Source organism: Hippoglossus hippoglossus, chromosome 3 (assembly GCF_009819705.1).
Source record: "Hippoglossus hippoglossus isolate fHipHip1 chromosome 3, fHipHip1.pri, whole genome shotgun sequence".
NCBI classification, from domain to species: domain Eukaryota; kingdom Metazoa; phylum Chordata; class Actinopteri; order Pleuronectiformes; family Pleuronectidae; genus Hippoglossus; species Hippoglossus hippoglossus.
Window position 1 is genome coordinate 2243875 of NC_047153.1, and position 144179 is coordinate 2388053.

At 43.5% G+C, this 144179-nt stretch overlaps 5 protein-coding genes and 7 long non-coding RNA genes across 13 annotated transcripts in view; 10 read left to right on the forward strand and 2 right to left on the reverse strand.

The window, feature by feature from the left end:
* Nucleotides 1-14919: 14919 nt before the first annotated feature.
* Nucleotides 14920-25777, reverse strand: LOC117752827. The gene is made up of 3 exons (XR_004612154.1): nt 25638-25777; nt 17037-17039; nt 14920-14933 (listed from the first exon to the last, which is right to left on the reverse strand). It is a non-coding gene; the product is annotated as an uncharacterized LOC117752827 (long non-coding RNA).
* Nucleotides 25778-27906: 2129 nt separating this feature from the next.
* Nucleotides 27907-45249, forward strand: LOC117759314 (NACHT, LRR and PYD domains-containing protein 12-like; the record flags this gene model as incomplete). The annotated part of the gene is made up of 7 exons (XM_034581381.1): nt 27907-29192; nt 31348-31521; nt 32059-32232; nt 32616-32789; nt 34814-34987; nt 44799-44948; nt 45246-45249. Coding segments are annotated over 7 exons (2136 nt in total), but the record flags the coding sequence as incomplete, so codon positions are not given.
* LOC117752734 lies at nt 36861-38665 on the forward strand. Its single transcript, XR_004612129.1, has 3 exons — nt 36861-37206; nt 37863-37869; nt 38356-38665. It is a non-coding gene; the product is annotated as an uncharacterized LOC117752734 (long non-coding RNA).
* LOC117752720 lies at nt 41098-41687 on the forward strand. Its single transcript, XR_004612126.1, has 3 exons — nt 41098-41118; nt 41219-41338; nt 41634-41687. It is a non-coding gene; the product is annotated as an uncharacterized LOC117752720 (long non-coding RNA).
* A 16249-nt stretch (nt 45250-61498) lies between the features above and the next one.
* On the forward strand, nt 61499-63127 carry LOC117752729. The gene is made up of 3 exons (XR_004612128.1): nt 61499-61844; nt 62501-62507; nt 62993-63127. It is a non-coding gene; the product is annotated as an uncharacterized LOC117752729 (long non-coding RNA).
* A 4082-nt stretch (nt 63128-67209) lies between these two features.
* On the forward strand, nt 67210-76220 carry LOC117759315 (NACHT, LRR and PYD domains-containing protein 12-like; the record flags this gene model as incomplete). The annotated part of the gene is made up of 7 exons (XM_034581382.1): nt 67210-68549; nt 70671-70844; nt 71383-71556; nt 71940-72113; nt 74212-74385; nt 74760-74933; nt 76193-76220. Coding segments are annotated over 7 exons (2238 nt in total), but the record flags the coding sequence as incomplete, so codon positions are not given.
* Nucleotides 76221-76357: 137 nt separating this feature from the next.
* Nucleotides 76358-77653, forward strand: LOC117752750. Its single transcript, XR_004612132.1, has 3 exons — nt 76358-76702; nt 77359-77365; nt 77546-77653. It is a non-coding gene; the product is annotated as an uncharacterized LOC117752750 (long non-coding RNA).
* A 9153-nt stretch (nt 77654-86806) lies between these two features.
* On the forward strand, nt 86807-92877 carry LOC117759316 (NACHT, LRR and PYD domains-containing protein 12-like; the record flags this gene model as incomplete). The annotated part of the gene is made up of 7 exons (XM_034581383.1): nt 86807-87752; nt 87807-88146; nt 90295-90468; nt 91004-91180; nt 91557-91733; nt 92112-92280; nt 92869-92877. Coding segments are annotated over 7 exons (1992 nt in total), but the record flags the coding sequence as incomplete, so codon positions are not given.
* A 1218-nt stretch (nt 92878-94095) lies between these two features.
* On the forward strand, nt 94096-95722 carry LOC117752744. The gene is made up of 3 exons (XR_004612131.1): nt 94096-94439; nt 95096-95102; nt 95588-95722. It is a non-coding gene; the product is annotated as an uncharacterized LOC117752744 (long non-coding RNA).
* Nucleotides 95723-99732: 4010 nt separating this feature from the next.
* Nucleotides 99733-144179, forward strand: part of LOC117759317 (NACHT, LRR and PYD domains-containing protein 12-like) — a gene marked incomplete at its 5' end in the record, with an annotated part of 75895 nt that continues 31448 nt past the window's right edge. Inside the window, 6 exons of the mRNA XM_034581384.1 lie at nt 99733-100722; nt 100774-101072; nt 123108-123281; nt 123818-123991; nt 125602-125775; nt 126156-126329. Coding sequence (XP_034437275.1) covers nt 99733-100722; nt 100774-101072; nt 123108-123281; nt 123818-123991; nt 125602-125775; nt 126156-126329 — 1985 coding nt within the window. The remainder of the gene's footprint in view (nt 100723-100773; nt 101073-123107; nt 123282-123817; nt 123992-125601; nt 125776-126155; nt 126330-144179) is intronic.
* Nucleotides 115518-116685, forward strand: LOC117752824. The gene is made up of 3 exons (XR_004612153.1): nt 115518-115531; nt 115632-115754; nt 116665-116685. It is a non-coding gene; the product is annotated as an uncharacterized LOC117752824 (long non-coding RNA).
* Nucleotides 131393-144179, reverse strand: part of large2 (LARGE xylosyl- and glucuronyltransferase 2) — a 24881-nt gene continuing 12094 nt past the window's right edge. The window contains exons 3-15 of one of the 2 annotated variants that reach the window (XM_034615631.1): nt 140359-140648; nt 139997-140079; nt 139395-139518; nt 137041-137212; nt 136215-136319; nt 135955-136067; nt 135059-135184; nt 134754-134909; nt 134136-134299; nt 133609-133887; nt 133346-133492; nt 133063-133258; nt 131393-132791 (exon numbers count right to left, since the gene is read on the reverse strand). In XM_034615631.1, the coding sequence (XP_034471522.1) occupies nt 132594-132791; nt 133063-133258; nt 133346-133492; nt 133609-133887; nt 134136-134299; nt 134754-134909; nt 135059-135184; nt 135955-136067; nt 136215-136319; nt 137041-137212; nt 139395-139518; nt 139997-140079; nt 140359-140648 (2153 nt within the window). In that variant the 3' untranslated portion in view covers nt 131393-132593. The remainder of the gene's footprint in view (nt 132792-133062; nt 133259-133345; nt 133493-133608; nt 133888-134135; nt 134300-134753; nt 134910-135058; nt 135185-135954; nt 136068-136214; nt 136320-137040; nt 137213-139394; nt 139519-139996; nt 140080-140358; nt 140649-144179) is intronic. The other variant, XM_034615621.1, reaches the window with a different exon arrangement.

Here is a 144179-nt window from a genome sequence, read left to right on the forward strand (position 1 = left end):
CTGACACAGTCACATCTCGGCCGATAGTTGATACATGAGCTTTTCTCAAAGGGGGATGAAATACAACTGAGGGAAACAAGTCTCGTAATGTGGAACTGATCTGTATTTTTCACACGTATATTTTAAACCCGTCCTTCAATAAAACTCGTCATGAACCTCGCATGAACCTTGCAATGAGGTTGAGTCGGAGGCATTTTATTTTTCTAATCGTTCAAAAAATTCACAGAAAGAGGAAAACTCATTTCTGAGGTGTATTGTATCCTGAACAGCTCAAACTTTTGTCTGTGACAGAAAAGTTTAATGACGGATGAAAGTTTCGGAGTCGTTGTGTAAACGTGATTCACACAGCGTAAAGTCGTATTTATTTTTTAAACGTGCAACAACTTCATAAAAAGCAGCTTGACGATAAGTGTTCATGAAAACAGTGAAGGTGTTTGTGAGGAGGCTACGACTTCCTGTGAGAACCAACGTACGTAAGAATCTCCAGAGCCCGAGTAAGAAAACTGCGAATCTTCTCCGTATCGTTTCCATCCAGTGCTGCCAAACAGGCCGATCAGGTGATCAGGCAGCGATTAGTCTCCCCCGAGTCACACATGAAGGACGATCCACCAGGCTTGTCCTCATTAAGTCTCCATTAGCTGGAGTGTAATGGATTTTTAATGAAGGGAGGGAGACGCAAACAAAGACGAGCTCGACTTGACCCCTCGACATCAGCGGGGAATCACCCAGAATCCTCCTCATCGCCCGCTGACGTCTCCGCAAAACACAGCTTTCATTTACGATTAAATATCCTACAACCTTTACATTTCTTATCCTCCTCGTAGATTTTCTGGTAATCTGCACAAAACAACTCACGTCCCCTCCTGAGCTGTTTTCCTCCATTTAATCTCTCATTAGCCGTTTTGTTTTCTTGCTCTTTGCCTCTGTTTTATGTAGATGGGACGGCGTTGATGAGAACCCTCGAGAACCAGAAGCAATCAGCTCCTCTCTTTACCGGGACCGTTGTTCGTCCCCTGACGGCCTCGACTCCCATTACACGAGTCCGACAAACACCATTAAGTTCCTTTGTGATTGGTGACGCTCTTGTTAGGCATCGCTGGAAAGTCATTAAAGCTGCTGTCGGCGAAGTGACAAGTGTAATCAGTTTTATTTTAAATCCTGGAGCGTCACTGAAAAGGTAAATATTTAAAATTCATGCTTCTTAAAAAGATAGTGAGTTTGATACAAAAGGTCTGTGATCTAGTATCGTGATTCAGGAAAATGGAAAAGCAATAATAAAAATGAAGTTCAACTACAGGACACGAGACGTTATGAGCGAGAACGAGGCTCCTGGAATATCTGGTGGTGGGAAATAGAAACGGTTGCAGAGAAGCTTCACTGTGTTTTCTCTCTCTGCTGCGAAGAGTTAATATCTTTTCTTGTCGAAGGCAGCAGGGAAATATGCGGCAGCTGATATCTGAAGGTTGCCAACAGGGCGACTTCCAACAATGAGCTGCCTCTGCCACAGTCTGACTAATTACAGCTCTGGCAAAGCTGAGTGAATTATACCACACACACACATCCTGTCATTGTTTCTGGTTGGCACACTGAGGAGGGACAGTGAACAGCCTCCTCTTCCTCCTCAACCCGAGCTCCGTCTGAACCTCGTGTGAATGAATCGAAAACTATGACATCACTCTGCTGGGACAGGTAACAAAACATTCCCTCCACTAATGTGTTACATGAGAGGTTTTCAGACAAGATGAAAATTGTGCCTGGATACTTTCTGTTTTTCCAAGTTGACGTCTTCGTCTTCTACGTGTACGGCTCCTCTTCTTCATCCTGAGGTGTTTGTGTTCTTCCAGTTTCACGTCCGTCACGTGTTAGAAACCTCATCAACACGTCCACTCGCTCACTGGGAAACTTCCAGACTTTTAACTTGGAGGCTGCAGGAAAAGTTCCAGAAGATGTCCAGAGACACTGACTCAGACATTTGTTCTCACATCCAGAACCTGCAGAACATGTCAGGAACATGTCTGTGGTCCAGTTCATGTCTGGAAACAGATATAGTGACAGATGAATGAAGACAAGTCTGGGTTGCAATGTTACTGTGGCAGAAATGAACTCCCTTTTTCTTTTGTTTAACGTGAACTAGAATATTAATATTAGAAACTGAGGAGAAACCCTTTGTTCTAATCCTTGAAGTTCATTCTGCATTAGGGTTTGATGATGTCAACTTAATTGGCATGTGGCAATGTAAGCAGAGGGGTGTGGTCGTCTTAACAAATTACTTTACTCACAGACACACACTCACAGAGACACACACACATCTGTAAACTTAGGCAATGTATGGAGAAGCGGAGGAGGCAGTGCGATGAAGTAACGATGGATCATATGTAACGATTATCTCTCCCCTAATATTAAATGTGTAAAAGTGAAAAACACAATCTGAGTTGTTTCTGTTCATTTGTGATGTTTTCGGCTTTGACTCAGTCGATTGGTGCGAGTCTCCCACTTCCAGAGTCGTCTGTGGCTCATTAGAGAAAACCGTTTTTCATTTTTCTTCTAATCAAAAGGTTAAATGTCTTTTTCAGGAGTTAAGTTGTTCAGTTTCTCCACATGTCGTTAAACGAACCAGAACGTTGTCACACACCTGAGTGAATTGTAACTTCGAAGTCAAACTCGTTTCCCGCCTGCGCCTCATAATAACCAACAGTCATTGATTGTATTTAACAGCTTTTAAACTCAGCGTTTGATTTAAAGCAGTGAAGACACCTCGTTAGTGGCTGCCTCCAAAAGGTCAGTTTTAATTAATACTCTGACTCTATAATGCGATTACCAAAGAGCGTCTCTCCGAACACTAAACACACAAGTACCAGACTTCTCAGAGTTTCTTTGTGCAACAAACAACCTGAACACACGCCAGCAGATCACAGCTCATAGAAGAGACGAATGCATCGTAATAACCTTCGTAAGAAAGAGATTCACAGTAGCTGAGACCAACTGTTCACTAAACGGATGGAAACCTGATGTGAGTACAAGGTCAATCACTCATCTGCTTTCCCATCACTCTGCTCAGCCGGCAACACAAAGGCTCCGCAGCACCGATTAACACACTTTACATCAGCGAATGAAAAGTGTGCAGAGAAAAGCTGCCGGCTTCGAACAGATCTTCACCTTGAAACAGGTTCAACTGAAGAAGAAAATTAAATTTGATGGGGAAACTTTGAGGCCATGTTCCTGAACATCTTTACACTCGGTCCTTCTGACTGTCTGGTGACTAAAGCCGTTTTCAGATGTGAACTGCGGAGGAACCGTGTTCTGACTCAGTTTCTCCTTTCACACACATGACGCTGCAGGAGACTCTCCGCTCAGACACGCTAACGACAGCTGTGGAGATCACGTACCTTTGTTTACAGCAACTGGTGTCGGCTCTTATCACCACAGATGATGCGCCTGTCGTGTGTTAGAAGCGGCAACAGCAGGTGGCGCTATGACTGAATATTGGCATGTGGATGTCTTCAGGCAGGGACTCTTATCAAACATGTGAAGTTTGGGGGGGGGGGGGATCTACGTGCTGTTAAGTTATAACAACACCATGAGCACGACAGTCATTATGATAAATCGAGGGTTGATTGATCTCAGAGGTTTTGGTTTTGTTTTTCCGCACAAGCTTTATTATTGATCCGCCCACTTTTTGAGTTGGAAAATATCGTTAAACTGAGCAGTGATTTTAATCTTTGCAGCGTCAACTCCCACGACATGATTTAATTAACTTCGTTAAAAGGGGAATACTGCATCTCTATGGCAACAGTTTTGTCAATTTGTACTTTACCATGAATATTTATCTGTAGAAACCAGTTTTGTGTAGAAACTATGTGTTTGATTTTCGCTCAGAAGCAAATTGAAGCTTATTATCCACAACCGTGTGGAGATCATTACGTTTACATGGGACAAATTACACAGGCCCAGCCACAGTCACTGCAGAGGAGCCTTTGAAACATCATCAACCAGTAACTTTCAGATAAAAGGTTCCAGATAATTGGAGCCGGTGCAAACACGAGGCTGAACAAGTACAACTGAAACATGATGAAATGAAAATAAGAGTCATAGACACATCAAAGCCGGAGAAGAAAGAGAAAAAGAAAAGGCCAGATGAAAAGAGAGAGAGAGCGGGGAGTCTGTAATAGAGCAACAATTACCAGTTATATTATTCTCATCCTACCTGCAGCTGGCTGTGCATATCATAGTAGCAATCATTTTCTCATCAGAACTGAGCAGACACATCCGACCCTGATCGCGCTGGCACTTCCAACGCACATCCAACATCTCCCTGAGATCTCAGAAACTTCGTAAAGAAGGTTTACGCTTACGTTAAATGTGTAGAAACTGGGTGTGTGAGAGAGAGAGAGAGAGTGAAAGCAGTTTCTAGAGGAACTCGTCAAGGTCGGACACCCTGAGAGTTCGTCGTCATTATTTGGCTCCTCGTTACGCCACAGGCTTCATTAGCCACCTGACTGTCCTGGAGTTCAGCACCCAGACGAATCCGCTTTATCATACGGAGACATTACTGCTCACACACACACACACACACACACACACACACACACACACACACACACACAGTTAACAAATATCTTGAGTCCATGAAGACATTAACTAGAAACATCGATGCAGTTGGCATTTGATGCAAATTAGAGATCACTGTCTAATGAAGTCTGGACACAGACACTGAACAGCTTGACACACACACACACACACACACACACACACACACACACACACACACACTAAGATGCTTCAGCGGGTCACAGAAACATCTGAGTCCAAACACATTTACTCACCAATTTGGCAGCGCTCCACGGGAGACGTTAATTGGGCGCGAGCAGCGAGGAGACGACACGTGTAAGAGCAAATTGTGGAGGGAAACGTGCGGCGGCGACTGGTCAGCGCGGACGTCTCAGGTTAGAGTCTGATGTGAGTAACGTGAACATCTCTGTGCACCTGCTCTAACCGGCTTTTTAATGAGCGGAAATCAGTTGGTGAATGAGACGGTGACTGAAAACTCCTCTGTCTTCACACTCCTTGAAATTATTAACTGCCATTATTATTATTATTAACAAAACATGGCAGTAAGAGCTGGTACAAGCTTAATACTGAAACCTCTGAGTTCAAGTGACAACTGGACAAAGTATAAAGACATTCCCTGAAGGCAGACTTTAAATATCATATTCAAGAGACCAAAAACAAGTTTTGTGAGGCCACTGTGACCTTGACCTTTGACCTTTGACCACAGAAATCTAACCAGTTAATCCCTTTGTCTTAGAGAACATTTGTGCCAGATTTGAAGAAGCAGTCTTGAGATATCGTGTTCACAAGAATGGGTTGGACAGACAATCTTCTTCAGGTCTAAACCACTTCTTTTGGATGAGAAGTGAAACGTGTTGTAGACTCGCACAACTCTTTAACAGGCCATGACGTGGAGAATCTTTACAGATTAGTCCAGTGTTCGCTCTCTTTTATCAAAAATTAAGCAAACATTACTCAAATATATAGCTCATATTTGAGTAATGTCTAAAGAAGAAGAACACAACATCGGTGGCTTGTTCGAAAGAGATTTCAGTTTGGATGCCGGCGTGCAGGCGTAACTAATAACAGCTGTTGTGCAGCAGAGCGTGTTTCTACCAGGTAAGATGCTGTGAGTGAAACTCGCCTCCCACCGTCTTTCTTTCATCCTAACACGTCTGCCTTCTCTTCAGAAGCACAGAGCTACTTGGCTACAGCAAAAAGAAATGCATGTTGCAGTCGTTTGGTCGTGGCATCGTCCAATCACAAGTGACCGGTGCAGACGTCTGTGAATAAAAGAAGCTGAACATCCTTTCAATTTCCTGTCGCCTCTTTCACTTCTCTGTGTTGAGCCTCGGCAGCGACAGAAAGATGATTACATGGCATCTTGGTCTGTCGCCCTCTGAACACGAGGAGGCATCAGGAGACACTCGACAGCAGCATGAATGGAACAACACGGACGAGTGAGCGAACAGGGAAGTGAGCAGAGCTGCTTCCTGTTAAATTACAGTTTAACCTCCAGGAGCTGATCTGACGGATTGAAACTCGTTCAACAGGAGGAAAATGTTTTCCATCATCTCCACAACATCCTGAACGACGGACAGACCTCTGGACTCCTGCTTCAGACCAAACTGTTACACTGGAGAATCCTTTGAGACTGACAGGCTAATAAACACAGACGCTGTGTCAGTAATTAGAGAACTTCCCCTGCTGCAACATTCAAATTGTCTGATGTTAAAAAGGAGCTTCGCTGTATCAAGAATTAAAAAGGATAAATAATGTGCATGTTCCAGACTCCAACATCTTTGTTTTAGCATTTGTGAACACGAGAAGAATGATGATGAATAATTGATTCAATTTGGTGAAATCAACGAGAGGAGAACAGGCCTCTAATTACACCGTTAGCGTTCAGGCTGCAGCTCTGATTGGCAGCTGAAGACAATTAGAAGTTCACTGGTTCACGTCAACTCTGCAGCCGGACGCCGGCTGAATGCTGATTTCATCCCACACTCTTTTATTAGCAGAGAGAGAGAGAGAGAGAGAGAGACAGAGAGAGAGAGAGAGAGAGAGAGGGAGAGAGAGAGAGAGAGAGAGAGGGAGAGACAGAGAGAGAGAGAGAGAGAGAGAGAGAGAGAGAGAGGGAGAGAGAGAGAGAGAGAGAGAGAGAGAGAGAGGGAGAGAGAGAGAGAGAGAGAGAGAGAGAGAGGGAGAGACAGAGAGAGAGAGAGAGAGAGAGACAGAAGAGAGAGAGAGAGACAGAAGAGAGAGAGAGGGAGACAGAGAGAATGTTTCTACTCGTTCTTCTTATGTTCACACCGATTTGTTGCAAATAAAGACAAGTAAACATGAAGTCCCACAGACGACAGGTTGTTAATCAATTATCAGCGCAGAGCAGGTTAGTAACAGAGAGAAGCCGAATCATCTGAATCACCCCCTGGTGGCTGGCTGCAGAATAGGTTATAACCCCCCCCCCCCCACCCCCACCCCCCCCCCCCCCCCCCCCACCCCCCCTCCCCCCCCCTCCGCCATGTTAGCAGATGGGACATGGACCAAACAAAAAAAAGTTGACGTTAAATAAATGTTTCCTAAAGATGGTTTCTGTCATTTCAGGTCGTTCTTATCACACTGATGTTTGCTCAAGGGTTCAAGTTTCTGATTACTTGGGTTTTCATCAGTCATTTGACGAAATAAAAACGGGAAGTGGAGACGTGTCGTCCATCTTTATTTGCAGAGTGCGTCTCTAACTCGCACACTGCCTGGTGTCAGCAGGTAGAGGGATGTTCTCTCCTCCACTGATGTGTTGTCTGTGGAGGCCATTAACGTAAAGCTCTAATGGAGGTGGTATTTTCTTAATGCAGAGCTTTTCAGCTGACAGACGTGCTGCATCTGTGGTAAATGACCGAGCCTCAGAGAGCTGCAGCGGCTTTTAACCCACAGACACACAACAGACACACAACAGAGGAGTTTCTCTTCCATCTGTCCATGAAGGAGGATCATTCTCTGGACCTTCACTTAACAGACGAACAGGAAAACCCTCAAAATGTCTCTGCTGCTGTACAACAGGCTGGTTGTTTTCCATCGTCTGACCTTTGACCTTTAATCTCCTCATCAAAACATTCGATCTTCTTTTGTCAGTTTTCTTGAAATTCATAAAAAAAAATAAGAAACCTGAAAGCAGAAAGAACACTGACGGTTTTTGTGTCATCATCAGTCTCTGGTTTGTCGCTTCACATCAGAATGATCATTTATCATTTATTTAAAACATGTTGTGTTTCTTCATGAAACTAAAGAAAAAGTAATGAATGAGAAACAATGATTATGTTTTAAAACGAAGAAATGAGAACAAAACAATCACTGGGAGAGTTCCACGTGTTTGATGGGTCGTCCATCTGTGTTTACTGGTTTAGTACGAACAGCATCTTACACGCTGGTATTTGAAGCTGTCGTTTTTTAGATGATTAAAGTTTTTAAGTAAATAAGCGGAATATAAAGAGATTGTCTGTAAAGTCTCATCCTGAATCAGTCTTTGTAGCCAAATCAGCAGTTAAATCTGATCCTGGTTTGATGATGAGGCTGCACAGTTTATTTTATTATATTAAATCATATTACATCACTGAAAACAAGTGATGGGGAGGAGGTCGCTCTGCATCCCGAAATGCAAAAGGAAATTTTTTACGGAATTTAACTGGCTCAGCAAAGTGTGTGTGTGTGTGTGTGTGTGTGTGTGTGTGTGTACTGCATGTATTTCCCTACAGAGGCTGTGTTGTGCACGCAGCGCTGCAGCTGTAACAGATGAAGATGGATTAGCGTCTGTCTGATTGTCTTAGTGAAGCAGAAACCGGACGGAGAAGCAGCAGCAGCAACATTACTCCACCCTGCCAAGGTCCCAGATGAAAGCTTCAGCGACTCCGTTGGCTGCTTATCAAAATCAAGACAGCACTTTCCTCTCCTCTGCCTTTTTCCCTCCTCCCTCCTCCTCCTCCTCCTCCTCCTCGTCTTCATCCTGGGAGGATGAGGCCGCTGAGTCAGCCCAGGAGCTGCTGTGGCTTTTTAGTTTGATGCCTGGATGTTGGCGTGAGGACGACTGTAGCTGTGCTCCAGTTCAGGGGTTTCCTTCTGTCAAAGCACCAAAAGCATCTGGGGCTGAACCTGCAAGTCGCTCTGAAGTGGATTTACTCCGACGTCATCAAGTTCAATGAGACCAAAACCTGCTGATCGGGCAGCGTGAACATCCGAAGCATATCCAAACTCATTTCACTTTATATTTTACTTCAAAACGTTCATACAAAAAAGAAAAAGTCGTACAAAATGACCAGCACTGAATTAGGAGGTGTCATACACGCTGCTGTTATTTCCGAAAAATATCTCAGATTCGAACGCTGCCATCTAGTGGTTATGACGTCGATTGGAGTCTGTGCAGTAGACATCGTGGAGTGGAGTCATGAGTTCGAGGTCCCGCCCATACATGCACTCGGCCAATCATGAGTCAGTCTCAGCTGTCAATCATGATGTCGCACCCTGTTTTCATATCATCAAATATTTAAGAACCATTACTGCAGCCAGCCACCAGGGGACGATCAAGATGATTTGGCTTCACTTCTGAGAGCCTGTGACGTCTGTGATTCACCTGCTGTGACGGCAGACGCTGTTTCCACTGGAGGAGAATAGAGCGTCCGGCTCACAGGGTAGAGAAGGTGATCAGGTTTCCAACTTCCTCCAGAAGAACTGTCAGTGGATCAGGAACTGACTGTGAAATCGATTTTTAAAGGTTTTAAATATTCCCAATCGTCTGTTAACCTGAGGCAGGAACTCGTTTACGTCTGCAGGCGTCGCTCACGTCTGGGAACGCTTCCAGCATTCGTATCTTGAGCTTCCTGGAGGATCTTGAACTGCTTGACGCCACGTCTTACACAAACAGGAGTGATCCAGTATCAGAGCGTGTTTACATTTGTCATCAGAGGCTCCGGTTCCCAAGTCGTCCTCCCACAGAAATTCACAGAGACGTCAGGAGATACACAGCATTTTAAATTACAGTTGATTGAAGTGAGACGTCTTTGATCAAGTTCGAGATGCAAAATAATGTCAGTTTTACAGTCAGGGGGTGTTGACAGTGTTTCAAAGTGCCTGATCTGAAAACATAAGAAGAAAAGATGAATCAGACTTCAGTGATAGTTCAGTAAAAGAAAGAAAAACGTCACTGATGCAGGAAGTGACTCTCAGACAAAACGCCGATGAGGGGTCAGATGATTGGAGCCAATATGAGTCAACACTCACCCTCGACTCCACAATGACAACATGACATCAGTCAATAAGTTGAATCCACAGTTTAATGGAGTGACCCAACGGGGCAAGTTCCTGAAACCTGGATTCTGTTTAATGACCAGCAGGGGGCGACTCCACTGGTTGTTTCTATAGAAGTCGATAGAAAATGATTCTACTTCTCACTTTATAACGTCAGTAAACAATCTCTCGTTTCAAGTCTTCTTCAATACAGCTGATGTTCATTTAGTAAATTATGATAATTTAGATAATTCCAATAGACCATAAAGCACCATGTGCATTGGGGGTTGGATTCCACAGTGTGATTGACAGCTAGTATCATTCAACGGGTGCAGGTCATAGGAGGACGCGCAGTGTCCTTAAGCTCTAAGTCAGGCTCCACCCCCTTCTCCTCTAAATATGGTTACTTCTAGTTTATAAAAAACTAAATGGCGCTGGACAAAATGTCAAACTACCATGTACGAGTGTGTGATATCATGAAGACATTTTCCAAGACTCTAACCTGAGACGTCCGCGCTGACCAGTCGCCGCCGCACGTTTCCCTCCACAATTTGCTCTTACACGTGTCGTCTCCTCGCTGCTCGCGCCCAATTAACGTCTCCCGTGGAGCGCTGCCAAATTGGTGAGTAAATGTGTTTGGACTCAGATGTTTCTGTGACCCGCTGAAGCATCTTAGTGTGTGTGTGTGTGTGTGTGTGTGTGTGTGTGTGTGTGTGTGTGTGTGTGTGTGTGTGTGTGTGTGTGTGTCCGTCACAGTACAGTGCTCTCAGGGATCAGTCCGCCTGACAGGTCATTAACCTGACCGCTGCAGAGCGATAGACGTCTGAAAGGTCAGTGAAAGTTCAGATTCATGCGCTGGTTTATCGGACTGATACGAACTCTGCCCCCCTCCCCACAAGCAATCCCCCCTCGGAGTGTACATCCTCCCTCTGAGACCAAATGTCAGAGACGTGAGCTTCGACAGGACGTCACCAGTTTACAGAAAGAAAAGAGATTTATCGCTGCAGACGTGATTGTGTGATGGGCTCAACTCTTCAAAGTGCTTCAACCGACAACTTCTTACATTAAAGGGGCTATTTACTCAAAAACATCCCTCCAATGGAAAACCGACCAACAGTTAATTACACAATAAAAACTTTAAGAATAAAATAACATCAGTACAAACTAAACCCAGATGTAGATATGCCCTCACGTACGAAGAGATACGACCATTTCAAACGATATAACCGTCACTGTCCACGTCCACCATTGTTAAGCAGTTCATCCACTAGAGGGCAGCAGAGAGTCAAGACGAACGGATGAGTAACAACAATTTCGAACACCTGAACTCAAATCACGTTTCTTCACTGTTCACCACAGGTTTTCCACTGAGATGCTGCAGAGATGTGACATGTTGTTGCCTAGTAACCGCTTCCCATGATGCTCTGCTGTTCACTGTGTAAATATCAGAGTGAAGGTTATCAGCTACATGGACCGTTAGAGTCGCCCTGGTGACTTCACGCACGACACCCGACCTGACACTGAACCTCAGGGATGCCAAGGGGAAAAGAAAAAGAGGAGGAAGGAGAAGATGAAGAAAGACGAAGAACAAGGAGAAAGAAGAACGATGCAGAAGAGAGAAGAAGGATCTGCTGAGGTCTCGTCACCTTCTTCCAGAAAATCTCCTCCACAGTGTCTCACAGCCAGAGTTCGATTTCATCATGATTCTCTGAGTAAACGTCACACAGATTTATGGACGTGATAAATTAAAAGTGCAGAGGTCGAGGAAAACAACTGAAGAAGAAACCGGTGATGTCAGGAGTGTAAAAGCCTGATGGTGAGTTTTTCATTGTTCAAATTAGAAAGTAGCCAAAGAAGGTGCAGGACGACGAAGTGACTAAATAAAAAGAATCAAATAGAAATGATGAAGATTTATTGTTAAAGATCAATATTCCTCTTCCTCACTCGTTCTTCTCAAATAATGACATTTTTCAGTCTTTTATTTTCATCCTCGGCCGTTTGACAGATTTTCTCTGGTTCACAGGCATCAGACCACCGGGACAACCAACCCCAACGGGCCGCTGCGTTAGTGGACTGTAAACAAATCTATAAAGTTTTTAGCAGCCGTGTCAGTGTCATTACCGCCTGTCAATCACAGTGCGCAACAAAGCGAGCGAGAAGCTAAATCAATGGACGGATAAATGACTGTGAATAAAGATGGATGACACGACAGCCTGATCGCCCCCTGCTGGCTGGTTGCATTGTAGGTGGTAAACACCTGCTTCCTCCATGTTACCGGATGGGGCATTGACCAAACCAAAAAAATCTAAGTAGACATAAAAAAATGTTTCTCAAAGATGTTTTTTATCTCTTATCACACTGATGTATGTTCAAGTGTTCATGTTTCTGATAAGTTTGGTTTTATTTGGTTATTTGATGATATAAAAACAGACTGAGACGTCATGATTGACAGCTGAGGTTCACTCCTGATTGGTCAAACGTGTGTATGGGCTGGATCTTGATACCACGGCAACACTATACAATCCAGATCATGTCATCACCACAAGATGGCAGCATTCGTGTCTAAGATATTTTAGTTTCATTAATGCCATCGAGAGGAAGTGGAGATGCATCGTTCATCTGTATTTACACTCCTTGTTGATGATGGACATTTCTACACATTATAATTCCCAACCAGTGTTAAAGCAGGAAGTCGCTTGTTCAAAGGTTCATGTTTGGTTTTAATTTGTTAATTTTTTCTTTAAGCCCATCAACATCATATGGCTACAAATTACCCATAATGCAACACTGCAAAGGGCTGTAGTTTCACTTGTAAAAACAATGCATGAATGGACATGTGATTATCTGGTTATAAAATATAAAAATCTCCTTTTCTTTTAAACCCGTTTCAGGAAAACATATGGTTTTATTTTAGGGCCGCGTCAGTTTAGAAGCTGCACAGACGAGGAAACTCTGGCCTTGAACGAGCCTCTAAAGAGAAATAAAACATCTCTTTACATTTTAACCGCTTTCTGTTACCTGCACATTTGGTCTTTCATAGTGTCGTAAAATATCTGTTCTCAACCGTCCTGGTTTTTATAGCAGCAGCATCTTTGGCAAACACACACACGTATCGTTAAATTTGTCCAAGCAGATGATTTACAAAAGCAGAATGGGCCATAAGTCAACTGGGTAAAGGCCTATAAAAAAATTAACAAGTGATTGGTCTTTAAAGGTGTTGATCTATAACATATCAACTTGAAAAGAAACTTTCATGGAATTTATGAACAGGAAAGATGAACAACAGCAGCTAAATCACACGTACATTTAGTTTTACATCAAAATCACTTCAATGATGTTGTTATCGTCTGATCTCTGTTGGAGGAGTGAATAAATAAATTGAGATGTAACCACATGACAGCTCCCAAAAATCATCTTGACCGCCCCCTAGTGTTCGGCTGCAGTATTGGTCATAAAACCCACCTCCATCATGTTAGCATATGGGACATGGACCAACTGAAAAATAAATGTAAATAGACGTTAAATAATTTTTTATCAAAGGTGATTTTATTGATGTTGTTTTATATGTCAATGAAAGCATTTTTATATATAGTTATATATTTTTTCACCTTCATTTGTTTAACGCCTTAGAAATATTCTAAGTATGAAACTGAATCGTCAGAGTCAGGCGACGTCCCACTCAGATAAACCGCTCTGCCCCCGGTCGCACCACAGTGAGTGATTTATGTCCTCCATTTCCACTACCCCCCCCCCCCCCCCCCCCCCCCCCCCCGCCCATTATCACCACATGGGGGCAATCTGCTGTAAAATGTCTCGTATACATCAACAGCAGCTGGAACCCTGAGGGGTCAAAGGTTAAACTACAACCCGCTGGTACGAAATGAGTCAGATACACACACACACTGTCACACACAGATGTGTTGTTATACTTGTGAGGACCAAGCTCCTGAACTGAACCTCTTAACGATTATTCTTCATTATATCAAAACAATCACTGATTCTAATCCATGACCTACAGAGTTTCTGAAGGTTCAGCTGCAGTGAATCTGAGTCTGGTGTCCACATGGAGAGGGTTCGTCCTGTGAGGAGCACGAACCTGTTCTATAACAATCTGACCATTAGATTTTAATCATTGTTGTGCTCAAATTGCCCTGAAGGTGGCGCTAGAGAAAACATCAGTGGTTAATCATAGGAAGATTCCGGAGGGTCAGACCGTTGACAGAAAGCAGATCCAGTGACAACCCCTGACCCCTGAAACATCATAATTCACACGACACCACAGACCCGGTGTGAACTGATGAGAGAATATGCCTTTTTCACACAACACATGATTTTTAGTTCATTTTTCGCTCACTCACGAATTTTTGAAGTTGTGGACAAATGCCCCAGATCGGAGCCACGTTGGCTTTTAGTGCTGTGTGAACTTTTCAAAGACACAATTTGAAGGTCGACACGTCGCCTCCTCCGACTAGATTGTCTGTGTTTATGTAAATGGTCTGTATTTATGTAGCAGGTGTTTTAGTCTTGATGACTCAAAGAGCATCGCTGTACAGTTGTTCCATCCACATATAGAGAGAAATAACTGAATTTTAAATACATATATATATATATATATATATATATCCAGTCTGATGGAATGTGAATTAACGTGCATTGGTCTGAGGTATTGAACTGAACACGAGTCCCTGTGCAGCTCTGACCCACAGTTAATTTCATGGTCGTTCTCGCTTTTCTACAACAGAAAAAAATAATTATTACCGGAGGTGTTTTAAAATGGTGGTTGTACAAAGTTGAACATCAGAGCATGAAGCGGGTTGAAAAGCGTCTCCTCCCTCTAGTTGGTCTCTGTGGTTCATCTTCGTCGAATCCATCCTCACGATTGTGCGTCGCTCGGCACAATCCTCTGTGATGACGAAGCGGCGCTGCTGCCTCCATATTTAATCTCAGCTGTGAAAGTGTCGACACGATCGTCCGTCAAAGTCTCCGCTCGGCATCACGGCGAGAACGTTGGCCGTCAAATACAAGTGAGAGATTTGTTGCCTCTTTAATCCTGAATAAAAACTCTGAATAAATTTAGACAATTAAAATCCTGAGCTCTGATTTAAAGTCTCAAGTTATGAATGATTCATGTTCCAGGTTCAATAAATAGAATCAAACAAGCATTGGTACTAACAACTTTGGTACTTTTCTTTTCACTGTCGTCGTCTGAAAAAACAATCCAGGATTTTTATTCCTCTTCTGTCTTTTATCTGTTTATTTTTGTCTCTGTGACACAACATGAGCTCTAATGAATCTTTGGCCTCGGGGGAGATCTGCTGAGTATCTGCACGTTGGCCTTTAGTGCGTCGGCAGAAAGACGTTGACTGGATGAACGACGAGCCACTGACTCCCGTCCGACCCCTGAGCCTCACGTTTAATCTGAGCCCAGAAGGCTTTGACATTTCTCTGACATTTAGCTTTGCACCGTTACCGCACGGAACGGAAAAGGTTCGAGTTTGTGGCTCTCAGAGATCGATACTGGGTTAGTTCATGATGCAGGAGCCCAGAGACAAGAGGCAGTGATCCCGTCCATCGTCTCTGCAGCTCGGCCGATGGTCTCAAATATAACAAAGCAGGAGGAGGCTGTTTGTGTCCTGCCTCAGGTCAACATGGCGTTTCTCCTCCTGACATTTTTCCATGTTGGTCCTGTTAAAGGTTTTATTTTGGATATTTATTTATTTGTATTCATGATAATAAAAACAAAGCATGAAAAGACAGGAAGTAAGGAAAGACAGGAAGTTCAACAACAAGAGCAGTGATTTAAAAAACACGTTTCCACACACAGTTGACTAAAAGGACATCGGTCACATTAGAGGTGAAGCTGTAAAACCGAATAAATACAGTTCAAATAAAAGCAAATCAAACATTTCAGAAGCTTTCAGAGAGAGAAGTGTTTTAAGGTGAGATTTAAAAGAAGCTACAGAGGTCGTGAGTTCAGAGACGGAGGAAGCTCCACCTGCAGATCTCAGTGGTCGACAGGACACACACGGGTTCAATAAATCTGAGATCAAGTTCAGGGTTTGGTCGTTGAAGGCATTATAGTTGGGGGTGAAATTTTAAAGTACATTTGAAACAACAGTGTAACACGAGGACAGTAAAAATGACCTGGACCTTTTTTCCCTGCACTAAAACACCTGAGAGAACAGGTGAGGTCAGCGTGTGTTTGGTGTTTGAGTTGATTCTTCAGAGACAAGATTCCCTTCAGAGTTATGATCCTTTGAGACCAGAGGACCATCGTAATAAGGAAGAGACGTTCTCTGTGTGTTCAGTTTGGTCCTGACGTCTTTGAGTTCCCTCCACTGAAACCTCCAGGTCCCGGCTATAGAAAGAGGCCACAACATGGAATCCCTCAAACTAAAGGGTTCCTGAGAGAGGTTAAGGTCAAACTCTATGAAATTCTATTGTTCCTCAAACGTCTGCTTCCATACGGCAGCGAACATACGGCCAGGCGCTCCATTGTGGCAAAGTAGAATGATGAATGCAGGGTTTCCCGTCCTTGAAGGAGCGATTAGTCAGCGCCTCAGTCCTCGACTACGCTGACTTTGCTAAACTCTTTGTTCTAAAACTGACGCAGGTCACTTGGTGCAGTTCTGTAACTTCAGCTACTTCGGGCTGTGGGACAGTTTCATGGTTGCATTCGACTTTAAGGTCACTACAAATAAGAATGCTGATATTTTTTCTTGCGCTGGGATCTGGGGACAAAAGCAAGGGCCACAGATTCCAGCTCAGGATCGTGTACTTCAGCAATTCAAGCAGAATTAATGACATCAAACCTCAGAGAATTTCCGGCTGTGACTTCAACGAGAAACAAAATGTCCCTGTCGTCACTGATGTTTTCTGTAAATTTACTCAAGCGAACAGTTTCCAAACTCACTGATTCATACATGAAAAAGTTTTTCATGGGAGGAATCCCCAACGGTCTCCACGGTAACCTCAAGGGAAAAGGAAATGGCCACAGCATTGACATCAGATCCAGTTTGATCAGATTATTCCATAACGAGTTCGTGTTCACCAGACAACAGCCGAGCTCCAGGCTGTTGTCTGGTGAACACGAACTCGTTATGGAATACAATAAGAGCCATCAGTCCCGTGTGTGTGTGTGTGTGTGTGTGTGTGTGTGTGTGTGTGTGTGTGTGTGTGTGTGTGTGTGTGGTCGTCCTCATTCGACAAACGACCTTCACGGTTCCTTGGTTTCTTGTCCATGACGGCGAGCAGAAACGTCCCTATGACAACCTCTAAATCAGCTGCAGCCTCTCGTCTCACGGTCAATAAGTCACATTATCTGCTCTGCTGAGGAAACAGGCTGTTTACCCACAATTCACTGAAGAATAAATAAATAAACTGTATTTGTGTAAGTGTTTGTATAGGGATTAAAGTTGTGTAAGGGTCTGTGTATAAACTGTGGGTGAAGTATATTGTAGTGCAGCCTGTGGGGTTTCTGTTGAAGTGTGTTGTTGAAGTGTGTTGTTGAAGTGTGTTGTTGAAGTGTGTATCTGCAGGTGTTTTGTTGAAAGTGTTATATTGACGAGGTTTTTCATTCTGACGTGACGGAGCGACCTCAGCCCCCTCCTCCATTTGTCTCTCACTTATTTTCTTTTTGTTCGTTTTTTATTTGTGTATTTAATCACGAGCTTTGTGTTTTTCCTGTCAGATTTTAAACTGAAGTCGTATCGAGAGCACGAGGGGCCGACACGTCTCAAACTGCCGTCTGTCTTCCCGTCTCGTTCTGCTGCTCGGGATGAAATATGACGTTTGTATTTGTTGTGTGGTTTCATCATTTCCTCCGCAGCTCAGTGGGAAATTACCTGTCAGCCGCTCGTCTGACAGGATCTATTTTCTCTGAGTGACTTATTCCTGCCGCTTGATGGACACAATCGGCCGACATGTTTGGTGCAGGGAAAAGAATGGAGTTAAAAATATGATGAAACCTGAGTTCTGCTCATCTCAAACTTTAAAGCTGCTGCTGACACATCATCATCATCACACCTGTTTATTCACCGGCTGAAAACTGAGGAGTTCATTCATCTCATTTCATCAAATCATCACAAAACGAGTTCAAACTGACACAGAAATGTTTCTCTGGAGAATTGAATCAGTGAATCATCGTCTCAAACCCAGTGAACCAACACGTTTGGTTCAAATAATCATTCTGACCTGTGTTCTAAATGTTTAAAATTATTTTTGCTGCAGAAATCTGTATATAAAAGCTGCTATAATCAACGTAAAGGTGTTTTTTACTTGGTCCTTAACAGTGACTTTTTATCCCGTTTGTAGTCACATTTTTATGATACACATTTTAGAACTTGGTGGTTTTTAACTCTGATAAAGTTTAAAAGATTTTAGTCGACAGACGTCTGGATATTAAATTATCAGAGAAAGAAGTGTGTGTGTGTGTGTGTGTGTGTGTGTGTGTGTGTGTGTGTGTGTGTGTGTGTGTGTGTGTGTGTGTGTGTGTGTGTTCCATCCTCAGATTGAACTATAAATACAACAGGTCACGTCTTGCTGTGTGACACATGTGCCGCTGCCTGAGGCTGAGAGAGAGCGTGAACAACGAACAAACAAACAAACAGCAGCGAGGAATAAATCCTAAAGAAATGAGGTGTGTAATTCCCCTGTCCCTCTCTGTGTATTGTATATGAAATAAATATGAGAAATAAAAACCGACTGAAGCTTCATTCGTCCAATAAACATCTTGATGTGTTTGTTTCCTCTGTTCACAAATCGTTTATTTTTATACATGTTGAGTCAGAGGTGATTCTGTGAGTAATGAAGTGGTTCCTGTCAGATGACAGTGTTTGAGTAAGAGTCATGTCCATCATCATCATCATCATCATCATCATCATCATCATCATCATCGGCAGCTGTTGTTGTAAAAGTGAAAATGATTTAATCAAGATGAAAAACTGTTAAGAAGATAAAAAATGATTTATTTCATTTATTAAACACTGGTTTGTTTCACAGGAGAAATATGAGAAACAGTAAAAACATAGTAAAAACATGGAGTTAAAGCAGGAAGTAAACATTTTCTCACCACAGCATCTTCTGCTGATTATTTCACATGGAGGAGACGTTTGTAAAAGTCCAGACAGAGATGTGTCCTCCACAGAACAGCTTCTATCAGTTTACATCCACTTAACCGCTGCTCCTCAGTTACATTAATCAATAAGTGTGTTAGAGGCTCAGCAAGACGCCACTGCAACACACACCCACACACACACACACACACACACACACACACACACACACACACACACACACACACACACACACACACAGCAAGAAAAACATGAGAAAACAGGATGTAGAACAACTTTTCATCCAATATCACAGAGGAAACATCATCAAGACTAAATTATGAAGACATCTGAATATATTAGATGAGTAAACAGTGGAGAATATGAGGTTTCTTATTAAGACGTGATCTAACACAGAGAAAATTAAAAACAAAGTTATGTCTCCATCACCGAATATAAACCTTGTTGTGTTTTAATTCCACTGATTTTAATAGAGAAGTTTGTTTCCCCTGAAAATCATTTTACAACAAGTTTATTTAAACGAGCTGCAATAAATTAGTTTTTAATCTGGTTTCATTACAGGAGATTAAAACATAGAGAACAGAAACTAATGAAGAGAGAGAGAGAGAGTGTGTGTCTGTGTGTGTGTGTGTGTGTGTGTGTGTGTGTGTGTGTGTGTGGTGTGTGTGTGTGTGTGTGTGTGTGTGTGTGTCTGTGTGTGTGTGTGTGTGTGTGTGTGTGTGTGTGTGTGTGTGTGTGTGTGTGTGCGTGTGCGTGTGCAGGAGCTTGCTTGGTACCAAAGGGGCAGAAATGCTTAGAGGAGGTTTTGTGTAGAACGCTGACAGAGAAGAGCTGTTATCATCAAAATCAGCCCATAACATCCAGGAAATCACAACTAGATACAGTAAACACACAACACACACACACACAATCCAATCCCACTGTGCTGTGCACGTCAGCAGGTGACACGGTGAGGAGATGAGGTCACAGTGGGCTCATCAACTCGACAATTTTCTCCAGGTAAGCAGTTTCACACACACACACACACACACACACACACACACACACACGAAACATCATCATCGTGAAATAAAACTGAAAAACGTTTCACAAACAACAACATCTGTCCAGAACTGTAAATAAAAATTAATTAACAAAGATCAATTTTCTGTTTATCTGCAAACTGTTCAGATTCCAAAGAGATGAGAGTGTATGAATAGATTAAGATCAGAAGAATAATCTCACTGTCTTTGATCTCGGTCACACGTCCGTGATCCAGACTGAGAAGAAAAAGAGGATTCATCACAGACAGGACGGAGCTGTCGCTGTTCCACGGTGAAACAGGTGAGAGGAGCTGAGACGAGGACGAGTCAACAGCTGTTTGTATTTTAAATAAGTTCAAATGGTTTCACACCAAACCAGGAAAACCTGCCGTGTCCACACAGAGCGTCAAACTGAGAAGCTGTGTCCATGCAGCCCATGAAGACCGCCTCCTTCGTAGGCCACATAAACCACAGAACTGAAGTGAGACCAATCACGGCATCACACACTCGTGCACCGAGCAACACAGGTGAGGTTGGAAATATCATTATAATGTCAGCCGCTCAGTTTTTTAACATGATACTTGAACACTGGACGTTGGAACCTTCCTTCCTGGGGGATGGAAGGACGCATTTGAAGGAGCCACGGAAATAGGACTGACCAGTCACGTCGTTATAAGTCTTCTGGATTAAGACACAGCTACAGACTGTCAATCAAGATGGACGACATGTCTCTTCCACTTCCTCCAGGCACGAAGCTAAAACATCTCGGATACAAACTCGGCCATCTCGTGGTGATGATGTAATCTGCAGTCTGCGCTGTAGTGATCGTGGGGTGCTGCTCCTGACCAATCCCGAGTCAGTGTTCATAAGAACTAGCTGAAATGACAGAAACCATCTTTGACAAACATTTATTTAACATGTCGTTAGATGTTTTTTGTTTGGTCCATGTCCCATCTGCTAACATGAAGAAGGTGGAGTTTTTTTATACTGCAGCCAGCCACCAGGGGGCATTAAAGACACTTTGGCTTCACTTTAATGAGCCGCCATGTCGTCCATCTGTTTGTACAGTGTGCGATCAGGTTAAAGGTCGTGCTGTCTCTTCAGGTTAACACGCAGCGTTTACATGTGCTGTGATTCAACCCGTGTTTACATCATGTGGGTTAAAGTTCACGTGTCCAGGGTTAGCTCCGCCTCTCGACTAGCGTCTGCTGGGACTCCACATATTGATGATCAGAGGTATTGATGATCCATAAGTTGAAACGTGTCAAACTTCAGTCAGTTGAAAACCAGGTTCTGACTAATAAAGTGTAACCAGGTTGAATTTGGCCTCTGTGACCTGATGAATAATTGATGTCATGTTGTTTATCCCGACGTCTCCGCTGTAACGACGTCTCTCTGTAGAACCAGACTCGCTTTTTCTCCGACAGAAATTGAATTACGCTGGGACGGGATAAAAAATGAAAAACCATCAGTGTGATAATAAAGAACAGACGATCATCGTCGGGCGGGAAAATAGATTCCATTTGTGTCGGAGGCACATTTCATTGTAGCTCAGACAATGAGTGGCACAGTTCACGAAACCAAATTCATCAATTAATCTGCATCCACCTCCGTCCGTCCACCCCCCCGTCCCCGCTTCTGTCTCTTCCTCCGATATTGTGTTCTGCTCCACTGAGTGGCACTTCTCCATTTTTAATCAATGGCTCCAGGACTAAATATAGCACCGAGCTTCTGTTAGTGAATTATTCCGTCAGTTTTCTGTCTCCATGCTTTTGTTGGAAATTGATTCTCATGAGAGGATCTAAATGAGAGAGTGGGAGAAGAACAACTGTGTCATGTTTCCACCTCCTCTGTCTGCTTCATCACCACCGAGGTCGACTTCAGACAAACGCAGCGAATCAGAGACGTTTAATCCTCGGTCAGGTGGAAACATGATGAACTGGATCTGCTCTACAAATCAACACAGAATCATTCATCGTCGGTTTGAAACACGGCTCAGGCGGCGACTTAAAGTGAAACATAACGAGAGGGGAAAGTGTCGTTAATGACATCAGGCGACTGAGCTGCGACGGACATTAAAAGTTTGTTTTGTTGGTGAATGAAGTGAAGATTCAAAAATTATGAATTTACAAACTGGAGCCACCAACTGAACAAAGGTCACCACGGCAATGGAACTCTACATCTGTTTTACATCTGTGCATGAGCAGCTCTAGAACAAATGCTAGCTTCTATTTCCTGAAAACTTTCAAGGGAAATTAAAGCTATCTCTTTTTTCCATTAAAGGAAACATGTCCTGCTCATATTAGTGTAATTACTTAAAAATGTTCAGAAAACACATCACTTTCCTCAAACTCTCCATCGCTGCAGCTCCTCTTTTCAGCCTCTGTCTCAAACACTTGGTTTTAGCTCCTGTCTCTTTAAGGCCCCTCCTGGTAAAACCCAGTCGGCTCTGATTGGCCAGCTGGGCCCGCTCTGTTGTGATTGGTCAACTGCTTCCAGTTTCAGTAGAGAATGTCGGCCTCGGCTCGGCTTTGTTAGGGGGCGTGTCATCCTATCTGCGTGTTATCATGGAAACGCCACATGACAGGATGATGATGAGGAAGTATGATGCTCTCCTATTCCTCGCTACAGAGAGAGAGAGAACTTGGAAGAAGAAGAAAGAGAGAGTTGGGATATAGACCGAACAAATTAATAAATGTTTGTCAAAGATGGTTTCTGCCATTTCGTCGTCTTGAAGTCTTGATTGGCAGCTGAGACTCACTCCTGATTGGTCAGGTAGTGTTGTAGAATGGAGCTTTTAGCAGCTGAAGAGCAACGTATTTGTCCATAAGGAGGTTGTGGAGACCAAACACAGAGATAAAAGAGAGGAAATATAGGACTAGTCTTCGTCCACACTGACATGTTGTCATTTTAATAGGCTAAGACATCATGATTGACAGCTGAGACTGACCCACGATTCGCAGAGAGCACAGATGAACGGGACCTCGATACCAAAGCTCCACTCCACCATCACAACTGCGAAGACTCCAAGTGAAGTCATTACCACAAGATGGCAGTGTTCGTATCCAGGATATATCGGCTGAATCTTTGTACAACGCGAGGAAATGGAGATGTGTCGTCCATCTTCATTTGCACTCTTTGGTTTTATCAGCCAACCTCAGTAAGACAGAGATTCTTTAAAAATGTTGGTATATTCCTTTAATGTAATATATTCCCCTATGTGTGTTAATGGTATAAGAAGTCAAACATGTTGTAAATCAGTTTTCTGGTTCAATCTCAGACCTAAACACACACACACACACACACACACACACACACACACACACACACACACACACACACAAACACAGAGTTCCGGATGTCTGTATGTGGAACAGCCCTGCAGCAGCCCCCCCCTCTACACTGGCACATATTACATGTGTGTAATATCAGACGTCCTGGAGCCGCCAGCTCACAGCAGGGATTCAAACCCCCCCTTCTTAGCAACAACTTATGAATTATTAGTCATCCTCTCTGCATGTAGGCCACATATGTTCCAGATATGTGTCACCACACGGGCTGCACACATGTACGATGGTAAATAAAGTGTGAGGAATTCTCTGTCCAGTGTTGATGTCCAGTGTCTAAAGGTTGAGTGGCAGTGAGCCACACATACAGTGTATACTTCATCTCAGAAACTGCTACTCCTCCATTCATTATTCATCACGTAAGATTTCTCTAACACACACAGTTTCTAACACAGGTTTTTATTTATAAAAAGTCTGAATCAGCTCCTGTGTGGACAAACAGAAAAAACCATCACTGGATGATACCAGACGATTGTATGGAGCAGAAACTTCTATGATTTAAGTGTTTTTATGATGTTTTATTAGACACAATATGTTAAAAGAGTATTTGTGTTGGTGTTCATATTTGCGATTTTTGATGAGAATCACAATAATCGAGGGTTCAGGATTACTTCTGTTCCCATGTTACGTCTGCTCATATACAATAAATAATCTGAAATGACATTGCTCTACTTCTACACAGATTCGAACATCGACGACGGCTGACGCAATTTCATTCACAAAGACTGTAGTGTGAAGCGCTTTGAGGGGTCATCAAGACTAGAAAAGCTCTATATATTGATACCGACCATTTCAACTTAACGTCTCTGGTAAAAGCTCATATTATATATATCCCAGTGTCACAGATGCATGTAATAGGTGTCACATGTCACCAGCAAATGTGACACACACGTTTTGGTCTTGCCCTCATATACAAGGTTACTGGACATCTATTTTCAAACACCTTGTTGAGGCTTTAAACACGGCACTGACACCGTGTGAACAGGCGAGTATTACCAGCACATCAAACAATTAGGAGGGACACAAAGATTAGTATTGCCTTTGCATCCTTGTTAGCACGTAGAAGAAGATTGCTGGAGTGGAAGTCACCATTTGCACCCAAAGCTTCTCTATGGCTTAAAGACCTCTTGATGTTCTTAAATCTAGAGGAAAATTAAATACAACTTGAAGGGATCACCTGGAAAGTTCGAGTCTGTTTGGGGCCCTATGATTAAATACATAGTTAAATTAAAGACACTACAGGACAAATGAAGCACTCGTCATTGATGCACACTGTCAATACATTTCAACTGATTTACAGTGCTGATTGGCTTACATGCTCTTTTGATTTATCATTTACTTCACCAGTATGCTAAGAAGGAAGGGTTGGTTATTTATTATTATTTATCACTTTACTAATTTAAATTTCTTTTCTAATTTTTTGTATTTGCTGAAACTATATGTGGGACCAGGGGTGGGAACGGAGACTAAATGTTATAATAAAACAAAAAAAGAGTCATAATGTTCATTGTGTTCCATTGTACCTGTTAAAGGAATAAATACATTCATCCAAAAAAAAAAAAAACCTGAATCCTGTTAACAAGCTCTGAATAAACGGACCTAACTTGACTCTGGAGAGAATCCAGGTTCAGTAAAATCTCTGAAACGACATGTGTGTGCATGCCTGTGTGTGTGTGAGTGTGAGTGTGAGTGTGAGTGTGTGTGTGTGTGTGTGTGTGTGTGTGTGTGTGTGTGTGTGTGTGTGTGTGTGTGTGTGTGTGTGTGCCTGCCTGCGTGTGTGTAAGTGAGTGAGTGTGTGTGTGTGTGTGTGTGTGTGTGTGTGTGTGTGTGTGTGCCTGCCTGCGTGTGTGTAAGTGAGTGAGTGTGTGTGTGTGTGTGTGTGCCTGCCTGCGTGTGTGTAAGTGAGTGAGTGTGTGTGTGTGTGTGTGTGTGTTTGTGTGTGTGTGTGTGCATGCCTGCCTGCGTGTGTGTAAGTGAGTGAGTGTGTGTGTGTGTGTGTAAGTGAGTGAGTGTGTGTGCGTGTGTGTGTGTGTGTGTTTCAAGAGTGAACTGGTTCAACAGGGAGGAGGAGCCTGAGAACAGGGACGTGTCAGACTCCATTTTCACCTGGATGAGCAGAAGGAAGAAAAGTGAGCAGGTGAGTGTGAACACAACTTTCTGAAAGTTTTACTGTCACACTCTCACACCTGCTGTTAACATCCGTCTGCTGATCACACCACTCTAAGTTTGTCAGTTCACACCTGGTGACAGACGTAGTTTCATGTGATCGGATCCCCAGAGACAGATGTGAACAGCAGCTGTGGAACAAAGAGCCTTCAAATGACTAATTAACAGAGTTAACTCACAGTTTCATGTTTTATCTTCATCACATCTGTTCATCAAGTGTTTAATAACAGAACGTGTTTTCACAATCATACGTTACAGCAGTGGTCACCAACCAGTCGAGAGTCTTCACTGTGGATCCCAGTAAAGCTCTGGACTCACTGGCTGAGGAGTGAGAGACATCGACCTGCAGAAACAGGTACACACATATATATATATATATATATAAACATAAATCTAAAACAGCTATACTATATAACAACACTATATATGTCGTTTTTTTTACTTTATACTGATTTTGTGTGAGATTTAAAGTGAATATAAACTTGAAGAGCTTGTGTTTGGGTGGAGGTACAGAGTGCTGCTTAAAGCTGCTGACTGACTCAGTGTTACAGTCACCTTAGCTGGTGTGTGTGTGTGTGTGTGTGTGTGTGTGTGTGTGTGTGTGTGTGTGTGTGTGTGTGTGTGTGTCCTTCCTTGTTTTTTTTGAGTGTTTCCTGAACAGACTGGTTTGTCCTGATTCCTTTGAGCTCACAGTGTTTTTCCTCTCAGACTGAAGATGAGTGGTTATGAGGAGGAAGAGGAGGACAGAGCAGAGTCTCCAGTGTTCAGCTGTGTGTCTCTGAAGAGTGACCGGTCCATGAATTATCCTCTAAACTTCAGTAATGAACCTGGACCCTCACACACAAAGTAAGAGACCTGCTACAAACATGTGAACCTGCAAACTGAATCCTCAGAGAATGAACCAGTGAATGATGTGTTCTGAATAAAAACATGTTTGTGTTTGCAGAGGTCAGGACCACAGACTGAGAGCAGAGTCTCCAGGGTCCAGCTGTGTGTCTCTGAAGAGTGACCGGTCCATGGATCGTCCTCCATACTTCAGTAATGAACCTGGACCCTCACACACAGAGTAAGAGACTGTTTCTACTGTGACCTGCTCTGAAGAGGATTTAGTTTCCTCTAGTGTGGCCCCTGCATTAGGACACAGCTTCATTGAAGTTGGTGACTAATCTCTCAGAATCACTCAAAGAGCTCAGACCTCCACCAAGAACCAACACGCTCCTTATGAAACCACTTTGAAATTCACTAGAGACTCGTTTTTATTTGGATCTGCAACAAATTCCACACACTGGTAAACATCAGTCCTCTGAACATGTCTGTGAAAGAGGAACCCCCATCACCCCCCCGATCTGGTTCACAGACCACATCCTTCCACCAAGTTTACTGGTAATCTGTTCAGTGTTTTTTTATAATCCCACTAACGAACAAACCAACACACAAACATACTGGGTGAAAACAAAACCTCCTTGACAGAAGTAATGACAACCTGTGACTGTGACATGTGAGTTATCAGGAAATGTCTTCACAGGGAGAGGAAGAGGAGTCATGTTTCTGAGGAGGAGCAGTCGTCCTGCTGTGCTTCGTGTCAGGACGTCCTGAAGGATCCAGTCTCCACCAGCTGTGGACACTGGTTCTGCAGACAGTGCATCACCTCATACTGGGACCAGTCTGGTTCTGCAGGAGACTCCTCCTGTCCCCAGTGTGGACAAAGATCCAGAACAGGAGCTGGAGCTCAGACAGCCGGTCAGAGCAGCACTGTACATGTGTCTGCTGATGTCTTCACTTCTGACATCAGCACATGTGGTTTTATTTTGTTCCTTCATACAGCATCAACATTTAACATCGTTATAAAAGCACAAAGTTAAAAAGCTTTTATTTTCTGTAGTTTTTCTGTATCTGATGAAAACAATCAGCAGATTCTCAGATTCTCTGTCTCTGACATTGTTTCTTGTCTTTCAGCAGATCGTGGTCTGCAGGAGGTTTCAGATGAACATAAGCTCAGTCTGAGGAGGAGATGTGAACATGTGACTGAAGGAGCTGATGAAACAGGAAGTAGAACTCTCCTCAACAGGATCTACACTGAGCTCTACATCACAGAGGGACAGAGTGAAGAGGTTAATACTCAACATGAGGTGAGGCAGCTTGAGACGGCTTCCAAGATGAAGAGCCTCCACGACACTCCCATCAAGTGCCACGACATCTTTAAATCCTCAACTGACCAGCAGAGCAGCATCAGAGTCGTCCTGACCAACGGCGTCGCTGGCGTTGGAAAAACCTTCTCGGTGCAGAAGTTCACTCTGGACTGGGCAGAGGGTTTAGAAAAACCAAGATGTGGGTCTGCTGACTGTGCTTTCGTTCAGGGAGCTGAACCTGGTGAAAGACCAGCAGCACAGTCTTCTCACGCTGCTCCGTGTTTTCCATCCAGCGTTACAGAAGCTCACGGCAGAGACGCTCGCTGTCTGTAAACCTTTGTTCATCTTTGATGGCCTGGATGAAAGCAGACTTTCTCTGGACTTCAACCACAGGGAGCTTGTGTCTGATGTCACACAGAGGTCATCAGTCAACGTGCTGCTGACAAACCTCATCCAGGGGAATCTGCTTCCCTCGGCTCTCGTGTGGATAACCTCCAGACCTGCGGCGGCCAATCAGATCCCTCCTACATGTGTTGACAGGGTCACAGAAGTACGAGGCTTCACTGACGCCCAGAAGGAGGAGTACTTCAGGAGGAGATTCAGTGATGAAGAGCTGTGCAGCAGAATCATCTCACACATCAAGACGTCCAGGAGCCTCCACATCATGTGTCAAATCCCAGTCTTCTGCTGGATCAGTGCTACAGTTCTGGAGCACATGTTGACCACAGACCAGAGAGGAGAGCTGCCCAAGACCCTGACTGACCTGTACTCACACTTCCTGCTGGTTCAGACAAAGAGGAAGAACAACAAGTACGGTGAGGGACATGAGACGACTCCACAGCAGCTGACGGAGGCTGACAGGGACGTTCTTCTGAAGCTGGGGAGGCTGGCGCTTAAACATCTGGAGGAAGGAAACATCATGTTCTACCAAGAAGACCTGGAGCGGTGTGGTCTTAATGTCACAGAGGCCTCGGTGTACTCAGGAGTTTGTACTGAGATCTTCACAAGAGAGTGTGTGATCTTCCAGAAATCAGTCTACTGCTTTGTTCATCTGAGCGTTCAGGAGTTTCTGGCTGCAGTCTACATGTTCCACTGTTACACCAAGAGGAACACAGAAGATCTCAACAACTTCTTGGGAACATATGGGAACAGACACAGTACCTTCTCCCTGGATGACCTCCTGAAGAGAACCATGAAGAAATCCCTCACCAGTAAAAATGGTCATCTGGACCTGTTTGTTCGCTTCCTTCACGGCCTCAGTCTGGAGTCCAACCAGAGAGTCTTAGGAGGCCTGCTGGGTCGGACAGAGAACAATCCAGAGATCATCCAGAGAGTCATCAACAACCTGAAGAAGATGCAGAGTGATGACATTTATCCTGACAGAAGCATCAACATCTTCCACTGTCTGATTGAGATGAACGACCACTCAGTTCATCAGCAGATGCAACAGTTCCTGATGTCAGAGAACAAATCAAAGGAGAAACTCTCTGAGATCCACTGCTCAGCTCTGGCCTACATGCTGCAGATGTCAGAGGAGGTTCTGGATGAGTTGGACCTGATGAAGTTCAACACATCAGACCAGGGTCGACGGAGACTGATCCCAGCTGTGAGGAACTGCAGGAAGGCTCTGTGAGTCCAGACATGATCAATAACATGTTCAATCAGTGGAGATGAGTCGTTCTTCAAATACACTCAGTGTTAAATGATTCTCATTGTTTGGGGCAGCATGGTGTTGCAGTGGTCAACACTGTTAGTGCAGCCTTTCTGTGAGGAGGATGTTCTCCTGGTGTCTGCAGGGTTTTCTCTGGGTTATCCAGCTTCCTCCACAAACCCAAAGACATGTAGATCGGAGTTAGGTTGATTGGAGACTGAGATTCAGTGTCAGCTGAGATTGGAGTGGTACTGACTTCCCAGGGCCCCAAATGTGAGGGGGGCCCTTGAAAAGCCTTAATGATTTAAAATATATAATAATAATTAATTATATTGATTTCATTTCTAAGTGCTTAATGAAACTGGTTGAATGAATGGATTGATTGACTGAAGGCCTGAGGTCACCTGTCTCACCAGTGGCGGCTGGTGAAAAATATTCTTGGTGGTGCTGTGCTGTACCATACTCAGGTCTCAGTAACCATCCCACTACGATGTAACACAAACTGCTGGATACCAGTTCTTTGTGAAATAGTTGGTATTTATTTAATTCCAATAATAAACATGTCAGTCATTTTTTCACAAAAACAGATCGCTAATAGTAAACTGCGTACTGCACTAACTAACTTAAAAAACTAAACTTAGAAAACTAAATCAAAATAAAACATACAGAAATAATAATAATCAGCCGATTGATAAATTATTATTAGTTGTTTCCCTTGTGCTCAGATAGTAAGTAGAGGATGCATCATTAAACTACAGACTGAGTCTGGTTACTAGTACTAAGTACACATTCCTGAAACATATACAGTACTATTAACAAACACTATTCAGACAAAGTAAAAGGCGGTGCCATACACTGCTGGATATCTTATGAGGTAAACTATACACAAAGAAAATACATGCAGAATTTGACACAGTGAACTTATCCACCTCTTCATTGTGTTTTCTCACCTGATCCTGTGGCCTCATCCAGCTGCACAGCGATGTTAGCTGTTCCTAACATGGCTGTAGCTTCCTTGTATCTTCCATGTGCGCCCTCCTGGACTCATGTTTCTTTATTTTCTCGGATAAATGTTTCATATCTCTTACTCCAGTAACAGTCTGTGCTGTTTCTGTTCCAGCAGTTTTAAAAAGTCAACATGGAAAACAAAAGACTGCATTTACATGGCTACTTCCTGTTGCCACGCCTTTGTGCTGTACCAGTCATGGGACAATCCTCAGGTGTGCGTATCGCGGCTGCGATGCTGTTTCAAGCGAACCTGCTGCCGTCATGTCACTAGTTCCGTCTGACTTCCTCCACCGAAACTGAGCGACCGGGCTTGGGCGCTAGCAGAATCGCCTTTCTATTTTTGACGATGTTGATTGGGCAAATTGACTTTGCTATACGCGTATCTTCCCCAGCAACAGTCTCTTATTGGCTCCTCGTCTCAACTCGACATTTCCATCCCACACAGACTGTGCCCTGATCGTTACATTTCCACTGATCATATTTGTTTATATTTTATACAACACACATTATTGTGAATTTTAAACACATAAATACTTAAACAAGTTATCATAGTAAATGTTAGATTTTTTTTTATTAAAAAAATTAAAAACACACACTATATATATATATATACACACACGTGGAAAGGTTTTTTCTGAGCGAACAGCTCGCTCAGTGTGAGGAGACAATCACTCAATCCAAGTGAATTACCACCCTGCGTTTGTACGCCACCACCAACCAGTGCAGTGTCAGTCCCTCCAGGCTCCTGACATGTTGCATTCACAATAATATGAGGTCACTGTAACCTTTGACCTTTGACCACTGAAATCTAATCAGTTTATCTTTGAGTCCAACTGGTCAAAATGTGAAGAAATCCCCTAAAGACAGACTTGAGACATCATGTTCAAGAGGCCAGAAACATGTTGTGTGACCTTGACCTTTGACCTTTGACCACCTGAATCTAATGAGTTCCTCTGTCAGTCTGAATGAACGCTTGTACCAAATCTGAAAGGATTCTCTTGAGGAGTTTTCAACATGTTCATGAGGCAAAAAGGGGATTTACCAGGGTGAGGGTCACATGATCACGTTTTGTATGAATGTTGTGTTTTCTGATTTTATTCTAACAGACATTTTCTTTAATTACAGACTTGGTGGTTGTGGACTCTCAGAGACTCACTGTGAAGTTGTGGCCTCAGCTCTGAAGTCAGACCCCTCACATCTGAGAGAACTGGATCTGAGCTTCAACGACCTGCAGGATTCAGGAGTGAAGCTGCTGTGTTCTGGACTGGAGAGTCCAAACTGTGGACTGGAGACTCTGAGGTCCTTAAATCCTTCTTCACTCTTCCAACTTTCTTTGTTATTGGGTCATTATTTATTTAAATTGTCTCAGTTCTGCTCTGCTCACTGTCCCTCAGTCATCTGTCACTCACCCAGCCTGTCAGTCACGTCCACCTCATCAGCTCCATTCACCTGCACTCACCTGCTCCTGATCACTAAGAAAGTGTCAGTAAATAACATATGGACTGAGGCCGAGCACTCGTCCTCCTCAGGTTTTCAAAATAAGACACATTCTTATTGAAACACGTTGGACAGTTGATAAGTATAGAAACAAACAGGAAGTGACTGTCAGGAGCCATCCCTACTTTAAACAGTGTTTAATTACACAAACCTGCTCAGTGACCAACACACAGAGAAGAAGGTGATGAATGAAACAATGGTCCAACATGTCTGATCTGATATTTATCTTCAGGTCACAGACTGGACTGAGGTCAGCAGCATGTTGAGAGTCTGTGTTGACATGATGACGATCCACAACAACAGGAGAACACATTCAAATATTCATATTTCTCTATCCAGGTTGAAGGACTGCAGACTGTCAGAGATCAGCTGTTCTTCTCTGGCTTCAGCTCTGAAGTCAAACCCCTCTCATCTAAGAGAACTGGATCTGAGTAACAACGACCTGCAGGACTCAGGAGTGAAGGAGCTGTGTGGTTTTCTACAGAGTCCAACCTGTCGACTGGAGACTCTGAGGTCAGTTCACTGACTGACTTTTGTAGATCTCATATCTATAAAACAGCATTTATACACAATTGATATCATTTAATTCAAATTTAACATAATTCCTCTTCATACATAACTTGAATCCATTCATTAATTAATCTGTGACATTTTAAATAATCAGCTACTTGTTAAAACACATCTGAGTTTAGTTCTGGATTTCCTAAACTGATCTGCAGGACAGAGACCGGGTCCAAATAATCTATTTTTACTGAATCAGGACTCGTTTTTAGTCCAACATGTCTGATTTCATATTTATCTTCCAAGTTATGAGTCTGTGCTGACATGAATATGTGTGTGTTATTTTCACACATGAACTCAGTTTAATTTACAGTTAAGTTTTATTCTTTATTCAGGTTGTGGGGCTGCAGTCTGTCAGAGATCAGCTGTTCTTCTCTGGCTTCAGCTCTGAGGTCAAACCCCTCTCATCTGAGAGAACTGGATCTGAGGTACAACGACCTGCAGGACTCAGGAGTGAAGGAGCTGTGTGGTTTTCTACAGAGTCCAACCTGTCGACTGGAGACTCTGAGGTCAGACATCATGTTTTATTGTTAAAGGTTCAGTGTGTAGAATTGAGTGAATCTAGTGGTGAAGCGTCGTGTTGCAGCTGAACACCCCTCACTCCTTTCACCTGAATCTTCCACACTGGAGCTTGAAGGTCAAAGTGCAGAACATGTGTTCCTAACAGTGAACACTGATACTGAGCTGAGAGATGTTTGTAGAATGAGCGCTGAGGACCGAGTCAGGCTCAATGGGACTGAAGTTTTACTGACAGAGATACAATCCAATGCTGGACAATGTGTCCATGTCATGTTTCTGTGGAAGCTAACCAGGACTTGTCCCGGTGGTCCTGTGGACTGACCACATGACAGCATGCTACGTTCGTCTTCTGGGATCATTTCAAACATGAAACCCTTCCTCTGGTTTCAGGACTTACACGGGGTCGTCCATGCCTTTATCTTTTCACCACTAGATCTCTGTCCCGCCCTGTACACACGTGTTCCTCAGGCTCCCTGCACCACTTTCAACTGGTCAAACTGCTGCTCAGATCATCGCCACTTCAAGGAAACATGATCATAGAACTGCTCGCCCTCTTCACACATCAACTGTGGAACATGGTCAGAAAAGTGGGTCGGACATTTTCTGGAGCTGAAGCAGCAGCAGGAGATTGTCCGGGTCCGACTCGTTCACAGCAACAGGAACATGTGGGAACATTCAGACGAGGGGCGGAGCCAAAACACATATATCCATGATAACCATGGTTACGTTAAGTTATGTTAAGTTACAGGTTCACTGTGAAGGATTTAGTGACGTCTCCAGGTGTCGTACATGTGAACGTAGTCCACTTGTTCACATGTACGACACCTGAACGTGTCCAGCAAGATATTTAGAGACATCTAGTGGTGAAGTTACATATTACAAACAACTGAACCCCGAGGACACGAGGACTTTCAAGCTGTTTTCAGTCATGAACTCTGTAAAATAGTGTCTGGACATTTTCTGGAGTTTGACTTCCACATATGAAGAGCGGGTGGAGCAGCAGGAGGCCGGACATGATGTATAAATTCTGCTGTGGAAAGATCAGTGTTGTTGTTTACAGCTCATCCACACCGGCGTCGGCCCTCATCACCAAAAGATCTGGAATCTCCTCGTGTTTCCAAGTTGACGTCTTCATCTTCTACGTGTTTGGCTCCTCTTCTTCATCCTGAGATATTTGTGTTCTTCCAGTTTCACGTCCGTCACGTGTTTGTGTCCTCAACACGTCCACTCGCTCTCTGTGAATCCTCTGGACATTCACCTGCTCTATTCTCACATGGACTCACTCAGAAACTTTATTAGGAGGCTGCAGGAAAAGTTCCAGAAAATGTCCAGAACAACTTGACTCAGACTTCAGGTCTGAAAACAGAGACAGTGATGTTTAGTCAAAGTCCTTTATTTTCACACATGGACTCAGTTTAATTTACAGTGAAGTTTAATCCTTTATACTTTATACTAGTCTTCTCTAGACTGGACGACTGTAACTCCCTCCTCTCTGGAAGAAGCCAAAAGTCACTCTCCTGCCTCCAAGCAGTTCAGAACGCAGCAGCTTCTCACTGGTATTAAACAGCAACATCACATCTCCCTGATCCTCGCTTCTCTCCATTGGCTCCCTGTCCGTTTTAGAATTGATTTTAAGATTTTACTGATCGCTTTTAAAGCATCTGGCCCCAAACTACATCACAGAATTATTGAGCCCGTATGTTCCTGCACGCAGCCTTAGATCCTCAGGTGGATCCTGCTGTTCCAAAGTCCAGGTTGGAAACTAAACCGTGACCGTGCTTTTACCATCAGGGCCCCTCGGCTTTGGAACAGCCCCCTGAGGAGATAAGGCAGAGTCAGTGACTTCTTTTAAATCACTTCTTAAAACCCATTTTTATAGACTTGCTTTTTTGTGATGTTGTGTTTTTACTGTGTTTTTATTTACTTTTCTTGCTTTGCTGTCAAAGCACTTTGTAAACTCTGTTTTTAAAAAGTACTATATCAATAAAGTTTCTTATTATTATTATTTATCCAGGTTGGAGAGCTGCAGAATGTCAGAGATCAGCTGTTCTTCTCTGGCTTCAGCTCTGAGGTCAAACCCCTCTCATCTGAGAGAACTGGATCTGACTAGAAACAAGCTGCAGGACTCAGGAGTGAAGGAGCTGTGTGGTTTTCTACAGAGTCCAACCTGTCAACTGGAGACTCTGAGGTCAGTTCACTGACTGACTTTTGTAGATCTCATATCTATAATACAGCATTTATACACAATTGATCTCATTTCATTCTAATTTAACATAATTCCTCTTCATACATAACTTGAATCCGTTCATTAATTAATCTGTGACATTTTAAATATTCAGCTACTTGTTAAAACACATCTAAGTTTAGTTCTGGATTTCCTAAACTGATCTGCAGGACAGAGACCGGGTCCAAATAATATATTTTTACTGAATCAGGACTCGTTTTTAGTCCAATTTGTCTGATTTCATATTTATCTTCCATGTTATGAGTCTGTGCTGACATGAATATTTGTGTGTTATTTTCACACATGAACTCAGTTTAATTTACAGTTAAGTTTTATCCTTTATTCAGGTTGATTCACTGCAGACTGTCAGAGATCAGCTGTTCTTCTCTGGCTTCAGCTCTGAGGTCAAACCCCTCTCATCTGAGAGAACTGGATCTGACTAGAAACAACCTGCAGGACTCAGGAGTGAAGGAGCTGCTTGATCTAAAGCAGAGTTCAGGCTGCCGACTGGAGACTGTGAGGTCAGTAGATGGTTGGAGTCAGTCCACGCTGCTTTCATCAGTATTTTACTAAACACAGTCAGTATCACAGATCCAGGGTCTGTGCTACCAAGCAGGATTTGTGGTTATCAGGTTAACTTCAGGTTTAGTTTTTTCAGTCCTACGAAGCTCGTCCACTTCTTATCGAGGTAAATCACCATGGTAACTTCTGATGAACGGCTAACCTGCTCCAGGTTAAGTTGGAGATCAACCCGTATAAAAGCTCCGCCCACTGACCACAGGGACTCTCCACTGTTGTGTGGTGCACACTCTCCTTAAAGGGAAGGATAAGGGAAGTTTAAATCAACGTCTGGTTGGTTGAGTTGATCTCTAACTCACCCAGAACATCTCAATCTCTCCAGACTCATCCTGTCACCAAAACACCAGATGCACTCAGTCAGCTTCCTGAAGAGAGTCAGTGTGTGTCCTCAGAGACAGTGAGACAGTGTGTCTCAAACTAAAGCTCATTATCGAGGCCACATCCTGGGATTCAAACGTTTCTCATCAAGAATCTTCTTCTCTTCCACTCGTCTTGTTAGTAAACAACAGATTCAGATCTCGTGGCCTCGAGTTATTTATCTCGTTCACACACGTTATTATGTCGTGGTCACGTGATATATTTTTACCAAATGCCACCAGGGGGCGCTGTAACTTACACATTGACACTATCCCAGATGTTTTACCAGCTGTTCTTCCTGCATTTAGCAGCTGTGACTGAGTTTCTTTTATTCTGGATCATGTGTTTGTTCTCCTCTGATTTTTATTATAGAACAGTTTGATCTTGGTTGTGAAATATGAGGCTCTGCTGTCAGTCAAACTGTCCATGTCTGTGATTGGTCATACGCAGTAAACCCCGCCCCTTTTATGTGCACGTGCTCACACAGTGAAACATGGCTTCACCTGTAACAGCAGTAAATCCACCTCTCAGGTGTCCACTCTGCACTTTGACATGCAGAGGAAACACACTTAGCTCTTAGCGTGTTCATTCCAACACGTGAACATGAAGCAGAGAGGAAGCTGCTCCACCTCTGAACAGGACTGAAGTCCCTGCTGCTCTTTCTACTGGATGTGCTGCATCACTGACTCACAGCTGATGAAGTGAGTCTCTGTAACACTGATGTCTTCTTCTCTCAACAGATGGTGGTGATCTTAGTGAAGGTGAGTGTGAAGAGGACAGTGTGTGTGGACGGAGGCTGAGCTGTGTCCTGAGGATCCAGAGGCTGAAGCAGCAGCAGCTTGTGTGTAGAGCGGCTCTGACTGGGCCTTGTTGCTGGGAGGCAGAGTGGAGACAGAGCTCCAGAGGAATCAGAGGAGGTGAGCTGCTCTGAGATCAGCTGTCACACAGAGTCCAGTCCACCATCCTCCCTGTGTGTTCCTGTGGATGTGACACAGCATCATCACTGGATCTGCTGCTGCTCTGTCCTTTGACACACAAAAGTCAAAGTCGTAAATATTTCCAAGATATGTGCAGAAAAATGTGCAAAGTTAATGCAAATTTTACTTTCCAATGTAAAAAGTGACATTATATTTACTGGTCGGGACATGAAGCTGTGAGCAGTCGCTGTTATTAATAAATAACTGCTGAGTTCAGACAAGCTTCTTATATTTTAAAACAGTTTCACCCCTGATCCTGCTGACGGCAGCGTGTTAGCATGTTGTGTTGAAAACTAAAGACATCAGGTGAAAACCATGAGCACTGCAGGGAATCAGAAAGTGTAAAGTCGTGTTATCTGAACACAGATTGATGAGACCAGGCTGTAAATAAGATGCTCAGTACATTGAAGTATAAAGTCAACAGTGATTTCTAAGAGTCGATGTAAATAAAGAAGAAAAGAAAATGACGAGGTGAAGAACTTTTTCAGATTAAATAAGAAACAGAAATATTTTCACCCAATGAGAAGCTGAGGTTGTTTTTCTGTTCAAAGTGAATTTAATCATGTTATTTGTCAAATAGTGAAGTTTTCATGTACATTCTCTCTGGATTCTTCACACATGTTCATAACTGATCTGCATGTTCCTGCTCATGTACAAAGAGATAGAAGGTTTTATACAAGTGGACTTTCTTCCATGTACAGCGTTTATACAACATCGGACAATAAGATCACACTCATCGACATTTATTCACAAATGTACATGAAATAAAAGGAAACGAGGGAATATCCCTTAAAGTGACATTTTTCAATCCACAACGTGATGAACTGCAGAAGAATCATTTATATCCAGTCTGTGATCGTACTTCACGCACAGACCTCACTACGTCCAGGACATGATGTCATCACTTGTAACTGTCGGATGTCCAGATGTTGTGTAAACTCCGACAGGACGTTGTAATGTTTTATCAATGATTGTTGATTATTCTGAGTATGATCTTATTCAGGTTAAGTTTATCAGAACATACTGTTTAGATGTTAGTGTTTTATTCGGATTATTGTCTTAATCTGGTTGATACCAGAATATTGTATCCATGGAAACGTCAAGCGGTGATTGGTTGGTGAGCAACATGTCGTCCGTCACGTCTCACAGCGACAACACAGCGAGAATTTGTGATTCAATAATCAGCTGATCAGACACATGGAGGAGGCGGGGTTTATGACCTATACTGCAGCCGGCCACCAGGGGGCGATGCAGATCATTTGGCTTCATCTTTATTTACAGTCTAAATGTTAACGATGTTATTTCACGGTGTTTTATTGTATGACGTCAGATAAGATCTTCTCTGTAAAGTCGCAGGTGATGGATCTGACCTGAGTTTGAGTTTCTCACTTTCCATGTTTCACTGTTTAACGGTAGAAGGTCGAAAATCTCAGCTTCAAATGATTTAATTCAACTGCTGCAGGAAAACCACGAAATCCAGTTTGATCATCACGGAAACGTCTCTTTCAAACCTCAGGTTGTTTTATTCACTTGTAAAATCGTGTGGCTGCTTTGTTTACATGAATCATTTCTTTATTTTTACATGAAAATAAAAAATTTCCACTTCATTAAAGATTAAAAATCTCTGTCAGTCAGTTTCTCTCTGGTCCACAGCTGCTCAATGATCAGAAGTTTGTGTCATTCAAGGTAAAGACCGTGGTGACGGAGTGAGTGAGGTCGAATTAGATCTGAAAGGTGGGAAACTGAAGGATGCACAGAGATAACAGGATTTCAGAGAAGGGGTGAAGAGGTGTTTAAAGCATATTGCTGGAATTTGAGGAAGAAATTCTTCCAAAGAAAGTAGTGCTGGGAAACATGACTTACACAGTGAGGGAATATATACCCAGCTTCAACTGTCAAACATTTGGTCTTACTGCTATGACATGTAAAGGAAAAAGAAGGTGTGCTAGATGTGGTGAGGATCATGAGTATGAGCAGTATGGGAAAGGGATGCAACCAAACTGTTGTAACTGGAAACCATAGTGTGGCATGTGGAGGATGTGAAGTAATGAAGAGCGAGGTAGAGATTCTACAGGTCAGGGTGCAAAACAAAATCACATATGCAGATGCTGTCAAGACGGTGAACCAGAGGAGAGGTAGAGAGTCAAGACACAAATGAAGAACAACTCATTAAGCAGCAAGAAGAACCAAAAGAGGACAGAGTGTGGGTTGATTTAAAGAAACTAGTCACTTTTATAGCAGGAGTCATACATGCAACAATAGAAACCAAATCAAAAACAGAAAGAATACAAATAATAGTAAAAGCTGCAAATCATGTGAACATTAATGAACTGACTTGTGAGGAGGTGAGAAATGATCTGTATCCCGGACGTGGTTTGTGTGCAAGAAACATGGTTGAAACCAAATGTTAGATAGAATCCTCAATTATACTGAGGTTATGTGTGATGGGGGGGTGCACAACATTTATCAAGGCAAATATGCTATTCAGAGATGTCAGTAAGGGGAAAAAATAAGAATACATTGTGTTAGAAATATGGACATCTCAGTTTAACATCATGAATCACTATAACTCATGCAGGAAAGTAGGAATCAATAAACTCAAGCAGATACAAGGACAGATTAGGAATCATATCTTTTGCTGTGGGGATTTTAATTCACATAGCACATAGTGGGGGGGGAGAAAGACGGACACACATGGGGAGATACTAGAACAACTATTGGAGGATAGTAATTTAATATGTATTAACGACGGGAGAGGGACAAGGATAGATGTACACACAGGTAACACTTCAGCACTGGATTTGACACTGGTATCAAGTGAGGTGGCATGGACATGTGAGTGGGAAGTATGGGAAGACTCAACAATTGGAAGTGACCACTACCCAATATTCAGTAATATACACATAGGCTGGGAAGTAGAAGAAAGAGAAGTCAAGTCTGTTAGATGAGAAAAGAAGGAAGCATGAATCCTTCAGTTTTATAACCAGAAGAGGAAGGACGGACTTTAATCGATGATTCACAGCCCAAAACTCAAACTCTCTCAGTCTGATTATCAGGAGAAGACGTTTAAAAGAACAAGTCTGGTGATATTTTATATTTTTCTTCTTGTTGATATGAACATATCGTGTGTGCATCCACAGCCTGACACATCTCATGTGTTTGTGCCATAGAGCTCCATCCGCCGCTGGAAATAGTCCCCAACAAATGCACTGTTTCCTCCTGTGAGCGGCTGTTTCAGGAAGCTCCACTCCACAGGACAACGTGCTGAGTTTCATGTTATAACGTGATACAGATCTTCCCATTCTAGAGTCAAGAAAACTGTGATTCATACAATTTAGATGAAACACACTAATGGAAACATCACTAGGATTATTTTATATTTAATTCAAAAGATGGATCCTTTCACCTGAGTCTTACACACTGGAGCTTTAAATGGTCTGTGAGCAACTCTCATATCTACTGTAAAGAGAGAGAGGAGGAGCATGAGAACAGGGACGTGTCAGACTCCATTTTCACTGGGATGAGCAGAAGGAAGAAAAGTGAGCAGGTGAGTGTGAACACAACTTTCTGAAAGTTTTACTGTCACACTCTCACACCTGCTGTTAACATACGTCTGCTGATCACACGACTCTAAGTTTGTCAGTTCACACCTGGTGACAGACGTAGTTTCATGTGATCGGATCCCCAGAGACAGATGTGAACAGCAGCTGTGGAACAAAGAGCCTTCAAAGGACTAATTAACAGAGTTAACTCACAGTTTCTTGTTTTATCTTCATCACGTCTGTTCATCAAATGTTTAATAATGGAACGTGTTTTCAGAATCATACGTTACAGTGACCTGAGTGTGTGTGTGTGTGTGTGTGTGTGTGTGTGTGTGTGTGTGTGTGTGTGTGTGTGTGTGTGTGTGTGTGTGTGTGTGTGTGTGTGTGTGTGTGTGTGTGTGTGTGTCTGTCTGTGTGTGTCCTTCCTTGTTTTTTTGGGTGCGTTTCTTGAACAGACTTGTTTGTCCTGATTCCTGTGAGCTCACAGTGTTTTTCCTCTCAGACTGAAGATGAGTGGTTATGAGGAGGAAGAGGAGGACAGAGCAGAGTCTCCAGGGTTCAGCTGTGTGTCTCTGAAGAGTGACCGGTCCATGGGTCATCCTCAAAACTTCAGTAATGAACCTGGACCCTCACACACAAAGTAAGAGACCTGCTACAAACACGTGAACCTCCAAACTGAATCCTCAGAGAATGAACCAGTGAATGATGTGTTCTGAATAAAAACATGTTTGTGTTTGCAGAGGTCAGGACCACAGACTGAGAGCAGAGTCTCCAGGGTCCAGCTGTGTGTCTCTGAAGAGTGACTGGTCCATGGATCCTCCTCTAAAATTCAGTAATGAACCTGGACCCTCACACACAGAGTAAGAGACTGTTTCTACTGTGACCTGCTCTGAAGAGGATTTAGTTTCCTCTAGTGTGGCCCCTGCATTAGGACACAGCTTCATTGAAGTTGGTGACTAATCTCTCAGAATCACTCAAAGAGCTCAGACCTCCACCAAGAACCAACACGCTCCTTATGAAACCACTTTGAAATTCACTAGAGACTCATTTTGATTTGGATCTGCACCAAATTCCACACACTGGTAAACATCAGTCCTCTGAACATGTGACAACCTGTGACTGTGACATGTGAGTTATCAGGAAATGTCTTCACAGGGAGAGGAAGAGGAGTCATGTTTCTGAGGAGGAGCAGTCGTCTTGCTGTGCTTCGTGTCAGGACGTCCTGAAGGATCCAGTCTCCACCAGCTGTGGACACTGGTTCTGCAGACAGTGCATCACCTCATACTGGGACCAGTCTGGTTCTTCAGGAGACTCCTCCTGTCCCCAGTGTGGACAAAGATCCAGAACAGGAGCTGGAGCTCAGACAGCCGGTCAGAGCAGCACTGTACATGTGTCTGCTGATGTCTTCACTTCTGACATCAGCACATGTTGTTTTATTTTGTTCCTTCATACAGCATCAACATTTAACATCGTTATAAAAGCACAAAGTTAAAAAGCTTTAACTTTCTGTAGTTTTTCTGTATCTGATGAAAACAATCAGCAGATTCTCAGATTCTCTGTCTCTGACATTGTTTCTTGTCTTTCAGCAGCTCGTGGTCTGCAGGAGGTTTCAGATGAACATAAGCTCAGTCTGAGGAGGAGATGTGAACATGTGACTGAAGGAACTGATGAAACAGGAAGTAGAACCCTCCTCAACAGGATCTACACTGAGCTCTACATCACAGAGGGACAGAGTGAAGAGGTTAATACTCAACATGAGGTGAGGCAGCTTGAGACGGCTTCCAAGATGAAGAGCCTCCACGACACTCCCATCAAGTGCCACGACATCTTTAAAGCCTCAACTGACCAGCAGAGCAGCATCAGAGTCGTCCTGACCAACGGCGTCGCTGGCGTTGGAAAAACCTTCTCGGTGCAGAAGTTCACTCTGGACTGGGCAGAGGGTTTAGAAAACCAAGATGTGGGTCTGCTGACTGTGCTTTCGTTCAGGGAGCTGAACCTGGTGAAGGACCAGCAGCACAGTCTTCTCACGCTGCTCCGTGTTTTCCATCCAGCGTTACAGAAGCTCACGGCAGAGACGCTCGATGTCTGTAAACCTTTGTTCATCTTTGACGGCCTGGATGAAAGCAGACCTTCTCTGGACTTCAACCACAGGGAGCTTGTGTCTGATGTCACACAGAGGTCATCAGTCAACATGCTGCTGACAAACCTCATCCGGGGGAATCTGCTTCCCTCGGCTCTCGTCTGGATAACCTCCAGACCTGCGGCGGCCAATCAGATCCCTCCTGCATGTGTTGACAGGGTCACAGAAGTACGAGGCTTCACTGACGCCCAGAAGGAGGAGTACTTCAGTAGGAGATTCAGTGATGAAGAGCTGTGCAGCAGAATCATCTCACACATCAAGACGTCCAGGAGCCTCCACATCATGTGTCAAATCCCAGTCTTCTGCTGGATCAGTGCTATGGTTCTGGAGCACATGTTGACCACAGACCAGAGAGGAGAGCTGCCCAAGACCCTGACTGACCTGTACTCACACTTCCTGCTGGTTCAGACAAAGAGGAAGAACAACAAGTACGGTGAGGGACATGAGACGACTCCACAGCAGCTGACGGAGGCTGACAGGGACGTTCTACTGAAGCTGGGGAGGCTGGCACTTAAACATCTGAGGGAAGGGAACATCATGTTCTACCAAGAAGACCTGGAGCGGTGTGGTCTTAATGTCACAGAGGCCTCTGTGTACTCAGGAGTTTGTACTGAGATCTTCAGAAGAGAGTGTGTGATCTTCCATAAATCAGTCTACTGCTTTGTTCATCTGAGCGTTCAGGAGTTTCTGGCTGCAGTCTACATGTTCCACTGTTACACTAAGAGGAACACAGAAGAACTCAACAACTTCTTGGGAACATATGGGGACACAGGCAGTACCTTCTCCCTGGATGACCTCCTGAAGAGAACCATGGAGAAATCCCTCACCAGTACAAATGGTCATCTGGACCTGTTTGTTCGCTTCCTTCACGGCCTCAGTCTGGAGTCCAACCAAAGAGTCTTAGGAGACCTGCTGGGTCGGACAGAGAACAATCCAAAGATCATCCAGAGAGTAATCAACAACCTGAAGGAGATGAAGAGTGATGACATTTCTCCTGACAGAAGCATCAACATCTTCCACTGTCTGACTGAGATGAACGACCACTCAGTTCATCAGCAGATGCAACAGTTCCTGACGTCAGAGAACAAATCAAAGGAGAAACTCTCTGGGATCCACTGCTCAGCTCTGGCCTACATGCTGCAGATGTCAGAGGAGGTTCTGGATGAGTTGGACCTGTTGAAGTTCAACACATCAGACCAGGGTCGACTGAGACTGATCCCAGCTGTGAGGAACTGCAGGAAGGCTCTGTGAGTCCAGACATGATCAATAACATGTTCAATCAGTGGAGATGAGTCGTTCTTCAAATCCACTCAGTGTTCAATGGTTCTCATTGTTTGGGGCAGCATGGTGTTGCAGTGGTCAACACTGTTAGTGCAGCCTTTCTGTGAGGAGGATGTTCTCCTGGTGTCTGCAGGGTTTTCTCTGGGTTCTCCAGCTTCCTCCACAAACCCAAAGACATGTAGATCGGAGTTAGGTTGATTGGAGACTGAGATTCAGTGTCAGCTGAGATTGGCTCCAGGCCCCTGAGACCGCTAAAGGATAAGTGGCTACTGGCTGGTGTGTGTGTGTGTGTGTGTGTGTGTGTGTGTGTGTGCGTGTGTGTGTGTGTGTGTGTGTGTCTGTTTTATTCAACCATCCTATATTGGCTAAAAAAAAAGAGCAAAGGCTTAAAAGCCCCGATTGTTTAGGATAAAGGTTCAATGAGTTTTATAAAGAAATTTAATGTTCTAAATAACATCATCCTGTGTTTGCTCAGAGGCAAAGCAAAGAGACAGCCACATTTAATTATGGTGTGGTATGTTTTAGTTTGATTTTATTGTATAATTCAATCTTACTAACTATCATTTGGACTTGTCATCAATAACAAAACTAATGTTAAATGTATATATCTGCCTTCTGTCATTCCAATCCCCTAAAGATAGACTTGAGACATCATGTTCAAGAGGCCAGAAACATGTTGTGTGACCTTGACCTTTGACCTTTGACCACCTGAATCTAATGAGTTCCTCTCTCAGTCTGAATGAACGCTTGTACCAAATCTGAAAAGATTCTCTTGAGGAGTTTTTAACATGTTCATGAGGCAAAAAGGGGATTTACCAGGGTGAGGGTCACATGATCACGTTTTGTATGAATGTTGTGTTTCCTGATTTTATTCTAACAGATATTTTCTTTAATTACAGACTCGGTGGTTGTCGACTCTCAAAGACTCACTGTGAAGTCGTGGCCTCAGCTCTGAAGTCAGACCCCTCACATCTGAGAGAACTGGATCTGAGTGGAAACTCCCTGCAGGAATCAGGAGTGAAGCTGCTGTGTTCTGGACTGGAGAGTCCAAACTGTCAACTGGAGACTCTGAGGTCCTTAAATCCTTCTTCACTTTTCAGACTTTCTTTCTTATTCGGTCATTATTTATTGAAATTGTCTCAGTTCTGCTCTGCTCACTGTCCCTCAGTCATCTGTCACTCACCCAGCCTGTCAGTCACGTCCACCTCATCAACTCCATTCACCTGCACTCACCTGCTCCTGATCACTAAGAAAGTGTCAGTAAATAACATGTGGACTGAGGCCGAGCACTCGTCCTCCTCAGGTTTTCAAAATAAGACACATTCTTATTTAAACACGTGGGACAGTTGATAAGTATAGAAACAAACAGGAAGTGACTGTCAGGAGCCATCCCTACTTTAAACAGTGTTTAATTACACAAACCTGCTCAGTGACCAAACACACAGAGAAGAAGGAGATGAATGAAACAATGGTCCAACATGTCTGATCTGATGTTTATCTTCAGGTCACAGACTGGACTGAGGTCAGCAGCATGTTGAGAGTCTGTGTTGACATGATGACGATCCACAACAACAGGAGGACACATTCAAATATTCATATTTCTTTATCCAGGTTGGAAAACTGCAGTCTGACAGAGATCAGCTGTTCTTCTCTGGCTTCAGCTCTGAGGTCAAACCCCTCTCATCTGAGAGAACTGACTCTAAACGACCTGCAGGACTCAGCAGTGAAGGAGCTGTGTGGTTTTCTACAGAGTCCAACCTGTCGACTGGAGACTCTGTGGTCAGTTCACTGACTGACTTTTGTAGATCTCATATCTATAAAACAGCATTTATACCCAATTGATCTGATTTAATTATAATTTTACAGAATTCCTCTTTATACATAACTTGAATCCATTCATTAATTAATCTGTGACATTTTAAATATTCAGCTACTTGTTAAAACACATCTGAGTTTAGTTCTGGATTTCCTAAACTGATCTGTAGGACAGAGACCGGGTCCAAATAATATAGTTTTACTGAATCAGGACTCATTTTTAGTCCAACATGTCTGATTTCATATTTATCTTCCATGTTATGAGTCTGTGCTGACATGAATATTTGTATGTTATTTTCACACATGAACTCAGTTTAATTTACAATTAAGTTTTATACTTTATTCAGGTTGATTCACTGCGGTCTGTCAGAGATCAGCTGTTCTTCTCTGGCTTCAGCTCTGAGGTCAAACCCCTCTCATCTGAGAGAACTAGATCTGAGAGGAAACGACCTGCAGGACTCAGGAGTGAAGGAGCTGCTTGATCTAAAGAAGAGTCCAGGCTGTCGACTGGAGACTCTGAGGTCAGTAGATGGTTGGAGTCAGTCCACGCTGCTTTCATCAGTATTTTACTAAACACAGTCAGTATCACAGTACAGATCCAGGGTCTGTGCTACCAAGCAGGATTTGTGGTTATCAGGTTAACTTCAGGTTTAGTTTTTTCAGTCCTACGAAGCTCGTCCACTTCTTAACGAGGTAAATCACCATGGTAACTTCTGATGAACGGCTAACCTGCTCCAGGTTAAGTTGGAGATCAACCCGTATAAAAGCTCTGCCCACTGACCACAGTGACTCTCCACTGTTGTGTGGTGCACACTCTCCTTAAAGGGACGGATAAGGGAAGTTTAAATCAACGTCTGGTTGGTTCAGTTGATCTCTAACTCACCCAGAACATCTCAATCTCTCCAGACTCATCCTGTCACCAAAACACCAGATGCACTCAGTCAGCTTCCTGAAGATAGGTCCATGTGTTTCTATTGAGGAGTGATGTCAGAGGTTTCCACCACAGTGTGTGTCCTCAGAGACAGTGTGTGTCCTCAGAGTCAGTGAGACAGTGTGTGTCTTCAGAGTCAGTGTGTCCTCAGAGACAGTGAGACAGGGTGTGTCAAACTAAAGCTCATTATCGAGGCCACATCCTGGGATTCAAACGTTTCTCATCAAGAATCTTCTTCTCGTCCACTCGTCTTGTTAGTAAACAACAGATTCAGATCTCGTGGCCCCGAGTTATTTATCTCGTTCACACACGTTATTATATCGTGGTCACGTAATATATTTTTCCCAAATGCCACCAGGGGGCGCTGTAACTTACACATTGACACAATCCCAGATGTTTTACCAGCTGTTCTTCCTGCATTTAGCAGCTGTAACTGAGTTTCTTTTATTCTGGATCATGTGTTTGTTCTCTTCTGATTTTTATTATAGAACAGTTTGATCCTCGTTGTGAAATATGAGGCTCTGCTGTCAGTCAAACTGTCCATGTCTGTGATTGGTCATAGGCAGTAAACCCCGCCCCTTTTATGTGCATGTGCTCACACAGTGAAACATGTCTTCACCTGTAACAGCAGTAAATCCACCTCTCAGGTGTCCACTCTGCACTTTGACATGCAAAGGAAACACACTTAGCTCTTAGCGTGTTCATTCCAACACGTGAACATGAAGCAGAGAGGAAGCTGCTCCACCTCTGAACAGGACTGAAGTCCCTGCTGCTCTTTCTACTGGATGTGCTGCATCACTGACTCACAGCTGATGAAGTGAGTCTCTGGAAACATTGATGTCTTCTTCTCTAAACAGATGGAGGCTGGGATCTTTGTGAAGGTGAGTGTGAAGAGGACAGTGTGTGTGGACGGAGGCTGAGCTGTGTCCTGAGGATCCAGAGGCTGAAGCAGCAGCAGCTTGTGTGTAGAGCGGCTCTGACTGGGCCTTGTTGCTGGGAGGCAGAGTGGAGACAGAGCTCCAGAGGAATCAGAGGAGGTGAGCTGCTCTGAGATCAGATGTCACACATTGTCCAGTCCACCATCCTCCCTGTGTGTTCCTGTGGATGTGACACAGCATCATCACTGGATCTGCTGCTGCTCTGTCCTTTGACGCACAAAAGTCAAAGTCGTAAATATTTCCAAGTTATGTATAGAAAAATATGCAAATTTTATGCAAATTTTACTTTCAAATGTAAAAAGTGACATTGTATTTACTGGTCGGGACATGAAGCTGTGAGCAGTCGCTGTTATAAATAAATAACTGCTGAGTTCAGAAAAGCTTCTTATATTTTAAAACAGTTTCACCCCTGATCCTGCTGACGGCAGCGTGTTAGCATGTTGTGTTGAAACTAAAGACATCAGGTGAAAACCATGAGCACTGCAGGGAATCAGAAAGTGTAAAGTCGTGTTATCTGAACACAGATTGATGAGACCAGGCTGTAAATAAGATGCTGAGTACATCGAAGTATAAAGTCAACAGTGATTTCTAAGAGTCGATGTAAATAAAGAAGAAAAGAAAATGACGAGGTGAAGAACTTTTTCAGATTAAATAAGAAACAGAAATATTTTCCCCCAATGAGAAGCTGAGGTTGTTTTTCTGTTCAAAGTGAATTTAATCATGTTATTTGTCAAATAGTGAAGTTTTCATGTACATAGTTTAATAACCTGCTTCACCTAATGACTCCGATGTAAAGTGGTGTGAGTCTGTGGGTGAAAGACGTTTAGAAACACAGAGATAATTCGTTTGGAGCCGGGAGCCTGCGGCTCTGCTTCACTGAGAAGATGAAAACGTCTGGACTCATCAGATCGAATCAGTTCAATGACTTCATGAAAAACATGTGAACTCACATTTTGATGATTTTCATTCTCTCTGGATTCTTCACACATGTTCATAACTGATCTGCATGTTCCTGCTCATGTACAAAGAGATAGAAAGTTTTATACAAGTGGACTTTCTTTCATGTACAGCGTTTATACAACATCGGACAATAAGATCACACTCATCGACATTTATTCACAAATGTACATGAAATAAAAGGAAACGAGGGAATATCCCTTAAAGTGACATTTTTCAATCCACAACGTGATGAACTGCAGAAGAATCATTTATATCCAGTCTGTGATCGTACTTCACGCACAGACCTCACTACGTCCAGGACATGATGTCATCACTTGTAACTGTCGGATGTCCAGATGTTGTGTAATCTCCGACAGGACGTTGTAATGTTTTATCAATGATTGTTGATTATTCTGAGTATGATCTTATTCAGGTTAAGTTTATCAGAACATACTTTTTATACGTTAGTGTCTTATTCAGATTATTGTCTTAATCTGGTTGATACCAGAATATTGTATCCATGGAAACGTCAAGCGGTGATTGGTTGGTGAGCGACATGTCGTCCGTCACGTCTCACAGCGACAACACAGCGAGAATTTGTGATTCAATAATCAGCTGATCAGACACATGGAGGAGGCGGGGTTTATGACCTATACTGCAGCCAGCCACCAGGGGGCGATGCAGATAATTCGGCTTCATCTTTATTTACAGTCTAAATGTTAACGATGTTATTTCATGGTGTTTTATTGAATGACGTCAGATAAGATCTTCTCTGTAAAGTCGCAGGTGATGGATCTGACCTGAGTTTGAGTTTCTCACTTTCCATGTTTCACTGTTTAACGGTAGAAGGTCGAAAATCTCACATTCAAATGATTTAATTCAACTGCTGCAGGAAAACCACGAAATCCAGTTTGATCATCACGGAAACGTCTCTTTCAAACCTCAGGTTGTTTTATTCACTTGTAAAATCTTGTGGCTGCTTTGTTTACATGAATCATTTCTTTATTTTTACATGAAAATAAACAGTTTCCACTTCATTAAAAATTAAAAATCTCTGTCGGTCAGTTTCTCTCTGGTCCACAGCTGCTCAATGATCAGAAGTTTGTGTCATTCAAGGTAAAGACCGTGGTGACGGTGTGAGTGAGGTCGAATTAGATCTGAAAGGTGGGAAACTGAAGGATGCACAGAGATAACAGGCTTTCAGAGAAGGGGTGAAGAGGTGTTTAAAGCATATTGCTGCAATTTGAGGAAGAAATTCTTCCAAAGAAAGTAGTGCTGGGAAACATGACTTACACAGTGAGGGAATATATACCCAGCTTCAACTGTCAAACATTTGGTCTTACTCCTATGATATGTGAAGGAAAAAGAAGGTGTGCTAGATGTGGTGAGGATCATGAGTATGAGCAGTATGGGAAAGGGATGCAACCAAACTGTTGTAACTGGGGAGGAAACCATAGTGTGGCATGTGGAGGATGTGAAGTAATGAAGAGCGAGGTAGAGATTCTACAGGTCAGGGTACAAAACAAAATCACATATGCAGATGCTGTCAAGACGGTGAACCAGAGGAGAGGTAGAGAGTCAAGACACAAATGAAGAACAACTCATTAAGCAGCAAGAAGAACCAAAAGAGGACAGAGTGTGGGTTGATTTAAAGAAACTAGTCACTTTTATAGCAGGAGTCATACATGCAACAATGGAAACCAAATCAAAAACAGAAAGAATACAAATAATAGTAAAAGCTGCTGCAAATCATGTGAACATTAATGAACTGACTTGTGAGGAGGTGAGAAATGATCTGTATCCCGGACGTGGTTTGTGTGCAAGAAACATGGTTGAAACCAAATGTTAGATAGAATCCTCAATTATACTGAGGTTATGTGTGATGGGGGGGGGATCAATAAACAACTAGGAATCAATAAACTCAAGCAGATACAAGGACAGATTAGGAATCATATCTTTTGCTGTGGGGATTTTAATTCACATAGCACATTGTGGGGGGGGGAGAAAGACGGACACACATGGGGAGATACTAGAACAACAATTGGAGGATAGTAATTTAATATGTATTAACGACAGGAGAGGGACAAGGATAGATTTACACACAGGTAACACTTCAGCACTGGATTTGACACTGGTATCAAGTGAGGTGGCATGGACATGTGAGTGGGAAGTATGGGAAGACTCAACAATTGGAAGTGACCACTACCTTATATTCAGTAATATACACATAGGCTGGGAAGTAGAAGAAAGAGAAGTCACATCTGTTAGATGAGAAAAGAAGGAAGCATGAATCCTTCAGTATTATAACCAGAAGAGGAAGGACGGACTTTAATCGATGATTCACAGCCCAAAACTCAAACTCTCTCAGTCTGATTATCAGGAGAAGACGTTTAAAAGAACAAGTCTGGTGATATTATATATTTTTCTTCTTGTTGATATAAACATATTGTGTGTGCATCCACAGCCTGACACATCTCATGTGTTTGTGCCATAGAGCTCCATCCGCCGCTGGAAATAGTCCCCAACAAATGCACTGTTTCCTCCTGTGAGCGGCTGTTTCAGGAAGCTCCACTCCACAGGACAACGTGCTGAGTTTCACGTTATAACGTGATACAGATCTTCCCATTCTAGAGTCAAGAAAACTGTGATTCATACAATTTAGATGAAACACACTAGTGGAAACATCACTGGGATTATTTTATATTTAATTTCCAAAGATGGATCCTTTCACCTGAGTCTTACACACTGGAGCTTTAAATGGTCTGTGAGCAACTCTCATATCTACTGTAAAGAGAGAGAGGAGGAGCCTGAGAACAGGGAGGTGTCAGACTCCATTTTCACTGGGATGAGCAGAAGGAAGAAAAGTGAGCAGGTGAGTGTGAACACAACTTTATGAAAGTTTTACTGTCACACTCTCACACTTGCTGTTAACATCCGTCTGCTGATCACACAACTCTAAGTTTGTCAGTTCACACCTGGTGACAGACGTAGTTTCATGTGATCGGATCCCCAGAGACAGATGTGAACAGCAGCTGTGGAACAAAGAGCCTTCAAAGGACTAATTAACAGAGTTAACTCACAGTTTCATGTTTTATCTTCATCACGTCTGTTCATCAAGTGTTTAATAACAGAACGTGTTTTCAGAATCATACGTTACAGTGACCTGAGTGTGTGTGTGTGTGTGTGTGTGTGTGTGTGTGTGTGTGTGTGTGTGTGTGTGTGTGTGTGTGTGTGTGTGTGTGTGTGTGTGTGTGTGTGTGTCTTCTTCCTTGGTATTTTTGGGTGTGTTTCTTGACAGACCTGTTTGTCCTGATTCCTGTGAGCTCACAGTGTTTTTCCTCTCAGACTGAAGATGAGTGGTTATGAGGAGGAAGAGGAGGACAGAGCAGAGTCTCCAGTGTTCAGCTGTGTGTCTCTGAAGAGTGACTGGTCCACGGGAGAACCTCCAAACTTCTGTAATGAACCTGGACCCTCACACACAAAGTAAGAGACCTGCTACAAACATGTGAACCTCCAAACTGAATCCTCAGAGAATGAACCAGTGAATGATGTGTTCTGAATAAAAACATGTTTGTGTTTGCAGAGGTCAGGACCACAGACTGAGAGCAGAGTCTCCAGGGTCCAGCTGTGTGTCTCTGAAGAGTGACTGGTCCATGGAACCTCCTCTAGACTTCAGTAATGAACCTGGACCCTCACACACAGAGTAAGAGACTGTTTCTACTGTGACCTGCTCTGAAGAGGATTTAGTTTCCTCTAGTGTGGCCCCTGCATTAGGACACAGCTTCATTGAAGTTGGTGACTAATCTCTCAGAATCACTCAAAGAGCTCAGACCTCCACCAAGAACCAACACGCTCCTTATGAAACCACTTTGAAATTCACTAGAGACTCGTTTTGATTTGGATCTGCACCAAATCCCCCCCCGATCTGGTTCACAGACCACAACCTTCCACCAAGTTTACTGGTAATCTGTTCAGTGTTTTTTTATAATCCCACTGACTGTGACATGTGAGTTATCAGGAAATGTCTTCACAGAGAGAGGAAGAGGAGTCATGTTTCAGAGGAGGAGCAGTCGTCCTGCTGTGCTTCGTGTCAGGACGTCCTGAAGGATCCAGTCTCCACCAGCTGTGGACACTGGTTCTGCAGACAGTGCATCACCTCATACTGGGACCAGTCTGGTTCTTCAGGAGACTCCTCCTGTCCCCAGTGTGGACAAAGATCCAGAACAGGAGCTGGAGCTCAGACAGCCGGTCAGAGCAGCACTGTACATGTGTCTGCTGATGTCTTCACTTCTGACAATAGCACATGTGGTTTTATTTTGTTCCTTCATACAGCATCAACATTTAACATCGTTATAAAAGCACAAAGTTAAAAAGCTTTTATTTTCTGTAGTTTTTCTGTATCTGATGAAAACAATCAGCAGATTCTCAGATTCTCTGTCTCTGACATTGTTTCTTGTCTTTCAGCAGATCGTGGTCTGCAGGAGGCTTTAGATGAACATAAGCTCAGTCTGAGGAGGAGATGTGAACATGTGACTGAAGGAAGTGATGAAACAGGAAGTAGAACCCTCCTCAACAGGATCTACACTGAGCTCTACATCACAGAGGGACAGAGTGAAGAGGTTAATACTCAACATGAGGTGAGGCAGCTTGAGACGGCTTCCAAGATGAAGAGCCTCCACGACACTCCCATCAAGTGCCACGACATCTTTAAAGCCTCAACTGACCAGCAGAGCAGCATCAGAGTCGTCCTGACCAACGGCGTCGCTGGCGTTGGAAAAACCTTCTCGGTGCAGAAGTTCACTCTGGACTGGGCAGAGGGTTTAGAAAACCAAGATGTGGGTCTGCTGACTGTGCTTTCGTTCAGGGAGCTGAACCTGGTGAAAGACCAGCAGCACAGTCTTCTCACGCTGCTCCGTGTTTTCCATCCAGCGTTACAGAAGCTCACGGCAGAGACGCTCGCTGTCTGTAAACCTTTGTTCATCTTTGACGGCCTGGATGAAAGCAGACTTCCTCTGGACTTCAACCACAGGGAGCTTGTTTCTGATGTCACACAGAGGTCATCAGTCAATGTGCTGCTGACAAACCTCATCCGGGGGAATCTGCTTCCCTCGGCTCTCGTCTGGATAACCTCCAGACCTGCGGCGGCCAATCAGATCCCTCCTACATGTGTTGACAGGGTCACAGAAGTACGAGGCTTCACTGACGCCCAGAAGGAGGAGTACTTCAGGAGGAGATTCAGTGATGAAGAGCTGTGCAGCAGAATCATCTCACACATCAAGACGTCCAGGAGCCTCCACATCATGTGTCAAATCCCAGTCTTCTGCTGGATCAGTGCTACAGTTCTGGAGCACATGTTGACCACAGACCAGAGAGGAGAGCTGCCCAAGACCCTGACTGACCTGTACTCACACTTTCTGCTGGTTCAGACAAAGAGGAAGAACAACAAGTACGGTGAGGGACATGAGACGACTCCACAGCAGCTGACGGAGGCTGACAGGGACGTTCTACTGAAGCTGGGGAGGCTGGCACTTAAACATCTGGAGGAAGGAAACATCATGTTCTACCAAGAAGACCTGGAGCGGTGTGGTCTTAATGTCACAGAGGCCTCGGTGTACTCAGGAGTTTGTACTGAGATCTTCAGAAGAGAGTGTGTGATCTTCCAGAAATCAGTCTACTGCTTTGTTCATCTGAGCGTTCAGGAGTTTCTGGCTGCAGTCTACATGTTCCACTGTTACACCACGAGGAACACAGAAGAACTCAACAACTTCTTGGGAACATATGTGAACACAGACAGTACCTTCTCCCTGGATGACCTCCTGAAAAGAACCATGGAGAAATCCCTCTCCAGTACAAATGGTCATCTGGACCTGTTTGTTCGCTTCCTTCACGGCCTCAGTCTGGAGTCCAACCAGAGAGTCTTAGGAGGCCTGCTGGGTCGGACAGAGAACAATCCAAATATCATCCAGAGAGTCTTAAGAGGCCTGCTGGGTCGGACAGAGAACAATCCAGAGATCATCCAGAGAGTCATCAACAACCTGAAGGAGATGGAGAGTGGTGACATTTCTCCTGACAGAAGCATCAACATCTTCCACTGTCTGACTGAGATGAACGACCACTCAGTTCATCAGCAGATGCAACAGTTCCTGACGTCAGAGAACAAATCAAAGGAGGAACTCTCTGAGATCCACTGCTCAGCTCTGGCCTACATGCTGCAGATGTCAGAGGAGGTTCTGGATGAGTTGGACCTGAAGAAGTTCAACACATCAGACCAGGGTCGATGGAGACTGATCCCAGCTGTGAGGAACTGCAGGAAGGCTCGGTGAGTCCAGACATGATCAATAACATGTTCAATCAGTGTAGATGAGTCGTTCTTCAAATACACTCAGTGTTAAATGATTCTCATTGTTTGGGGCAGCATGGTGTTGCAGTGGTCAACACTGTTAGTGCAGCCTTTCTGTGAGGAGGATGTTCTCCTGGTGTCTGCAGGGTTTTCTCTGGGTTCTCCAGCTTCCTCCACAAACCCAAAGACATGTAGATCGGAGTTAGGTTGATTGGAGACTGAAATTCAGTGTCAGCTGAGATTGGCTCCAGGCCCCTGAGACCGCTAAAGGAGAAGTGGCTACTGGCTGGAGTGTGTGTGTGTGTGTAAACGTATATCTATCAATTCAAGTGTAACCACTTAACTAAACTCCAAGCATGTCTCAAGAACATAAAAACCTGGATGACCCGCAATTTTCTCTTATTAAACTCAGATAAAACAGAGGTTCTAATACTTGGCCCCTAAACACCTTAGAGATACATTATCTAATGATGAAGCTGCGCTAGACGACATCGCCCTTGCTTCCAATGAAACAGTCAGGAACTTGGGAGTGATCTTCGATCCCGACTTGTCCTTTAATTCTCACTTAAAACAATTTCTAGGTCCGCCTTCTTTCACTTGCGTGATCTAAAAACATCAGATGTCCTTTCTCAAAAAGATGCAGAAAAACTAGTCCATGCCTTTGTTACATCCAGACTTGATTATTGTAATTCCTTATTTTTGTGCATATGATACATTTAGCGTGACACCATAAAATGGTGTGCCTTTGGCCATTCAATAAATTTGGTTATTAGAACAAATATTGAATATTAATATTTAAAATATTAAAGTCTCGTAAAAGTACTAACTACAAATTTGGAACTCTGATTAATAATTAAATTAATAACTATAACCGAAATTACCATATAGATAGTCAGCAAAGTTGAAGGATATGGAGTTCTTGACAGTGTAGAGGTTGGCAAAATTCACACTTATGCAACATTCATGAAAAAACATTTGTGAAAGAAAAACATTTATTAAGAAGATAATAAAGTATAAAAACACAAATTACGAAAGGTGTACTTACTATATAAATATGTGTATGTAAGTGTGTGTGTGTGTGTGTCTGTGTGTCTGTGTGAGTGAGTGTGCTTTCAAAATGGCGGCTGACCACTATAAAGACATGTGGCTGAGGTCAAAGAGATGTGTGGGGAGATATGTGTGTGTGTGTGGGTGTGTGTGTGTGTGTTTGTGTTGGTGCCAGGTTAGAGAAAGTAGCTAGTTGCTTGCAGTGAAGAGCATAACATAACTAACATTAACTTTCAAATAACGTATAACCAAAATATCACAGCAACACAAAACAAACTTATAAACATCACTCGAATAAACAGCCTTTGCTTAGCCTAGTATAATTATTAAGCCCAGTTGTGTTACCCATCCATGAAAAGGGGAAAAAGGTTGATGTGCTGTTTGAAGTCCAGTGAAGTCGTCTTGCTGGTTTGTGGCTCCTGTTTTTGTGGTTCTGCTGTGCGATGCAGCTCTTGTGCTGAAGTTCTTAGGCAAGCTCTCGCGTAACTGCCTTTTGGAAGGTTTTAGCAGTCTGCTCCGGGCAGGCCTGTTTGAAGTTTGGTAGAGCTTGGGTAGGGAGGATGTTTCCCTGGCTGGAGAGCTGGGAAGCCACACCTCTCTTCCATGGAGAGATGAGTAGAAAGAAGGGGGAGAATAGAGGGGGGACCTGGCTTATATTGGCCTGGTGACCTCATGGGTCATGGGGCCCAGAGTGACCAATAGTGGTTGAAAGTTGTGTCCACGGTTGGTTTTCACACCTCTGTGTGAAGTTGAAGCACCCTGGGAGACTGCGTTCTGGAGGCTCTGGTTTGTCTCCAGAACAAAGAAACATGTTGTCAGGGTTTGACGAAACATGTAGGCCGAACTGTAGTTCACAAATACCAGGTCCCAACATTATTTTCAGGCTCCAGCAGTAAGTCGTGAAAGCTTGTCCAAAATGCTGCACCACGTATCCTGACAAGAACCAGGAAAAGAGACCACATTTCACCTGTGTTAGCTACACTGGCTTCCTGTTAAATCTAGAATAGAATTTAAAATTCTCCTCCTCACCTTCAAGGCCCTTAATAATATTGCACCATTATACCTCAAAGAGCTAATAGTACCATATCAACCCACTAGAGCACTGCGCTCCCAGAATTCAGGCTTACCCGTCGTCCCTAAAGTTTCTAAAAGTAGAGTAGGAGCCAGAGCTTTCAGCGATCAAGCTCCTCTCCTGTGGAATCATCTCCCACTTTCAGTTCGGGAGGCAGACACCATCTGTACGTTTAAGAGTAGGCTTAAAACCTTCCTTTACGATAAAGCTCATAGTTAGAGCCGGTCCAGGCCTGTCTTGGACCTGCTCATAGTTCTGCTGCTATAGGTGTAGAATGTCGGGGGGACACATGACACACGGAGCTTCTCTTTCCAGCTTCTCCTTCCTCTTCTCAATCGTTATCACATCAATACATGTTACTGACTGGACTTCTTCCCCGGAGTCCCTTTGCCTTATCGTCCGCAGATCCAGGGCTGCGGCTGCGGCCACATCGTGGATTATGATGGTGGATCGCGTATCAGAGATAGTGATCGTAATGGTGGATCCAGTATGGTGGATTCTGTATCGTGTTGGCATCTGATAGTGGTGGTGGACCACGATGGAGGTGGTAGCTGATGATGGATCCTAATGGCGGCAGTGGACAATGACTGTGGACTATAGTGGCATCCGATCGTGATGGTGGATCATGATTGTGGTGGCAGCTGACCATAGACCATGATTGCAGCAGGACTGCTTGATATATAGTATTTCTCGTCAGATACTCGACCATTACTGACAATAATCCATCAATTCATTGACCTTCAGTTATGCTACAAAGTGTTTATTCTAATCAATGCTGTAAATTCTCTTATCTTTCTGATGTTCTCCTTTACACATCTATTGCACTTCTGTCCGTCCTGGGAGAGGGATCCTCACATGTGTCTCTGAGGTTTCTACATTCTTTCCCTGTTAAAAGGGTTTTTTAGTAGTTTTTCCTAACTCTTGTTGAGGGTTAAGAACAGAAGATGTCACACCATGTTAAAGCCCTATGAGACAATTTGTGATTTGTGAATATGGGCTATACAAATAAAATCGTATTGATTGATTGATTGATATACATCCTCATTGTTCTCATGTACAAATGAGAACAACTAGATCAGATGTGGAGAGTGAAATCCATTGTGATCACTGTGCGGGAGTTTGAACATGATATCTCAAGTCACATTCCTCAAGCTCAAGGACCCGTTTATATATATCTTTTTATTTATTTATTTTTTAGAGCAAACTGCTACCATAGTGTGAGGAGACGATCACTAAATAAGTGTTTAGGATGAGAATCATTGACTGTTCCTTTAAACTGAAGAAGCAGGAAACATAATTTATTCTTCTTTCTGGTCAAACTAGAATTACCACCCTGCGTTTGTACGCCACCACCAACCAGTGCAGTGTCCGTCCCTCCAGGTTCCTGACATGTTGCATTCACAATAATATGAGCTCACTGTAACCTTTGACCTTTGACCACTGAAATCTAATCAGTTTATCTTTGAGTCCAACTGGTCAAAATGTGAAGAAATCCCCTAAAGACAGACTTGAGACATCATGTTCAAGAGGCCAGAAACATGTTGTGTGACCTTGACCTTTGACCACCTGAATCTAATGAGTTCCTCTGTCAGTCTGAATGAACGCTTGTACCAAATCTGAAAGGATTCTCTTGAGGAGTTTTTAACATGTTCATGAGGCAAAAAGGGGATTTACCAGGGTGAGGGTCACATGATCACGTTTTGTATGAATGTTGTGTTTTCTGTTTTTATTCTAACATATATTTTCTTTAATTACAGACTCTGTGGTTGTCGACTCTCAGAGACTCACTGGGAAGTCGTGGCCTCAGCTCTGAAGTCAGACCCCTCACATCTGAGAGAACTGGATCTGAGTAAAAACTACCTGCAGGATTCAGGACTGAAGCTGCTGTGTTCTGGACTGGAGAGTCCAAACTGTCGACTGGAGACTCTGAGGTCCTTAAATCCTTCTTCACTTTTCCAACTTTCTTTCTTATTGGGTCATTATTTATTTAAATTGTCTCAGTTCTGCTCTGCTCACTGTCCCTCAGTCATCTGTCACTCACCTAGCCTGTCAGTCACGTCCACCTCATCAGCTCCATTCACCTGCACTCACCTGCTCCTGATCACTAAGAAAGTGTCAGTAAATAACATGTGGACTGAGGCCGAGCACTCGTCCTCCTCAGGTTTTCAAAATAAGACACATTCTTATTGAAACACGTTGGACAGTTGATAAGTATAGAAACAAACAGGAAGTGACTGTCAGGAGCCATCCCTACTTTAAACAGTGTTTAATTACACAAACCTGCTCAGTGACCAACACACAGAGAAGAAGGAGATGAATGAAACAATGGTCCAACATGTCTGATCTGATATTTATCTTCAGGTCACAGACTGGACTGAGGTCAGCAGCATGTTGAGAGTCTGTGTTGACATGATGACGATCCACAACAACAGGAGGACACATTCTAATATTCATATTTATTTATCCAGGTTGAAAAGCTGCAGACTGTCAGAGATCAGCTGTTCTTCTCTGGCTTCAGCTCTGAGGTCAAACCCCTCTCATCTGAGAGAACTGGATCTGACTAACAACAAGCTGCAGGACTCAGGAGTGAAGGAGCTGTGTGGTTTTCTACAGAGTCCAACCTGTCGACTGGAGACTCTGAGGTCAGTTCACTGACTGACTTTTGTAGATCTCATATCTATAAAACAGCATTTATACACAATTGATCTCATTTAATTCTAATTTAACATAATTCCTCTTCATACATAACGTGAATCCATTCATTAATTCATCTGTGACATTTTAAATATTCAGCTACTTGTTAAAACACTGAGTTTAGTTCTGGATTTCCTAAACTGATCTGCAGGACAGAGACCGGGTCCAAATAATATATTTTTACTGAATCAGGACTCGTTTTTAGTCCAACATGTCTGATTTCATATTAATCTTCCATGTTATGAGTCTGTGCTGACATGAATATTTGTTTGTTATTTTCACACATGAGCTCAGTTTAATTTACAGTTAAGTTTTATTCTTTATCCAGGTTGAGTCTCTGCAGTCTGTCAGAGATCAGCTGTTCTTCTCTGGCTTCAGCTCTGAGGTCAAACCCCTCTCATCTGAGAGAACTGGATCTGAGCTACAACGACCTGCAGGACTCAGGAGTGAAGGAGCTGCTTGAGCTAAAGCAGCGTTCAGGCTGTCGACTGGAGACTCTGAGGTCAGTAGATGGTTGGAGTCAGTCCACGCTGCTTTCATCAGTATGTTACTAAACACAGTCAGTATCACAGATCCAGGGTCTGTGCTACCAAGCAGGATTTGTGGTTATCAGGTTAACTTCAGGTTTAGTTTTTTCAGTCCTACGAAGCTCGTCCACTTCTTAACGAGGTAAATCACCATGGTAACTTATGATGAACGGCTAACCTGCTCCAGGTTAAGTTGGAGATCATCCCGTATAAAAGCTCCGCCCACTGACCACAGTGACTCTACACTGTTGTGTGGTGCACACTCTCCTTAAAGGGACGGATAAGGGAAGTTTAAATCAACGTCTGGTTGGTTGAGTTGATCTCTAACTCACCCAGAACATCTCAATCTCTCCAGACTCATCCTGTCACCAAAACACCAGATGCACTCAGTCAGCTTCCTGAAGATAGGTCCAGTGTGTCCTCAGAGACATTGTGTGTCCTCAGAGACAGTGTGTGTCCTCAGAGACAGTGAGTCAGTGTGTGTCCTCAGAGTCAGTGAGACAGTGTGTGTCCTCAGAGTCAATGTGTGTCCTCAGAGTCAGTGAGTCAGTGTGTGTCCTCAGAGACAGTGAGACAGTGTGTGTCCTCAGAGTCAGTGTGTGTCCTCAGAGACAGTGAGACAGTGTGTGTCCTCAGAGTCAGTGTGTGTCCTCAGAGACAGTGAGACAGTGTGTGTCAAACTAAAGCTCCTGCTTTTAGCAGCTGTAACTGAGTTTCTTTTATTCTGGATCATGTGTTTGTTCTCCTCTGATTTTTATTATAGAACAGTTTGATCCTCGTTGTGAAATATGAGGCTCTGCTGTCAGTCAAACTGTCCATGTCTGTGATTGGTCATACGCAGTAAAGCCCGCCCCTTTTATGTGCACGTGCTCACACAGTGAAACATGTCTTCACCTGTAACAGCAGTAAATCCACCTCTCAGGTGTCCACTCTGCACTTTGACATGCAGAGGAAACACACTTAGCTCTTAGCGTGTTCATTCCAACACGTGAACATGAAGCAGAGAGGAAGCTGCTCCACCTCTGAACAGGACTGAAGTCCCTGCTGCTCTTTCTACTGGATGTGCTGCATCACTGACTCACAGCTGATGAAGTGAGTCTCTGGAAACACTGATGTCTTCTTCTCTCAACAGATGGAGGCTGGGATCATTGAGAAGGTGAGTGTGAAGAGGACAGTGTGTGTGGACGGAGGCTGAGCTGTGTCCTGAGGATCCAGAGGCTGAAGCAGCAGCAGCTTGTGTGTAGAGCGGCTCTGACTGGGCCTTGTTGCTGGGAGGCAGAGTGGAGACAGAGCTCCAGAGGAATCAGAGGAGGTGAGCTGCTCTGAGATCAGCTGTCACACAGAGTCCAGTCCACCATCCTCCCTGTGTGTTCCTGTGGATGTGACACAGCATCATCACTGGATCTGCTGCTGCTCTGTCCTTTGACACACAAAAGTCAAAGTCGTAAATATTTCCAAGATATGTGCAGAAAAATGTGCAAAGTTAATGCAAATTTTACTTTCCAATGTAAAAAGTGACATTATATTTACTGGTCGGGACATGAAGCTGTGAGCAGTCGCTGTTATTAATAAATAACTGCTGAGTTCAGACAAGCTTCTTATATTTTAAAACAGTTTCACCCCTGATCCTGCTGACGGCAGCGTGTTAGCATGTTGTGTTGAAAACTAAAGACATCAGGTGAAAACCATGAGCACTGCAGGGAATCAGAAAGTGTAAAGTCGTGTTATCTGAACACAGATTGATGAGACCAGGCTGTAAATAAGATGCTCAGTACATTGAAGTATAAAGTCAACAGTGATTTCTAAGAGTCGATGTAAATAAAGAAGAAAAGAAAATGACGAGGTGAAGAACTTTTTCAGATTAAATAAGAAACAGAAATATTTTCCCCCAATGAGAAGCTGAGGTTGTTTTTCTGTTCAAAGTGAATTTAATCATGTTATTTGTCAAATAGTGAAGTTTTCATGTACATTCTCTCTGGATTCTTCACACGTGTTCATAACTGATCTGCATGTTCCTGCTCATGTACAAAGAGATAGAAGGTTTTATACAAGTGGACTTTCTTTCATGTACAGCGTTTATACAACATCGGACAATAAGATCACACTCATCGACATTTATTCACAAATGTACATGAAATAAAAGGAAACGAGGGAATATCCCTTAAAGTGACATTTTTCAATCCACAACGTGATGAACTGCAGAAGAATCATTTATATCCAGTCTGTGATCGTACTTCACGCACAGACCTCACTACGTCCAGGACATGATGTCATCACTTGTAACTGTCGGATGTCCAGATGTTGTGTTAACTCCGACAGGACGTTGTAATGTTTTATCAATGATTGTTGATTATTCTGAGTATGATCTTATTCAGGTTAAGTTTATCAGAACATACTTTTTATACGTCAGTGTCTTATTCAGATTATTGTCTTAATCTGGTTGATACCAGAATATTGTATCCATGGAAACGTCAAGCGGTGATTGGTTGGTGAGTGACATGTCGTCCGTCACGTCTCACAGCGACAACACAGCGAGAATTTGTGATTCAATAATCAGCTGATCAGACACATGGAGGAGGCGGGTTTATGACCTATACTGCAGCCGGCCACCAGGGGGCGATGCAGATCATTTGGCTTCATCTTTATTTACTGTCTAAATTTTAACGATTTTATTTCACGGTGTTTTATTGAATGACGTCAGATAAGATCTTCTCTGTAAAGTCGCAGGTGATGGATCTGACCTGAGTTTGAGTTTCTCACTTTCCATGTTTCACTGTTTAACGGTAGAAGGTCGAAAATCTCAGCTTCAAATGATTTAATTCAACTGCTGCAGGAAAACCACGAAATCCAGTTTGATCATCACGGAAACGTCTCTTTCAAACCTCAGGTTGTTTTATTCACTTGTAAAATCTTCTGGCTGCTTTGTTTACATGAATCATTTCTTTATTTTTACATGAAAATAAACAGTTTCCACTTCATTAAAAATTAAAAATCTCTGTCGGTCAGTTTCTCTCTGGTCCACAGCTGCTCAATGATCAGAAGTTTGTGTCATTCAAGGTAAAGACCGTGGTGACGGTGTGAGTGAGGTCGAATTAGATCTGAAAGGTGGGAAACTGAAGGATGCACAGAGATAACAGGCTTTCAGAGAAGGGGTGAAGAGGTGTTTAAAGCATATTGCTGCAATTTGAGGAAGAAATTCTTCCAAAGAAAGTAGTGCTGGGAAACATGACTTACACAGTGAGGGAATATATACCCAGCTTCAACTGTCAAACATTTGGTCTTACTCCTATGATATGTGAAGGAAAAAGAAGGTGTGCTAGATGTGGTGAGGATCATGAGTATGAGCAGTGTGGGAAAGGGATGCAACCAAACTGTTGTAAATGGAAACCATAGTGTGGCATGTGGAGGATGTGAAGTAATGAAGAGCGAGGTAGAGATTCTACAGGTCAGGGTACAAAACAAAATCACATATGCAGATGCTGTCAAGACGGTGAACCAGAGGAGAGGTAGCGAGTCAAGACACAAATGAAGAACAACTCATTAAGCAGCAAGAAGAACCAAAAGAGGACAGAGTGTGGGTTGATTTAAAGAAACTAGTCACTTTTATAGCAGGAGTCATACATGCAACAATGGAAACCAAATCAAAAACAGAAAGAATACAAATAATAGTAAAAGCTGCTGCAAATCATGTGAACATTAATGAACTGACTTGTGAGGAGGTGAGAAATGATCTGTATCCCGGACGTGGTTTGTGTGCAAGAAACATGGTTGAAACCAAATGTTAGATAGAATCCTCAATTATACTGAGGTTATGTGTGATGGGGGGGGATCAATAAACAACTAGGAATCAATAAACTCAAGCAGATACAAGGACAGATCAGGAATCATATCTTTTGCTGAGGGGATTTTAATTCACATAGCACATTGTGGGGGGGGGAGAAAGACGGACACACATGGGGAGATAATAGAACAACAATTGGAGGATAGTAATTTAATATGTATTAACGACGGGAGAGGGACAAGGATAGATGTACACACAGGTAACACTTCAGCACTGGATTTGACACTGGTATCAAGTGAGGTGGCATGGACATGTGAGTGGGAAGTATGGGAAGACTCAACGATTGGAAGTGACCACTACCCAATATTCAGTAATATACACATAGGCTGGGAAGTAGAAGAAAGAGAAGTCAAGTCTGTTAGATGAGAAAAGAAGGAAGCGTGAATCCTTCAGTTTTATAACCAGAAGAGGAAGGACGGACTTTAATCGATGATTCACAGCCCAAAACTCAAACTCTCTGAGTCTGATTATCAGGAGAAGACGTTTAAAAGAACAAGTCTGGTGATATTTTATATTTTTCTTCTTGTTGATATGAACATATCGTGTGTGCATCCACAGCCTGACACATCTCATGTGTTTGTGCCATAGAGCTCCATCCGCCGCTGGAAATAGTCCCCAACAAATGCACTGTTTCCTCCTGTGAGCGGCTGTTTCAGGAAGCTCCACTCCACAGGACAACGTGCTGAGTTTCACGTTATAACGTGATACAGATCTTCCCATTCTAGAGTCAAGAAAACTGTGATTCATACAATTTAGATCAAACACACTAGTGGAAACATCACTAGGATTATTTTATATTTAATTCAAAAGATGGATCCTTTCACCTGAGTCTTACACACTGCAGCTTTAAATGGTCTGTGAGCAACTCTCATATCTACTGTAAAGAGAGAGAGGAGGAGCCTGAGAACAGGGACGTGTCAGACTCCATTTTCACCTGGATGAGCAGAAGGAAGAAAAGTGAGCAGGTGAGTGAGAACATAACTTTCTGAAAGTTTTACTGTCACACTCTCACACCTGCTGTTAACATCCGTCTGCTGATCACACGACTCTAAGTTTGTCAGTTCACACCTGGTGACAGACGTAGTTTCATGTGATCGGATCCCGAGAGACAGATGTGAACAGCAGCTGTGGAACAAAGAGCCTTCAAAGGACTAATTAACAGAGTTAACTCACAGTTTCACGTTTTATCTTCATCACATCTGTTCATCAAGTGTTTAATAACAGAACGTGTTTTCAGAATCATACGTTACAGTCACGTGTGTGTGTGTGTGTGTGTGTGTGTGTGTGTGTGTGTGTGTGTGTGTGTGTGTGTGTGTGTGTGTGTGTGTGTGTCTTCTTGCTTGGTATTTTTGGGTGTGTTTCTGAAACAGACTGGTTTGTCCTGATTCCTTTGAGCTCACAGTGTTTTTCCTCTCAGACTGAAGATGAGTGGTTATGAGGAGGAAGAGGAGGACAGAGCAGAGTGTCCAGGGTTCAGCTGTGTGTCTCTGAAGAGTGACATGTCCAAAGGACTTCCTCCAGACTTCAGTAATGAACCTGGACCCTCACACACAAAGTAAGAGACCTGCTCCAAACATGTGAACCTCCAAACTGAATCCTCAGCGAATGAACCAATGAATGATGTGTTCTGAATAAAAACATGTTTGTGTTTGCAGAGGTCAGGACCACAGACTGAGAGCAGAGTCTCCAGGGTCCAGCTGTGTGTCTCTGAAGAGTGACATGTCCAAAGGACTTCCTCCAGACTTCAGTAATGAACCTGGACCCTCACACACAGAGTAAGAGACTGTTTCTACTGTGACCTGCTCTGAAGAGGATTTAGTTTCCTCTAGTGTGGCCCCTGCATTAGGACACAGCTTCATTGAAGTTGGTGACTAATCTCTCAGAATCACTCAAAGAGCTCAGACCTCCACCAAGAACCAACACGCTCCTTATGAAACCACTTTGAAATTCACTAGAGACTCATTTTGATTTGGATCTGCACCAAATTCCACACACTGGTAAACATCAGTCCTCTGAACATGTCTGTGAAAGAGGACCCCCCGATCTGGTTCACAAACCACAACCTTCCACCAAGTTTACTGGTAATCTGTTGTTTTTTATAATCCCACTAAAGAACAAACCAACCAACACACAAACATACTGGGTGAAAACAAAACCTCCTTGACAGAAGTAATGACAACCTGTGACTGACATGTGAGTTATCAGGAAATGTCTTCACAGAGACAGGAAGAGGAGTCATGTTTCTGAGGAGGAGCAGTCGTCCTGCTGTGCTTCGTGTCAGGACGTCCTGAAGGATCCAGTCTCCACCAGCTGTGGACACTGGTTCTGCAGACAGTGCATCACCTCGTACTGGGACCAGTCTGGTTCTTCAGGAGACTCCTCCTGTCCCCAGTGTGGACAAAGATCCAGAACAGCAGCTGGAGCTCAGACAGCCGGTCAGAGCAGCACTGTACATGTGTCTGCTGATGTCTTCACTTCTGACAACAGCACATGTGGTTTTATTTTGTTCCTTCATACAGCATCAACATTTAACATCGTTATAAAAGCACAAAGTTAAAAAGCTTTTATTTTCTGTAGTTTTTCTGTATCTGATGAAAACAATCAGCAGATTCTCAGATTCTCTGTCTCTGACATTGTTTCTTGTCTTTCAGCAGATCGTGGTCTGCAGGAGGTTTTAGATGAACATAAGCTCAGTCTGAGGAGGAGATGTGAACATGTGACTGAAGGAACTGATGAAACAGGAAGTAGAACCCTCCTCAACAGGATCTACACTGAGCTCTACATCACAGAGGGACAGAGTGAAGAGGTTAATACTCAACATGAGGTGAGGCAGCTTGAGACGGCTTCCAAGATGAAGAGCCTCCACGACACTCCCATCAAGTGCCACGACATCTTTAAAGCCTCAACTGACCAGCAGAGCAGCATCAGAGTCGTCCTGACCAACGGCGTCGCTGGCGTTGGAAAAACCTTCTCGGTGCAGAAGATCACTCTGGACTGGGCAGAGGGTTTAGAAAACCAAGATGTGGGTCTGCTGACTGTGCTTTCGTTCAGGGAGCTGAACCTGGTGAAGGACCAGCAGCACAGTCTTCTCACGCTGCTCCGTGTTTTCCATCCAGCGTTACAGAAGCTCACGGCAGAGACGCTCGATGTCTGTAAACCTTTGTTCATCTTTGACGGCCTGGATGAAAGCAGACCTTCTCTGGACTTCAACCACAGGGAGCTTGTGTCTGATGTCACACAGAGGTCATCAGTCAACGTGCTGCTGACAAACCTCATCCGGGGGAATCTGCTTCCCTCGGCTCTCGTCTGGATAACCTCCAGACCTGCGGCGGCCAATCAGATCCCTCCTGCATGTGTTGACAGGGTCACAGAAGTACGAGGCTTCACTGACGCCCAGAAGGAGGAGTACTTCAGGAGGAGATTCAGTGATGAAGAGCTGTGCAGCAGAATCATCTCACACATCAAGACGTCCAGGAGCCTCCACATCATGTGTCAAATCCCAGTCTTCTGCTGGATCAGTGCTACAGTTCTGGAGCACATGTTGACCACAGACCAGAGAGGAGAGCTGCCCAAGACCCTGACTGACCTGTACTCACACTTCCTGCTGGTTCAGACAAAGAGGAAGAACAACAAGTACGGTGAGGGACATGAGACGACTCCACAGCAGCTGACGGAGGCTGACAGGGACGTTCTCCTGAAGCTGGGGGGGCTGGCGCTTAAACATCTGGAGGAAGGAAACATCATGTTCTACCAAGAAGACCTGGAGCGGTGTGGTCTTAATGTCACAGAGGCCTCAGTGTACTCAGGAGTTTGTACTGAGATCTTCACAAGAGAGTGTGTGATCTTCCAGAAATCAGTCTACTGCTTTGTTCATCTGAGCGTTCAGGAGTTTCTGGCTGCAGTCTACATGTTCCACTGTTACACCACGAGGAACACAGAAGAACTCAACAACTTCTTGGGAACATATGGGAACAGACACAGTACCTTCGCCCTGGATGACCTCCTGAAGAGAACCATGGAGAAATCCCTTACCAGTGAAAATGGTCATCTGGACCTGTTTGTTCGCTTCGTTCACGGCCTCAGTCTGGAGTCCAACCAGAGAGTCTTAGGAGGCCTGCTGGGTCGGACAGAGAACAATCCAAATATCATCCAGAGAGTCTTAGGAGGCCTGCTCTGTCGGACAGAGAACACTCCAGAGATCATCCAGAGAGTCATCAACAACCTGATGGAGATGCAGAGTGATGACATTTCTCCTGACAGAAGCATCAACATCTTCCACTGTCTGACTGAGATGAACGACCACTCAGTTCATCAGCAGATGCAACAGTTCCTGACGTCAGAGAACAAATCAAAGGAGGAACTCTCTGAGATCCACTGCTCAGCTCTGGCCTACATGCTGCAGATGTCAGAGGAGGTTCTGGATGAGTTGGACCTGATGAAGTTCAACACATCAGACCAGGGTCGATGGAGACTGATCCCAGCTGTGAGGAACTGCAGGAAGGCTCGGTGAGTCCAGACATGATCAATAACATGTTCAATCAGTGGAGATGAGTCGTTCTTCAAATACACTCAGTGTTAAATGGTTCTCATTGTTTGGGGCAGCATGGTGTTGCAGTGGTCAACACTGTTAGTGCAGCCTTTCTGTGAGGAGGATGTTCTCCTGGTGTCTGCAGGGTTTTCTCTGGGTTCTCCAGCTTCCTCCACAAACCCAAAGACATGTAGATCGGAGTTAGGTTGATTGGAGACTGAGATTCAGTGTCAGCTGAGATTGGAGTGGTACTGACTTCCCAGGGCCCCAAATGTGAGGGGGGCCCTTGAAAAGCCTTAATGATTTAAAATATATAATAATAATTAATTATATTGATTTCATTTCTAAGTGCTTAATGAAACTGAGGTCACCTGTCTCACCAGTGGCGGCTGGTGAAAAATATTCTTGGTGGTGCTGTGCTGTACCATACTCAGGTCTCAGTAACCATCCCACTACGATGTAACACAAACTGCTGGATACCAGTTCTTTTTGAAATAGATGGTATTTATTTAATGCCAATAATAAACATGTCATCCTTTTTTCACAAAAACAGATCGCTAATAGTAAACTGCATACTGCACTAACTAACTTAAAAAACTAAACTTAGAAAACTAAATCAAAATAAAACATACAGAAATAATAATAATCAGCCGATTGATAAATTATTATTAGTTGTTTCCCTTGTGCTCAGATAGTAAGTAGAGGATGCATCATTAAACTACAGACTGAGTCTGGTTACTAGTACTAAGTACACATTCCTGAAACATATACAGTACTATTAACAAACACTATTCAGACAAAGTAAAAGGCGGTGCCATACACTGCTGGATATCTTATGAGGTAAACTATACACAAAGAAAACACACGCAGAATTTGACACAGTGAACTTATCCACCTCTTCATTGTGTTTTCTCACCTGATCCTGTGGCCTCATCCAGCTGCACAGCGATGTTAGCTGTTCCTAACATGGCTGTAGCTTCCTTGTATCTTCCATGTGCGCCCTCCTGGACTCATGTTTCTTTATTTTCTCGGATTAATGTTTCATATCTCTTACTCCAGTAACAGTCTGTGCTGTTTCTGTTCCAGCAGTTTTAAAAAGTCAACATGGAAAACAAAAGACTGCATTTACATGGCTACTTCCTGTTGCCACGCCTTTGTGCTGTACCAGTCATGGGACAATCCTCAGGTGTGCGTATCGCGGCTGCGATGCTGTTTCAAGCGAACCTGCTGCCGTCATGTCACTAGTTCCGTCTGACTTCCTCCACCGAAACTGAGCGACTGGGCTTGGGCGCTAGCAGAATCGCCTTTCTATTTTTGACGATGTTGATTGGGCAAATTGACTTTGCTATACGCGTATCTTCCCCAGCAACAGTCTCTTATTGGCTCCTCGTCTCAACTCGACATTTCCATCCCACACAGACTGTGCCCTGATCGTTACATTTCCACTGATCATATTTGTTTATATTTTATACAACACACATTATTGTGAATTTTAAACACATAAATACTTAAACAAGTTATCATAGTAAATGTTAGATTTTTTTTTATTAAAAAAATTAAAAACACACACTATATATATATATATACACACACGTGGAAAGGTTTTTTCTGAGTGAACAGCTAGCTCAGTGTGAGGAGACAATCACTCAATCCAAGTGAATTACCACCCTGCGTTTGTACGCCACCACCAACCAGTGCATTGTCCGTCCCTCCAGGCTCCTGACATGTTGCATTCACAATAATATGAGGTCACTGTAACCTTTGACCTTTGACCACTGAAATCTAATCAGTTTATCTTTGAGTCCAACTGGTCAAAATGTGAAGAAATCCCCTAAAGACAGACTTGAGACATCATGTTCAAGAGGCCAGAAACATGTTGTGTGACCTTGACCTTTGACCTTTGACCACCTGAATCTAATGAGTTCCTCTGTCAGTCTGAATGAACGCTTGTACCAAATCTGAAAGGATTCTCTTGAGGAGTTTTTAACATGTTCATGAGGCAAAGAGGGGATTTACCAGGGTGAGGGTCACATGATCACGTTTTGTATGAATGTTGTGTTTTCTGATTTTATTCAAACAGATATTTTCTTTAATTACAGACTCGGTGGTTGTGGACTCTCAGAGACTCACTGTGAAGTTGTGGCCTCAGCTCTGAAGTCAGACCCCTCACATCTGAGAGAACTGGATCTGAGCTTCAACGACCTGCAGGATTCAGGAGTGAAGCTGCTGTGTTCTGGACTGGAGAGTCCAAACTGTGGACTGGAGACTCTGAGGTCCTTAAATCCTTCTTCACTCTTCCAACTTTCTTTGTTATTGGGTCATTATTTATTTAAATTGTCTCAGTTCTGCTCTGCTCACTGTCCCTCAGTCATCTGTCACTCACCCAGCCTGTCAGTCACGTCCACCTCATCAGCTCCATTCACCTGCACTCACCTGCTCCTGATCACTAAGAAAGTGTCAGTAAATAACATGTGGACTGAGGCCGAGCACTCGTCCTCCTCAGGTTTTCAAAATAAGACACATTCTTATTGAAACACGTTGGACAGTTGATAAGTATAGAAACAAACAGGAAGTGACTGTCAGGAGCCATCCCTACTTTAAACAGTGTTTAATTACACAAACCTGCTCAGTGACCAAACACACAGAGAAGAAGGAGATGAATGAAACAATGGTCCAACATGTCTGATCTGATATTTATCTTCAGGTCACAGACTGGACTGAGGTCAGCAGCATGTTGAGAGTCTGTGTTGACATGATGACGATCCACAACAACAGGAGGACACATTCAAATATTCATATTTCTTTATCCAGGTTGAAAAGCTGCAGACTGTCAGAGATCAGCTGTTCTTCTCTGGCTTCAGCTCTGAGGTCAAACCCCTCTCATCTGAGAGAACTGGATCTGAGTAACAACGACCTGCAAGACTCAGGAGTGAAGGAGCTGTGTGGTTTTCTACAGAGTCCAACCTGTCGACTGGAGACTCTGAGGTCAGTTCACTGACTGACTTTTGTAGATCTCATATCTATAAAACAGCATTTATACACAATTGATATCATTTAATTCAAATTTAACATAATTCCTCTTCATACATAACTTGAATCCATTCATTAATTAATCTGTGACATTTTAAATAATCAGCTACTTGTTAAAACACATCTGAGTTTAGTTCTGGATTTCCTAAACTGATCTGCAGGACAGAGACCGGGTCCAAATAATCTATTTTTACTGAATCAGGACTCGTTTTTAGTCCAACATGTCTGATTTCATATTTATCTTCCAAGTTATGAGTCTGTGCTGACATGAATATGTGTGTGTTATTTTCACACATGAACTCAGTTTAATTTACAGTTAAGTTTTATTCTTTATTCAGGTTGTGGGGCTGCAGTCTGTCAGAGATCAGCTGTTCTTCTCTGGCTTCAGCTCTGAGGTCAAACCCCTCTCATCTGAGAGAACTGGATCTGAGGTACAACGACCTGCAGGACTCAGGAGTGAAGGAGCTGTGTGGTTTTCTACAGAGTCCAACCTGTCGACTGGAGACTCTGAGGTCAGACATCATGTTTTATTGTTAAAGGTTCAGTGTGTAGAATTGAGTGAATCTAGTGGTGAAGCGTCGTGTTGCAGCTGAACACCCCTCACTCCTTTCACCTGAATCTTCCACACTGGAGCTTGAAGGTCAAAGTGCAGAACATGTGTTCCTAACAGTGAACACTGATACTGAGCTGAGAGATGTTTGTAGAATGAGCGCTGAGGACCGAGTCAGGCTCAATGTGACTGAAGTTTTACTGACAGAGAAACAATCCAATGCTGGACAATGTGTCCATGTAATGTTTCTGTGGAAGCTAACCAGGACTTGTCCCGGTGGTCCTGTGGACTGACCACATGACAGCGTGCTACGTTCGTCTTCTGGGATCATTTCAAACACGAAACCCTTCCTCTGGTTTCAGGACTTACACGGGGTCGTCCATGCCTTTATCTTTTCACCACTAGATCTCTGTCCCGCCCTGTACACACGTGTTCCTCAGGCTCCCTGCACCACTTTCAACTGGTCAAACTGCTGCTCAGATCATCGCCACTTCAAGGAAACATGATCATAGAACTGCTCGCCCTCTTCACACATCAACTGTGGAACATGGTCAGAAAAGTGGGTCGGACATTTTCTGGAGCTGAAGCAGCAGCAGGAGATTGTCCGGGTCCGACTCGTTCACAGCAACAGGAACATGTGGGAACATTCAGACGAGGGGCGGAGCCAAAACACATATATCCATGATAACCATGGTTACGTTAAGTTATGTTAAGTTACAGGTTCACTGTGAAGGATTTAGTGACGTCTCCAGGTGTCGTACATGTGAACGTAGTCCACTTGTTCACATGTACAACTCCTGAACATGTCCAGCAAGATATTTAGAGACATCTAGTGGTGAAGTTACATATTACAAACAACTGAACCCCGAGGACACGAGGACTTTCAAGCTGTTTTCAGTCATGAACTCTGTAAAATAGTGTCTGGACATTTTCTGGAGTTTGACTTCCACATATGAAGAGCGGGTGGAGCAGCAGGAGGCCGGACATGATGTATAAATTCTGCTGTGGAAAGATCAGTGTTGTTGTTTACAGCTCATCCACACCGGCGTCGGCCCTCATCACCAAAAGCTCTGGAATCTCCTCGTGTTTCCAAGTTGACGTCTTCATCTTCTACGTGTTTGGCTCCTCTTCTTCATCCTGAGATATTTGTGTTCTTCCAGTTTCACGTCCGTCACGTGTTTGTGTCCTCAACACGTCCACTCGCTCTCTGTCAATCCTCTGGACATTTACCTGCTCTATTCTCACATGGACTCACTCAGAAACTTTATTCGGAGGCTGAAAGGAAAAGTTCCAGAAAATGTCCAGAACAACTTGACTCAGACTTCAGGTCTGAAAACAGAGACAGTGATGTTTAGTCAAAGTCCTTTATTTTCACACATGGACTCAGTTTAATTTACAGTTTAGTTTAATCCTTTATACTTCATACTAGTCTTCTCTAGACTGGACGACTGTAACTCCCTCCTCTCTGGAAGAAGCCAAAAGTCACTCTCCTGCCTCCAACCAGTTCAGAACGCAGCAGCTTCTCACTGGTATTAAACGGCAACATCACATCTCCCTGATCCTCGCTTCTCTCCATTGGCTCCCTGTCCGTTTTACAATTGATTTTAAGATTTTACTGATCACTTTTAAAGCATCTGGCCCCAAACTACATCACAGAATTATTGAGCCCGTATGTTCCTGCACGCAGCCTTAGATCCTCAGGTGGATCCTGCTGTTCCAAAGTCCAGGTTGAAAACTAAACCGTGACCGTGCTTTTACCATCAGGGCCCCTCGGCTTTGGAACGGCCCCCTGAGGAGATAAGGCAGAGTCAGTGACTTCTTTTAAATCACTTCTTAAAACCCATTTTTATAGACTTGCTTTTTTGTGATGTTGTGTTTTTACTGTGTTTTTATCATTTTCACCTTTTATTTACTTGTTCATTTATCTCTATTGTCATTTTACTTCTTTTATGGGTTCACGTTTTTATTTAATTTTCTTGCTTTGCTGTCAAAGCACTTTGTAAACTCTGTTTTTAAAAGTACTATATCAATAAAGTTTATTATTGTTATTATTTATCCAGGTTGATTCACTCCAGTGTGTCAGAGATCAGCTGTTCTTCTCTGGCTTCAGCTCTGAGGTCAAACCCCTCTCATCTGAGAGAACTGGATCTGAGTAACAACAACCTGCAGGACTCAGGAGTGAAGGAGCTGTGTGGTTTTCTACAGAGTCCAACCTGTCGACTGGAGACTCTGAGGTCAGTTCACTTTTGTAGATCTCATATCTATAATACAGCATTTATACCCAATTGATCTCATTTCATTCTAATTTAACATAATTCCTCTTCATACATAACTTGAATCCGTTCATTAATTAATCTGTGACATTTTAAATATTCAGCTACTTGTTAAAACACATCTGAGTTTAGTTCTGATTTCCTAAACTGATCTGCAGGACAGAGACCGGGTCCAAATAATCTATTTTTACTGAATCAGGACTCGTTTTTAGTCCAATTTGTCTGATTTCATATTTATCTTCCATGTTATGAGTCTGTGCTCACATGAATATTTGTGTGTTATTTTCACACATGAACTCAGTTTAATTTACAGTTAAGTTTTATTCTTTATTCAGGTTGAAGAGCTGCAGACTGTCAAAGATCAGCTGTTCTTCTCTGGCTTTAGCTCTGAGGTCAAACCCCTCTCATCTGAGAGAACTGGATCTGAGGTACAACATGCTGCAGGACTCAGGAGTGAAGGAGCTGCTTGATCTAAAGAAGAGTCCAGGCTGTCGACTGGAGACTCTGAGGTCAGTAGATGGTTGGAGTCAGTCCACGCTGCTTTCATCAGTATGTTACTAAACACAGCCAGTATCACAGATCCAGGGTCTGTGCTACCAAGCAGGATTTGTGGTTATCAGGTTAACTTCAGGTTTAGTTTTTTCAGTCCTACGAAGCTCGTCCACTTCTTAACGAGGTAAATCACCATGGTAACTTATGATAAACGGCTAACCTGCTCCAGGTTAAGTTGGAGATCAACCCGTATAAAAGCTCCGCCCACTGACCACAGTGACTCTACACTGTTGTGTGGTGCACACTCTCCTTAAAGGGACGGATAAGGGAAGTTTAAATCAACGTCTGGTTGGTTCAGTTGATCTCTAACTCACCCAGAAAATCTCAATCTCTCCAGACTCATCCTGTCACCAAAACACCAGATGCACTCAGTCAGCTTCCTGAAAATAGGTCCAGTGTTTTTATTGAGAAGTGATGTCAGAGGTTTCCACCACAGTGTGTGTCCTCAGAGTCAGTGTGTGTCCTCAGAGTCAGTGTGTCCTTAGAGACATTGAGACAGTGTGTGTCCTCAGAGACAGTGAGACAGTGTGTGTCAAACTAAAGCTCATTATCGAGGCCACATCCTGGGATTCAAACATTTCTCATCAAGAAACTTCTTCTCTTCCACTCGTCTTGTTAGTAAACAACAGATCCAGATCTCGTGGCCTCGAGTTATTTATCTCATTCACACGTTATTATATCGTGGTCACGTAATATATCTTTACCAAATGCCACCAGGGGGTGCTGTAACTTACACATTGACAAAATCCCAGATGTTTTACCAGCTGTTCTTCCTGCATTTAGCAGCTGTAACTGAGTTTCTTTTATTCTGGATCATGTGTTTGTTCTCCTCTGATTTTTATTATAGAACAGTTTGATCCTCGTTGTGAAATATGAGGCTCTGCTGTCAGTCAAACTGTCCATGTCTGTGATTGGTCATACGCAGTAAACCCCTCCCCTTTTATGTGCACGTGCTCACACAGTGAAACATGTCTTCACCTGTAACAGCAGTAAATCCACCTCTCAGGTGTCCACTCTGCACTTTGACATGCAGAGGAAACACACTTAGCTCTTAGCGTGTTCATTCCAACACGTGAACATGAAGCAGAGAGGAAGCTGCTCCACCTCTGAACAGGACTGAAGTCCCTGCTGCTCTTTCTACTGGATGTGCTGCATCACTGACTCACAGCTGATGAAGTGAGTCTCTGGAAACACTGATGTCTTCTTCTCTCAACAGATGGAGGCTGGGATCTTTGAAAAGGTGAGTGTGAAGAGGACAGTGTGTGTGGACGGAGGCTGAGCTGTGTCCTGAGGATCCAGAGGCTGAAGCAGCAGCAGCTTGTGTGTAGAGCGGCTCTGACTGGGCCTTGTTGCTGGGAGGCAGAGTGGAGACAGAGCTCCAGAGGAATCAGAGCAGGTGAGCTGCTCTGAGATCAGCTGTCACACAGAGTCCAGTCCACCATCCTCCCTGTGTGTTCCTGTGGATGTGACACAGCATCATCACTGGATCTGCTGCTGCTCTGTCCTTTGACTCACAAAAGTCAAAGTCGTAAATATTTCCAAGTTATGTGTAGAAAAATATGCACATTTTATGCAAATTTTACTTTCAAATGTAAAAAGTGACATTATATTTACTGGTCGGGACATGAAGCTGTGAGCAGTCGCTGTTATAAATAAATAACGGCTGAGTTCAGACAAGCTTCTTATATTTTAAAACAGTTTCACCCCTGATCCTGCTGACGGCAGCGTGTTAGCATGTTGTGTTGAAAACTAAAGACATCAGGTGAAAACCATGAGCACTGCAGGGAATCAGAAAGTGTAAAGTCGTGTTATCTGAACACAGATTGATGAGACCAGGCTGTAAATAAGATGCTCAGTACATTGAAGTATAAAGTCAACAGTGATTTCTAAGAGTCGATGTAAATAAAGAAGAAAAGAAAATGACGAGGTGAAGAACTTTTTCAGATTAAATAAGAAACAGAAATATTTTCACCCAATGAGAAGCTGAGGTTGTTTTTCTGTTCAAAGTGAATTTAATCATGTTATTTGTCAAATAGTGAAGTTTTCATGTACATTCTCTCTGGATTCTTCACACGTGTTCATAACTGATCTGCATGTTCCTGCTCATGTACAAAGGGATAGAAGGTTTTATACAAGTGGACTTTCTTTCATGTACAGCGTTTATACAACATCGGACAATAAGATCACACTCATCGACATTTATTCACAAATGTACATGAAATAAAAGGAAACGAGGGAATATCCCTTAAAGTGACATTTTTCAATCCACAACGTGATGAACTGCAGAAGAATCATTTATATCCAGTCTGTGATCGTACTTCACACACAGACCTCACTACGTCCAGGACATGATGTCATCACTTGTAACTGTCGGATGTCCAGATGTTGTGTAAACTCCGACAGGACGTTATAATGATTTATCAATGATCATTTATTATTTTGAGTATGATCTCATTCATGTTAAGTTTATCAGAACATACTGTTTATTTACTCTGTAAAGTCACAGGTGATGGATCTGACCTGAGTTTGAGTTTCTCACTTTCCATGTTTCACTGTTTAACGGTAGAAGGTCGAAAATCTCAGCTTCAAATGATTTAATTCAACTGCTGCAGGAAAACCACGAAATCCAGTTTGATCATCACGGAAACGTCTCTTTCAAACCTCAGGGAGTTTTATTCACTTCTAAAATCTTGTGGCTGCTTTGTTTACATGAATCATTTCTTTATTTTTACATGAAAATAAACATTTTCCACTTCATTAAAGATTAAAAATCTCTGTCGGTCAGTTTCTCTCTGGTCCACAGCTGCTCAATGATCAGAAGTTTGTACCGAGCTGGAGTTTCTGTTTCCTCCTCCACTCTGACCTGCTCTCACTTTAAATGCCGCAAGGCCGAACAAACGCTGGTGGCAGTGTTGCAGACCCTCCCGGGGCCTCGCTGCTCCACCAACTTCTCCCTCACCTCGGGATGTTGTCCCTCGAGGCAGAGGAAATACGCCTGGATACGCTGGGAATGTTAAGAATGAAACAATTCAGTCTTGAATAATGCGCCATCTTCCATGCACGTGATGTAAACAACACTGGCGAGCCGGCTCATGTTTCTGTCCTTCCTGGTACGTCGCTCCCACAGGATTATGGGAGCTGTATTCCAAGCTCCAGCCATGGGTTCAAGGCTCCTTTCTCCTGCAGCAACAATTTCTGATTCCCATAGGCATCAAATTCTAGCAGGTAATCTGTTTTGTTATTCTGGAAACATTCAATTATATGAATATAATATATATATGTGGGTGTGGCAGTAGACCATGCCACAGGGCTCTCACCACAGCAGCCAGAGACAAACCATTCCGGTTTTAACATTTTATCAAACATAAACTTAAATCAAACATAAAGAGGCCAGCAGTTTCTGCTGGCGTGTCTTTGAGTGTTCTCCCGGGTGCTCGGTCATCAGTGTCTTGAGAGTCAGTGTCTTGAGAGTGTTCTCCTGAGGCAGCTCAGACGCTGCCTTTTAAGCATGAGGATCAATCAGCACAGGTGAGAGCTGTTAGCTGATTGATCCTCTGTGGTGCAGGTGAAGGGTGCTCTCCCAGCCCCCTCACCTCCACATACCCCCATCACCAAATTCAGGCCAGGGAGCCATCCAGCCTGACCTATGTCGACCATCACTAAGCAGTGAGATTTACCTTCTGATGGTGATAGCTCTATGAATTCCATCATCAGATGTTCAAAAGGTTGAGTAGGTGGTGGGTGTGCTGCCTGGCTGGTTACAGCCACTGGCCGGCTGATATTGTGTGTGGCACAGACTACGCATGCCTGACAGCATATCTGGAGTCAGTGTAGACTGTGAGTGTTTTACCAGTTGCCAATTTGCATGCTTCCGTGAGTGCAATAAGCTCGGCTGCCTGGGCTGAGAGGTGATGAGCAAGAGAATTCGAGAGGAGAACGTCGTTATCTGAACAAACAGAAAAACTGACAGTTAGTACCAGAGACAGGGTCACGTGAGGCGGACCCATCTACATAGAGGGTCAAGTCAGAGTTAGGAAGAGGTTCGTCAGAAAGGTCAGGTCGTGGAGAACATTGGACTTGAAGTTCAGCAACACAGTTGTGTTCTTCCCCGTCGTAAGCAGAAGAAGCGTGGCTGGGTTCAGAGTTGAACAGCGTTTCACTGTGACGTTGGGCATGTCAAGAAGAACAGTGTGATACTGCAACCAGCGAGCAGCAGAGAGATGTGAGGTCTTCGGTTCTGTAAGAATGAGAGACACAGCATGAGGAACAAGGAGTGTCAAGTCAGAGTAGCCTACGATGTCTCGTGAGGCAAGGACAGCTTTTTCACAGGCGGCCACTGCACGCAGGCAACGTGGAAGGCCAGCCGCCACCGGGTCAAGTTTGGCGGAGAAGTAGGCGTCGGGACGATATTTGTCCCCATGAGACTGATGGAGGACGGAAGTCATGCAGCGGCCTCTTTCATCCACAGCCGGAACAAAAGGTTTGTCAGGGTTAGGGAGAGCAAGAGTAGGAGATTGCTGCAGCGTCTTCTTCAGTGTGACAAATGCTTTGTCGGCCTCTGGAGTCCAAACGATATGTTCGTGAGGAGTGAGTGATTTGCCATGGTACAGGGCAGCTAAAGGGGCTTCAAGAAGAGCAAAGTCAGGAATGAATGTCCTACAGAAAGAGCATGTGCCGATGAATGACATGAGTTCTTTTCTTCGTCAAGGGTTTGGGTATGTTAACAATAGCTTCTACTCTCTTATCAGACAGGGATTTGCCGTCTTTGGTGACGACATGACCCAGAAAGTTTGTTGAACAAACTGCAGTTTGCTGAGGCTGACTTTATGGCCCCCACGAGCCAGAAGTGTCAGCAAAGCGATCGTATCCGTTTCACATTGCTCCTGTGTGGGACTGGTAACTAGTAGATCATCTACATACTGCAAGAGAGTTGAACCCGGAGTGAGGAGGAGGGGTTCAAGACTGTTCCTGAGAGCCTGATTGTATAATGATGGAGACTCACAGTAGCCTTGACATAGGCGCGTGAACGTGTAGGCCTTGTTTTCAAAGTTAAAAGCGAACCAGTACTGGCTGTCCCTGTGGACAGGAACACTAAAAAAAGCATTGGATAAGTCTACAACCGAAAACCACACTGCGTCAGGCGGAATTTGGGAAAGCAGCGTGTATGGGTTGGGAACAATAGGCGATCGATCAATTACCGCGTCATTCAAAGCCTTGAAATCCTGCACAAACCGCCACTCAGTAGGTTGACCTTTGTCTCTGATTTTCTTAACTGGAAACAGTGGAGTGCGGACCGGTGAATCAGGGCAGGGGACAATTACACCAGCCTGCAAAAAGGATTCAAAAACAGGACGTATCCCCTCCACTGCATTCTGTCTGAGTGGATATTGTTGTTTACATGGCCTATAATCAGATTTTGGAGTGATATTGACTGGGTCACAGTTTCTGATGAGGCCCACATCATATTTGTCTTTTGCCCACAGTGTTTCAGGTAGATCTGAAAGTAAAGGAGAAACATTAGAGGGGCTGGACAACATGGCATAAGAATGAAGGTGATTTTCAACCAAAACCAGTGAGCGTGTGGCTGGAGAACAGAAGGTTGGAGAAACTTTTAGATCAAATGCACTCAGACTGGGTGAATACATTACGTCAGGTGTAGTTGTGGGTTGCCAATCAACGGCAGCCTGGCATGATCTGACCAATGGGCCTAAGTCGTGCCACTGGTCATCATGGGACCTGGAAAGCGAGATGTGAGTGCTGGAATTCGAGACGCGATACAGTGCCATCTGCTGGTTGGTGAGTGAGACGGCAGCTGCACTTCTGGAACCAGACCAAAAAAATATTGGACACATTCAGAGAAAAGGCAAAAACAGAGATTCATAAACGTGATCTGGTGTGTCTGTCACATGTGAAGTGCAGTGCAATGAATCAGTGTGCATAAAATCAGAAAAAGGCTGACAAGAGAGCGTGACATGGAGAGCAGATCAGTTGAGGTATTTATAGGAAGATGCCACTGATATACAAACAGCTGCTCATGTGTGGTTTGTGACATGAGGAAAGGAGGTGAGGAGGAATCCTGCGTAACCGTCACTCCATCAGGGGAGGATACCAAATTGAGGCCTAATGCAATCAACAAATCTCTTCCTAATAGATTAATTGGGCAACAGGGAGACAACAGAAAATCATGCTCAAACCTTATTTGATGTTTGTCAAACTGAACGGTGGATTGGAGAGGCTTTGTGAAATTTTATTTTACAGTGGCGTCGCTTGCATCTTGAGAGAATATAAAGCGACCACTTATTTCAGGAGATGTGGGCAAATCTGATATCCTAACCACAGAATAACCTGCACCAGAGTCGACCATGAAATTGAGTTTGTGACCGTTAACACACAGTTAGAGTAAAGCAACATTATTGTATTTAACATAAGAACCACAAGGTTGTATGTGCTCTGGTGTATGTGTGTGTGTGTGTGTGTGTGTGTGTGTGTGTGTGTGTGTGTGTGTGTGTGTGTGTGTGTGTGTGTGTGTGTGTGTTTAGTACAGCAAGCTGTTCTTCATTGCATGAGCGTGTGTTTGTGTGTGTGTTTCACTTCCCTTTTTCTGCTCCTCTGTGGGTAGAAGAGTCGTCTTCTCTCCGCCTGCTCCCCACTCACTTCCTGTATTTCAGTCAGCAGTGAAAGTTCTTGCCGCCCTGTCCTCTTGCCGCCCTGTCCTCTTGCCGCTGGGGGCAGTCCCTTCCCCAGTGTCCTTTCCACCTGCAGATGTAACACTCGTCTCTGTCCAGTCGAGGGAAGCCTCGCCCACGGCCACGTCCGCGACCACGCCCATCTCTTCCTGGAGTAGTGAAGTTGGCTCTATTGGTGCCGCCATCTTGATTACGGGGCCCCACCAGTGCTGACACAGCCTGCACCATGGTTAACTGTAGATCTTTCTGCTGCTGAGCTTTGTCTTTGGCTTCTTTCTGCTGACGTTCAGCATGTTCAGCATGACGTCTGACCTCGGTCAAGCGAGCATCCTCAAGTCTGATGCAGGTGCGGCCTACGTCTGCCCGTAGTGGAGGGAGCAGACCATTCAGGAAGGCCTGTTTCAGATGTGTTTCATAAGCACCCGGTTGGTCACCCATTTGCGGAGGGACAGGGATGTCGCTGTGCTGGTCAAACAGGACAGTCAGACGAGTCAGATAGACAGCGACTGACTCTTCGTTGGTTGGTAGAGTCTGGTCACTGCATCATATTGAGGAGGATTCTGTTGTAGGGGAGGAGTGAAGCAGGCATCGAGGCGAGGACCACCACACCCTGTCAATGGAGGATACAGACATCTATGTGATTTCTTTTCAACTTTCTCAGTTTCTTTCTTGTCAACCTTAGCCATCTGTCTAACCGTTTGTTTTCTGTCCCTACATTCTCCTTCTTTTTCCCACAATTCAAGACATTTCTTGTTATCTTCAATGTCTTTCCACATTGTGACCTTAACCTTTTTATTGGTTTTTAATTCTTCCTCTTTTTTGAGGAGTTTCTCTCTTAGGAGTTTAATTTTGTCAATAGTGAATGACCCATTATGAGGAAAAGCAAAGTCTCTGGACTAACCAATAACCCTATTGGAAGAAATGTCACACTTTCCCGCCCCCACTTCGCAATCATGGCGTCCATAATGGGAGCCTCTGGGTCCGGAAGACTCTTGATTCCGTCACTACCCATTTTTTATTAATTAAGTGTACGAAATCGTAATCATCCACAATTTCCCCTGAACACTCAATTTAAGACGTGGACGTCTCCACGAATCCTTGTTTCTTTCTCAGGCAAAACTAGGTAAAATGCCAACACTGTTTTACGTCAAAATAATTCTAATCGTAATTGATTGTTTCGAGGATGGGTCAGATTAACATCAATAACCACAATAATCCAGAGACAATGACTAATACACCCGTTCCAAATAAAACCAATGTCTGTTAGATTTTCTATTTGAGACATCATCGAAACAGTCATGAAAAATCTGAAATTCAACATCTCACCGGATATAAGATGACCAAAGAGAGGTCTTTGGATCCCTGTGAAGACGGTCCGGAACCCCAGTCACTTCAGTCCTCTCGTATCTTAAATGTCGGAGGTAGAGGCAGAAGATTTTTCTCTCCCGGGTGGCCAATCACCGAAGGCTTCTTGGGTCCAGACAATCTTTCAAGGGATCCTGTTCGTGACGCCAAGTTTGTGGTGGAAATTGATCTTGAGATGTGAAATAAAGAGTTTCTCAGACCGGAGTTGTCTTTGAGTTTTAATTGTAAGCTCTGCAGAGGGTTACACAGTCAGCATCATCGCTCAGAGTGCAACCACGAATAGTTAAAAAGGAAGGTCTGCAGTCTGGCATTACTGCTACAGAAAGAGGAATCAACCCCAGCACCCATTTGAGTGAATAATATGTAGGTGCTTTGCAGCCTGATTATATTGTTGCATTTCAGGTGGTTTGCTGGGCTTAAAGGGTTCAATTTTGGTTTATATGTTGCCATGTGCCAAGTTCACTACATATATTCCCCTACAGGTGCATTTGGGGGGAACCTGACTTGGTAGTCTAATCTCCCGCAGGCCAATGTGCCTACATATAAGCTTAAAAACATTATTAATCAATAATCATGAATCATATATTATAAATCTGTATCCCGGACGTGGTTTGTGTGCAAGAAACATGGTTGAAACCAAATGTGGACTATAGAATCCTCAATTATACTGTGGTTATGTGTGATAGGGGAGGGGGGTTGAGAATACATTGTGTTAGAAATATGGACATCACAGTTTAACATCATAATTCACTATAACTCATGCAGGAAACTAGGAATCAATAAACTCAAGCAGATACAAGGACAGATTAGGAATCATATCTTTTGCTGTGGGGATTTTAATTCACATTGTGGGTGGGAGAAAGACGGACACACATGGGGAGATACTAGAACAACAATTGGAGGATAGTAATTTAATATGTATTAACGACGGGAGAGGGACAAGGATAGATGTACACACAGGTAACACTTCAGCACTGGATTTGACACTGGTATCAAGTGAGGTGGCATGGACATGTGAGTGGGAAGTATGGGAAGACTCAACAATTGGAAGGTACCACTAACCAATATTCAGTAATATACACATAGGCTGGGAAGTAGAAGAAAGAGAAGTCAAATCTGTTAGATGATAAAAGAAGGAAGTGTGAATCCTTCAGTATTATAACCAGAAGAGGAAGGACGGACTTTAATCGATGATTCACAGCCCAAAACTCAAACTCTCTCAGTCTGATTATCAGGAGAAGACGTTTAAAAGAACAAGTCTGGTGATATTTTATATATTTTTCTTCTTGTTGATATAAACATATTGTGTGTGCATCCACAGCCTGACACATCTCATGTGTTTGTGCCATAGAGCTCCATCCGCCGCTGGAAATAGTCCCCAACAAATGCACTGTTTCCTCCTGTGAGCGGCTGTTTCAGGAAGCTCCACTCCACAGGACAACGTGCTGAGTTTCACGTTATAACGTGATACAGATCTTCCCATTCTAGAGTCAAGAAAACTGTGATTCATACAATTTAGATGAAACACACTAATGGAAACATCACTAGGATTATTTTATATTTAATACAAAAGATGGATCCTTTCACCTGAGTCTTACACACTGCAGCTTTAAATGGTCTGTGAGCAACTCTCATATCTACTGTAAAGAGAGAGGAGGAGCCTGAGAACAGGGACGTGTCAGACTCCATTTTCACTGGGATGAGCAGGAGGAAGAAAAGTGAGCAGGTGAGTGTGAACACAACTTTCTGAAAGTTTTACTGTCACAGTCTCACACCTGCTGTTAACATACGTCTGCTGATCACACCACTCTAAGTTTGTCAGTTCACACCTGGTGACAGACGTAGTTTCATGTGATCGGATCCCCAGAGACAGATGTGAACAGCAGCTGTGGAACAAAGAGCCTTCAAAGGACTAATTAACAGAGTTAACTCACAGTTTCTTGTTTTATCTTCATCACGTCTGTTCATCAAGTGTTTAATAACAGAACGTGTTTTCAAAATCATACGTTACAGTGACCTGAGTGTGTGTGTGTGTGTGTGTGTGTGTGTGTGTGTGTGTGTGTGTGTGTGTGTGTGTGTGTGTGTGTGTGTGTGTGTCCTTGCTTTGTATTTTGGGGTGTGTTTCTTGAACAGACTTGTTTTTCCTGATTCCTGTGAGCTCACAGTGTTTTTCCTCTCAGACTGAAGATGAGTGTTTATGAGGAGGAAGAGGAGGACAGAGCAGAGTCTCCAGTGTTCAGCTGTGTGTCTCTGAAGAGTGACCGGTCCATGGGTCATCCTCAAAACTTCAGTAATGAACCTGGACCCTCACACACAAAGTAAGAGACCTGCTACAAACACGTGAACCTCCAAACTGAATCCTCAGAGAATGAACCAGTGAATGATGTGTTCTGAATAAAAACATGTTTGTGTTTGCAGAGGTCAGGACCACAGACTGAGAGCAGAGTCTCCAGGGTCCAGCTGTGTGTCTCTGAAGAGTGACTGGTCCATGACACCTCCTCTCAACTTCAGTAATGAACCTGGACCCTCACACACAGAGTAAGAGACTGTTTCTACTGTGACCTGCTCTGAAGAGGATTTAGTTTCCTGTAGTGTGGCCCCTGCATTAGGACACAGCTTCATTGAAGTTGGTGACTAATCTCTCAGAATCACTTAAAGAGCTCAGACCTCCACCAAGAACCAACACGCTCCTTATGAAACCACTTTGAAATTCACTAGAGACTCATTTTTAGTTGGATCTGCACCAAATTCCACACACTCATAAACATCAGTCCTCTGAACATGTGACAACCTGTGACTGGGACATGTGAGTTATCAGGAAATGTCTTCACAGAGAGAGGAAGAGGAGTCATGTTTCTGAGGAGGAGCAGTCGTCCTGCTGTGCTTCGTGTCAGGACGTCCTGAAGGATCCAGTCTCCACCAGCTGTGGACACTGGTTCTGCAGACAGTGCATCACCTCATACTGGGACCAGTCTGGTTCTTCAGGAGACTCCTCCTGTCCCCAGTGTGGACAAAGATCCAGAACAGGAGCTGGAGCTCAGACAGCCGGTCAGAGCAGCACTGTACATGTGTCTGCTGATGTCTTCACTTCTGACAACAGCACATGTGGTTTTATTTTGTTCCTTCATACAGCATCAACATTTAACATCGTTATAAAAGCACAAAGTTAAAAAGCTTTTATTTTCTGTAGATTTTCTGTATCTGATGAAAACAATCAGCAGATTCTCAGATTCTCTGTCTCTGACATTGTTTCTTGTCTTTCAGCAGATCGTGGTCTGCAGGAGGTTTTAGATGAACATAAGCTCAGTCTGAGGAGGAGATGTGAACATGTGACTGAAGGAACTGATGAAACAGGAAGTAGAACCCTCCTCAACAGGATCTACACTGAGCTCTACATCACAGAGGGACAGAGTGAAGAGGTTAATACTCAACATGAGGTGAGGCAGCTTGAGACGGCTTCCAAGATGAAGAGCCTCCACGACACTCCCATCAAGTGCCACGACATCTTTAAAGCCTTAACTGACCAGCAGAGCAGCATCAGAGTCGTCCTGACCAACGGCGTCGCTGGCGTTGGAAAAACCTTCTCGGTGCAGAAGTTCACTCTGGACTGGGCAGAGGGTTTAGAAAACCAAGATGTGGGTCTGCTGACTGTGCTTTCGTTCAGGGAGCTGAACCTGGTGAAAGACCAGCAGCACAGTCTTCTCACGCTGCTCCGTGTTTTCCATCCAGCGTTACAGAAGCTCACGGCAGAGACGCTCGCTGTCTGTAAACCTTTGTTCATCTTTGATGGCCTGGATGAAAGCAGACCTTCTCTGGACTTCAACCACAGGAAGCTTGTGTCTGATGTCACACAGAGGTCATCAGTCAACGTGCTGCTGACAAACCTCATCCAGGGGAATCTGCTTCCCTCGGCTCTCATCTGGATAACCTCCAGACCTGCGGCGGCCAATCAGATCCCTCCTACATGTGTTGACAGGGTCACAGAAGTACGAGGCTTCACTGACGCCCAGAAGGAGGAGTACTTCAGGAGGAGATTCAGTGATGAAGAGCTGTGCAGCAGAATCATCTCACACATCAAGACGTCCAGGAGCCTCCACATCATGTGTCAAATCCCAGTCTTCTGCTGGATCAGTGCTACAGTTCTGGAGCACATGTTGACCACAGACCAGAGAGGAGAGCTGCCCAAGACCCTGACTGACCTGTACTCACACTTCCTGCTGGTTCAGACAAAGAGGAAGAACAACAAGTACGGTGAGGGACATGAGACGACTCCACAGCAGCTGACGGAGGCTGACAGGGACGTTCTCCTGAAGCTGGGGAGGCTGGCGTTTAAACATCTGGAGGAAGGAAACATCATGTTCTACCAAGAAGACCTGGAGCGGTGTGGTCTTAATGTCACAGAGGCCTCAGTATACTCAGGAGTTTGTACTGAGATCTTCAGAAGAGAGTGTGTGATCTTCCAGAAATCAGTCTACTGCTTTGTTCATCTGAGCGTTCAGGAGTTTCTGGCTGCAGTCTACATGTTCCACTGTTACACCGAGAGGAACACAGAAGAACTCAACAACTTCTTGGGAACATATGGGAACACAGACAGTACCTTCTCCCTGGATGACCTCCTGAAGAGAACCATGGAGAAGTCCCTCACCAGTACAAATGGTCATCTGGACCTGTTTGTTCGCTTCCTTCACGGCCTCAGTCTGGAGTCCAACCAGAGAGTCTTAGGAGGCCTGCTGGGTCGGACAGAGAACAATCCAAATATCATCCAGAGAGTCTTAGGAGGCCTGCTGGGTCGGACAGAGAACAATCCAAAGATCATCCAGAGAGTCATCAACAACTTGAAGGAGATGAAGAGTGGTGACATTTCTCCTGACAGAAGCATCAACATCTTCCACTGTCTGACTGAGATGAACGACCACTCAGTTCATCAGCAGATGCAACAGTTCCTGACGTCAGAGAACAGACCGAAGGAGAAACTCTCTGAGATCCACTGCTCAGCTCTGGCCTACATGCTGCAGATGTCAGAGGAGGTTCTGGATGAGTTGGACCTGGAGAAGTTCAACACATCAGACCAGGGTCGATGGAGACTGATCCCAGTTGTGAGGAACTGCAGGAAGGCTCAGTGAGTCCAGACATGATCAATAACATGTTCAATCAGTGGAGATGAGTCGTAATATATACTTTAATATATGTATACATTTGGTTTGTATAAAAACATTCTCATTGATCTCATTTACATATAAGAGCAACTAGATCAGATGTCGAGAGTGAAATCCAAGTGATCACTGTGCTGGAGTTTGAACATGATATCTCAAGTCACATTCCTCAAGCTCAAGGACCCGTATATACTGTATATATATATATATATATATATAAGAGCTGTCAAGATTAACGCGTTATTATTATTATTTTAACGCATGCGCAGAATGAGCCGCTCCATGAACCCATACCCGCCCCCACTCACTCCATCGATTCATCGATTCAGAACCAAACACATGACCGGACATTTGTCACCTGAATCATCCCAATAAAAAATGAACTGTGAACGTGAACTGGTTCATTTTCATCTGCATGAACTGAACTTGGAACTCGTTCTTTTTAAGTGTGAACTGGCTCAACACTGCTTCTGCAGATGGGCTCAGATTCTGATTTCACATTCACATTTAATTGTGTAAAGGTTTGGTTGTTTGTTTGAAGCATGTATGTGCATGTAGGAAATTTCATTGGCTATACGAAATGCCAGTCATCAGAACAATCGGTTGAAATCGGCTCAGTCTCTACACGACAGAAGTCCTTCAACGAGGTGTCTCATTGGCTATTGTAGGCTGTGGACAGGACATGCCCACTCCTATTGGGTCAAGTAAGCTGTCAATCTAAAGTTCAGAGTGCAGCCTCCATTTTGAAATCAAGATATCGGCTATGTTTACATACTAACGGGAGTTACGAGGGAAAATACATCAAAGGTTACACATAGCTGCCGGCTAGTTTGAAATGATGCAACAGCATTCTGTGGGTATTTATTGATGTAATAATGTGTTTTGGACTAAACGTGTTACTGGATTAGATCGTCTGGACCTTTGGAAATGTAACAAGACTGAATGTTATCGATCTGTGGATTACGATGAGGCTTCTTAGGTGAGTGACCTCGATTTGGTTATTGTTTTTTTTTTGTTGGTGGTGGTCTGACAGAGGCGTTGATTGTAATTGCTGCGGTGATCATATCTTGAAATGGTTTGCATCAATCGAATCACAAGAATCTTAACTTTCCAAAGATATGTCGCATCAGTACCTAGCTATATGAAGCAGTTGTGTAAATAACAAAGTTTGACGCTTCGACGGGCGGGCCGTCGGACTGTTAAGAGGTAAAAAAGAAAAGAAAACAGTTTTATTCAACCATCCTATATTTGTTTTTAAAAAAGATCAAAGGCTAAGAAGCCTCGATTGTTTAGGATAAAGGTTCTTTGAGTTTGATAAAGAAATTTTATGTTCTAAATAACATCATCCTATGTTTGCTCAGAGGCAAAGCAAAGAGACAGCCACATTTAATTATGGTGTGGTATGTTTTAGTTTGATTTGATTTGATTTTTCTTTTGGACTTGTCATCAATAACAAAACTAATTTTAAATGTATATATCCGTCTTCTGTCATTTATCTTTCTGTTCCCACAACAATATACAGAGATAAAGGGGATTTTTCAGTCATTTAGAAACGGTGATTAATCAGATAAATCACAGCTTCTCTGTGTTTAGGATGAGAATCACTGACTGTTCCTTTAAACTGAAGAAGCAGAACTGGAAATATCGTTTATTCTTCTTTCTGGTCAAACTAGAATTACCACCCTGCGTTTGTACGCCACCACCAACCAGTGCAGTGTCCGTCCCTCCAGGTTCCTGACATGTTGCATTCACAATAATATGAGGTCACTGTAACCTTTGACCTTTGACCTCTGAAATCTAATCAGTTTATCTTTGAGTCCAACTGGTCAAAATGTGAAGAAATCCCCTAAAGACAGACTTGAGACATCAGGTTCAAGAGGACAGAAACATGTTGTGTGACCTTGACCTTTGACCTTTGACCACCTGAATCTAATGAGTTCCTCTGTCAGTCTAAATGAACGCTTGAACCAAATCTGAAAGGATTCTCTTGAGGAGTTTTCAACATGTTCATGAGGCAAAGAGGGGATTTACCAGGGTGAGGGTCACATGATCACGTTTTGTTTGAATGTTGTGTTTCCTGATTTTATTCTAACAGATATTTTCTTTAATTACAGACTCGGTGGTTGTGGACTCTCAGAGACTCACTGTGAAGTCGTGGCCTCAGCTCTGAAGTCAGACCCCTCACATCTGAGAGAACTGGATCTGAGTGAAAACTACCTGCAGGATTCAGGAGTGAAGCTGCTGTGTTCTGGACTGGAGAGTCCAAACTGTGGACTGGAGACTCTGAGGTCCTTAAATCCTTCTTCACTTTTCCAACTTTCTTTCTTATTGGGTCATTATTTATTTAAATTGTCTCAGTTCTGCTCTGCTCACTGTCCCTCAGTCATCTGTCACTCACCCAGCCTGTCAGTCACGTCCTCCTCATCAACTCCATTCACCTGCACTCACCTGCTCCTGATCACTAAGAAAGTGTCAGTAAATAACATGTGGACTGAGGCCGAGCACTCGTCCTCCTCAGGTTTTCAAAATAAGACACATTGTTATTGAAACACGTTGGACAGTTGATAAGTATAAAAACAAACAGGAAGTGACTGTCAGGAGCCATCCCTACTTTAAACAGTGTTTAATTACACAAACCTGCTCAGTGACCAACACAGTGAAGAAGCTGATGAATGAAACAATGGTCCAACATGTCTGATCTGATGTTTATCTTCAGGTCACAGACTGGACTGAGGTCAGCAGCATGTTGAGAGTCTGTGTTGACATGATGACGATCCACAACAACAGGAGGACACATTCAAATATTCATATTTATTTATCCAGGTTGGAGGACTGCAGTCTGTCAGAGATCAGCTGTTCTTCTCTGGCTTCAGCTCTGAGGTCAAACCCCTCTCATTTGAGAGAACTGGATCTGAGTAGAAACAACAACCTGCAGGACTCAGGAGTGAAGGAGCTGTGTGGTTTTCTACAGAGTCCAACCTGTCGACTGGAGACTCTGAGGTCAGTTCACTGACTGACTTTTGTAGATCTCATATCTATAATACAACATTTATACCCAATTGATCTCATTAATTCTAATTTAACATAATTCGTACATAACATGAATCCATTCATTAATTAATCTGTGACATTTTAAATATTCAGCTTCTTGTTAAAACACATCTGAGTTTATTTCTGGATTTCCTAAACTGATCTGCAGGACAGAGACCGGGTCCAAATTATCTATTTTCACTGAATCAGGACTCGTTTTCAGTCCAACATGTCTGATTTCATATTTATCTTCCATGTTATGAGTCTGTGCTCACATGAATATTTGTATGTTATTTTCACACATGAACTCAGTTTAATTTACAGTTAAGTTTTATTATTTATTCAGGTTGGAGGACTGCAGACTGTCAGAGATCAGCTGTTCTTCTCTGGCTTCAGCTCTGAGGTCAAACCCCTCTCATTTGAGAGAACTGGATCTGAGTAGAAACAACAACCTGCAGGACTCAGGAGTGAAGGAGCTGTGTGGTTTTCTACAGAGTCCAACCTGTCGACTGGAGACTCTGAGGTCAGTTCACTGACTGACTTTTGTAGATCTCATATCTATAATACAGCATTTACACCCAATTGATCTCATTGAATTCTAATTTAACACAATTCCTCTTCAAACATAACATGAATCCATCATTAATTAATCTGTGACATTTTAAATATTCAGCTTCTTGTTAAAACACTGAGTTTATTTCTGGATTTCCTAAACTGATCTGCAGGACAGAGACCGGCTCCAAATTATCTATTTTTACTGAATCAGGACTCGTTTTCAGTCCAACATGTCTGATTTCATATTTATCTTCCATGTTATGAGTCTGTGTGACATGAATATGTGTTTCTTATTTTCACACATGAACTCAGTTTAATTTAAAGTTAAGTTTTATCCTTTATTCAGGTTGGAGAGTTGCAGACTGTCAGAGATCAGCTGTTCTTCTCTGGCTTCAGCTCTGAGGTCAAACCCCTCTCATCTGAGAGAACTGGATCTGAGACTAAACGACCTGCAGGACTCAGGAGTGAAGGAGCTGCTTGATCTAAAGCAGAGTTCAGGCTGTCGACTGGAGACTGTGAGGTCAGTAGATGGTTGGAGTCAGTCCACGCTGCTTTCATCAGTATTTTACTAAACACAGTCAGTATCACAGTACAGATCCAGGGTCTGTGCTACCAAGCAGGATTTGTGGTTATCAGGTTAACTTCAAATTTAGTATTTTCTGTCGTACGAAGCTCGTCCACTTCTTAACGAGTTAAATCACCATGGTAACTTCTGATGAACAGCTAACCTGCTCCAGGTTAAGTTGGAGATCAACCCGTATAAAAGCTCCGCCCACTGACCACAGTGACTCTCCACTGTTGTGTGGTGCACACTCTCCTTAAAGGGATGGATAAGGGAAGTTTAAATCAACGTCTGGTTGGTTCAGTTGATCTCTAACTCACCCAGAACATCTCAATCTCTCCAGACTCATCCTGTCACCAAAACACCAGATGCACTCAGTCAGCTTCCTGAAGATAGGTCCATGTGTTTCTATTGAGGAGTGATGTCAGAGGTTTCCACCACAGTGTGTGTCCTCAGAGACAGTGTGTGTCCTCAGAGACAGTAAGTCAGTGTGTGTCCTCAGAGTCAGTGTGTGTCCTCAGAGACAGATATGTGTCGTCAGAGTCAGTGAGACAGTGTGTGTCCTCAGAGTCAGTGAGACAGTGTGTGTCCTCAGAGTCAGTGAGACAGTGTGTTTCCTCAGAGTCAGTGTGTGTCCTCAGAGTCAGTGTGTGTCGTCAGAGACAGTGAGTCAGTGTGTGTCCTCAGAGACAGTGTGTGTCCTCAGAGTCAGTGTGTGTCCTCAGAGTCAGTGAGACAGTGTGTTTCCTCAGAGTCAGTGTGTGTCCTCAGAGTCAGTGTGTGTCCTCAGAGTCAGTGAGACAGTGTGTTTCCTCAGAGACAGTGTGTGTCCTCAGAGACAGTGTGTGTCCTCAGAGTCAGTGAGACAGTGTGTGTCCTCAGAGACAGTGTGTGTCCTCAGAGTCAGTGTGTGTCCTCAGAGACAGTGAGACAGTGTGTGTCACATCCTGGGATTCAAACGTTTCTCATCAAGAAACTTCTTCTCTTCCACTCGTCTTGTTAGTAAACAACAGATTCAGATCTCGTGGCCTCGAGTTATTTATCTCGTTCACACACGTTATTATATCATGGTCACGTGATATATTTTTACCAAATGCCACCAGGGGGCGCTGTAACTTACACATTGACACTATCCCAGATGTTTTACCAGCTGTTCTTCCTGCATTTAGCAGCTGTAACTGAGTTTCTTTTATTCTGGATCATGTGTTTGTTCTCCTCTGGTTTTTATTATAGAACAGTTTGATCCTCGTTGTGAAATATGAGGCTCTGCTGTCAGTCAAACTGTCCATGTCTGTGATTGGTCATACGCAGTAAACCCCGCCCCTTTTATGTGCACGTGCTCACACAGTGAAACATGGCTTCACCTGTAACAGCAGTAAATCCACCTCTCAGGTGTCCACTCTGCACGTTGACATGCAGAGGAAACACACTTAGCTCTTAGCGTGTTCATTCCAACACGTGAACATGAAGCAGAGAGGAAGCTGCTCCACCTCTGAACAGGACTGAAGTCCCTGCTGCTCTTTCTACTGGATGTGCTGCATCACTGACTCACAGCTGATGAAGTGAGTCTCTGGAAACACTGATGTCTTCTTCTCTCAACAGATGGAGGCTGGGATCTTTGAAAAGGTGAGTGTGAAGAGGACAGTGTGTGTGGACGGAGGCTGAGCTGTGTCCTGAGGATCCAGAGGCTGAAGCAGCAGCAGCTTGTGTGTAGAGCGGCTCTGACTGGGCCTTGTTGCTGGGAGGCAGAGTGGAGACAGAGCTCCAGAGGAATCAGAGGAGGTGAGCTGCTCTGAGATCAGCTGTCACACAGTGTCCAGTCCACCATCCTCCCTGTGTGTTCCTGTGGATGTGACACAGCATCATCACTGGATCTGCTGCTGCTCTGTCCTTTGACGCACAAAAGTCAAAGTCGTAAATATTTCCAAGTTATGTGTAGAAAAATATGCAAATTTTATGCAAATTTTACTTTCAAATGTAAAAAGTGACATTATATTTACTGGTCGGGACATGAAGCTGTGAGCAGTCGCTGTTATTAATAAATAACTGCTGAGTTCAGACAAGCTTCTTATATTTTAAAACAGTTTCACCCCTGATCCTGCTGACGGCAGCGTGTTAGCATGTTGTGTTGAAAACTAAAGACATCAGGTGAAAACCATGAGCACTGCAGGGAATCAGAAAGTGTAAAGTCGTGTTATCTGAACACAGATTGATGAGACCAGGCTGTAAATAAGATGCTCAGTACATTGAAGTATAAAGTCAACAGTGATTTCTAAGAGTCGATGTAAATAAAGAAGAAAAGAAAATGACGAGGTGAAGAACTTTTTCAGATTAAATAAGAAACAGAAATATTTTCCCCCAATGAGAAGCTGAGGTTGTTTTTCTGTTCAAAGTGAATTTAATCATGTTATTTGTCAAATAGTGAAGTTTTCATGTACATTCTCTCTGGATTCTTCACACGTGTTCATAACTGATCTGCATGTTCCTGCTCATGTACAAAGAGATAGAAGGTTTTATACAAGTGGACTTTCTTCCATGTACAGCGTTTATACAACATCGGACAATAAGATCACACTCATCGACATTTATTCACAAATGTACATGAAATAAAAGGAAACGAGGGAATATCCCTTAAAGTGACATTTTTCAATCCACAACGTGATGAACTGCAGAAGAATCATTTATATCCAGTCTGTGATCGTACTTCACGCACAGACCTCACTACGTCCAGGACATGATGTCATCACTTGTAACTGTCGGATGTCAAGATGTTGTGTAAACTCCGACAGGACGTTGGAATGTTTTATCAATGATTGTTGATTATTCTGAGTATGATCTTATTCAGGTTAAGTTTATCAGAACATACTGTTTAGATGTTAGTGTTTTATTCGGATTATTGTCTTAATCTGGTTGATACCAGAATATTGTATCCATGGAAACGTCAAGCGGTGATTGGTTGGTGAGTGACATGTCGTCCGTCACGTCTCACAGCGACCACACAGCGAGAATTTGTGATTCAATAATCAGCTGATCAGACACATGGAGGAGGCGGGTTTATGACCTATACTGCAGTCGGCCACCAGGGGGCGATGCAGATCATTTGGCTTCATCTTTATTTACTGTCTAAATTTTAACGATTTTATTTCACGGTGTTTTATTGAATGACGTCAGATAAGATCTTCTCTGTAAAGTCGCAGGTGATGGATCTGACCTGAGTTTGAGTTTCTCACTTTCCATGTTTCACTGTTTAACGGTAGAAGGTCGAAAATCTCAGCTTCAAATGATTTAATTCAACTGCTGCAGGAAAACCACGAAATCCAGTTTGATCATCACGGAAACGTCTCTTTCAAACCTCAGGTTGTTTCATTCACTTGTAAAATCTTGTGGCTGCTTTGTTTACATGAATTATTTCTTTATTTTTACATGAAAATAAACAGTTTCCACTTCATTAAAGATTAAAAATCTCTGTCGGTCAGTTTCTCTCTGGTCCACAGCTGCTCAATGATCAGAAGTTTGTGTCATTCAAGGTAAAGACCGTGGTGACGGTGTGAGTGAGGTCGAATTAGATCTGAAAGGTGGGAAACTGAAGGATGCACAGAGATAACAGGCTTTCAGAGAAGGGGTGAAGAGGTGTTTAAAGCATATTGCTGCAATTTGAGGAAGAAATTCTTCCAAAGAAAGTAGTGCTGGGAAACATGACTTACACAGTGAGGGAATATATACCCAGCTTCAACTGTCAAACATTTGGTCTTACTGCTATGACATGTAAAGGAAAAAGAAGGTGTGCTAGATGTGGTGAGGATCATGAGTATGAGCAGTGTGGGAAAGGGATGCAACCAAACTGTTGTAAATGGAAACCATAGTGTGGCATGTGGAGGATGTGAAGTAATGAAGAGCGAGGTAGAGATTCAACAGGTCAGGGTACAAAACAAAATCACATATGCAGATGCTGTCAAGATGGTGAACCAGAGGAGAGGTAGAGAGTCAAGACACAAATGAAGAACAACTCATTAAGCAGCAAGAAGAACCAAAAGAGGACAGAGTGTGGGTTGATTTAAAGAAACTAGTCACTTTTATAGCAGGAGTCATACATGCAACAATGGAAACCAAATCGGACAGAAAACAAATAATAGTAAAAGCTGCAAATCATGTGAACATTAATGAACTGACTTGTGAGGAGGTGAGAAATGATCTGTATCCCGGACGTGGTTTGTGTGCAAGAAACATGGTTGAAACCAAATGTTAGATAGAATCCTCAATTATTCTGAGGTTATGTGTGATGGGGGGGGATCAATAAACAACTAGGAATCAATAAACTCAAGCAGATACAAGGACAGATCAGGAATCATATATTTTGCTGAGGGGATTTTAATTCACATAGCACATTGTGGGGGGGGGAGAAAGACGGACACACATGGGGAGATAATAGAACAACTATTGGAGGATAGTAATTTAATATGTATTAACGACGGGAGAGGGACAAGGATAGATGTACACACAGGTAACACTTCAGCACTGGATTTGACACTGGTATCAAGTGAGGTGGCGTGGACATGTGAGTGAGAAGTATGGGAAGACTCAATAATTGGAAGGTACCACTAACAAATATTCAGTAATATGCACATAGGCTGGGAAGTAGAAGAAAGAGAAGTCAAATCTGTTAGATGAGAAAAGAAGGAAGCATGAATCCTTCAGTATTATAACCAGAAGAGGAAGGACGGACTTTAATCGATGATTCACAGCCCAAAACTCAAACTCTCTGAGTCTGATTATCAGGAGAAGACGTTTAAAAGAACAAGTCTGGTGATATTTTATATTTTTCTTCTTGTTGATATAAACATATTGTGTGTGCATCCACAGCCTGACACATCTCATGTGTTTGTGCCATAGAGCTCCATCCGCCACTGGAAATAGTCCCCAACAAATGCATTGTTTCCTCCTGTGAGCGGCTGTTTCAGGAAGCTCCACTCCACAGGACAACGTGCTGAGTTTCACGTTGTAACGTGATACAGATCTTCCCATTCTAGAGTCAAGAAAACTGTGATTCATACAATTTAGATGAAACACACTAGTGGAAACATCACTAGGATTATTTTATATTTAATTGGATCCTTTCACCTGAGTCTTACACACTGCAGCTTTAAATGGTCTGTGAGCAACTCTCATATCTACTGTAAAGAGAGAGAGGAGGAGCCTGAGAACAGGGAGGTGTCAGACTCCATTTTCACTGGGATGAGCAGAAGGAAGAAAAGTGAGCAGGTGAGTGTGAACACAACTTTCTGAAAGTTTTACTGTCACAGTCTCACACCTGCTGTTAACATCCGTCTGCTGATCTCACCACTCTAAGTTTGTCAGTTCACACCTGGTGACAGACGTAGTTTCATGTGATCGGATCCCCAGAGACAGATGTGAACAGCAGCTGTGGAACAAAGAGCCTTCAAAGGACTAATTAACAGAGTTAACTCACAGTTTCATGTTTTATCTTCATCACGTCTGTTCATCAAGTTTTTAATAACAGAACGTGTTTTCAGAATCATACGTTACAGTCACCTGAGTGTGTGTGTGTGTGTGTGTGTGTGTGTGTGTGTCCTCACTTGTTATTTTTGGGTGTGTTTCTTGACAGACTTGTTTTTCCTGATTCCTGTGAGCTCACAGTGTTTTTCCACTCAGACTGAAGATGAGTGGTTATGAGGAGGAAGAGGAGGACAGAGCAGAGTCTCCAGGGTTCAGCTGTGTGTCTCTGAAGAGTGACATGTCCAAAGGACTTCCTCTAGACTTCAGTAATGAACCTGGACCCTCACACACAAAGTAAGAGACCTGCTACAAACATGTGAACCTCCAAACTGAATCCTCAGAGAATGAACCAGTGAATGATGTGTTCTGAATAAAAACATGTTTGTGTTTGCAGAGGTCAGGACAACAGACTGAGAGCAGAGTCTCCAGGGTCCAGCTGTGTGTCTCTGAAGAGTGACCAGTCCAAAGGACTTCCTCTAGACTTCAGTAATGAACCTGGACCCTCACACACAGAGTAAGAGACTGTTTCTACTGTGACCTGCTCTGAAGAGGATTTAGTTTCCTCTAGTGTGGCCCCTGCATTAGGACACAGCTTCATTGAAGTTGGTGACTAATCTCTCAGAATCACTCAAAGAGCTCAGACCTCCACCAAGAACCAACACGCTCCTTATGAAACCACTTTGAAATTCACTAGAGACTCATTTTTATTTGGATCTGCACCAAATTCCACACACTCATAAACATGCCCCCCCCCCCATTGATCTGGTTCACAGACCACAACCTTCTACCAAGTTTACTGGTAATCTGTTCAGAGGTGTTTTATAATCCCACTAACGAACAAACCAACCAACACACAAACATACTGGGTGAAAACAAAACCTGCTTGACAGAAGTAATGACAACCTGTGACTGTGACATGTGAGTTATCAGGAAATGTCTTCACAGGGAGAGGAAGAGGAGTCATGTTTCTGAGGAGGAGCAGTCGTCCTGCTGTGCTTCGTGTCAGGACGTCCTGAAGGATCCAGTCTCCACCAGCTGTGGACACTGGTTCTGCAGACAGTGCATCACCTCATACTGGGACCAGTCTGGTTATTCAGGAGACTCCTCCTGTCCCCAGTGTGGACAAAGATCCAGAACAGGAGCTGGAGCTCAGACAGCCGGTCAGAGCAGCACTGTACATGTGTCTGCTGATGTCTTCACTTCTGACAACAGCACATGTTGTTTTATTTTGTTCCTTCAAACAGCATCAACATTTAACATCGTTATAAAAGCACAAAGTTAAAAAGCTTTTATTTTCTGTAGTTTTTCTGTATCTGATGAAAACAATCAGCAGATTCTCAGATTCTCTGTCTCTAACATTGTTTCTTGTCTTTCAGCAGATCGTGGTCTGCAGGAGGTTTTAGATGAACATAAGCTCAGTCTGAGGAGGAGATGTGAACATGTGACTGAAGGAGCTGATGAAACAGGAAGTAGAACCCTCCTCAACAGGATCTACACTGAGCTCTACATCACAGAGGGACAGAGTGAAGAGGTTAATACTCAACATGAGGTGAGGCAGCTTGAGACGGCTTCCAAGATGAAGATCCTGCACGACACTCCCATCAAGTGCCACGACATCTTTAAAGCCTCAACTGACCAGCAGAGCAGCATCAGAGTCGTCCTGACCAACGGCGTCGCTGGCGTTGGAAAAACCTTCTCGGTGCAGAAGTTCACTCTGGACTGGGCAGAGGGTTTAGAAAACCAAGATGTGGGTCTGCTGACTGTGCTTTCGTTCAGGGAGCTGAACCTGGTGAAGGACCAGCAGCACAGTCTTCTCACGCTGCTCCGTGTTTTCCATCCAACGTTACAGAAGCTCACGGCAGAGACGCTCGCTGTCTGTAAACCTTTGTTCATCTTTGACGGCCTGGATGAAAGCAGACCTTCTCTGGACTTCAACCACAGGGAGCTTGTGTCTGATGTCAAACAGAGGTCATCAGTCAACGTGCTGCTGACAAACCTCATCCGGGGGAATCTGCTTCCCTCGGCTCTCGTCTGGATAACCTCCAGACCTGCGGCGGCCAATCAGATCCCTCCTGCATGTGTTGACAGGGTCACAGAAGTACGAGGCTTCACTGACGCCCAGAAGGAGGAGTACTTCAGGAGGAGATTCAGTGATGAAGAGCTGTGCAGCAGAATCATCTCACACATCAAGACGTCCAGGAGCCTCCACATCATGTGTCAAATCCCAGTCTTCTGCTGGATCAGTGCTACAGTTCTGGAGCACATGTTGACCACAGACCAGAGAGGAGAGCTACCCAAGACCCTGACTGACCTGTACTCACACTTCCTGCTGGTTCAGACAAAGAGGAAGAACAACAAGTATGGTGAGGGACATGAGACGACTCCACAGCAGCTGACGGAGGCTGACAGGGACGTTCTCCTGAAGCTGGGGAGGCTGGCACTTAAACATCTGGAGGAAGGAAACATCATGTTCTACCAAGAAGACCTGGAGCGGTGTGGTCTTAATGTCCCAGAGGCCTCAGTGTACTCAGGAGTTTGTACTGAGATCTTCAGAAGAGAGTGTGTGATCTTCCAGAAATCAGTCTACTGCTTTGTTCATCTGAGCGTTCAGGAGTTTCTGGCTGCAGTCTACATGTTCCACTGTTACACCAAGAGGAACACAGAAGAACTCAACAACTTCTTGGGAACATATGTGAACACAGACAGTACCTTCTCCCTGGATGACGTCCTGAAGAGAACCATGGAGAAATCCCTCACCAGTAAAAATGGTCATCTGGACCTGTTTGTTCGCTTCCTTCACGGCCTCAGTCTGAAGTCCAACCAGAGAGTCTTAGGAGGCCTGCTGGGTCGGACAGAGAACAATCCAAAGATCATCCAGAGAGTCTTAGGAGGCCGGCTGGGTCGGACAGGGAACAATCCAAAGATCATCCAGAGAGTCATCAACAACCTGAAGGAGATGCAGAGTGATGACATTTCTCCTGACAGAAGCATCAACATCTTCCACTGTCTGACTGAGATGAACGACCACTCAGTTCATCAGCAGATGCAACAGTTCCTGACGTCAAAGAACAGATCGAAGGAGAAACTCTCTGAGATCCACTGCTCAGCTCTGGCCTACATGCTGCAGATGTCAGAGGAGGTTCTGGATGAGTTGGACCTGGAGAAGTTCAACACCTCAGACCAGGGTCGACGGAGACTGATCCCAGCTGTGAGGAACTGCAGGAAGGCTGAGTGAGTCCAGACATGATCAATAACATGTTCAATCAGTGGAGATGAGTCGTTCTTCAAATACACTCAGTGTTAAATGGTTCTCATTGTTTGGGGCAGCATGGTGTTGCAGTGGTCAACACTGTTAGTGCAGCCTTTCTGTGAGGAGGATGTTCTCCTGGTGTCTGCAGGGTTTTCTCTGGGTTCTCCAGCTTCCTCCACAAACCCAAAGACATGGAGATCGGAGTTAGGTTGATTGGAGACTGAGATTCAGTGTCAGCTGAGATTGGCTCCAGGCCCCTGAGACCGCTAAAGGAGAAGTGGCTATTGGCCGGAGTGTGTGTGTGTGTGTGTGTGTGTGTGTGTGTGTGTGTGTGTTTATACGCTTGTATACGTAAATATATGTATACATTTGGTTTGTATTTATACATTCTCATTGTTCTCATTTACATATAAGAGCAACTAGATCAGATGTGGAGAGTGAAATCCAAGTGATCACTGTTTGCCGTAAATTTATTTATTTATATATATATAAGGGCTGTCAAAATTAATGATTAATTTGTGGAATTAACGTGTTCATTATTTTAACGCATGTTTCTCTGTCCTCCTCCACTCGGCTCTCACTGGAACTAATAAACACTCATCACTAGTTATCAGGACCTGATCAGCACATGAAGTCACTTAGTGTTGGTTTGATTCCACAGTTTATGAGGCTGCATTTAAACATCATGAAAATGACTCGTCAACATGTTGTGCTCAGTACAACACGAGACGCTCACAGTCAGGACTCAGTGTTAAAATGAGCGACACGCAGACATGATCCGACTCCATCGATTCAGAACCAAACACATGACCGGACGTTTGTCACTTGAATCATCCCAATAAAAAATGAACTGTGAACGTGAACTAGTTCATTTTCATCTGCATGAACTGAACTTGGAACTCGTTCTTTTTAAGTGAAACTGGCTCAACACTGCTTCTACAGATGGGCTCAGATTCAGATTTCACATTCACATTTAATTGTGTAAAGGTTTGGTTGTTTGTTTGATTTAAAAAGAAAAGAAAAAGGTTTTATTCAACCATCCTATATTTGCTAAAAAATAAAAAGAGCAATGGCCCCAATTGTTTAGGATAAATGTTCTTTGAGTTTTATAAAGATATTTTATGTTCTAAATAACATCATCCTATGTTTGCTCAGAGGCAAAGCAAAGAGACAGACACATTTAATTATGGTGTGGTATGTTTTAGTTTGATTTTATTTTATTTTTCAATCTTAATAACTATCATTTGGACTTGTCATCAATAAAATAAACTAATGTTAAATGTATATATCAGAGATAAAGGGGATTTTTCAGGCATTTAGAAACGGTGATTAATCAGATAAATCACAGCTTCTCTGTGTTTAGGATGAGAATCACTGACTGTTCCTTTAAACTGAAGAAGCAGAACTGGAAATATGGTTTATTCTTCTTTCTGGTCAAACTAGAATTACCACCCTGCGTTTGTACGCCACCACCAACCAGTGCAGTGTCCGTCCCTCCAGGTTCCTGACATGTTGCATTCACAATAATATGAGGTCACTGTAACCTTTGACCTTTGACCACTGAAATCTAATCAGTTTATCTTTGAGTCCAACTGGTCAATGTGAAGAAATCCCCTAAAGACAGACTTGAGACATCATGTTCAAGAGGCCAGAAACATGTTGTGTGACCTTGACCTTTGACCTTTGACCACCTGAATCTAATGAGTTCCTCTGTCAGTCTAAATGAACGCTTGTACCAAATCTGAAAGGATTCTCTTGAGGAGTTTTTAACATGTTCATGAGGCAAAAAGGGGATTTACCAGGGTGAGGGTCACATGATCACGTTTTGTATGATTGTTGTGTTTTCTGATTTTATTCTAACAGATATTTTCTTTAATTACAGACTCGGTGGTTGTGGACTCTCAGAGACTCACTGTGAAGTCGTGGCCTCAGCTCTGAAGTCAGACCCCTCACATCTGAGAGAACTGGATCTGAGCTTCAATGAGCTGCAGGATTCAGGAGTGAAGCTGCTGTGTTCTGGACTGGAGAGTCCAAACTGTGGACTGGAGACTCTGAGGTCCTTAAATCCTTCTTCACTTTTCAGACTTTCTTTCTTATTCGGTCATTATTTATTTAAATTGTCTCAGTTCTGCTCTGCTCACTGTCCCTCAGTCATCTGTCACTCACCCAGCCTGTCAGTCACGTCCACCTCATCAACTCCATTCACCTGCACTCACCTGCTCCTGATCACTAAGAAAGTGTCAGTAAATAACATGTGGACTGAGGCCGAGCACTCGTCCTCCTCAGGTTTTCAAAATAAGACACATTCTTATTGGAACACGATGGACAGTTGATAAGTATAGAAACAAACAGGAAGTGACTGTCAGGAGCCATCCCTACTTTAAACAGTGTTTAATTACACAAACCTGCTCAGTGACCAAACACACAGAGAAGAAGGAGATGAATGAAACAATGGTCCAACATGTCTGATCTGATATTTATCTTCAGTTCACAGACTGGACTGAGGTCAGCAGCATGTTGAGAGTCTGTGTTGACATGATGACGATCCACAACAACAGGAGGACACATTCTAATATTCATATTTCTTTATTCAGGTTGAAGAGCTGCAGACTGTCAGAGATCAGCTGTTCTTCTCTGGCTTCAGCTCTGAGGTCAAACCCCTCTCATCTGAGAGAACTGGATCTAAATGACCTGCAGGACTCAGGAGTGAAGGAGCTGTGTGGTTTTCTACAGAGTCCAACCTGTCGACTGGAGACTCTGAGGTCAGTTCACTGACTGACTTTTGTAGATCTCATATCTATAAAACAGCATTTATACCCAATTGATCTCATTTAATTCTGATTTAACATAATTCCTCTTCATACATAACTTGAATCCATTCATTAATTAATCTGTGACATTTCAAATATTCAGCTACTTGTTAAAACACTGAGTTTAGTTCTGGATTTCCTAAACTGATCTGCAGGACAGAGACCGGGTCCAAATAATATTTTGTTACTGAATCAGGACTCATTTTTAGTCCAACATGTCTGATTTCATATTTATCTTCCATGTTATGAGTCTGTGCTGACATGAATATTTGTATGTTATTTTCACACATAAACTCAGTTTAATTTACAGTTAAGTTTTATTCTTTATCCAGGATGAAGTACTGCAGTCTGTCAGAGATCAGCTGTTCTTCTCTGGCTTCAGCTCTGAGGTCAAACCCCTCTCATCTGAGAGAACTGGATCTGAGCTACAACAACCTGCAGGACTCAGGAGTGATGGAGCTGTGTGGTTTTCTACATAGTCCAACCTGTCGACTGGAGACTCTGAGGTCAGTTCACTGACTGACTTTTGTAGATCTCATATCTATAATACAGCATTTATACACAATTGATCTCATTTAATTATAATTTAACATAATTCATACATAACTTGAATCCATTCATTAATTAATCTGTGACATTTTAAATATTCAGCTACTTGTTAAAACACAGAGTTTAGTTCTGGATTTCCTAAACTGATCTGCAGGACAGAGACCGGGTCCAAATAATATATTTTTACTGAATCAGGACTCGTTTTTAGTCCAACATGTCTGATTTCATATTTATCTTCCATGTTATGAGTCTGTGCTCACATGAATATTTGTATGTTATTTTCACACATAAACTCAGTTTAATTTACAGTTAAGTTTTATCCTTTATCCAGGTTGAAGAGCTGCAGTCTGTCAGAGATCAGCTGTTCTTCTCTGGCTTCAGCTCTGAGGTCAAACCCCTCTCATCTGAGAGAACTAGATCTGACTAGAAACAACCTGCAGGACTCAGGAGTGAAGGAGCTGTGTGGTTTTCTACAGAGTCCAACCTGTCGACTGGAGACTCTGAGGTCAGTTCACTGACTGACTTTTGTAGATCTCATATCTATAATACAGCATTTATACACAATTGATCTCATTTAATTATAATTTAACATAATTCATACATAACTTGAATCCATTCATTAATTAATCTGTGACATTTTAAATTTTCAGCTACTTGTTAAAACACATCTGAGTTTAGTTCTGGATTTCCTAAACTGATCTGCAGGACAGAGACCGGGTCCAAATAATATATTTTTACTGAATCAGGACTCGTTTTTAGTCCAACATGTCTGATTTCATATTTATCTTCCATGTTATGAGTCTGTGCTCACATAAATATTTGTATGTTATTTTCATACATGAACTCAGTTTAATTTACAGTTAAGTTGTATCCTTTGTTCAGGTTGGAGGACTGCAGACTGTCAGAGATCAGCTGTTCTTCTCTGGCTTCAGCTCTGAGGTCAAACCCCTCTCATCTGAGAGAACTGGATCTGAGTAGAAACAACAACCTGCAGGACTCAGGAGTGAAGGAGCTGTGTGGTTTTCTACAGAGTCCGACCTGTCGACTGGAGACTCTGTGGTCAGTTCACTGACTGACTTTTGTAGATCTCATATCTATAAAACAGCATTTATACCCAATTGATCTCATTTAATTCTAATTTAACATAATTCCTGTTCATACATAACTTGAATCCATTCATTAATTAATCTGTGACATTTTAAATATTCAGCTACTTGTTAAAACACATCTGAGTTTAGTTCTGGATTTCCTAAACTGATCTGCAGGACAGAGACCGGGTCCAAATAATCTATTTTTACTGAATCAGGACTCGTTTTTAGTCCAACATGTCTGATTTCATATTTATCTTCCATGTTATGAGTCTGTGCTCACATGAATATTTGTCTGTTATTTTCACACATGAACTCAGTTTCATTTACAGTTAAGTTTTATCCTTTATTCAGGTTGAGGGGCTGCAGACTGACAGAGATCAGCTGTTCTTCTCTGGCTTCAGCTCTGAGGTCAAACCCCTCTCATCTGAGAGAACTGGGTCTGAGATACAACCACCTGCAGGACTCAGGAGTGAAGGAGCTGCTTGATCTAAAGCAGAGTTCAGGCTGTCGACTGGAGACTCTGAGGTCAGTAGATGGTTGGAGTCAGTCCACGCTGCTTTCATCAGTATTTTACTAAACACAGTATCAGTATCACAGTACAGATCCAGGGTCTGTGCTACCAAGCAGGATTTGTGGTCATCAGGTTAACTTCAGGTTTAGTTCTTTCAGTCCTATGAAGCTCGTTCACTTCTTAACGAGGTAAATCACCATGGTAACTTCTGATGAACGGCTAACCTGCTCCAGGTTAAGTTGGAGATCAACCCGTATTGAAACTCCGCCCACTGACCACAGTGACTCTCCACTGTTGTGTGGTGCACACTCTCCTTAAAGGGACGGATAAGGGAAGTTTAAATCCACGTCTGGTTGGTTCAGTTGATCTCTAACTCACCCAGAACATCTCAATCTCTCCAGACTCATCCTGTCACCAAAACACCAGATGCACTCAGTCAGCTTCCTGAAGATAGGTCCATGTGTTTCTATTGAGTAGTGATGTCAGAGGTGTCCACCACAGTGTGTGTCCTCAGAGACAGTGTGTGTCCTCAGAGACAGTGAGACAGTGTGTGTCCTCAGAGTCAGTGTGTGTCCTCATAGTCAGTGAGACAGTGTGTGTCCTCAGAGTCAGTGTGTGTCCTCGGAGTCAGTGTGTGTCCTCAGAGTCAGTGAGTCAGTGTGTGTCCTCAGAGTCAGTGAGACAGTGTGTGTCCTCAGAGTCAATGTGTGTCCTCAGAGTCAGTGAGTCAGTGTGTGTCCTCAGATTCAGTGAGACAGTGTGTGTCCTCAGGGACAGTGTGTGTCCTCAGAGACAGTGTGTACCCTCAGTCAGTGTGTGTCCTCAGAGACAGTGTGTGTCCTCAGAGTCAGTGAGACAGTGTGTGTCCTCAGAGTCAGTGTGTGTCCTCAGAGACAGTGTGTGTCCTCAGAGTCAGTGTGTGTCCTCAGAGACAGTGAGACAGTGTGTGTCACATCCTGGGATTCAAACATTTCTCATCAAGAATCTTCTTCTCTTCCACTCGTCTTGTTAGTAAACAACAGATTCAGATCTCGTCGCCTTGAGTTATTTATCTCGTTCACACACGTTATTATATCGTGGTCACGTAATATATTTTTACCAAATGCCACCAGGGGGCGCTGTAACTTACACATTGACACTATCCCAGATGTTTTACCAGCTGTTCTTCCTGCATTTAGCAGCTGTAACTGAGTTTCTTTTATTCTGGATCATGTGTTTGTTCTCCTCTGATTTTTATTATAGAACAGTTTGATCCTCGTTGTGAAATATGAGGCTCTGCTGTCAGTCAAACTGTCCATGTCTGTGATTGGTCATACGCAGTAAACCCCGCCCCTTTTATGTGCACGTGCTCACACAGTGAAACATGTCTTCACCTGTAACAGCAGTAAATCCACCTCTCAGGTGTCCACTCTGCACTTTGACATGCAGAGGAAACACACTTGGCTCTTAGCGTGTTCATTCCAACACGTGAACATGAAGCAGAGAGGAAGCTGCTCCACCTCTGAACAGGACTGAAGTCCCTGCTGCTCTTTCTACTGGATGTGCTGCATCACTGACTCACAGCTGATGAAGTGAGTCTCTGTAACACTGATGTCTTCTTCTCTCAACAGTTGGTGATGGTCTTCGTGAAGGTGAGTGTGAAGAGGACAGTGTGTGTGGACAGAGGCTGAGCTGTGTCCTGAGGATCCAGAGGCTGAAGCAGCAGCAGCTTGTGTGTAGAGCGGCTCTGACTGGGCCTTGTTGCTGGGAGGCAGAGTGGAGACAGAGCTCCAGAGGAATCAGAGGAGGTAGCCAATATATATATATTCACCTAAATCTTACACACTGGACCTTTAGGTGCTTTAATTAGTCATGAAGACTAGAACAGTTGTTATATAAATACCAGGTAAACACAATATTTGTAAAGAGTGCAATGATGTCAAAGTCACTATCATTTTCTATTCTACTGTTGGGACCTGGTATTTGTGAACTACAGTTCGGCCTACATGTGTAGTCCAAGCCTGGAGCACATGTTCTTTGTTCTGGAGACAAACCAGAGCCTCCAGAACTCAGTCTCCCGGCTTCAACGTCACACAGAGGTGTGAAAACTGACCAGGGACACAAGTTTCAACCACTATTGGTCACTCTGGGCCCCATGACCCATGAGGACACCAGGCCACTATAAACCCAGTTCTCCCTCTCTTCTTCCTCTTTCTACGCAACCCGCCGAGAGGAGAAGTGAGGCTGTCCAGCTCACTTACTCTTTCAACTCAACTCAACTCTCCGAGAGGAGCCCACCTCTCTTTCTGCTCAACTTCAATGGAGGAGAGGTGCAGCTTGCAGCTCACCTCACCAAGGAAACGTCCTCCCAATCCAAGCTCTACCAACCTTCAAGCAGGCCTGACTGGAGCAGACTGCTAAAACCTTCCAAAAGGCAGCACCTGCCTAAGAACAACACAAGAGCTGAATCGCACAGCAGAACCACAACAGGAGCCGCAACCCAGCAAGACGACTTCACTGGACTTCAAACAGCACATCAACCTTTTTTCACTTTTCATGGACGGGTAACACAACTGGGCTTAATAATTATACTAGGCTAAGCAAGGACTGTTTATTCGATTCCGGGTGATGTTTATAAGTTTGATTCGTGTTGATGTGATATTTTGGTTATAAGCTATTTGAAAGTTAATGTTAGTCATGTTATGCTCTTCAGTCTTTCTCTGCATGCAACAAGTTACTTTCTCTAATTTGGCACACACACACACACACACACACACACACACACACACACACACACACACACACACACACACACACACACACACACACACACACACACACACACACACACACACACACCTCTCTGACCCCCGCCACATGTCGTAAACATACTAGTGGGGATGGTTTATTGCCCTCATAGGGGCCAGCCGCCATTTTGAAGGCACACTCACTCACAGACACACAAACGCACGCATACTCACATCCACATATTTCTATACTAAGTACACCTTTAGTAATTTGTGTTTTTATACTTTATTATCTTTTTCTTTCACAAATGTTTTAATGAATGTTGCGTAAGTGTGAATTTTACCAACCTCTACACTGTCAAGAACTCTGTATCCTTCAACTTTGCTAACTATCTATATGGTAATTTTGGTTATAGTTATTAATTTAATTGTTAATCAGAGTTAGTACTTTCATGAATCTTAATCAATAAATTGTCTGTTTTCCCTTCCTTTGAAGGGTGGCGCCCCGACATAACTTTAATCAATTAAAGTTATTTAATATTAATATTTTTAATATTAATAGCCAATATTTTTTCTGATAACCAAATTTATTGAATGCCCCAAGGCACACCATTTTATGGTGTCACGTTTAATGCATTATTGAACAACACTACTCTCGATGCATCCACATGTTTCGTGTTGTCATGGTGATTAATTTGTTCTGTTAGAAAACAGTAATAAAAGTGAATTGTCTGGTGACCAACACGTCATCTCACTATAAACTATTTGTAAAATGACATTAACATTTTAAGAGGATGTGAAGTATCTGGATTCTTCACAATTATTCAGTTTGCATTGGAAGATTTCCCCGGACCAATCACACGCATGGAAGATGCACACAGGCTTAAAACCACCGACCTTAATAAATATTACATTCATGGATATCCCGGGATACTTTTGGCCCTGCAGTGTCAGAATTAAAATAATCTCAGTAATCCTCATTGTAATTCACTGGAGACTCTGCAGGAGCTGAGGAGGGGTCTGTGCTCACTGAGGCCGCTGCACGTATTCTGCAGAAAAACAAAAACCTGGAAACAGCCATTACAAAAGGGCAAATTTATTTAAAGCACTTACATAGAAAAATATGATTGATTTGAGTCAACAATAATAAATAGAGCGCCTGACTGTCCCCAGGCCCTGTCAGTACAACAGTACAATCAATATCCAGTTTCACAATACAGCAAAGGCACTAGCATTTACCACAATCAACAACAAGTCAATGGAGGCGGCGTGGGAGGGGGCGGGGCTCCGCAGGACACTCGTCATCAGAACACAAACTCAGAACGAGCCCACAGCCGTCACTCGTGTTCTGCCCCCGACTCTGATTCTCAGTGGAACTCAATGTGAATCACTGCTGTTTGGATGAAGGATCGTGAAATAAAGCGACGCTCTGATGGATGAAAAGATGATTTTTAAAAGATGATACAGATGAAAAACTAAAATAAAAGTGGATGTTAAAGCTGGTTTCCCCCCCGAGAGGCGACGACGTCCCATCAACATGACTGGCGATCAAAACAAAATAAACCCTTTGATGAACCTGCATTTACACAGAGAGATGCTCAGATTGTTACTTATATAAATATGATTTAAAACCATGGATTTGGATTCTTCGTCTTTCATGACCGACAACAATTTATATAAAATATCAACACGGTCGATGGGACGGACACAAACAAACAAACAAAACATTGAAAAAAAAACCAAAACATCCAACTTAAATGAAACAACAGTTTCCTTCTGCTACGTTCAAAGTTTTCATGTTTCTAATAAGTTTGGTTTTAATGAGTTATTTAATTACCGGTGTTTAGAATTATATAGTTTTATAACAACATCTTAGGAATCATTTGATAAAATACATATTTGACAAGATTCTTGGTTTTAAATGTTTTATATCAGGAATGAAATTCAGGATCAAAGTTGTCATGCACTTTTAACCCTGTTTGTGATGTTGTCCTGTCCACATATTGTTTAGTGTCACCACTGTTTACATCGATGTCTTTTTAATGTTGAACTGAGCACTTCCATTCTGTACTGAATAAAGAATCCCATTAATTCATTAGTCAATGATTCTGATACATTCTCTGTGTTTTACTTATGGTGAAAATAAATGATTCCCCTATCGAATGATAAATATATGAATGTATTGCGAGGCCTTGATACCGTGGATTCACTCCAGTTTTGTACGGCAGGAGGATGTGGGGATGTGTTGTCCATCTTTATTTAAAGTCACTGATCGTCTTTATATACATGATTGTTGTTATTATTATTGTTATTATTAATATTCAGTATTCAAACAACCATTTCATTGTTTGATTTGGACTCAACTAAAAGACGGAGGGTTGTGGGAGGGGGGTTCAGTAGACGGCACATTCACCCAGTGAATCAGACACATAAAGAAACTAAAAGCTCCTGAACTTCTTCTCATTTCAACATCTTCATTCAGATCAACTCACTGTCACACGTCTGTGGTCGAGTTCAGTGTCGACTTATCTGATAAAATTTGTTTGTTTCTTTCAGACGGATGAAAAAACAAAAAGAACATGATCACGTGCAGGAGGATCTGATTTCGACAATAAGCAGGAAGCATGTTAAAGACCACGCACACACGTGATGGATATTTAGGTCATATAATAGAGGGGGGAAAAAAAATGTTTTTCGTGAAAAATTATAACCAAAACATTGTCGTCAATTATTCATTGGTTTCGATTTACACTAGAAAAAAATGAAAAGCATGAAATATGTAAAGTGATAAGGCTTAAATCTTTCTCCAGTTCGACTCCTCACACCGTCGTCTTCTGTGAAAACCACTCGGCTCCGTCTCAGTGTCTTTGAGTGTCCAGATGTTTTGCACGTGGACGGACTGGATCATGTCTTCTGGAAAAAGCCCTGAAGTCTTTATCTCTGCGTCTCGTCATCTGGAGGATTAATGCACAGGAGCCCGCCATATTTCCCAAAGGACTGTAAAGCTTTTACTTATTTCCCCCCAGGGCATGACTATGGCCGACCGTGCGGCGCCGCGTCAGTACGTACCCGAGCTCCCAGAGCTTAGGGGCTGACGGACTCGGAACTCGCCGGCTCTCAGATGTTCCTCTGGGCGGTGAGGTACTTGAGAGCGGCCGAGCCGTACTTCCTGGACATTACATTTCCTTTAGCAGACGATTTTATCCAAAGCAACTTACAATAAGTGCATCAACCATGAGGGTACAAACCCAGAACAACAAGAATCGAGAAAGTACAATTTGCTGTATCTAAGTGCTACTAAATTGTTAGTTTAAACTTATTCTTTTTAATTTTATTTATTTTATTCAAGATATAGTCGGAAGAGGTGTGTTTTTAGTTTTTCGGTGGAAGATGTGTAAACTCTCTGTCCTGATGTCATTGGGGAGCTCATTCCACCATTTAGGAGCCAGGACAGCAAACAGTCGTGATCTTGATGAGTGTTTAGTTCATAGTGAAGGAGCAACAAGCCAATTGGCAGAAGCAGAGCGGAGTGAACGGGCTGGGGTGTAACGTTTGACCATGTCCTGGATGTAGACTGGACCCGATCCATTCACAGCACGGTATCCAAGTACTAATGTTTTGAAACGGAATGCGGGCAACCACTGGTAACCAGTGAAGGGAGCGGAGGAGCGGAGTAGTGTGAGTGAATTTAGGTTAAAGACCAGTTGAGCTGCTGCATTCTGAATGAGCTGCAGAAGTCGGATGGCACCAGTAGGTAGACCTGCCAGGAGGGAGTTACAATAGTTTAGGTGTGAGATGACCAGGGCCTGGACCAGAACCTGCGCCGCCTTCTGAGTGAGAAGGGGACGTGTTCTCCTGATGTTGTACAGCATGAATCTACAGGAACGTGTTGTTACAGTAATGTTGGCAGTAAGGGAGAGTGGACTGTCGAGTGTCACACCCAGGTTCCTAGCAGTCTGGGTGGGGCTAACACAGAGTTGTAAAAGGTAATAGTCAGGTTGTGGGTGGGAGAGTATTTCCCTGGAAGGAAAAGTAGTGCAGACTTGTCAAGGTAAATTTTCAGGTGGTGTGCAGACATCCACTGAGAGATGTCAGTCAGACAGGCAGAGATTCGTGCTGCTAAATTGAGGAAAAGAGAGGATTAGTTGGGTGTCATCAGCATAGCTATGGTAGGAAAAGCCATGTGAGTGAATGACAGGGACAAGAGAGTTGGTGTACAGAGAGAAGAGGAGGGGACCCAGGACGGAACCTTGAGGGACCCCAGTAGTGAGAGGAAAAGGTTCAGACACAGATCCTCTCCAAGTTACCCGGTAATTGCGGTCTTTGAGGTAGGATGAGAGCAGGGAGAGAGCAGAGCCTGAGACACCCAGGTCCTGAAGGGAGGAAATAAGGATCTGGTGGATCACTGTGTCAAATGCAGCAGAAAGGACAGAGGAGGACAGAGGAGAGAGAGGCTGCTCTAGCAGTGTGAAGTTGCTCAGCGACAGCAAGGAGGGCAGTCTCAGTTGAGTGGCCTGCCTTGAAACCAGACTGGTGAGGGTCAAGAAGGTTGTTATTGTGGAGATAGGAGGAGAGTTCCGAGACGGAGCACAGGGCCGCTCAGGGACAGAGAACAAGGGCTCAGTTGGACGGCTCGGAGGCCGGTCAGGGATGAAACACGGGGGCTCAGGAGAAGATAACAGCTGTCCAGAAACATGATCGGGTATTGACCTCACCCCTGGACGTGGGGCAGGAACCGGAGTAGCCGCTGGGACCCCCCAGCGCGGGAAAGGAACTGGAGGGTTCAGAGCCGGGACCCCCGACGCCGGAACTGGAGTGGCGTCTGTCGGACCCTCCGGCACGGGAAAGGAACTGGAATGGCGCCTGTCGGGACCCCCGACGTCGACGCTGGAGTGATGCCTGCCGGGACCCTCCGGCGTGGAACAGGGACTGGAGTGTACGCTGCCGGGACCCCCGACGCTGGAACTGGTGTGATGTCAGCCGGGACCCTCTGGCGCGGGACAGGGGTTAGAGTAGTTGCTGCCGGGACCCCCGACGCCGGAACAGGAGTGGCGTCTGCCGGGACCCTCCAGCGCGGGACAGGGATTGGAGTAGCGCCTGACGATACCCCCGATGCCAGAAATGGAGTGGTGTTTGCCGGGACCCTCTGGCGCAGAACAGGGACTGGAGTAGTTGCTGCCGGGACCCTCCGGCACAGTACCGGGACGAGGAGAGGAGGAGCATGAGACGAGGAGAGGAGGAGCATGAGAACAGGGAAGTGTCAGACTCCATTTTCCCTTGGATGAGCAGAAGGAAGAAAAGTGAGCAGGTGAGTGTGAACACAACTTTCTGAAAGTTTTACCGTCACAGTCTCACACCTGCTGTTAACATCCGTCTGCTGATCACACGACTCTAAGTTTGTCAGTTCACACCTGGTGACAGATGTAGTTTCATGTGATCGGATCCCCAGAGACAGATGTGAACAGCAGCTGTGGAACAAAGAGCCTTCAAATGACTAATTAACAGAGTTAACTCACAGTTTCATGTTTTATCTTCATCACGTCTGTTCATCAAGTGTTTAATAACAGAACGTGTTTTCAGAATCATACGTTACAGTCACCTGAGTGTGTGTGTGTGTGTGTGTGTGTGTGTGTGTGTCTTCTTGCTTGGTATGTTTGGGTGTGTTTCTTGAACAGACTTGTTTGTCCTGATTCCTTTGAGCTCACAGTCAGTGACAGTGTTTTTCCACTCAGACTGAAGATGAGTGGTTATGAGGAGGAAGAGGAGGACAGAGCAGAGTCTCTAGGGCTCAGCTATTTGTCTCTGAAGAGTGACCGGTCCATGGGACATCCTCCAGACTTCAGTAATGAACCTGGACCCTCACACACAAAGTAAGAGACCTGCTACAAACATGTGAACCTCCAAACTGAATCCTCAGAGAATGAACCAGTGAATGATGTGTTCTGAATAAAAACATGTTTGTGTTTGCAGAGGTCAGGTCCACAGACGGAGAACAGAGACTCCAAGGTCCAGCTGTGTGTCTCTGAAGAGTGACCGGTCCATGGGACATCCTCCAGACTTCAGTAATGAACCTGGACCCTCACACACAAAGTAAGAGACCTGCTACAAACATGTGAACCTCCAAACTGAATCCTCAGAGAATGAACCAGTGAATGATGTGTTCTGAATAAAAACATGTTTGTGTTTGCAGAGGTCAGGTCCACAGACGGAGAACAGAGACTCCAAGGTCCAGCTGTGTGTCTCTGAAGAGTGACCGGTCCATGGGACATCCTCCAGACTTCAGTAATGAACCTGGACCCTCACACACAAAGTAAGAGACCTGCTACAAACATGTGAACCTCCAAACTGAATCATAAGAGAATGAACCAGTGAAAGATGTGTTCTGAATAAAAACATGTTTGTGTTTGCAGAGGTCAGGTCCACAGACGGAGAACAGAGACTCCAAGGTCCAGCTGTGTGTCTCTGAAGAGTAGCCGGTCCAAAGATCATCCTTCTCAAAACTTCAGTAATAAACCTGGACCCTCACACAAAAAGTAAGAGACCTGCTACAAACATGTGAACCTCCAAACTGAATCATAAGAGAATGAACCAGTGAAAGATGTGTTCTGAATAAAAACATGTTTGTGTTTGCAGAGGTCAGGTCCACAGACGGAGAACAGAGACTCCAAGGTCCAGCTGTGTGTCTCTGAAGAGTGACCGGTCCATGGGACATCCTCCAGACTTCAGTAATGAACCTGGACCCTCACACACAAAGTAAGAGACCTGCTACAAACATGTGAACCTCCAAACTGAATCCTCAGAGAATGAACCAGTGAATGATGTGTTCTGAATAAAAACATGTTTGTGTTTTCAGAGGTCAGGACCACAGACTGAGAGCAGAGTCTCCAGGGTCCAGCTGTGTGTCTCTGAAGAGTAGCCGGTCCAAAGATCATCCTTTTCAAAACTTCAGTAATGAACCTGGACCCTCACACACAGAGTAAGAGACTGTTTCTACTGTGACCTGCTCTGAAGAGGATTTAGTTTCCTCTAGTGTGGCCCCTGCATTAGGACACAGCTTCATTGAAGTTGGTGACTGTAATGGAAATTTTGCATGAACAGACTTGTATGTGGAAGATTGACCAGATGGTTTATCTAAAAGGGAAACTTTAGGTTTAACTTTAGTTTTACGATTATTGCTCAGGGACTTTAAATTCATGGCCTCTTGAAGCCTGAACTTTATGGTGTCTCTGAGCAAATGGTTAGGATCTCACATCTGGTGTCTTGTCCAGACATGAAGAGAGGATGTCTCCCACCCAAATAAAACATCAAAAAGGGTAATAAATACCCAAAGGCAGTGGGTTATAAGAAAACAACTCTCATGCCTGTTTTTTGCTCATTGTACATGTCATTCAAGTGATGTGTACTGTGAGTCCATCTGCAGATGTTGGATTAAACTAACCGAGAGACACATGTCAAACAAAAATTGTTTGACATGCTTGATTCAGAGAAATTGCTACTACTTTGACTAATCTCTCAGAATCACTCAAAGAGCTCAGACCTCCACCAAGAACCAACACGCTCCGTATGAAACCACTTTGAGATTCACTAGAGACTCATTTTGATTTGGATCTGCACCAAATTCCACACACTGGTAAACATCAGTCCTCTGAACATGTCTGTGAAAGAGGAACCCCCCCCCCCCCCCCCCCCCCCCCCCCCCCGTTCTGGTTCACAGACCACATCCTTCCACCAAGTTTACTGGTAATCTGTTCAGTGTTTTTTTATAATCCCACTAACGAACAAACCAACCAACACACAAACATACTGGGTGAAAACAAAACCTCCTTGACAGAAGTAATGACAACCTGTGACTGTGACATGTGACTTATCAGGAAATGTCTTCACAGGGAGAGGAAGAGGAGTCATGTTTCTGAGGAGGAGCAGTCGTCCTGCTGTGCTTCGTGTCAGGACGTCCTGAAGGATCCAGTCTCCACCAGCTGTGGACACTGGTTCTGCAGACAGTGCATCACCACATACTGGGACCAGTCTGGTTCTTCAGGAGACTCCTCCTGTCCCCAGTGTGGACAAAGATCCAGAACAGCAGCTGGAGCTCAGACAGCCGGTCAGAGCAGCACTGTACATGTGTCTGCTGATGTCTTCACTTCTGACAACAGCACATGTGGTTTTATTTTGTTCCTTCATACAGCATCAACATTTAACATCGATATAAAAGCACAAAGTTAAAAAGCTTTTATTTTCTGTAGTTTTTCTGGATCTGATGAAAACAATCAGCAGATTCTCAGATTCTCTGTCTCTGACATTGTTTCTTGTCTTTCAGCAGATCGTGGTCTGCAGGAGGTTTCAGATGAACATAAGCTCAGTCTGAGGAGGAGATGTGAACATGTGACTGAAGGAGCTGATGAAACAGGAAGTAGAACCCTCCTCAACAGGATCTACACTGAGCTCTACATCACAGAGGGACAGAGTGAAGAGGTTAATACTCAACATGAGGTGAGGCAGCTTGAGACGGCTTCCAAGATGAAGAGCCTCCACGACACTCCCATCAAGTGCCACGACATCTTTAAAACCTTAACTGACCAGCAGAGCAGCATCAGAGTCGTCCTGACCAACGGCGTCGCTGGCGTTGGAAAAACCTTCTCGGTGCAGAAGTTCACTCTGGACTGGGCAGAGGGTTTAGAAAACCAAGATGTGGGTCTGCTGACTGTGCTTTCGTTCAGGGAGCTGAACCTGGTGAAAGACCAGCAGCACAGTCTTCTCACGCTGCTCCGTGTTTTCCATCCAGCGTTACAGAAGCTCACGGCAGAGACGCTCGCTGTCTGTAAACCTTTGTTCATCTTTGACGGCCTGGATGAAAGCAGACTTTCTCTGGACTTCAACCACAGGGAGCTTGTGTCTGATGTCACACAGAGGTCATCAGTCAACGTGCTGCTGACAAACCTCATCCGGGGGAATCTGCTTCCCTCGGCTCTCGTCTGGATAACCTCCAGACCTGCGGCGGCCAATCAGATCCCTCCTACATGTGTCGACAGGGTCACAGAAGTACGAGGCTTCACTGACGCCCAGAAGGAGGAGTACTTCAGGAGGAGATTCAGTGATGAAGAGCTGTGCAGCAGAATCATCTCACACATCAAGACGTCCAGGAGCCTCCACATCATGTGTCAAATCCCAGTCTTCTGCTGGATCAGTGCTACAGTTCTGGAGCACATGTTGACCACAGACCAGAGAGGACAGCTGCCCAAGACCCTGACTGACCTGTACTCACACTTCCTGCTGGTTCAGACAAAGAGGAAGAACAACAAGTACGGTGAGGGACATGAGACGACTCCACAGCAGCTGACGGAGGCTGACAGGGACGTTCTCCTGAAGCTGGGGGGGCTGGCACTTAAACAACTGGAGGAAGGAAACATCATGTTCTACCAAGAAGACCTGGAGCGGTGTGGTCTTAATGTCACAGAGGCCTCGGTGTACTCAGGAGTTTGTACTGAGATCTTCAGAAGAGAGTGTGTGATCTTCCAGAAATCAGTCTACTGCTTTGTTCATCTGAGCGTTCAGGAGTTTCTGGCTGCAGTCTACATGTTCCACTGTTACACCACGAGGAACACCGAAGAACTCAACAACTTCTTGGGAACATATGGGTACACATGGGGTACATTCTCCCTGGATGACCTCCTGAAGAGAACTATGAAGAAATCCCTCACCAGTGAAAATGGTCATCTGGACCTGTTTGTTCGCTTCCTTCACGGCCTCAGTCTGGAGTCCAACCAGAGAGTCTTAGGAGGCCTGCTGGGTCGGACAGGGAACAATCCAAATATCATCCAGAGAGTCTTAGGAGGCCTGCTGGGTCGGACAGAGAACAATCCAAAGATCATCAACAACCTGAAGAAGATGCAGAGTGGTGACATTTCTCCTGACAGAAGCATCAACATCTTCCACTGTCTGATTGAAATGAACGACCACTCAGTTCATCAGCAGATGCAACAGTTCCTGACGTCAGAGAACAGATCGAAGGAGGAACTCTCTGTCTTCGACTGCTCAGCTCTGGCCTACATGCTGCAGATGTCAGACGAGGTTCTGGATGAGTTGGACCTGAATAAGTTCAACACATCATACCAGGGTCGATGGAGACTGATCCCAGCTGTGAGGAACTGCAGGAAGGCTCTGTGAGTCCAGACATGATCAATAACATGTTCAATCAGTGTAGATGAGTCGTTCTTCAAATACACTCAGTGTTAAATGGTTCTCATTGTTTTGGGCAGCATGGTGTTGCAGTGGTCAACACTGTTAGTGCAGCCTTTCTGTGAGGAGGATGTTCTCCTGGTGTCTGCAGGGTTTTCTCTGGGTTCTCCAGCTTCCTCCACAAACCCAAAGACATGTAGATCGGAGTTAGGTTGATTGGAGACTGAGATTCAGTGTCAGCTGAGATTGGCTCCAGGCCCCTGAGACCGCTAAAGGAGAAGTGGCTACTGGCTGGAGTGTGTGTGTGTGTGTGTGTGTGTGTGTGTGTGTGTGTGTGTGTGTGTGTGTGTGTGTGTGTGTGTGTGTGTGTGTGTGTGTGTGTGTGTGTTTATACGTGTGTATACTTAAATATATGTATACATTTGGTTGGTATATATACATTCTCATTGTTCTCATTTACATATAAGAGCAACTAGATCAGATGTGGAGAGTGAAATCCAAGTGATCACTGTGCTGGAGTTTGCCGTATATTTATTTATATATATATATATTTAAATAGAAGGGCTGTCAAAATTAACGTGTTAACGCGGGATGATTAATTTGTGGAATTAAGGTGTTAATTATTTTAACGCATTAACGCATGCACAGAATGAGCCGCTCCATGAACCCGTACAACATCATCACATTCTTCATCACAGAGAGTTATTCAGGGCAATTGCCTTTTAACAGGTCCAATGCCCTTGTTTGCTGGATGTCCGAACAGAATCTTAAATGGGCTCAATCCATATTTTTGGTCTAATTCTCATTGTCATCTGTTTGAGAACAAGCGAGAAAGATTTAATCCATGACAATCCAGTTTCCTCATAAAATTTAGCCAAATAGTTTTTTAGTGTGCCATTTTATCTTTCCACCGCTCCACCACTGGATGGGTGGTAGGCACAATGTTGTCTCAAATCAATGCCCAAATATTTACTTGTTTTAATGCCGTACTAACAAATGGAATCCAAATCATGCATGCGTGACAAAATTTCTCAGAGTAGTTGGAAAACCCCTTTGTTAACCAGTGTTGTAAAATTGCAGCCAACATCGATCCTTTCGAAACATGTTCATCTTATGCGTTAACTTTGCATAATAGGGAAACAGATATTTAGGTTTATTATCAGAGCCCACCCACACCCCATCTGTGTGTGTGCAGCCACTTTTCCTCCAAAGTGCACGCTCATCTGCTGTGGCTCTCAGTTGGAGTTCCTGCAGGTCAGCCGTGGGGGTGGTGGGGTCGACCTGTAAGAGAATGTGTGAAGCAGGTAGTAGCTGGCGAGCAGCTGCTTTTGCTGCTGCATCCGCTCCGGCATTTCCTTGTGATACTGGGTCATTATTAGAAGTGTGAGCATCACATTTACATACTGCAACCTGTTTGGGGAGGAGGATAGCATCAAGCATCAGAGACACTAGAGCATGATGTGCAATTGGTTTGCCTGATGATGTGAGGAATTCTCTGTGTTTCCAAATCGTGCCAAAATGATGTACTACACCAAATGCATATCTACTGTCAATGTAGATTTTCACCCCTTTTCCCTTTAGCCAATTTGCATGCTTCCATGAGAGCAGTGAGCTCTGCTGCTTGTGCAGACAGAGAAGCAGGGAGTGGTCGTGCAATCAATGTATCATGTGCTGTTACCACAGAGAAACCAACTTGATTTGCTCCTGTGTCTGAATTGCAAGATTCTGATCCATCCACAAACAGTTCAAAGTCTGGATTCTGCAACGGTGTTTCCTGTAAGTCTGGTCTGGGGGAAACAAACTTCAGTTATCGTTACTACACAGTTGTGTTGTTCACCATCTCCTTCTGGTTCGAAGAAGAGTAGCTGGGTTTAGAACATTACATCTTTTCACAGTGATGTTAAGCATTTCCAACAGAACAGCATGTTATCGATAGCATCATAGACACAGCATTTGGGGTCAGCAGGGTGAGTGGGGAGTATCCTACTAAATCCTTGGATACCATGACAGTCTTATCTGAAGCTGCTACAGCTCTAAGACAAGTAAGGAGGCCTGTATCAACAGGATCAAGTTTCGCTGAGAAAAATGTTTGCCCCCATGGCCTGGGAGTAGCACTGATGTCATGTAGCCCCCCTTCTCGTCAACTGTCTGTGTGAAAGGTCGGTCAGGGTTGGGTAGTCCTAAAGTCGGAGCGCAGCGCTGAGACGATCCGGGCTCGGGTCTCGGTCCCTGCATCTCACCTAATGGGGAGGTTAAGTTTGGAAACTATTTTCCCAAGAATGCCACTCAACCGTAGACACCGAGTCCAGATGTGTCCAGACGTGCGATCCCACTTCTGACACCAAATTGTGATGGAAATCTGGAAATACAAGAGGCTGGAAACACCAAAGTTATCTACGTGTATTTTAATAGGGGCTTTCTGCAGAAAGGATCAACACAGAGAGTCACAAGGATCTCAGAGTGAAGATGGAGAACAGTCAAATACAAGGATCTTATATAGGAGAACTGAGGCTGTCCCTCAGAACCAGTTCAGACTCAGAACCAGTTCAGACTGGTTCTGTAGGCGCAGGTTGAGAGAGGAATCTAAACACAGACAACTGATTTACATATGTTCCCTTTGGAGATAAGCAGACATACATTCAGTTCTTTGGAGGGTAAATAAGTGATAAAAAGGGTATGACAGTTTTCAGGTCAACACAGTTCAGACCATAAAACAGTTCAGGTCATAAAAGTCTTTAGACAGGTCTGCAAAAACCTACACTCAACTACAAAATAGTTTTCAAACACACTTAGTTAATTTTTCCAATAAACACTCATCACTAGTTATCAGGACCTGATCAGCACATGAAGTCACTGAGTGTTGGTTTGATTCCACAGTTTATGAGGCTGCATTTAAACATCATGAAAATGACTCGTCAACATGTTGTGCTCAGTACAACACGAGACGCTCACAGTCAGGACTCAGTGTTAAAATGAGCGACACGCAGACATGATCCGACTCCATCGATTCAGAACCAAACACATGACCGGACGTCTGTCACCTGAATCATCACAATAAAAAATGAACTGTGAACGTGAACTAGTTCATTTTCATCTGCATGAACTGAACTTGGAACTCGTTCTTTTTAAGTGTGAACTGGCTCAACACTGCTTCTGCAGATGGGCTCAGATTCAGATTTCACATTCACATTTAATTGTGTAAAGGTTTGGTTGTTTGTTTGATTTAAAAAGAAAAGAAAAAAGTTTTATTCAACCATCCTGTATTTGCTAAAAAAAAAAAAAAGAGAGCAAAAGCTAAGAAGCCCCGATTGTTTAGGATAAAGGTTCTTTGAGTTTGATAAAGAAATTGAATGTTCTAAATAACATCATCCTATGTTTGCTCAGAGGCAAAGCAAAGAGACAGCCACATTTAATTATGGTGTGGTATGTTTTAGTTTGATTTTATTGTATTTTTCAATCTTACTAACTATCATTTGGACTTGTCATCAATTCAAAAACTAATGTTAAATGTATATATCCACCTTCTGTCATTTATCTTTCTGTTCCCACAACAATATACAGAGATAAAGGGGATTTTTCAGTCATTTAGAAACGGTGATTAATCAGATAAATCACAGCTTCTCTGTGTTTAGGATGAGAATCACTGACTGTTCCTTTAAACTGAAGAAGCAGAACTGGAAATATCGTTTATTCTTCTTTCTGGTCAAACTAGAATTCCCACCCTGCGTTTGTACGCCACCACCAACCAGTGCAGTGTCCGTCCCTCCAGGTTCCTGACATGTTGCATTTACAATAATATGAGGTCACTGTAACCTTTGACCTTTGACCACTGAAATCTAATCAGTTTATCTTTGAGTCAAACTGGTCAAAATGTGAAGAAATCCCCTAAAGACAGACTTGAGACATCATGTCCAAGAGGCCAGAAACATGTTGTGTGACCTTGACCTTTGACCTTAGACCACCTGAATCTAATGAGTTCCTCTGTCAGTCTGAATGAACGCTTGTACCAAATCTGAAAGGATTCTCTTGAGGAGTTTTTAACATGTTCATGAGACAAAAAGGGGATTTACCAGGGTGAGGGTCACATGATCACGTTTTGTATGAATGTTGTGTTTTCTGATTTTATTCTAACAGATATTTTCTTTAATTACAGACTCGGTGGTTGTGGACTCTCAGAGACTCACTGTGAAGTCGTGGCCTCAGCTCTGAAGTCAGACCCCTCACATCTGAGAGAACTGGATCTGAGCCTTAACGACCTGCAGGATTCAGAAGTGAAGCTGCTGTGTTCTGGACTGGAGAGTCCAAACTGTGGACTGGAGAATCTGAGGTCCTTAAATCCTTCTTCACTCTTCCAACTTTCTTTCTTATTGGGTCATTATTTATTTAAATTGTCTCAGTTCTGCTCTGCTCACTGTCCCTCAGTCATCTGTCACTCACCCAGCCTGTCAGTCACGTCCTCCTCATCAACTCCATTCACCTGCACTCACCTGCTCCTGATCACTAAGAAAGTGTCAGTAAATAACATGTGGACTGAGGCCGAGCACTCGTCCTCCTCAGGTTTTCAAAATAAGACACATTCTTATTGAAGCACGTTGGACAGTTGATAAGTATAGAAACAAACAGGAAGTGACTGTCAGGAGCCATCCCTACTTTAAACAGTGTTTAATTACACAAACCTGCTCAGTGACCAAACACAGAGAAGAAGGTGATGAATGAAACAATGGTCCAACATGTCTGATCTGATATTTATCTTCAGGTCACAGACTGGACTGAGGTCAGCAGCATGTTGAGAGTCTGTGTTGACATGATGACGATCCACAACAACAGGAGGACACATTCAAATATTCATATTTCTTTATCCAGGTTGGAGAGATGCAGACTGTCAGAGATCAGCTGTTCTTCTCTGGCTTCAGCTCTGAGGTCAAACCCCTCTCATCTGAGAGAACTGAATCTGAGTAACAACAGGCTGCAGGACTCAGGAGTGAAGGAGCTGTGTGGTTTTCTACAGAGTCCAACCTGTCGACTGGAGACTCTGAGGTCAGACATCATGTTTTATTGTTAAAGGTTCAGTGTGTAGAATTTAGTGACATCTCGTGGTAAAGTGTCATGTTGAACACCCCTGACCTCACCCCCACCCCCCTCCAAACATGAAAGAGAACCTGTGCTGAGCTGAAGCAGCAGCAGGAGATTGTCCGGGTCCGACTCGTTCACAACAACAGGAACATGTGGGAACATTCAGACAAGGGGTGGAGCCAAAACACAGATCTCCATGATAACCATGATTACGTTAAGTTATGTTAAGTTACAGGTTCACTGTAAAGGAGTTAGTGACGTCTCCAGGTGTCGTACATGTGAACGTAGTCCACTTGTTCACATGTACGACTCCTGAACAGGTCCAGCAAGATATTTAGAGACATCTAGTGGTGAAGTTACATATTACAAACAACTGAACCCCGAGGACACGAGGACTTTCAAGCTGTTTTCAGTCATGAACTCTGTAAAATAGTGTCTGGACATTTTCTGGAGTTTGACTTTCACATATGAAGAACGGGTGGAGCAGCAGGAGGTCGGACATGACGTATAAATTCTGCTGTGGAAAGATCAGTGTTGTTGTTTACAGCTCATCCACACTGGCGTCGGCCCTTATCACCAAAAGCTCCAGAATCTCCTCGTGTTTCCAAGTTGACGTCTTCGTCTTCTACGTGTACGGCTCCTCTTCTTCATCCTGAGATATTTGTGTTCTTCCAGTTTCACGTCCGTCATGTGTTTGTGTCCTCAACACGTCCACTCGCTCTCTGTGAATCCTCTGGACATTTACCTGTTCTATTCTCACATGGACTCACTCAGAAACTTTATTTGGAGGCTGAAAGGAAAAGTTCCAGAAAATGTCCAGAACAACTTGACTCAGACTTCAGATCTGAAAACAGAGACAGTGATGTTTAGTCAAAGTCCTTTATTTTCACACATGGACTCAGTTTGATTTACAGTTTAGTTTAATCCTTTATACTTCATACTAGTCTTCTCTAGACTGGACGACTGTAACTCCCTCCTCTCTGGAAGAAGCCAAAAGTCACTCTCCTGCCTCCAACCAGTTCAGAACACAGCAGCTTCTCACTGGTATTAAACGGCAACATCACATCTCCCTGATCCTCGCTTCTCTCCATTGGCTCCCTGTCCGTTTTTAGAATTGATTTTTAGATTTTACTGATCACTTTTAAAGCATCTGGCCCCAAACTACATCACAGAATTATTGAGCCCGTATGTTCCTGCACGCAGCCTTAGATCCTCAGGTGGATCCTGCTGTTCCAAAGTCCAGGTTGAAAACTAAACCCTGACCGTGCTTTTACCATCAGGGCCCCTCGGCTTTGGAACGGCCCCCTGAGGAGATAAGGCGGAGTCAGTGACTTCTTTTAAATCACTTCTTAAAACACTTTTTTTTTTACTTGCTTTTATGTGATGTTGTGTTTTTACTGTGTTTTTATCATTTTCACATTTTATTTACTTGTTCATTTATCTCTATTATCATTTTACTTCTTTTATTAGTTCAAGTTTTTCTTTAATTTTCTTGCTTTCCTGTCAAAGCACTTTGTAAACTGTTTTTAAAAAGTACTATATCAATAAAGTTTATTATTGTTATATTTATCCAGGTTGATTCACTGCAGAATGTCAGCGATCAGCTGTTCTTCTCTGGCTTCAGCTCTGAGGTCAAATCCCTCTCATCTGAGAGAACTGGATCTGACTGACAACAACCTGCAGGACTCAGGAGTGAAGAAGCTGTGTGGTTTTCTACAGAGTCCAACCTGTCAACTGGAGACTCTGAGGTCAGTTCACTGACTGACTTTTGTAGATCTCATATCTATAATACAGCATTTACACACAATTGATCTCATTTCATTCTAATATAACATAATTCCTCTTCATACATAACGTGAATCCGTTCATTAATTAATCTGTGACATTTTAAATATTCAGCTACTTGTTAAAACACTGAGTTTAGTTCTGGATTTCCTAAACTGATCTGCAGGACAGAGACCGGGTCCAAATAATATATTTTTACTGAATCAGGACTCGTTTTTAGTCCAACATGTCTGATTTCATATTTATTTTCCATGTTATGAGTCTGTGCTGACATGAATATTTGTGTGTTATTTTCACACATGAACTCAGTTTAATTTACAGTTAAGTTTTATACTTTATTCAGGTTGTGGAGCTGCAGACTGACAGAGATCAGCTGTTCTTCTCTGGCTTCAGCTCTGAGGTCAAATCCCTCTCATCTGAGAGAACTGGATCTGACTGACAACAACCTGCAGGACTCAGGAGTGAAGAAGCTGTGTGGTTTTCTACAGAGTCTAACCTGTCAACTGGAGACTCTGAGGTCAGTTCACTGACTGACTTTTGTAGATCTCATATCTATAATACAGCATTTACACCCAATTGATCTCATTTCATTCTAATATAACATAATTCCTCTTCATACATAACGTGAATCCGTTCATTAATTAATCTGTGACATTTTAAATATTCAGCTACTTGTTAAAACACTGAGTTTAGTTCTGGATTTCCTAAACTGATCTGCAGGACAGAGACCGGGTCCAAATAATATATTTTTACTGAATCAGGACTCGTTTTTAGTCCAACATGTCTGATTTCATATTTATCTTCCATGTTATGAGTCTGTGCTGACATGAATATTTGTGTGTTATTTTCACACATGAACTCAGTTTAATTTACAGTTAAGTTTTATTCTTTATTCAGGTTGAAGAGCTGCAGACTGTCAAAGATCAGCTGTTCTTCTCTGGCTTCAGCTCTGAGGTCAAACCCCTCTCATCTGAGAGAACTGGATCTGACTAGAAACAGGCTGCAGGTCTCAGGAGTGAAGAAGCTGCTTGATCTACAGCAGAGTCCAACCTGTCGACTGGAGACTGTGAGGTCAGTAGATGGTTGGAGTCAGTCCACGCTGCTTTCATCAGTATGTTACTAAACACAGTCAGTATCACACATCCAGGGTCTGTGCTACCAAGCAGGATTTGTGGTTATCAGGTTAACTTCAGGTTTAGTTTTTTTCAGTCCTATGAAGCTCGTCCACTTCTTAACGAGGTAAATCACCATGGTAACTTCTGATACCACGGCTAACCTGCTCCAGGTTAAGTTGGAGATCAACCCGTATAAAAGCTCCGCCCACTGACCACAGTGACTCTCCACTGTTGTGTGGTGCACACTCTCCTTAAAGGGACGGATAAGGGAAGTTTAAATCAACGTCTGGTTGGTTCAGTTGATCTCTAACTCACCAGAACATCTCAATCTCTCCAGACTCATCCTGTCACCAAAACACCAGATGCACTCAGTCAGCTTCCTGAAGATAGGTCTATGTGTTTCTATTGAGGAGTGATGTCAGAGGTTTCCACCACAGTGTGTGTCCTCAGAGACAGTGAGACACTGTGTGTCACATCCTGGGATTCAAACGTTTCTCATCAAGAATCTTCTTCTCTTCCACTCGTCTTGTTAGTAAACAACAGATTTAGATCTCGTGGCCTCGAGTTATTTATCTCGTTCACACGTTATTATATCGTGGTCACGTAATATATTTTTACCAAATGCCACCAGGGGGCGCTGTAACTTACACATTGACACTATCCCAGATGTTTTACCAGCTGTTCTTCCTGCATTTAGCAGCTGTGACTGAGTTTCTTTTATTCTGGATCATGTGTTTGTTCTCCTCTGATTTTTATTATAGAACAGTTTGATCCTCGTTGTGAAATATGAGGCTCTGCTGTCAGTCAAACTGTCCATGTCTGTGATTGGTCATACGCAGTAAACCCCGCCCCTTTTATGTGCATGTCTTCACCTGTAACAGCAGTAAATCCACCTCTCAGGTGTCCACTCTGCACTTTGACATGCAGAGGAAACACACTTAGCTCTTAGCGTGTTCATTCCAACACGTGAACATGAAGCAGAGAGGAAGCTGCTCCACCTCTGAACAGGACTGAAGTCCCTGCTGCTCTTTCTACTGGATGTGCTGCATCACTGACTCACAGCTGATGAAGTGAGTCTCTGGAAACACTGATGTCTTCTTCTCTCAACAGATGGAGGTGGTCTTAGTGAAGGTGAGTGTGAAGAGGACGGTGTGTGTGGACGGAGGCTGAGCTGTGTCCTGAGGATCCAGAGGCTGAAGCAGCAGCAGCTTGTGTGTAGAGCGGCTCTGACTGGGCCTTGTTGCTGGGAGGCAGAGTGGAGACAGAGCTCCAGAGGAATCAGAGGAGGTAGCCAATATATATATATTCACCTAAATCTTACACACTGGACCTTTTGGTGCTTTAATTGGTCATGAAGACTAGAACAGTTATATAAATACCAGGTAAACACAATATTGTAAAGAATACAATGATGTCAAAGTCACTATCATTTTCTATTCTACTGTTGGGACCTGGTATTTGTGAACTACAGTTCGGCCTACATGTGTAGTCCAAGCCTGGAGCACATGTTCTTTGTTCTGGAGACAAACCAGAGCCTCCAGAACTCAGTCTCCCGGCTTCAACGTCACACAGAGGTGTGAAAACTGACCGGGGACACAAGTTTCAACCACTATTGGTCACTCTGGGCCACATGACCCATGAGGTCACCAGGCCACTATAAACCCAGTTCTCCCTCTCTTCTTCCTCTTTCTATGCAACCCGCCGAGAGGAGAAGTGAGGCTGTCCAGCTCACTTACTCTTTCAACTCAACTCAACTCTCCAAGAGGAGCCCACCTCTCTTTCTGCTCAACTTCAATGGAGGAGAGGTGCAGCTTGCAGCTCACCTCACCAAGGAAACCTCCTCCCAATCCAAGCTCTACCAACCTTCAAGCAGGCCTGACTGGAGCAGACTGCTAAAACCTTCCAAAAGGCAGCGACGCGAGAGCCTGCCTAAGAACAGCAGAAGAGCTGCATCGCACAGCAGAACCACAACAGGAGCCGCAACCCAGCAAGACGACTTCACTGGACTTCGAACAGCACATCAACCTTTTTTCACTTTTCATGGACGGGTAACATAACTGGGCTTAATAATTATACTAGGCTAAGCAAAGACTGTTTATTCGATTCCGGGTGATGTTTATAAGTTTGATTCGTGTTGCTGTGATATTTTGGTGATAAGTTATTTGAAATTTAATGTTAGTCATGTTATGCTCTTCAGTCTTTCTCTGCATGCATCTAGTAACTTTCTCTAATTTGGCACCAAAACACACACACACACACACACACACACACACACACACATCTCTCTGACCCCCGCCACATGTCGTAAACATACTAGTGGGGATGGTTTATTGCCCTCATAGGGGCCAGCCGCCATTTTGAAGGCACACTCACTCACACAGACACACACACACGCACGCATACTCGCATACACATATTCATAGAGTAAGTACACCTTTAGTAATTTGTGTTTTTATACTTTATCTTTTTCTTTCACAAATGTTTTAATGAATGTTGCATAAGTGTGAATTTTGCCATCCTCTACACTGTCAAGAACTCTGTATCCTTCAACTTTGCTGACTATCTATATGGTAATTTTGGTTATAGTTATTAATTTAATTGTCAATCAGAGTTCCAAATTTGTAGTTAGTACTTTTATGAGACTTAATCAATAAATTGTCTATCTTTTTCCTTCATTTGAAGGGTGGTGCCCCAAGGTAACTTTAATCAATTAATTATTTAATATTAATATTCAATATTTTTTTCTGATAACCAAATTTATTGAATGCCCCAAGGCACACCATTTTATGGTGTCACGTTTAATGCATTATTGAACAACACTACTCTTGATGCATCCACATGTTTCTTGTTGTCATGGTGATTAATTTGTTCTGTTAGAAAACAGTAATAAAAGTGAATTGTCTGGTGACCAACACGTCATCTCACTATAAACTATTTGTAAAATGACATTTACATTTTAAGAGGATGTGAAGTATCTGGATTCTTCACAATTATTCAGTTTGCATTGGAAAATTTCCCCGGACCAATCACACGCATGGAAGATGCACACAGGCTTAAAACCACCGACCTTAATAAATATTACATTCATGGATATCCCGGGATACTTTTGGCCCTGCAGTGTCAGAATTAAAATAATCTCAGTAATCCTCATTGTAATTCACTGGAGACTCTGCAGGAGCTGAGGAGGGGTCTGTGCTCACTGAGGCCGCTGCACGTATTCTGCAGAAAAACAAAAACCTGGAAACAGCCATTACAAAAGGGCAAATTTATTTAAAGCACTTACATAGAAAAATATGATTGATTTGAATCAACAATAATAAATAGAGCGCCTGACTGTCCCCAGGCCCTGTCAGTACAACAGTACAATCAATATCCAGTTTCACAATACAGCAAAGGCACTAGCATTTACCACAATCAACAACAAGTCAATGGAGGCGGCGTGGGAGGGGGCGGGGCTCCGCAGGACACTCGTCATCAGAACACAAACTCAGAACGAGCCCACAGCCGTCACTCGTGTTCTGCCCCCGACTCTGATTCTCAGTGGAACTCAATGTGAATCACTGCTGTTTGGATGAAGGATCGTGAAATAAAGCGACGCTCTGATGGATGAAAAGATGATTTTTAAAAGATGATACAGATGAAAAACTAAAATAAAAGTGGATGTTAAAGCTGGTTTCCCCCCCGAGAGGCGACGACGTCCCATCAACATGACTGGCGATCAAAACAAAATAAACCCTTTGACGAACCTGCATTTACACAGAGAGATGCTCAGATTGTTACTTATATAAATATGATTTAAAACCATGGATTTGGATTCTTCGTCTTTCATGACCGACGACAATTTATAAAAAATATCAACACAGTCGTTGGGACGGACACAAACAAACAAACAAACATAAAAAACATTGAAAAAAAGAAAATCAAAACAGGTAAAATCCAACTTAAATGAAACGACAGTTTCCTTCTGCTACGTTTTAAAATCAGATCAGTAAACTCCACGTCTTCTCTCCTGAGTCTGTAAATAAAGATGGACTACAAGATAGAACGCCCCCTTGTGGCTAGCTGCAGTACAGTTCGTAAATCCCGCCTCCTTCATGTTAGCAGATTGGACATGGACCAAACAAAAAAAGTTGACTCACACTGATGTTCAAGTTTTCATGTTTCTAATAAGTTTGGTTTTAATGAGTTATTTAATTACCGGTGTTTAGAATTATATTTTTGATTAAACTGTTTAAATTATATTATATAATTATAGAGTTTTATAACAACATCTTAGGAATCATTTGATAAAATACATATTTGACAAGATTCTTGGTTTTAAATGTTTTATATCAGAAATGAAATTCAGGATCAAAGTTGTCATGCACTTTTAACCCTGTTTGTGATGTTGTCCTGTCCACATATTGTTTAGTGTCACCACTGTTTACATCGATGTCTTTTTAATGTTGAACTGAGCACTTCCATTCTGTACTGAATAAAGAATTCCATTAATTCATTAGTCAATGATTCTGATACATTCTCTGTGTTTTACTTATGGTGAAAATAAATGATTCCCCTATCGAATGATAAATATATGAATGTATTGCGAGGCCTTGATACCGTGGATTCACTCCAGTTTTGTACGGCAGGAGGATGTGGAGATGTGTCGTCCATCTTTATTTAAAGTCACTGATCGTCTTTATATACATTATTATTATTATTGTTATTATTAATATTCAGTATTCAAACAACCATTTAATTGTTTGATTTGGACTCAACTAAAAGACGGAGGGTTGTTGGAGGGAGGTTCAGTAGACGGCACATTCACCCAGTGAATCAGACACATAAAGAAACTAAAAGCTCCGGAACTTCTTCTCATTTCAACATCTTCATTCAGATCAACTCACTGTCACACGTCTGTGGTCGAGTTCAGTGTCGACTTATCTGATAAAAGATTTTTGTTTCTTTCAGACGGTTGAAAAAAAAAAAAAAAGAACATGATCACGTGCAGGAGGATCTGATTTCGACAATAAGCAGGAAGCATGTTAAAGACCACGCACACATGTGATGGATATTTCGGTCATATAATATAGGAGAAAAAAAACATACGATTTTCGTGAAAAATTATAACCAAAACATTGTCGGCAATTATTCATTGGTTTCGATTTACTCAAAAAAAAAAAATGAAAAGCATGAAATATGTAAAGTGATAAGGCTTAAATCTTTCTCCAGTTCGACTCCTCACACCGTCGTCTTCTGTGAAAACCACTCGGCTCCGTCTCAGTGTCTTTGAGTCGAGTGTCCAGATGTTTTGCACGTGGACGGACTGGATCATGTCTTCTGGAAAAAGCCCTGATTGTCAGAACAAATTGTAAGAATATGGTCATTTTCCCGATATAAAACGTGTCTGATCGGTGTGAACGCTCCACTCCCCGATCGTCCCTTCTGCCCGCTCAGTCCTGCATTCAGGAAGTCCGCCGTCACCCCGTACTGGACAAATCTTCATCTCTGCATCTCGTCGACTGGAGGATTAATCCACAGGAGCCCGCCATATTTCCCAAGGGGCTGTAAAGCTTTTCCATCATATTCGCACCAGGGCATCACTATGGCCGACCGTGCGGCGCCGCGTCAGTACGTACCCGAGCTCCCAGAGCTTAGGGGCTGACGGACTCGGAACTCGCCGGCTCTCAGATGTTCCTCTGGGCGGTGAGGTACTTGAGAGCGGCCGAGCCGTACTTCCTGGACAGGTCCTGGTGGAACTCGTCCTTCAGAGTGTTCAGACAGTTGCGGTAACTGGAGCTGGAGCGGAACTTAGAGATGTCAAAGCTCGGAGCGTGAGGCATGTGGATCATGAAGGCGTTGGGAAGGACCATCAGGTCGTACTCCTGAGGAAAATAAGAGAAATTAAATCAAAATGAGGAAAATGTAACTTCTTCTCTCATCTCAGTAACAAATGTGCAGTTTTAGCCTTGATAAGGAAACGTTAAAGAAGGTTTGTGTAGTTCGATGGAGAAAACTAAATTTACATCACTGCTGGATTTCTCATCCGCTTCTGACACAAACCAGAATAAACTTCCTCACATAAAAAGAAAGAACCGTTTCCAGGGATCAATGTGACCTTTGAATTTCCAGATCATCATCTATTTTCAGACGTACCTGTGCATCCAGCTCCATGATGTGCGACACCTTGTTCCAGCCGAAGCCCACAAATCGCTGGTCGTACTCCGGACAGTCTCGTCTCACCACCACGTACGGTTCAAAGTCCGGCTCCCACTCCACCTTGTAGGGGGTGGTGGCTGTTCGCCATTTGGCATAGTTGGTAGGAGCGTGACCTTTGGGCCACACGTGATACCTGGAGAGGGCGGAGCGATTAAGGTTAAATGACGATCACATCATCGGTGTCTGGCACATTATTCCCACAATCCCCCAGAGCATGTACCTGAAGGTGTAGAGAGTCCCCATGTCCAGCATGGAGAGCAGCTCAGCTTTGGATTTAGGGAAGGACAGACGGTAACGAAGCGTCTCGAACGCAGGAACCACCAGAGCCTTCTTAGTGTGCGCCATGTCCAGCTGCACCACGGACTTCCTGTACGGAGCAAACAGACGGCGAGGAATGAGTTTCAGACGAGTACGATGAGAAGGGTTTGCATAAACTGCACGTCTATAAAGTGCGAGCAGAAACAGTGCAGCTGCTGCTCTTACCTGAGGTAATCGTAGAGGCCGTACATCGGCAGGAAGTCCACGTCAGTCAGGAACACGTACGGCGTGTTGGCGTTCTTCAGCGCCACGTTCCTCACCAGGTTGACCGGGTAGAACTGTCCCTCCTTGTAGACGATGTGGTATCCGACATTTTTGCGGTTCTTGAGGACCTCGGAGGCCTGAGCGTAGCGCAGGAACTGCTGAGCCTCAGCGTCGGACATGTAGAGCGCCAGGCTGATGGGACCTTCCCAGTGTTTACAGATGGCCTCCAGCATCTGCAGCCTGCAGGGGGCGCACAGAGATTAAATTTACATTTACTGTTGAGAAAATAAGAATTTTAGAGGCTGTTCTAGAGCTTTCAATCATAGCACATGGTCTTCCTCAGCTGATGGTGTTTAGCTTTCTAGTAAACTTATCTTATCCTGAGGTTTATTGATGATTGCCAAACAAAGAACTGGTGCACTGGCGCCACCCGCTGGTGGAGTGTTGCCTACATAACGTTTGAAACAGGTGACGTGTGGTCGGGTTACCTGTCCATGGAGAGCTGGGCCACCAGCGTGATGTCAGTGTCGTCCTCTGCAGGCGTGTACTCGTACTGCAGGAAGTAGAGGTGCACGCGGTGAACGGTGAGACGCTCCCGCCGGAAGTCGTAACATTGATCGTCCTCGTCCAGCTCCTCCAGAGCCGCCTGCAGCTGGGGAGACAGGAAGAAGCTCAAAGCTCTGATGAACCAATTTCAAAGTTAAAGTAAATGTAAAGTAAATTCACAGGATGAACTTCTCTCTCTCTCTCCTCCTCGTTTTACTTTTTTAAATAAATCTCTGTCAGTCAAACTACACTCAGCCAATTAAACCAATTACATTCATTTGGATTGTCATCGAGATTAGACCACCCGAAGCACTCCGTTACCATAGCAACCACACTCCAGTTGTGCAGTGACAAAGCAAAGTGACTTCCTGTCAAACAGTCATGTTACAGCCTGAGTTCAGCATTAGAGCAGCTCAGTATGAACCACCCTGAGAACCTCTCTCTACAAATATACATGTACATAAATATAAGTACAGTGCATACGTGTTCGTGTGTGTGTGTGTGTGTGTGTGTGTGTGTGTGTGTGTGTGTGTGTGTGTGTGTGTGTGTGCGCGTCTAACCTGGACGCTCTGCGGACCGGCCTGACTCGGGCAGCCGAACAGCTCTCGTCTCAGCAGGTTTCCGTCGTACTCCAGGAAGGTCAGATAAAGGTTCCTGAAAAACTCCACGTGTTTGTTCTTCACGCGAAGCTTCTTCGGAGAGTTCCAGTGGATCACCTGAGAGCAGAGGTCACACAGGGAACTAAGTACTTTTACTTTAGTTACTTTCAACATTACGTTCTTACTCGCAACCGTTTCAGGTGTTTGAGTTGTGTGTGTGTGTGTGTGTGTGTGTGTGTGTGTGTGTGTGTGTGTGTGTGTGTTACCTTGAGGTCCGACACCTCGGTGTAACACTGCTCGGAGCGAGTGTGATCAGACAGCTGGACGTTCCAGAAGCAGGGCAGCTGGTGGACCAGCACCGGGTTCTGCTTGATGAAGGCGTTGAAGATGTCCTGAACACAGAGGACGGAACTGACACAGTTAACAGCTGCTCCTCTGGTTCTACTGGGTGTGTGGACTGGTTCTGTATGTGGACTGGTTCTGGTTCTGTATGTGTACTAGTTCTGTATGTGGACTGGTTCTGTATGTGGACTTGTTCTAGTTCTGTGTGGACTAGTTCTGTATGTGGACTGGGTCTTTGTGTTGACTAGTTGTGGTACTATATGTACCGATTCGGGTTCTGTGTGTTCCGGTTCTGGTTCTGTATGTGGACTGGCTCTGGTTCTGTGTGTGGACTAGTTCTGGTTCTGTATGTGGACTTGTTCTAGTTCTGTGTGGACTAGTTCTGTATGTGGATTGAGTCTTTGTGTTGACTAGTTGTGGTACTATATGTACCGATTCTGGTTCTGTGTGTTCCGGTTCTGGTTCTGTATGTGGACTGGCTCTGGTTCTGTGTGTGGACTGGTTCTGGTTCTGTGTGTTCACTGGTTCTCTGGTTCTGTGTGTTTACTGGTTCTGTATGTGGACTGGTTCTGTATGTGGACTAGTTGTGGTTCTGAGTGTTTACTGGTTCTGTATGTGGAATGGTTTTGGTTCTGTGTGTGTACCGGTTCTGAATCTATAGTACCGGATCCATACTGGTTTGTACTGAACTTAGAAAAAAGATTAAATCTATATGATGAACATACATCCTCATTAACATGTTGAACCCCCCCCCCCCCCCCCCCCCCACCCACAGTAAATTAAACGTGTTTTGTCTCCGGTGGTCGGACGTGTCTCTGACCTGATCAGCGAGCGACGTACTGAGCATGCTCATCAGCTCTCTCTCTGCCGTCAGACGCCACATCTGCTCCCAACCGATTCTCCGCAGCCGCTCCAAGTAGAGGAGGATGACGCCTGCAGGAGAAACACAGGAAACCTCAAACCCGGTAATGAGGCCTCAGGACACGACAACCGATACTTTACCAATGATCAGTATTTTATTGATGAGTCTGTTTGTGTCATATTTAACGTGTTTTTCAGCCACAGGATCTGAACAGTCACCTGTGTTGAAGCCTCGGCCCAGTGCCGGCCACGGCTTGTGGTTTTTCCACAGGTTCCCCAGGTACCAGTCGCTCTGGTTCTCCACCAGACCGATCACCTGTTTATCTGCCGAAAAATACATAAATCACATAAAATTTACTTCACAGCTTTTGTGAAAACTAACTAACTTGATTCAATAACATGAGAAATTATCTCATGCAACTCAGTCTCTGTTGGATTTCTTTTTTATTATTATTTAGTATTAATTGTTCATCAATCAAGTAAAATCAATGGCTTGGTTTTAAATCACCGGTTTTCCTCTGTGCTAATTTGCCGTCGCTGCAAAATTTAAACCGTCACTGCTTCCGGATCCGGACAGAAGCAAGTTCGACCCGCTTGTCTTGTGCCGGAGTCTTCTGTCAAAGTATCCTCCCTCCGCCACAAGCAATAACTGACTCTAAACATCAACGCTAATCTCCTCCCAAAACTCGAAAATAAAGTCAAATACAAGATATAATAAAGTGTATATACATGTATATAAGAGAAGTTGGTGTTAGCACTACCTAGCTAGAGTAACAACATCATGAAGGTTCTTTAAGAGCCAACAAAGAAGCTGCTTGAGGAGGAATCTGATCGTTTGTTTGTGTATTGTTTGTATTTCACTAATTTCCACCAGACTTGACTGTTACTTACATACATTTTTGGCAGGACTGTAGATTTCATTATTTCACTTTTTAAGCTATGACAAACAAACCACTGGCTGCTTTCTTACACTATAAAATCACGAGTAGGGTTGTTCCACCTTGGTTAAGATATTCTAGTTTTATAAAGCGAATTAAACTCTCACCTGTAAACTTCCTGAAAATGCCCCAGAGCTCGGCGATGTCGGTGGCGAAGGTGATGTCCGTGTCCAGGACGATGACCTTTGACAGGTCGGAGGGCAAAGCTTTGGTTAGCGTCAGCTTCATCAAGCCGTAAATACCTGAGTAGTGTTTGTTGGGTATCCACGACACCTCGGACTGAAACGACAGGAAAACGTGTGTCAGGTCATTTTCACTGTAAATCTTCAGCTGGTTAGTTTCCATTATATATAGATCAATATTTATCAAAGTGTCATTGCAGTGACTGTGTGGTTCGTTATATATGTGCAGGGTTCACATGGTTAACACAACATTCAGCAGATTTAGGATTTTTCTTTATCCCAATCCGCAAATAATGTCTTTGAATTAATTCTCTTGATTCAGAGTAATTGGATCTGCATAAGTGCATCATCTGCAAATATAATCGTCTTAGAGTCGGAGCCGTTTCTCTGCTTTAATGCGACTTAATGGAAACTGAAGTGAGCGAGAGCAGGTCGAAGCATCTGACAACACAAAGGACTCATTGTTCAGCACAAACACTGTGAGGGCGGAGAATGTGATGATGTGAGGGATGGAGACGCAGGTCTGACACACACACACACACACACACACACACACACACACACACACACACACACACACACACACACACACACACACACACACACACACACACACACACACACACACACACACACACACACACACACACACACACACACACACACACTTCCCTGTGAGAGCACATTCATCAGATTTACGTTCACAGACGCAGTTTGGTGTTTTTGTGCTGAAGTGTCTCTTGACTTTGGGACAAAAGTGTTTCACCAGCTCATCCATTGTTGTCGTCAGGTGAAAACCTTGAAACTGCCTTTGTGCTGATTGTCCAGCTTTAACTGTCTTTGATAAAAAAAATTACCTCACGGCCTTAAAACGTCTTGAAGACTTTCTCCTACGAGTCCATGAATCAGAACACAAGTGTATTTTGTGTCTCTCTACAACATTAGAAATGGAACCGTGATAAAACGTACGCTGCGACCATGATATGGTTTAGTTTTGCTAAAAGGAAAAACATTGAATCATGATTGAACATATCGAGGTTCAGAAACATTATCAGAAAAAGTTAGATTTGACTTTATTTTGTGATCACAGCTCTATTTAATCCGTCAGTTCATATTTCAATGACTCTTTGTCTACACTGGACTGTTGCTGCAGCTTCTGCGGTTTTGTTTTTTTCACCTCAGCCTACTCCTCTTCCTCAGTTCATCTCTCTGAGGCATGAATACATGAATGAATTAGAATTAAGCAGGAGACTTTTTGGCAGAATCAAGAGGGAAAAAACTGAAGAAGGAGATTTGGATAAAGTGAATGAGATGATGAAGTGTTTGTGAGTCACAAAACAATGTTATCTTTCTGTCTTTGCGTGTGAAGCACCTCAGGTCAGACTCATTCAAATCTGCGGTGATACTCGTGTTGCCCTTCATTCTGGTGACTGCTAACCCCCCAGCACTGACGCCAGGTTGTTATTTCTGAACCAGAAAAGTTTGTCCATAACAAGGTGCACGGTCAAAAACTAATGACTAGACTTCTATGTGGCTGAATATCAAATATCCCTGGTCCCCGGAGCAAGAACCCTGATAATGTCAGTGAGCTTTCATCGTGACATTTATCAGGGAGTTACATTCATGAACAGTTAGTTCTATGTCTGAGCAGTTTATCATCATCGAGTATCAGTAGCTGAGAGCCCCAATTCAAGATGGCCGATGGTGGTTTCCATACATATTGCTCAGGAACTAGAAATACTGCACTGCGGTTGAATGCCTCCGCCAACCAAGAGGTCAAAGCAGCTGTGATGTGACCGTGACCTTTGACCTTTGACCACCAAAATATAATCACTTAACCCGTGAGTCTAGGTGAACATCTGGGCCAAATCTGTAAGAATTCCCTTGAGGTGTTCCTGAGATTTCACATTCACAAGGCAAACAAGCGCTCTTGACCTTTAACCACCAAAATGGAATCAGTTCATCCTTGAGTCCGAGTGAATGTTTGTTCCTGAGAGCTTTAACAACCGTCTGTGATCTGAGACAAGGACTCGAGCGCCGACCTCCTGGTTTAGAGTCATGGAAGCGTGTTTTCCGTCCTGATTTCTCTGACTCTGATCTTTGTCGGAGGTGAAACTCCTCTGTCTCCGTATCCTCTCAGCTCGCTGCTGCAGATTTTCTTTGATGTGGTAAACGTGGGATTTGACTTTGACTCAGTTTGTCCGAACACAGAGCAGCAGCATGCGTGCGTGCGTGCGTGCGTGCGTGCGTGCGTGCGTGCGTGCGTCGTCCTCTGTTACCTTGAGTTCGTCTGCGTCGTAGAAGCTGACTTGTACAGACGGGACCATCCAGGACTGGAAGAGGGAACTCAGGATACGATTGGCGACTGTGTCTGTGATGAAATGAAAGTGCAGCGGATTTCTCCTGAGAAACAGAAAGAAAAAGACGTGTCAGACGTGCGGAGAAGAAAGAGGTCGTTGGTTACTGTCAACATCTGTCGTCTTTAGTTGTTCTTCCTAGTTCATAGAGAATATGTTGATGTTCTGTTTTATAAAATCCCATGAAAAGGCCTGAAATATGTTTAAAATACGACAAATCTAATCCACAAAGCAGCTGCAGCTGAGGTCAAATATAGGAAAACGTCACTAAAGTGAAATTTAAATCTTTTAAAGCTTCTGTAAAAGGAACAACACCATGTGAGCGGAGCTGATTTTGATCGACAGAAAATCCAGAAAACAAGTCCCGAGTCCTGAGCACTGAAAACATGACATCAGTAATAACCAGGACACAAAAACATCTGGATTTGTTCTGCTGCATCTAGGATTTTCAAAGTTTCACTCATCTCAACGTCTGTTTCAAAGAAATAAAAAGAAAAGCAGAGAAAGATGACGAACACACTCACCGGTGAAAGAGGACGGACTTGACCAGCGTGACCACGTCTCTGCTGGCGTTGTGACCGGCACAAACGCACGCCACGTGGATCAGCTGCAGACACGGAGGGAAAAAGAGATTTTAGAGATTTGAGAAACTTCCCGAAAACGTTTCACTCGTCTCTCTGACGTGTAGTTTTAATATTTCACTTCTCACACACGTGCGATATAACGTCACTTCTCGACTTTGAGCTGTGAGCAGTTGAAAACTCATCTTTCATAAGTCAGTTCCTGTTTCAGCCTCACTATGGATGTCACATCTGAACTACTAACATCATCACATCTGTATGAACAGTCTAACATCTGTGTCACGTCACGTTTCCTGCTTCCTGACCTCACACTTCTGGACGGTGGGCGATCGGGGACACTCTGTGTGGTTGTTCTTCTCCTCCGCTGTGTTGTCCCCGTCCTCAGGTCCCGTGTCCGCCGACGCCCCCCACTGCTGGTTACCGTAGTTTCCGTCCGGCTGCTGGGCGGCGGCGCCCTGCGACTGGCTGAGCTGCAGCCGGATCTGTCGGTTCTCCTCTTCCACCTCTCGGACCCGGGACTCCAGGACGGCTCGCTCCAGGACCTGAGCCGCCGGCGTGTCGGCCAGACAGGGAGCGAGGAGGAGGGAGCGACCATCTGAGGAGGAGACGGGGGGAGGGTCGTGATGTCAGAGAGCGTCGACTCGCTGAAGCTTCAGTTTGATCAATTAATACATGTCAACATTTTACTGTTCACTTTTAAAAGGCCTCAGAATTATTCACCCGTTGCATCTGACCTCAGAAGTCAAGAAACTAAAACGTCCACATTGACGCACCTGAACACACGTCACATGACCGTTCGGCTACACTGGTCATGTGATGTAAACAGGAAGTAGATTGTCTCCTCTGCAGTTGGTTGCTTGGTTACAGAAAATACTACAAACGAGAAACAGCGATGGTGAAAAGTAAGAGCAGGGATTTCTTTTCTTGGAGCGACGGTTTCTGGATTAATCCGCTGCTGAAAGTAGTTCCCACAAACTCTCTCTCTCTCTCTCTCTCTCTCTCTCTCTCTCTCTCTCTCTCTCTCTCTCTCTCTCTCTCTCTCTCTCTCTCTCTCTCTCTCAGCAGCTGGCCCACAGCTGAGGAGTGAGGCATGCTGGGAATGTTTACACCCTCGTCTGTGGTGAAGTAAAAATAAAAAAAGAGACGATTCCAACAAGAACATTATTAAATTCAATATTTTTTGTTAATTATTCTTAATGTTTCATTGCCGACGACACAAAACATTATATTAAACAGTGAAGTAGTTTTTTATTTTGTCTTTTATTGTGAGGTTGTTATATTTTTATTTTATAGGATTATACAAACTTAAATATTATTTAAAAACAGTTATACTAATGAAGTTTATTATTTTATATTGTATTATACTGTTGAGTCATACATCAAATCAGAGTTGATATGATCTGTAGTTTTTTTAGATAAGAACAGAAATGTACTTTGTATAACTGTATAGTGATGTGTGTGTGTGTGTGTATATATATATATATATATATATATATATATATATATATATATATATATATATATATATATATATATATATAGTGTAGAAATCATTCTGAAGACGTGACGCAGCAGAGACGGAGCGAAGGCGTCAGACGAAACTGGAGAGAAACTAGAACCTGATCTGTGGTTTATTTCTGAAGCAGAGAAACAAACTCCATCAACACACAGCTGAAGCTGATACACACCGTGTGTGTGTGTGTGTGTGTGTGTGTGTGTGTGTGTGTGTGTGTGTGTGTGTGTGTGTGTGTGTGTGTGTGTGTGGCGCCTCGAGTCCAACCAGTGGGATTATGGGTAAGGCAAAGTAACCTGGATTTAAAAACTACACGTCAGGTGTGAACAGGAGTCAGAAATGATCCAGTTTAATATCTGAGGATCACGTTCAGCGTCAAATCATAAATGTGTTGTTTAATGACCCGACAGTCGTCTGATGTCACTTCCTGTCGGGTTCACAGGTGATTTATCTCAGAGTCACTGACGTGTGACGACAGTTTAACTTCCCACAGGAGCCTGACAACAGGTTACGTTCCAGTCCATCGGTCTTTATGAGCTTCTTCAAATCGTGAGCTGAAAACTTTACGACCTGCTCACTGATGATTCATTAGAAACATCCTCTGAGGCTGATCGCAGGTTGTGTTTGACGCAGACCTGAGCTGAGCTGAAGTGGTGGCGTGTTGCCGTGTTTGCCCATGACACACGGAGAGGGAGGGAGGTCGATCACTGAGCTGTGTGTGTGTGGTTAAATATGAAACATGTCCTCTTAATGTGAAGCCACACTAACTGGTTATTACACAGTGAAGTTAATGATGCGTCACTAACGACTTCCTTTAGATTCCACTGAGGACGGAGCCACGCACCATCGAGTGTGCAGCAGCCAATCAGAGAGAGAGGATGTTCGTCTCATCAGAAACCGATCAGCAAATCACGGCTGTTTCAATACATGACAGACGTCTGAAAACAGACGCCCCCTGCTGGTGGCCCCTTACTCTTTCTTACGTGCGGCGAAAAACATGTTGATAATGTGCGGAGGCCCCAGAGAGTATCAAGAGGTCGGTTCAAATAACTTATGGAGGGTAGAGAAATATTTACTTCATGTTTCTATATTTAGAAACCTTTTGGATCAACATTATTGATGAAAAAACATGTCTGAGTTTTGTATTTTTTAGGTTGAAGTTAGTAACTCAGAGTGACGGAGCGGAGGCATCATGTTTGATACATGATTTTTTGTTTGATCCGTCTTTACAGTTTCAGCTTCTGTCGACGTGTCAAAGATGAAAAACAAACTAAAATCGACGAGAGAAGAGGAGATGTTTTTTTTGGAGTTTGGAAAAATGGAAAGTTTCTGTTTTAGAAAACATCCAGAACAGAAAGAAATGGAGCTGCAGCTTCCAACTGAACTTTACTCTGATGATGCGAAACCTCTGGATGCAAGGACGTATAATTAATGGTCAAAGTGGCTCGTTGGCCGAACATTTTTTGTCAAGAATCCACAGAAGAGAAAAGAAAAGATGGAAAACTATGATTTCAGTCAGTTTCCGAAGACAAATATCATTTCTGTGAAATGTATATTTTTTCACCTCAGACGAACCAGAATCTGATCTTTAGATCTTTAACATTTCTCACGGTGAATATTAGATTTGAATCACTGTGTAGCTCGAGGAAAAGGTCAGAGGTCAGTGAGGAATAAAATCTAAAGGAGACAAACGAGGTCTTTTCAGTGTTTGTTGCAAAGTTAAAAATCCAGAATTCTTTGAAAACTTTAAATACGTGTTTAATAAAACACACTTGATGTTACAGTCTTTGTTCATTTAATATGTTCAGATGAAAGAACTATGATCTTTCTGGGTAAATAACTTCATCAGTATTCATAAAATACTTCAGACAAACACGTCCTCTAACAGCAGCTGGTGACACTAACTTTGAAATAGTTTCACGGTCTTTTTAACACGATGAGGTTTATATACACGTCACAGCTGATTGGACAACGCTCACAAAACGAGAAAAAACAAAGCTCGACCTTTTCTCGTTTTGTCGTTCAACCCAGAAACTGTAGCAAAACATTTACAGGTTGATCCTGCCTCAGGTAAAGTGAGAGCGGAGGCCGATATTTCCTATGATGGAAGTGGTTGACCAATCACAACAGAGTGGACCAGCAGGCCAATCAGGGCAGGAGGGGGGGGGGGGGGGGGGGGGGGGTCTTAAAGAGACACAAGCTAAAACCAAGTGTTTGAGACAGAGGCTGAAAAGAGGAGCAGCAGCGATGGACAGTCTGAGGACAGCGATGTGTTTTCTGAACATTAGAGCATGAAAACATTTCCCAGTCATAACACTAATTAAAGTTATCAACCTGAATAGGAGCGGAATATGTCTCCTTTATGTTTTCATGTCCGTTTCAGGTTTAAGATGAATAAAATATGACAAATAAGCTCAGTCAAAGTGTGTGTGTGTGTGTGTGTGTGTGTGTGTGTGTGTGTGTGTGTGTGTGTGTGTGTGTGTGTGTGTGTGCGCGTGTTATTAAAGCTCTTCCAGCAAACAGCGTCAGCGAGGCTGAATCCTCTGAACTGACCTCAGCTGTTGTGGCCGCAGACGAAGCCTCACAGTTCCAGAATGAAAAATCAAACTGAAG